General features: G+C 42.9%; 3 protein-coding genes across 5 annotated transcripts; all 3 read right to left on the bottom strand.

The window, feature by feature from the left end:
* Positions 1-4,313: 4,313 nt before the first annotated feature.
* On the bottom strand, positions 4,314-19,959 carry LOC110529383 (apolipoprotein B-100). The gene is made up of 26 exons (XM_021611527.3): positions 19,862-19,959; positions 19,480-19,524; positions 18,311-18,423; positions 18,033-18,178; positions 17,653-17,800; positions 17,049-17,201; positions 16,428-16,552; positions 16,210-16,295; positions 15,636-16,086; positions 15,394-15,511; positions 15,123-15,269; positions 14,641-14,882; positions 14,310-14,532; positions 14,024-14,197; positions 13,720-13,923; positions 13,355-13,522; positions 12,879-13,084; positions 12,587-12,769; positions 12,345-12,475; positions 12,042-12,243; positions 11,749-11,921; positions 11,431-11,606; positions 11,196-11,311; positions 10,685-11,058; positions 5,751-10,432; positions 4,314-5,621 (listed from the first exon to the last, which is right to left on the bottom strand). Exons 1-26 carry the CDS (start codon positions 19,914-19,916, stop codon positions 4,530-4,532), a joined length of 9,933 nt encoding a protein of 3,310 aa, XP_021467202.3. The 5' UTR covers positions 19,917-19,959; the 3' UTR covers positions 4,314-4,529.
* A 13,319-nt stretch (positions 19,960-33,278) lies between these two features.
* LOC110529382 (apolipoprotein B-100) lies at positions 33,279-111,923 on the bottom strand. Of its 3 annotated transcripts, none has more exons than XM_090242574.1 (29): positions 111,687-111,923; positions 83,863-84,123; positions 82,951-82,992; positions 82,637-82,749; positions 82,258-82,403; positions 81,962-82,109; positions 81,366-81,518; positions 81,023-81,147; positions 80,839-80,924; positions 80,313-80,754; positions 80,111-80,225; positions 79,863-80,009; positions 79,555-79,766; positions 79,242-79,437; positions 78,942-79,121; positions 78,612-78,815; positions 76,446-76,613; positions 76,118-76,323; positions 75,846-76,028; positions 75,604-75,734; positions 75,289-75,496; positions 75,017-75,189; positions 74,684-74,847; positions 74,489-74,598; positions 74,007-74,380; positions 67,851-73,889; positions 67,618-67,729; positions 34,674-34,860; positions 33,279-34,546 (listed from the first exon to the last, which is right to left on the bottom strand). In XM_090242574.1, exons 2-29 carry the CDS (start codon positions 83,915-83,917, stop codon positions 33,560-33,562), a joined length of 11,406 nt encoding a protein of 3,801 aa, XP_090098700.1. In that variant the 5' UTR covers positions 83,918-84,123; positions 111,687-111,923; the 3' UTR covers positions 33,279-33,559. The 3 variants fall into 3 exon arrangements, with proteins under 3 accessions (XP_090098700.1, XP_090098701.1, XP_036840661.2); XM_036984766.2 differs by lacking the exons at positions 33,279-34,546; positions 34,674-34,860 and adding exons at positions 65,666-66,974; positions 67,099-67,285; XM_090242575.1 differs by lacking the exons at positions 67,618-67,729; positions 67,851-73,889; positions 74,007-74,380; ... (22 more) ...; positions 83,863-84,123; positions 111,687-111,923 and adding exons at positions 35,223-35,246; positions 35,413-35,524; positions 35,608-40,507.
* Positions 41,403-49,409, bottom strand: LOC110529381 (apolipoprotein B-100). The gene is made up of 22 exons (XM_021611522.3): positions 49,288-49,409; positions 47,829-47,870; positions 47,597-47,709; positions 47,345-47,490; positions 47,051-47,198; positions 46,274-46,426; positions 45,931-46,055; positions 45,747-45,832; positions 45,221-45,662; positions 45,007-45,121; positions 44,766-44,912; positions 44,458-44,669; positions 44,147-44,342; positions 43,851-44,030; positions 43,520-43,723; positions 43,209-43,376; positions 42,881-43,086; positions 42,612-42,794; positions 42,370-42,500; positions 42,052-42,262; positions 41,780-41,952; positions 41,403-41,609 (listed from the first exon to the last, which is right to left on the bottom strand). The coding sequence occupies exons 1-22, from the start codon at positions 49,340-49,342 to the stop codon at positions 41,440-41,442; spliced, it is 3,606 nt and encodes a 1,201-aa protein (XP_021467197.3). The 5' UTR covers positions 49,343-49,409; the 3' UTR covers positions 41,403-41,439.
* Positions 111,924-112,846: the final 923 nt, after the last annotated feature.

Genomic DNA, 112,846 nt, shown 5'->3' with positions numbered 1-112,846 from the left:
AGACAGTGCTACAGGGAGACAGGAGAGACAGCTGATTGTCCTCGCAGTGGCAGTCCACGTGTAACAACACCTGCACAGGATCGGTACATCCGAACATCACACCTGCGGGACAGGTACAGGATGGCAACAACAACTGCCCGAGTTACACCAGGAACGCACAATCCCTCCATTAGTGCTCAGACTGTCCGCAATATCCTGAGAGAGGCTGGACTGAGGGCTTGTAGGCCTGTTGTGAGGCAGGTCCTCACCAGACATCACCATCAACATTGTCGTCTATGGGCACAAACCCACCGTCCCTGGACCAGACAGGATTGGCAAAAAGTGCTCTTCTCTGACGAGTCGCGGTTTTGTCTCACCAGGGGTGATGGTCGGATTCATGTTTATCATCGAAGGAATGAGCGTTACACCGAAGCCTGTACTCTGGAGCGGGATCGATTTGGAGGTGGAGGGTCCGTCATGGTCTGGGGCAGTGTGTTACAGCATCATCGGACTGATTCTTGTTGTCATTGCAGGCAATCTCAACGCTGTGCGTTACAGGGAAGACATCCTCCTCCCTCATGTGGTACCCTTCCTGCAGGCTCATCCTGACATGACCCTCCAGCATGACAATGCCACCAGCCATACAGCTCGTTCTGTGCGTGATTTCCTGCAAGACAGGAATGTCAGTGTTCTGCCATGGCCAGCGAAGAGCCCGGATCTCAATCCCATTGAGGACGTCTGGGACCTGTTGGATCGGAGGGTGAGGGCTAGGGCCATTCCCCGCAGAAATGTCTGGGAACTTGCAGGTGCCTTGGTGGAAGAGTGGAGTAACATCTCACAGCAAGAACTGGCAAATCTGGTGCAGTCCATGAGGAGGAGATGCACTGCAGTACTTAATGCAGCTGGTGGCCACACCAGATACTGACTGTTACTATTGATTTTGACCCTCCCCCCCTTTGTTCAGGGACACATTATTCAATTTATGTTAGTCACATTGAATCTTATGTTCATACAAATATTTACACATGTTAAGTTTGCTGAAAATAAATGTAGTTGACACTGAGAGGACATTTCTTTTTTTGCTGAGTTTAGTAACTAAACTCCACTTTGTATCTCGGAATAGTATCTAAAATGAAATGAATGGAAAGTTTTAATTGGAAAAGCAATAGAGAATTCAAGGGAACAATTGCCAGCAGCAGGACCATCAATATCTAATCAATGGATCTCCATCCCCCTATGTGCCAACGGGTTTCCCATTTATATGACAAAGAGTAACATCAGACTGTTCTTGTAAATCACAGGGAAGTTGGGATATTAATATCAGTCGTCTTTATGGCTACTACGTATAACAGAGAATTGATAATTATTAACAAAGACCTCTAATGACCTCATAGTCCCTCAATTGAAAGCCTAACATTGAGCTAGCTAGGCCTACACCACAGTACAGCAACTCTCCACTATTTTCATCTCCAACTACAAAGGACACTCCACTTGATACTCTGTTTAAACGCTCCAGTGAAGATGTTTAAAATTACAAATGCTTTTAAATCCAGCCCCATGAAATAGTGTGTGTACCAGGAACAGCAGTTCATGACCTTGCATGCAAGAATTTAACCCATATATCAATTACACAGATAATATTCTAAACAACTACACCAATGGATCACAGTGTGTCGTAATACATTTTACATTGACATTTTAGTCATTGAGCAGACACTCTTATCCAGAGCAACTTACAGGAGCAATTAGACTTAAGTTCCCTGCTAAAGGGCACATCGACAGATTTATCACCTAGTCGGCTAGGGGATTCAAAACAGCGACCTTTCGATTAATGGCCCAATGCTCTTAACCACGAGGCAACCTGCCACCCATTATAATAGTGACGGATGCTGATACAGTTTTAGAAGTTCCATTAGGAGGGAGTTGAGGATTTTACCCACTGGCTTTACAGCACTGGGCATGCCAGTATCATAACCAAGGACTGTGGAAATTACAGTAAAACTTCTCTCCAGAGACACGCTAGCAATGACGTCATTTTTGTCTGCCATAGTTTATATTTAGACCATAGGATTTCATTCAACTTAAGGGTGGGCATGTTTGTTGAAGAAAGTTACATCAGAATGTATATGATGGAATTCCATGAGATTGTAAGGTTATTAATTATCTGATGGATACAAATCTGATGATGCAGTGAAATATCTTAATATTGTTCAGTGAAGTACTGTGAAGGACAGTACGTTTTGATAGTTAAGAGAGTGTGTTGTAAAAGTTTGTATAAATTCCTTATTTTTCTGGCTTTTGAACAAGTTTGTGTCAGGCTGTATAATCCCTCATATTAAGAAATAATTAAGTTTCTTTCTCATATTTAGTGTATGACTCCTAGGCCATTGGAAACACTCAATTGGTTTTTGGCTGCAACAGCATCTCCTACAGCTACTGAAATATTGCACTGTGTAAAAGTAAAACATTTGAGTAAAATACACTGCTCAAAAAAATAAAGGGAACACTAAAATAACACATCCTAGATCTGAATGAATGAAATATTCTTATTAAATACTTTTTTCTTTACATAGTTGAATGTGCTGACAACAAAATCACACAAAAATTATCAATGGAAATCAAATTTATCAACCCATGGAGGTCTGGATTTGGAGTCACCCTCAAAATTAAAGTGGAAAACCACACTACAGGCTGATCCAACTTTGATGTAATGTCCTTAAAACAAGTCAAAATGAGGCTCAGTAGTGTGTGTGGCCTCCACGTGCCTGTATGACCTCCCTACAATGCCTGGGCATGCTCCTGATGAGGTAGCGGATGGTCTCCTGAGGGATCTCCTCCCAGACCTGGACTAAAGCATCCGCCAACTCCTGGACAGTCTGTGGTGCAACGTGACGTTGGTGGATGGGAGCGTGACATGATGTCCCAGATGTGCTCAATTGGATTCAGGTCTGGGGAACGGGCGGGCCAGTCCATAGCATCAATGCCTTCCTCTTGCAGGACCTGCTGACACACTCCAGCCACATGAGGTCTAGCATTGTCTTGCATTAGGAGGAACCCAGGGCCAACCGCACCAGCATATGGTCTCACAAGGGGTCTGAGGATCTCATCTCGGTACCTAATGGCAGTCATGCTACCTCTGGCGAGCACATGGAGGAGCACTGTGCGGCCCCCCAAAGACATGCCGCCCCACACCATGACTGACCCATCGCCAAACCGGTCATGCTGGAGGATGTTGCAGGCAGTAGAACGTTCTCCACGGCGTCTCCAGACTGTCACGTCTGTCACATGTGCTCAGTGTGAACCTGCTTTCATCTGTGAAGAGCACAGGACGCCAGTGGCGAATTTTCCAATCTTGGTGTTCTCTGGCAAATGCCAAACGTCCTGCACGGTGTTGGGCTGTAAGTACAACCCCCACCTGTGGACGTCGGGCCCTCATACCACCCTCATGGAGTCTGTTTCTGACCGTTTGAGCAGACACATGCACATTTGTGGCCTGCTGAAGGTCATTTTGCAGGGCTCTGGCAGTGCTCCTCCTGCTCCTCCTTGCACAAAGGCGGAGGTAGCGGTCCTGCTGCTGGGTTGTTGCCCTCCTACGGCCTCCTCCACGTCTCCTGATGTACTGGCCTGTCTCCTGGTAGCGCCTCCATGCTCTGGACACTACGCTGACAGACACAGCAAACCTTCTTGCCACAGCTCGCATTGATGTGCCATCCTGGATGAGCTGCACTACCTGAGCCACTTGTGTGGGTCTCATGCTACCACTAGAGTGAAAGCACCGCCAGCATTCAAAAGTGACCAAAACATCAGCCAGGAAGCATAGGAACTGAGAAGTGGTCTGGTCACCACCTGCAGATCCACTCCTTTATTGGGGTTGTATTGCTAAATGCCTATAATTTCCACCTGTTGTCTATTCCATTTGCAAAACAGCATGTGACATTTATTGTCAATCAGTGTTTCTTCCTAAGTGGACAGTTTGATTTCACAGAAGTGTGATTGATTTGGAGTTACATTGTGTTGTTTAAGTGTTCCCTTTATTTTTTTGAGCAGTGTATATAGTTGTTGTATTGTAGCTAATTATGTTTCTAAATAGATCAAGTACATTACATAACACAATTACATAAACAATACATAACAGTGTATTATAGTGTATTATCATAGTACATTTTATTGAATTAAAAAGCTGTTTCATAAGGTATTTGACCAAAATCAGAGAGACCCACCAAGAACCCAAGACAACATAGGCTTGATCTGTTAATGTTATTGATCGTGGCCGAGCAAGATAGATGTAAGGTTATGAATGGGTGGGGAGTGATATAGAAAAATGTATCTCGTCATTTGCATCAAATGGTCTTTATTCATGTTTTTCTTTCAAGTTTTTAAAAAGAACAAGACACATAGGGAGCAAAATTAAACCAGTCAAGTTGGCTGAATAATAAACTAAATTAGTAACTTACAAAAAATAAATGGAAATGCATTATAATATGAATAGGCTACATGAAAATAACAGTTATGTTTGCAAGTTGAAAGCCAGTGAATTGGGCATATATGTTTTACATGTTAAGCTGAGCAATGAATGGAATAGGAATTTCAATGTCCATCTGTTTGTCACTCACTGTCACAAAAGACTCAGCATTTCTGGTAATGTCCTGAAGGAACTCGGTGACCTTGGTGTGGATGGCATTAATACTCTGAATCACGGAGTCAATCCAAGCCTCGATGTCAGCATTGAGCTGCTCAATGGACATTTCAGCAAAGAGGTCGCGATATTCTCGGATAATTCTCTTGGCTTCCTCGATCTGCTGTGCAATATCAGACATGGCATGGGAGTCGATGGCTTTGCTGAAGACGTCACTCATCCACACGGTGAGTTTCTCCATATCCTGAGATTTCAGGGAGACAATGAGCTCTTCGGTTTTCTGCACGGTTAAGCGCAGGAATGCAGACAGCCTGCTCACAATATCCTCCAGAGGGACATCTCCGACTCTCTTCACAATGATGATCACCTGCTTCTGAATCTTCTCAATGGCAGCCATCAGGTCATCCAGGATTTCTCTCCCACTAACCAGGTTGCTGGAGCCAGGAAGTGTGAATTTGATGTTTCTGATCTGTTCAAGGAGAGCTGCACCATGGTAGGCAAAGAATTCTGGAACCTTCGTCATAGCTTCCTCAACCAATTCAGCAAATGATCTACTCAGTTTCTGGTAGGCCTCAAGACCGGACATCTTTCCCTCAAGTCCAGGCATCTGGAACTGGGTCTCTCTCAGGAACTTGATGGCAGCATCGAGCAAAACCTGAACATTCTTCTGGTACTGCCTGAGGACGAAAATGACACTGTTGGAGAGCTTGTCTGTGATGGCTGTAAGATCCATAGCTGCAATGTTTTCTGCAGCCCTCTTGTAGATGACCTTGCCCTGATCCGTGATCTGTTCCATACTACCCTCAAGCCTGTCGGCTATCTTCTGGGGAGCAGACAGGATATCCTCCATGCAAACTGCTGACATGATCTCAGGCACCTTCGCCTTCACTACCAGGAGCATCTCAGTGGGAACCTCCATATTCCAGGTGGTCTGAATGTTCAGCTTCTCAGAGTTGATCACAGACATTTTCAGGGCCATGATCTCCACATCAGTGGTGGGTTCAGACTGCATGAGAGAATGAAAACAGAAACAGAAATAAGTGAGTGAAACAGTATTGTAACATGCTCTACATGGCTGTCATGAACACATTGCAAACAGTACTTATCAAGTCATTGAAAAGTACACAAGTCTTACCGGGTATCTGCCGTAGAGTCTTCCTTTCACTTGGGGTGGTTTCTTGGCCTGCAGCTGGAGTCCTAGGAGTCCGGCATTTGGAGAAGACACAGAGATGATGAGGCCTTCCTGGGCATTTCCAAAGACCTCCTGGTTGACTTCCAGAGTCCAGAGGGTAGCTGTATTTGTGATGGAGGCATCCATACCATCGCTATTGAGGCTGATGGTGCTGTCATGGCTGCCCTCAACATACATCGCTTCCAAATTCAGGATAGAGGCCAGTTTCAATCCATTGTTCCTGTTCAAGGTGGCGCTACCATCAATCTTGGCCTTCAGAGCATCAAACTCAGAGGTGGAGGAAGCGTCAAATCGGACAATGATGTCATCCTGATTGAGGACAGCAGCATTTGCCTTCACTGTCAGCACAGCTGTCTTCATGGAGAACTCGTAGGTCAGGTCACCGAAGATAGGGATCATGATGTTGCTCTGCATTTTGGGCAGAGTGATTTTTGGCAGGGTCAGCTTGCTAAGAGCAGATGGAACATGCATAGTAGGCATTGTGATGAGACTGAAGTCAGGGACAGGAATGGTGAAACCAGACACTTCAATATTCAGCACTGGAACTATGTGTGCCGGAACAGTGAGAGTTTTGGGTAGCTCAATGTTGTATTTCTCGTACTCTGCCTTTGCCTGGTCAAATGAGGTAGAGAGAATGGCAACAGCCTTGTCCCTTCCAACGATCATGTTCTTGTTCAGACTCCTGGTGTGCTTGTTGATGGCATTGAAGATTGGATCCATGTCAATGCCAATGGTGATCATCTCAGGGTTCTTCTTGTATGTGAGCTTGGTGTCCATGTCAAAGGTCTGCTGAGGTGTGGTCAAGAGCACACTCAGACCGGTGTCCTCCCACAGAGAGAACTCAGTCCTACCTATGAATTCTACAGCTCTCTTGGGAATGGAGATGGGCTCCTTCAACGCATCAAGGTTCACTTCTCCATTGATCTGGGCGAAGACGTGGACTTCCTGCTCACCGTTGTCCATTGTGAAGTAGTGTGAATATTTGTACTGGTTGAATCGTGCAAGTCCAGTCCAGCTAGCCTGCTGCACTCCAGAGTTGAGGGTAAAGGCAAAGTCATTCTGAAGATCAATCTTTCCAGTCAGCTTGAAGGGAAGCGCAATCTTGGTGTTTTCCTTGTTCTTGGTATCAAACACAAACTCATAGGGTGTAGCGATGAAGTTGATTGAGTTGGAAATAATTCCCTCAACTTTGCCTACCAGCTCTGTGTTGCAGTAGGCAGTTACCTCAATTTTCAGATCCTGCACCTTAGCCTCTGCTTTCAGCTCAGCAACACTGCTTTTGATGAAGGGAGTTTCGGTCTCAGTGTTGGCTTCAATGATGATGTGACTGAAAATGCTGGCTTCAGCATTCACATTCTGCTTCATTTTCAGGTTGTTGGTGTCGGTTACCCCAGTGAAGATCAGTTTGACAGTGTTGAGGTTCATTACAATCTGCATGTCATACTGGTGGGTTCCTTCATCGGAGTAATCCTGGATGGCAGATTTACCGTTACCCTCATTGGTAAGAGTCAGAGTGACAATGCCACCTTCCAGGAGAGCAACTGCCTTCTGGGTTATGGCAGCCTTGCTGAAGATGTTGAGAAATGGGAGGTTCACATTGTGGTTGTAGGTAGTCTCCAGTGTGGTAGAGACTCCATTCTCCATGTCGAAGAAGGCATTGCTAACCAGCTCGGCGGTGTAGGGCTCAGTTGTGGCCTTGGCATTGGTCTTGGAGGAAGCCTGGACTGATGTGCTGTAGAAGGCAACTGTTCCTTGGTGGTCCACGGAGAAGTCTGTGTGCACGATCTTGATGTTCTCAGAAACAGACAGGTGGCTCATCTTGGGCACAGCAATGTCAACTTTGGCATCCAGGGTGTAGGCGAACAGATCAAAGGTAGAAGTGGCCTGAGATTTGAGGATAGCGTAGAACTCTGGTGTCACTTCGCTAGTTGTGGCATTCCGGAACTCAGCATTGGTGCTCATAATGTAGTCAGGTGAGATGACACTGAACTCTCCGTTGAGTTTTCCGAAACAGGGGACCCTGCTCAGTTCGATGACTTTCTGTTTCAGCTCCTCGGCGAATGTGTTATAATCAAAAGACCTGATCTTCTCTGTCAGTCTATCGAAATAGACACTGATGTTGTCTACCATTTGCTTGAAGTCAAAGGCATTCAGTTCATTTACAAACTCATTCACATGTGCCATGATTTTGTTCAGCACGGCTTGGATATCAATAGACTTAAGAGCATTGCTTGCTGACTGAATGTGTTCTCTGAGCTGGTAGGACTTCATGATTTCCACAACCTCATCCATGATGTTCTCAACCATCTTTTCAACCTCGTAATTGGACAGGATCTCTTCAATTTTGGTGTAAACAGCATTTATCTTGCCAGTGATGTCATTTTTCTTGATCCACCTCATAATAGTGTCCCTGATTGACTTCAGGACATTCATGATTTCTTCAGTGGGAATCTTGGCCATCAGTGTAGGAATGTGGCTTTCAATGGAATTGATGAAGTTCTTCAGGTCCTGAATGAACAGGTTGATGTCGAAGCTCTCAACAACTTGTTTCAGTTCACCCACTTTCCCCTGGATCTTTGCTCTAATTTCGTATTTGGTGTCAATATCTAGCAGCAGGCCTTTGCTGTTTTCCATCGTCATCATCGTGGCAATTTTGACTTGTTCAATGACTGCAGGGAGATGCTCAACAAATGGCAGCAGAATTAAATGGCTGTCAACATTCTTCTCGTACTTCAGGGAACCAGAGATGGCGTATTCCTCGTTTTCACCGGCCTTGTTCAAGATGGTGGTGAAGACAGCTCCTGTCATCTCCATTCCCGTCGTTTCAGCATTGTTCAAGGCGCTAAGCTCTTGGTTGAATTCATGGTTATTCAGTTTGGATGTCATCTTCATTGAGGCATACTGCTCCTGAGGAGTCAGACGACTGGTGATCTTGTTGTCCAGGTTGGTCTTGACAGAGTCTCCATTTTCCAGCTGGAGGCTGGTGGAGGCCTTGCATTCGTGGGAGTGGGAGAAAGCCAGGGGCTCTGCCTTCAACAGGAACTGGTTGAACAGCTCAATGTTCTGAATTCCAAACATATTCGGAGTTCCGTTGGAGTTGAATAGAGCAGAAATGTCAACCATGAATGGCTCAGCGACAACGTTGACAGTGCTGTCCAAGTTCAGTGCTTCAGAGTTGATGCTAGCCACGCTGTTGAACTTGGTGGACAGACCAACAATCTCGAGGTCAGTGGTGTGTGTCATCTGAGAGAGTGCATATTTTCCATTGGTGTTGCACTTAGCAGTGGTGGTCATGTCAGCAAAACTGATCTCATAAGTGTGCTTGAAATTGGCCTCTTCGGAAGAGACTCCCTTCAGGCTGCCGGTCAGTTCCATCTTGTAATCCTCTACCTTGAACATAGCCTCGTTGACAAAGTTAATCTCTGTGATCTTGAGGTCGTTTTTCACGTTCACAGCAACACCCAAGCGCTGAATGTCGACAGAGATGTCGTGCTTGTAGGTGTTCTCCTTGTTGAAGAAGTTCTCAGTCTTGGAGCGGAGGGCCAGAGATTTAAGAGTGAGAGTCAGGCTGTGTGTGTTCTCAGTCTCCATCTGATTCAGTTCAGCGACCAGCTTGTTGGTGAGGGCCAGGCCGTATTCATTCACCTTCAGGTTCACTCTGTTCATGGTGTTGGCATCGAAGAGATTGCCCTTGAAAATGCTGTTTAGGTAGACCTCAGAGCTTGCCACTTTCCCCTCCAAGTTGAGGTTGGCGGTGGTCTCCCCAAAGGCCCCCTTGGTGTTGATGGACACATGGGCCCCGGTGGTATCGACTCCACCATTGAAGACATTCTCAAATGTTATGGGGCTGCTTTGGGCGGTGGTGGTGGCACTTGTTGCTAGACCTTCCTTGTTCAGCGTCAGAGCAGCCTTGTGGAAGGCGCGGCTGCCGAGGACGTTGACGGAAGCGTCTGCATTGATCTCTAGGCTGGCGGGGTTCAGAGCTCCGGAGAGCAGGGAGTAAGCACGATTCTCAGTATCATCAGCCTGGTTTTCTACCCTGATGATGGCTTCATCCCTGGAGGCGGTGAAGTCCACTTTGCTGCGGATCATTTTCTCTTCAGCCTTGGTCACAGAGTCGGACTGGATCGTCAGCTGGGCCTCTTTGTAGCTGATGCTGAACTTGGTGGTGTGCTTAATGGGGTCGTTGTTCAGGTTGGTATTGGACTCAATCAGAAGCTGCTCATTAGCATAGCCGGCCTTGAGCTTGTTGACAATCTCCAGGATTGGGGAGTTCACCCTCAGTGTGGACTCGGCTCTGGCTTCTTTCTTCATGTGTTCGAAAGAGAAAGATTGGGAATAGGTGGTGCTGGCAGTCACGGATCCAAGGGTTACACTACCATCCATGTTAGCATCTCCAATGAGCATGTCAGAGGCCAAGGAGGCCTGCGAAGTGATGTCCAAGGATGTCTGCAGACCCAGAGGGCTGAAGACCTGAATCTTGTGGTTGCCTGTGGCTCTCACTTTGTCTGACACACTGACAGTTTCCATTACCTCAAAGCTGGTGTCAATGAGCTTGTGGCTCAGGGAACCATTCAAAATCGCATTCAGAGAGTCTTCTGGCACGTCAGTGATGAGGGCAGTTCCTGTAATGAGACAAAACAAGGGACATGAAGTCACTATAGTACACACAAGGTAAATCAGTCAAACTGACTCAAGGTAGGTTATATTGTATAATCTAATTTGAAGTTATTATGTAACATGTTTCTTCCTTTCCAAACATGATAATATGGCGATCTGTAAAACTACTAAACATTTATGATTTAGAAGTTCAATTAACTTTTGTTAAGGTTATAAAAATAAAAAAGGTAAAAAAAAAGTTAAGAGAAAAGGTTTACCTTCAGATGTGAAAGCGAGGAGTTCAATGGGACTGTCAGCCACCACCTTAAACTTGGCAATGTAGCTGGGGCTCTCCACAGAGTTGTTGCCACCGGAGACCATTCCCTCCCAGTTATAGTAGTTGCTGTTCACCTTAGCAGACACTTCAACCATCCCGAAGAGTGGCACAGTGAGCTTGTAGTCATTGGGGATGGAGAAGGTGGGGACCTGGACCTCCTTGGAGGCAAGCTCCAAACCGACCTGGGGCACGGACAGATGTGGGGTGGTCAGCATGGCAGGGATCCTCAGCTCCTCAGATGACTTTCCTCCGAATGGCATGGGGATGGTGATGGTAACACGGTTCTTGTTGAACTGGTATTTGAATGTGCTCTCACTGTTGAAGGAATGAAATAATGCAAATAGTTTGTTACTATCAGACTATGATACTGGACACTGACATCACATAGAAAATTACAAGGCTCTATAAAAAATAGACCCCAAAAAGAGTTTACCGCTTTCAGATGTACTTACGATTTCAGGAACAGTCTTTCGGGCATTGTGGGCATCGCCAGCTCTGGCATGTTGTCCTTCAGTGTCTCAACCATGGGAACATCAAAGGTGATCTTGTCCATCCAAATGTTGATGGCCTGTTAAAAAACTATTTTGTTATGCGTTGATCTGCCACCATTGGTTTGACTTCTATGGAAGAATAAAACATGAAAAGAATTGAGGAGACTGTACGAAAAGGATTTGGGTGTTGTCTTACCTCAAGAGATTCGGTGAAGATTTGACGCAGTTTCATGTCGGTCTTGACCACCTGCTTGTCCAGGATGTCCTCAGAGAGCTGCTTCAGCCATGCCTGGAGGGCTTCGGTATGAGGGATGACCTTTTGGATCTCAGAGCCCATGTCGGACATCAGCTGAACCTCAACCTTGTTCTCATCTAAAAGGAAAACATGTTGTATTATTAGTACATTCAACTTTGAACCTTATGTCTATTGCATACTAGTCAAATAAACATACCACATAAAGATAGACCTCCTCCCTACACAATGGTGTATTATGAATTTGTAGAATCAGCGTACCGTATTTGAAGATGACTCCCTGAATGGAGGTGGTCTCGGGGAGCTTGATGTCACTCCTGAGCTCCAGGGTGAGTTCCTCTGCACTCTTCATAGTGGCAGTGATAACTGCGTCAGTCTTGAGGGCAGGGACTACCAGCTGGACCTGCAGCATACTGTCGCTCATGGCCTCAAGCCTGGAGGGAAGAAAACCATCAGAATCTCTTAGTGATTCAATTGATTTCCAACATGTGCTGATCTATGAAGACATGCACCAATGAATGTGGCTAAAGGGGAGGGCTTTTGCGTTTACTTACTTGGCGCGGCCAATTAGAGACAGCTGAGGGATGTTCTTGTTGGTGATGTCGATGGTGATGGACTTTCCATTGGCTCTGCTGTCGGTGAGACCAATCCTGATTCCAGCCTCCACATCATAGTCGGGGATCTGGACGTTGGTGGTCAGGATGTTCCTGTTCCTGTTGTACTTCATGGTGGCGGTGGCCTCAGTGGGTTTAGCACCTAGGGAAACAAGGAGGAAGAGAGTGAGTTGATTTTAACCACTGACTCACACCAAACAGTATGAACCATGGGAAATGTAGTGCTTGGACAGATGTTCCTACCCTCCGCTCTAAGTGTCATCCTCACGGTGTCAACCTTCTGGCGTCCCTCCTTTCCCTCGCTAAGGAGGTCATAGGCGAAGGTGGCAGTGTACTCAGAGACCTCGTCAGTGGGCTGGATATCAAGAGCAAACCTAGAACAGAGAGACTGTTGTTCAGTATGATGCTAGTTTGATCTTCATACATGGTGCGTTAGCAATATCCTTCCATAAACACATCCAGACTCCCTCAAATGTTGTACTTACTTAGTCTCTCCATTGAGAGGGAAATAAGGAGCAGCAGCGTTGTCACCAGCTAAGTTGTAACGGACGGTGGTGCAGTACTTCACTCCAGAGAAGAGAGGGTTGCAGTTCACGACGTTGGTCCTGCCCTCATCCATGGAGGGGATCAGAGTAGCCTGACCAGAGGTAACTGTCAGCATTCTGTTGCTGTTGTTGAAGAAAAGCAAAAGAACAAAAATAAATAACAAATCATGTGACTTTTGATACATTTACTCAATTGAAAATTAGAATTTGTTTTGGTTGTTTTTTTATGTACCTGACTCTGAAGAGCTGGGTGGAGCCCTGAGGAGCAGGGATACCCAGCTTGATCTGGTTCTGCTCCATGGTGATCTTGGCGTTGACGGCGCTTTCGTGGTACATGTTGGTGTGCATCTCCACAACGGAGCTGGTAAACTCAGGGATGTGTACTCCCATCTGGGTCACAAACTCCACTCCCACAGAGGGCATGAAGGACACTTCCTGCTGTTAAAAGATAGCAGTGAGAGGCCCATTAGAAAACTCTTATGTATAAATGCCTTCATTATTATAAATGTTTCATATATTATTATTACAAATGTTTATTACAAATACTTGAGAATTTGTATAAATGTCTACAAACAATTCGATACAAATGTATTAACAGTATGAAAACTACTGTTACTAAAAACTCAACAAAAAATGGAATTAGAATCTTGTGAAAGAATGTTGATTGAGTGCAGGAAGATAGCAGAGAACAGTGAGTGAGATATTTACCATGTTGCGGTGAAAGCGCAGGCCACCCTTAGCTCCAGGAGCAAAGGTACCGGACAGAGAGAACTTCAGAGGGAAGCCAGAGGCAGTCGACAGGGAAAACTTGTTGTCCATGAAGATGTAATGGGCAAACACTTCATTGTCAGTGCCTGCCACCATCTTCTGCATGAACTAAACCCAGGAAGAAATGTAATCAATGACAATAACAATAAATACATGTAAAACATACCATTCAGCAGATGGAGATCCAAGCGACAAGTCATACATTCTTGAACATTTTTATAAACATTAAATTGTTCTTAGCTGGAAATAAAACAAGAGGGTTCTTCACACTTGGAGATACACATATATGTAAACATGTGAATTACCTTTGTGGGCATGTCCTTGAGGAGGATCTCAGCGTACATGGCTGCGTATTGGGCAATGCCCTTCAGCTCGCTGCCCTTGATGTATCCAAGCTCAGTTCCCATGATCCTTAGATAGGCCATGGCTTCAGGGGACTCCTGAGCCTGCAGATCCTTTGCCAGCTTGTTGAAGTTGCGGATAATCTCCCTCATGATGTTTTCTGGGACCTGAAGAAAAGATTTGAGAAGAGTTAACAATGACAATCGTAACACAAAATGAATGCAGTGGAGTAATATAGATTTTTTTTACAAGATGTGTGGTAATCACCTTTGTTTTCTCATTCTTCAATGGGGCAGCGAAGTTCTTCAGAACCTCGTTCACCTGGTCTGGCATCTTGTCTCCAGCCCAGTACATAGCCTTGGATACGGTGTCAGGGAAGAACCCGCTCTTTCCGAACAGAGCCTCAATGGTTGGCTCAAAGTCTTTTCCCTCCATGCCAATCTATAGACAAAAAAACAGTCAATGCAATGTAGAGTGGATATAACAAAAATCACACTACAAACCTGTTATTATGAGTTACTAGACATAAAAACATCTTTCTGTTATTACATACCTCCCACATGTCCATGTTATAGCCGAAAGCCTTTAGGGTAGTCTCAAGCATGATCTCCTTGGGCAGTTGGCTGGTGGGATCAAAGATCATGTTTCCTTGCATGCTGGTCTTCATGTTGTTCATGGCAGCATCCATCTTGTAGTTGCGAGACATAGTAGTGTAGTCACCATGAGTGGTTGCAATGGTAGGGTCAGCGAGGACATCAAGGATCTTTTCGCCCAGCCTGGGGATTAGGATCACAGAATATTAAAGATCAGTACTAACACTAGATACTTAACTTTTTTTGTATAATATTATGACAAAGTCTGTTTCAGATTAAATGTATACATACTTTATGGTCTCGGGGTCATTGGAGTGGATGATGTTGTAGATGTGAGAGGTCACGAAGGCCTTGACTTGCGCATTCTGCTCCTGGACGTCTGGTTTCTGCTCCTGCATCGACGCCTTCAGTATTTTCTTCACCATCTCCAGGTCACTTGCCTCAGGTGTCCTCATCAGAATCAGGTAGGCTGCCAGTCTCTTCTGTACGGCACCCTTAGCGTATGAGCTCACCCTCTGGAGGTTAGAACGCACCTGGAAAGGAAAAACAAAATGGCAGCTAATTAGTCCATTTTTGAAAGGAGAATGTGTGCCACAGTATAGCAGTGCATGGCCCTTATTCACGTCTCAGAGTAGGAGTGCTGATATAGGATCAGCTTGTCTATTTATTTAGATCATAATGAAAAACATTATATGGGGACCTGATCCTAGATCAGCACTCCTACACTCCTTTTTAGTCCTTCAAGTTAATTTTGGAGTTTGAATATAGTTTACCTCATCGGTCACAGACATGCGCCTGAAGGCCTGGATGGCAGCGAGCTGGACCTGCAGGGTTGTGGTGGGCTGTCTCATGCACTTCAGCAGGGTGGTCTTCACGGTAGCGTCGGCGGCCTCCATGGCTTCTCCTATGTTGCCAATAATCTGGAGTCCATAACAAATAAAGAGAGAGAGAGTCAGATAAGCAGTCAAAGAAGTCAAGCTTTCCATGTCATGTGATTAGGTGGGAAGAAGAATCTAATTAGTTGAGCAACAGGTGACAACATACCCTCAGGGTCAGGAAGGTCAGCTCCTTTTCTCCAGCACAATCAGCACCCAAAAGGGAGACAAGGAACTCAGACACAGCAGCAATCTCGGGGGTGACTTTGCCCTCAGCCTGGTAGAGCCTAGTAACACAAAACAAGAGGGTGGCAATGAACATTTGAACCATAATGTTTATTAAACTAAATTGAAACCGTCAGTCATTGTCTATCAGTCAATAACCAAGTAGAGTATACATTTTGGACTTACTTTCTGACGACATTGCCTAAAGCAAACATGATGGGCTTGCTCTGTTTGTACTGAGCCATGCTGAGCATGTCTTTGACAAGGAGGCGGGAGGGGTTGGGCAGGAGTCCCAGGGCATAGACGGCGGCGTCGACTTCCATAGCTTCAGGCTCGAAGGTCCTGAGGTGCTGGAGCATGGCGCTGCTACACTCAGGAGTACCGCACTGGGCCAGGGCCTGCCAGGTCAGGGCGTCCGATACGAACACCATCTCAGGGACGGCAGGGCTCATAGCCTCACCCTTCAGTCCCCGGAGCTCAGACACAAGTCTCTGGAAGGTGCTGGCGCGCTGGTGGCCCTGGTTGGTCTCGGACAGGGTGCTCAGTTCCCTCAGGGTGGCAAGAGCAGCATCTGCTGTCTGGACGGCAGCTTTGTCCTCAGCAGCCTCCATGGGTAAACCCTTGAGGTTGGCCTCATCTTTAGAGGGTAAGATAGAAGACATTTAGTTTTAAAGGTCATTCTGTAAAGGCTGCCTGGTACAGTACACATTCTGTTTATCATTTGAGTAAAATCAAAATTTTGACCAGTGTCAATTCTTACTGTGGTTGAAAACTCTTTCGTTGATCTTGCTAGTCTCCAGGAGAGTCAAAGTCTGTTTGACCAGTGTTGACACTCCATACTCAGTCCTGCATTTAGGAAGAGGATTGAAGAACATGTGACGAATTCTAAACTGCCCTGGGTAAAATCTGGGCTAACATCATTGCAGACTCAGTATTCCATTCATAGGATTAAACAGATTTGAAGTTGCCTGGATTTACTGGTGGGAGAAAGGCAGGAAGATGTGCTTCTCCGTGCAGGATCCAGCAGTCATGTGCTTCTTCTGGTTGTCAAACTTGTAGTTGCAAGTCTGGGTGCTGCTGATCAGCTTGGACAGTGGGTATTGCTGTTGACAGGGAAGCACAATTAAACACTGTCAGGAACAATAATCATGATGGGTTTATGGTGTAAATCAAGGTTCCCCAACTGACGTGATTTTATTTGTCCCCCCAAGTACTTTTTTTTTTTTTTAAGTAAAAAAAGTTAGTTATATATTTTTTAATTGTTGGCCATAAAATACTAAAAATGTGATTTTAAGTGATTTTAATTTGGGAAATCTGCTCCAAAGTATTTCCAACAATAATAGAGAGATATGTGAATGTGTACAAATGTAAGCAATGATGATGTTTTAGTCAAATATTTTAATCTGTTTGGGCATCTTGCGGTAAATTTGCAGTCAACAAATTATTTGCAATTATGTTCGGGCCCCGTGACCATCCACTCAAGAAGAAAATTGGCCCGTGGCTGAATTTATGATGTGATATTCTATTAAAATGTAATGCTTAATCGAAGAATGACCAAATGTTAAAGTTCTCTTTTTGCACATTTCCCCTCCCTCTAACCATGCCAGAGATGATAGCCAGGGGGCTGGTGTGGTCCCTCTGGGCAATGAAGCTGTCGCATTTGGACAGGTCCCTGGTGATGGTCACGTCAGTGGCGATGTCTTCTTTGGAATTGACAGCGAAGTTGGTGCCACAGACTCCATGAAGGGTGGCCTGAACGTTGAGAGAGTTTTTGTTAAAGTAAATGACGAACATACATCCATTTCGATTATTAGGTTAACACAATATACTTCGGTTTCTGTGATTCCTTGTCACATGACTGGTACCAAGAAGGATATTTAGAGATTATAGATCTAGAATGGTCAACTCAATAAGATGGACACACAAAGTTTTGAGATGAAGCTATGAAGGACTTTGACCTGCAGCTTTATCTATGGTGCAGTCATTCTAGGTAGTCATTGTAACAACTAGTTGTTTGGTATTTATCACCCTAGATTGCGGCATCTTATCTGTTTATTATGTCATTTGTATCTTGATACATCACAAACAAAATCAAATTGCCTTGATGACCCAGACCTATATGGACCTGATGACTGTTATGTCACGTCACTGACTAATTGGCTGTGAGCTGGCAGGTGAGGAAATTGCCTTGGTCAGCTCTTACCATGTCCTTGTTCTTCTCTTCCTCCAAGGCAGGCACGATAAGGGCTGAGACGATTCCCCTCTTGATGTTTAAGATGGTGGTGGTCTCATCCTCCTCAGGGAAGAGTTTCACACCTGTCTGTCCCTCAACCATGACCTTCAGGGTGTTCCTGGACAATAAAGGAGTGATCATCTTATTTCGTATACTCTTATTCTGAAATGAAAAGGAATCTCCGCACATTCAGGATCAATGCACAATTTTCTATTTATTTACGTTGATCTTTCGGTAGTCAAACTTCCATTAGAGCCACTAAGTATACTCTTATTCTATCATCAAGGGTTATCAAGCAATAGAAAAGGTCTGTAAATCGCTGTGGGATAAGAGTGACGGTGATAGCGTACTTCGCCATGGCAGCCTGGAAAGCCTCAGCATCAGCAGCGGGCGCGAACACAGCGGAACCCTCTGTGTCGACGTGGACGACCTCGCTCAGGGAGCACTCTGGGGTGCGCAGGATGAAACTGCATGTTTGGGGCACATCAATTTCGACCTGTGAGAAGGGGAAAAGGAACGGTCAGAGGACTGTCCCTTTAATGTCCCCTTCTGTAAGGGAGGAATGGAAGTTGAGTGAGAGCCCGGAAGAGTTGCTGGAGGGCTCTGGGCTCAGCTGTCTGTCACGTACCTTGCAGGTTACTTTAGGGCCATTCTTGAGGTTGGTAGCTCCATTTACGCCATTAAGTGTCTCGGCTTCATACTGGTACAGAAATCTTCTGAAGTTCTTGAACCTCTTTGCCACTAAAAATAAGGGGGCATAAATTACTAACGTTGCAATTATAGTTATGAGAAAAAGGGAGCAATACGTAGGGACATGTTATGAAATACATCTAATCTCTAGTGAGATAAGGAGTTCTGGACTCTACCTTTCGTATGATAAAATTGATAGTGTTGACATTTGGCAAGTCAACATGACACTGATCGATGATCTCATCATTGAGTTCAAAGTCACACATTTCAGCTGAGACCAGTGCAAATTGAGTAGACCTAGGTGAAGTAACGTTCCCTAGAACCGTTGTGAGTACTAGACTACAAGGAGTTGAAACAAAGATTTGCCTATTCCTCAATGGTTTTAACAAGCAGTGATAACTTCTCAGAAAATCACTCTCCTTTTTTGTTTGATATTCTGTTTTGGGTTCTGATGACGTCAGAATTAGTGTACGAAAATTATCAGAATTTTACCAGAGAAAAAGCTAAGCATAAGTTTTGTCCCATCCTGTTCATTCACTCTTTTTAAATGTTTGCAAATTAAGTAGTCTATAGGCGAATTCACAAAAATTCCATATCAGAGTTGTATTGACAACTTGCTTAGTATCTTAGTCTGGAACACCATGTAGCTATTTTAATTGTAATCCTGGGGTGAACCTAAATAGCTACAGACAGTAGCTAGCTAGCAAAGTCAACCTGATAGTGAATGGCGATATCATCAAAAGTGTCCAAAGTCACACATTTCAGCCGACCAGTGCAAGTTTAGTAGGCCTAGGTGAATTTTAGCAATGATCCCTAGAGTTGTTGTGATTAGGCTACAAGGAGTAAACGTTATAATAAGGATGTGCTTATTCCACTATGGTTTTTAGTGGAGTCTGGAAGAAAACATATTTTTATTGTAATCCTGAGGTAAAACAAAATCCCCTGAAGCTTGATTCCTAGCTAGCAAGCAATATGGTTGTTTCTCCTCTCTTCTCGGTGACATTTTGCAACTTGTTGAAAGTTGAAAACCCATTTTCCCCTAGAGACCATTATCTACTGGAAGATTACCTTCATCTAACATTTAAATAAATAAAAATAAAAACTTACAGAGACAAGTTGGAGATTGTCCCTCAGAATTCCCAATATCTTGCTCTGTGAATAATGAAAATAAAAAAGGATTAGGAAAAAAGTTGAAATACCAGTGCACAGAACATCATCCATTACAGCAATTGTCTGTCTGTAAAATGTATTCAGAGTATCTGCATATTTTCATTATATATATGTATATATAGGCTTATATGTCGATGACAATTTAAAAAAGTGTATGTAAGCTACCCAGAATTAGTTATATCGTCTCTTGTTAAATGTAGACCTATTTCAACACAACTGGATGCTTGTAGCACAAAACTACCAAAAAGTTGTGTAGAGAATGAAAAGCATGTATTAAAAATGGACCTCAAAAACAATGTGTAAATTGCGCTGTACTTACGGGCCAAGGCATAGGTGCCTAGCAGCAGCAGAAGGCAGAGCTTAGTATCCCCCATGATGGGTTGGAAGAAGCTCTGTAAGCCTTCGGGAGAGAAGAAGAGGTCTCTTCACTCTTTCAGTAGACTGATTCCTCTGCTTTGGCTCTCTGCTTTTATAGTTCTCACAACCCTCTTTCAGAGATCCAGAACTGCCAGAGTGCCGCCCTGGTTCCAGAGTTCAGGCAGTCCTTGTGGCAGGGCAAAGGTAGGCCTAACTCATTTCACAAACACTCCCAAGACTTGTCAGCACTGGACTTGATTGGACTCTCTGATTGTATTAGATTAGCTTTTTATTATTATCATTTTTATTTTATTCATAAACTAAGGTTTTTCATGCTTTAGAAACAAGTGATTGAAGTAAGGGGTTGTAAAATAAACTTGTGTATTTTTTTTTTACATTGTCACTGGTGTTCAAGCACTGTAGCAAATTATTTATAATTGTTACACGGGATTTACTGTACACCTGTTCTGATATGTGTTGTATAGATTCATGTGGTCAGATGAGATTGGTGGCCTACTCAGAACATGCCTACTAACATGAATGATCTACTCTACCAACCCAAATAGGTTAGTTGAATGGATAAATGTGTATTTTAGTCATTTGTTTGCTGTATGCTTAATTATACTTCCCTGAAATTCTATCTACAAGACCCTGAATGCTATTTTTCCAACTGAATATCATATGTACACGTTTATAATGGACAGAAGTGTAAACGGAGGCCTTGTAATATGTACATTAAGATAAGGCAACAGTAACACAACCACATTTCAGATGATTAATATAGCGCCCCCCCTTGGGCCAATCAAATGTATTTTGTAAATGCCGGATCTCTATGGCAAGATGCATCATTTACCCAAGTTGAGTTAAAATCAGGCCAGTGGTGTCTAACATATCGTGTGTGACTAACGTATGAATGGATGGAGACGGATGCATAGTTCCCCCTTTCACCTCCATAAAGAAATCTATGAACCTCTTTGATCAGGATTCCCACAGAAGTGCACTCAGTCAGCGTGATGATATTGGCTAGAGTGAGAAGATAACATAATCAGGCAGGCGAACATAATGTGAAGTTGCATAAGTCCTTAAAAGAGTAACCTCAGGACTGCAGAACACTATTATGTACAGAAAATATTTTGAGTAAACATTTAAGGCTTCATAGATAGCAGTCATAATTCTAAAAAGCAGGATAAGAGAAAAAGTAGTCATGGAAAACTTTGACTCTCATAGTGGTTCAGTGTGCACACTTATATACACTTCAATGACTAAATCAACTGGGATAGAAATAATTGAAATTACATCTGAAAATGTAAAGAAATACACATTAAGTCAATGTTTATTAACTTACTTCACAGTTGATTTTATGGCAAATTGAAAACTAGAGGTGATCAAGTTTGTGCTGATACAAAGCCTTTTTATTTAATGGTACTCTTTTAGGCATGAACAATGACTACATGAGTGATTAGGCAACATTAACAATAGGTTTATGCCTACATTAAGCGTTTAAAATAGACCAAGGAGCTCAGAAAGGGACACACAGAAGGGACATACTGTTGGTCCCATACAGACTAGGGTTGAACATGGGTTGTAGGCATCATTTTGAATTAAAATGTATTATACCGTTCATTTGTGTTGGCATGAACACTTTGCACAACTGCTGTTGTGGCAACACTTGAAAAATGTTCCTCCCCCTCTCCTAGCACCCCTCCTCCCAAAAAACCCCACCAACAACAAATAAACAAACAAACAAAACAACATCAGAACAAACACACAACAACACAACTACCAACACAGTGGTGTAAAGTACTTAAGTAAAAATACTTTAAAGTATTACTTAAGTCGTTTTTTGGGGTGTCTGTACTTTAATATTTATATTTTGGACAACTTTTACTTCACTACATTTATTTTCTTTAGCAATGTCCCTTTTTCTTCATACATTTTCCCTGATACCCAAAAGTAATCGTTACATTTTGAAAGCATTGCAGGACTGGAAAATTGTCCATTCACACAATTATCAAGAGAACATCCCTGGACATCCCTACTGCCTCTGATCTGATGGACTCACTAAACATACATGTTTCGTTTGTAAATTATGAGTGTTGGAGTGTGCCCCTGGCTATACATACATTTAAAAAACAAGAAAATATTGCTGTCCAGTTTGCTTAATATAAGAAATTGGAAATATTTTATATTTTTACTTTTGATACTTAAGTATATTTAAAAACAAATACTTTTAGACATTTACCCATGTAGTATTTTCCTGGGTGACTTAACTTTTACTCAAGTATGACTTTTGGGTACTTTTTTTCAAACTGTACCTACATGCATTTTTACAAGGAAGTAGCATTGGGCTCAATCACTTTCTTAAAACCTCAAACTCTGATGACCTCTGGTGGCATTTTCTAAATGACCCATAATATTGTATGCTGCCTGTTATATCTAGCTTAGATGTAGAAGAACGCACATCTGAACGGTTTCACATTATACAGTGGCTTGCGAAAGTAATCACCCCCTTGGCATTTTTCCTATTTTGTTGCCTTACAACCTGGAATTAAAATGGATTTTTGGGGGGGTTTGTGTCATTTGATTTACACAACATGCCTACCACTTTGAAGATGCAATTTTTAATTTGTTTTTATTGTGAAACAAACAAGAAATATGACAAAAAAACTGAAAACTTGATCGTGCATAATTTTTCACCCACCCAAAGTCAATACTTTGTAGAGCCACCTTTTGCAGCAATTACAGCTACAAGTCTCTTGGGGTATGTCTCTATAAGCTTGGCACATCTAGCCCCTGGGATTATTGCCCATTCTTCAAGGTAAAACTGCTCCAGCTGCTTCAAGTTGGATGGGTTCTGCTGGTGTACAGCAATCTTTAAGTCATACCACAGATTCTCAATTGGATTGAGGTCTGGGCTTTGACTAGGCCACTCCAAGACATTTAAATGTTTCCCCTTAAACCACTTGAGTGTTGCTTTAGTAGTATGCTTATGGTCATTGTCCTGCTGGAAGGTGAACCTCCGTCCCAGTCTCAAATATCTGGAAGACTTAAACAGGTTTCCCTCAAGAATTTCCCTGTATTTAGCACTATCCATCATTCCTTCAATTCTGACCAGTTTCCCAGTCCCTGCCGATGAAAAACATCCCCACAGCATTATGCTGCCACCACATGCTTCACTGTGAGGATGAGGTTCTCGGGGTGATGAGAGGTGTTGGGTTTGTGCCAGACATTTGTTTTCCTTGATGGCCAAAAAGCTCAATTTTAGTCTCATCTGACCAAAGTACCTACTTCCATTTGTTTGCGGAGTCTCCCACATGCCTGTTTGCTTATTTGTTTCTTTAAGCAATGGCTTTTTTTCTGGCCACTCTTCCGTAGAAGCCCAGCTCTGTGAAGTGTACGGCTTAAAGTGGTTCTATGGACAGATACTCCAATCTCCGATGCGGAGCTTTGCAGCTCCTTCAGGGTTATCTTTGGTCTCTTTGTTGCCTCTTGATTAATACCCTCCTTGCCTGGTCCGTGAGTTTTGGTGGGCGGCCCCTTCTTGGCAGGTTTGTGGTGGTGTCATATTCTTTCCATGTTTTAAAAATGGATTTAAATTGTGCTCTGTGGGATGTTCAAAGTTTGGTAAAATGTTTTATAACCCAACCCTGATCTGTCCTTCTCCACAACTTTGTCCCTGAGCTGTTTGGAGAGCTCCTTGGTCTTCATGGTGCCGCTTGCTTGGTGGTGCTCCTTGCTTAATAGTGTTGCAGACTCTGGGGCCTTTCAGAACAGGTATATACTTACACTGAGATCATGTGACACTTAGAATGCACATAGGTGGACTTTATTTAACTAATTATGTGACTTCTGAAGGTAATTGGTTGCACCAGATCTTATTTAGGGGCTTCATAACAAAGGGGGTGTATGTACGCACCACTTTTCGTTTTTTTTAAACAAGTTATATTTTTCATTTCACTTCACCAATATGGACTATTTTGTGTATGTCCATTACATGAAATCCAAATAAAAATCAATTTAAATTACAGGTTGTAATACAACAAAATAGGAAAACCGCCAAGGGGGATGAATACTTTTGTAAGGCACTGTATATCACTCTCGTTTAATGACACGTGCCACTCATTCTCACAACCCATTCATCCATAAAGCAGCACACTGTTGTAAGCCATAACGTCCAGCACGTCGTACCATACATAACATTTCCCCCCCTTTCCAAAACCAGGGACTGGTACCATATATAAAAATGTCCATAGGGCAAGAACCTTGAGTGATACATGAAAGAAAAGTTAACCCTTTAACAGAAGAGGTAAACAATGACTCTCCAAACTAGCCAGTTCAGTCCATTAACCTGGAGGTTGACTAAGACACCTAACGGAGCTAAGTCTAAAAGGCATGCGTGTGTATCTGAACACGCCAGCATGTATGACAAAGGCCGTGAGGTCTCTGCTGGCTGGGTGGAAGGGCACCTGAAGGTAACCTGACGCAGGTCGAGCTTCGTGAAGACCCTGGAGCCATGAAATTGTGCGGTCAGTTGGTGGATAGCCGGCCCACTGTCATCTCTCAGTGTGAACCCCAAGCCTGTGAAGAGGTCAAGGCCCAGGAGGTTGACACCCCACTTTGAAACGTGAATGATGGTAGATGCTTGGCGCCGTAGTGCACTGGGACCTGAAGGGTGCCTGTGTAACAGTATAGACTTTACATCCGTCCCCTCGCCCCGACCTGGGCGCGAACCAGGGACGCTCTGCACACGTCAACAGTCATCCTCGAAGCATCGTTACCCATCGCTCCACAAAAGCCACGGCCCTTGCAGAGCAAGGGGAACCACTACTTCAAGGTCTCAGAGCAAGTAACGTCAACGATTGAAACACCACTAGCGCGCACCACCGCTAACTAGCTAGCAATTTCACATCCGCTACATCTGCAATGTCTATCTTGGATCTACCATACCCACACAGGGCAGTGGAGTGCTGTTGGAGTGGTAGGTGACGGAAAGACTTGTAGTAAGTGGCAAGGTTGAGCAACGACACCACAGTGCTAGTATCCGGTAGCAAAGGCAAACCCACCTCACCGAGCTGCACAGTACATGTCTTGAATGTCACATGGTTGGTGGAGACAGTTCGGATTTCAGTGTGTTCATGTTGAGAGTGAGATGAAAATAAGTGCCTGTTCTGAATGTGGCTAAAAGCTGGAGCAGAATGGCACATTTTGCAAAGTGATTGTATTTTGAACAGTTCTTGCATGTTTTCCCATGGGCTGGGCAGTTTGAAGCCCTTGAATTGTGAGAGCTAGCCCCACAGTTGCCACAGCCATTTCTGTTTGTTTGTCTGTGTGCCTGCTGTATGGGCATGCTGGTCAGTGTTGCCAACCAATTTTCAGGGTAAGTTGCTAGAGGCAGGTTGATTTGTTGCTAAAAGTTGCTAAATGACCCACTCTTTTCTGTTCTTCTGGCTGTACAATTTGTATTGAGACATGTTGATTGATGTTGTAAGTTCTGTTCAAAAAAAGTTTTTGTGTCATTTAGAGGGACAATGCGTGCATTTTAGCCACTTTTCAAAAGTTGCTAAAAGTTCAAAATACATTTTTAAAAGTAGCTAAATTTGTTGCTACGTGCTGTTTGAAAAAAAAGTTGCTAAATCTAGCAACAAAATTGCTAAATTGGCATCACTGATGCTGGTGTCTGTGTCCATGCAGCTATCTATGTAGGACGGCGTGCACAGCGCGTGATCGTTGTAGTGCGCATGCTCGGTCTGAAGCTGCTGTGTGAATGGCTGGGGGACGAGTGTATACTGCAGAGCTGTCTGTCAGCATTGTTGAGCATTCCAACGCTGCTTCAAACTGGAGTGCTGTTTGAATAGCTCCATCAACTTGTAAATTATTTGATTCCAAAAGCTGCTTCTCCCGCCTTGTCTTTTCACATAACGTCCCCTCTATCAGCTGATCTCGTTCTGAAGTGTCCCATATATACCCTCAGAATAGCCACGTAGCTTTGAATGGACTCACCCGGCCATTGATTTATTTTCTATAGCCGGTAGCGTCGGAGAAGCACTCGCTTTTTCCCGGCAAAGTGGTTCAGTAGGAGGCTGACTGCAGCAGAATGTTGGAGCCGATCCAAGCGCTCTGAAAATCCTCAGTCGCTCTGTACGGAGTCAGTGATGGAACAGTCCATAGCTTCGAGATAAGTGTTAACTTATCAAGCCAGTTATTTCAAGGCGAGGAATGGTGCTGGCGTCGTTGCCAATATTATATCTAGTTTAGCTGTAGAAGAACGCACATCTGCACGGTTTCACATTGTACATCACTCTCTCTCTTAATGACATATGCCACTCATTCTCATAACCCATTCATCCGTAAAGCAGCACACTGTCGTAGACCCTAATGTACAGCACCGCTGTACCATACATAACACTACCCTCATAAAGTGCATTTCGGATTCAAAACTATAAGTCCTACAAACACATGCATATTACTTTCAGAAAGGTAAGAACTATGTGATTCTGATATAGGTGTCAGAAACAATGTGACTACTGCCATATGTCCACCAGATGCACATGCGTTTTGCCATGTGTTGTTTTTGCCTGCATTTTCTGTACTTGATGCACATGTGCTTCACAAGGCTGCAGAACAGGTTGCATCACGGATAAGATCATTTTCGCCCTGTTTAACCAAAGCTAATAATTAGAACAAATGGAAGTTATTCTCCTGTTGACCTAATGGTTTCATAAACTGCCAGAGCTACCAACAGACTAATGTGCACAAGGGCACATTGCAACAATTAATTTAGTTAGTTTCTATTCTTCTGTCACTATCAACATTAATAAATTGAACTGGTTGTCCCCATATAGAGTACTGATTTTAAATCACTAGCTTGCCCTGCATGATGGCATCCTTCTAGCTTCGCCAGCGAGTTGTACTCCCCACAAACGAGATACTTTTAATACTCAAGACTGAGTGTTAGGGCCTGAGGAAAGTATGGCATTCATTCAGATTAAATATGGAAACTTGAAATGTGTCATCCCCATTTTCAATTATATTTTCGGTTTTATTCCCCAAATTAAAACTATACTAAATATATTCACATCACCAAATAATTGATAAAAAACCCACTGTTTTGCAACAAAGGTCTACAGTAGCTTCAACAGTAAGTACTCTGTTGGGTAGCACCATGGTGTGGGTGGAGGACAGCTACTTTCCGTCATCCTCTGGGTACATTGACTCATGGTTCTCACTCCCTTCCATTGACTTACCCAGTAGTTATGACAACTTCTGGAAGACATCCTCCAACCTATCAGAGGTCTTGTAGCATGAACTGACATGTCCATTTACATTTGACATTTTAATAATTTAACAACAGTGCATACATTTTCATACTTTTTGTTAATTCTTTGTTCCAATCAAATGATCAGAGAATGAATCTAGTACTGAAAGCATAAGCTACAGCTAGCTAGCACTGCAGTGCATAAAATGTGGTGAGTAGAGAGAAAGACAATAGTTGAACAGTTTTTAACAAATGTATTTATTTAAAAAGGAGAAACGAGGTTAAAAGAGAGAGAGAGACATAGCTATGTTTATGTGTATTTTTTTCACTTTGCTAGCGAATGGAACTAGCTAGCTTAGCGTGCTGAAACAGAGAGGGATGCTATGTTAGCTAGCTGGTGTAACGTCTGCTTCCAACTCACACTCTCATACACTTAGAGCCCCTGAATGCAGCTCACTCTCCAGATCCCAATCACCCGGATTCTGATGACCTGTTCACACACCTGAATGTCATTATCACACACTATTTAGTTCAGTTCTTTGCACCCCTTCTTTGTGGGGTATTTTTTTGTTTTTGACACACTTCTCTTTGGAGCTCTGTTTTTCCTGTAATTTACTCCTCCTGTGTATGATAGTTTTTGCCTGCCTCACTAACGACCCCTTTAGCCTATTCCATTCATGTACCTTAGCCTATCGGATTTCCTGTTATTTACATATTGCCTGATCTCACGGACGACGTTACTAGCATTTTCCCTGCCTGTACTGTTGCCTTTTGGACCCATTGTGTATGACCTGCTGCCTGCCCCTGGACCCAGCTACCTGCCTCCTCCTGTGTATGACCTGCTGCCTGCCCCTGGACCCAGCAACCTGCCTCCTCCTGTGGTCCTTTACATTAAACACCTGCTGCGCCCTGCGCTTGAAACCAGCTCTCTTCTCCCTCGTGTTCATTACAGCTGGCTATGGCGCTCCAACAATAGCTATGTTGACTTGGGCGGTCGGTTTTACAGTTCATTAAATGTTTTTTTTGATACTCAGTGTTGGAGGTTGTGACAACCTGTCCAAACTGTTTCCGTGCACTGTTCATGCAGTGGTTGCACTGGTTGTATTTATTGAACAGTCGTCTCAAATAAGACTGTGAAGGACCTCAGCGTTACTCTGGACCCTGATCTCTCTTTTGACGAACATATGAAGACTGTTTCAAGGACAGCTTTTTTCCATCTACGTAACATTGCAAAAATCAGAAACTTTCTGTCCAAAAATGATGCAGAAAAATTAATCCATGCTTTTGTTACTTCTAGGTTAGACTACTGCAATGCTCTACGTTCTGGCTACCCGGATAAAGCACTAAATAAACTTCAGTTAGTGCTAAATATGGCTGATAGAATCCTGACTAGAACCAAATATTTGATCTTATTACTCCAGTGCTAGCCTCCTTACACTGGCTTCCTGTTAAGGCAAGGGCTGATGTCAAGGTTTTACTGCTAACCTACAAAGCATTACATGGGTTTGCTCCTACCTATCTTTCCGATTTGGTCCTGCCGTAGGCAGGCCTCCTAATTGTCTCTAGAATTTCTAAGCAAACAGCTGGAGGCAGGGCTTTCTCCTATAGAGCTCCATTTTTATGGAATGGTCTGACTACCCATGTGAGAGATGCAGACTCGATCTCAACCTTTAAGTCTTTACTGAAGACTCATCTCTTCAGTAGGTCATATGATTGAGTGTAGTCTGGCCCAGGAGTGTGAAGGTGAATGGAAAGGCTCTGGAGCAACGAACCGCCCTTGCTATGCTATCTCTGCCTGGCCGGTTCCCCTCTCTCCACTGGGATTCTCTGCCTCTAACCCTATTACAGGGGCTGAGTCACTGGCTTACTGGTGCTCTTCCATGCCGTCCCTAGGAGGTGTGCGTTACTTGAGTGTGTTGAGTCACTGACGTGATCTTCCTGTCTGGGTTGGCGCCGCCCCTTGGGTTGTGCCGTGGCGGAGATCTTTGTGGGCTATACTCGACCTTGTCTCAGAATGGTAAGTTGCTGGTTGAAGATATCCCTCTAGTGGTGTGGGGGCTGTGCTTTGGCAAAGTGGGTGGGGTTATATACTGCCTGTTTGGCCCTGTCCAGGGGGTATCATTGGGATGGGGCCACAGTGTCTCCTGACCCCTCCTGTCTCAGCCTCCAGTATTTATGCTGCAGTAGTTTATTTGTCGGGGGGGCTAGGGTCAGTCTCCTGTCTTTGCCAGTGTCCTGTGTGAATTTAAGTATGTTCTCTCTAATTCTCTCTTTCTCTCTTTCTTTCTTTCTTTCTTTCTTTCTTTCTTTCTTTCTTTCTTTCTCTCTCTCTCTCGGAGGACCTGAGCCCTAGGACCATGCCTCAGGACTACCTGGCATGATGACTCCTTGCTGTCCCCAGTCCACCTTGTCATGCTGCCTCTCCAGTTTCAACTGTTCTACCTGCGGCTTTGGAACCCTGACCTGTTCACCGGACGTGCTACCTGTCCCAGACCTGCTGGTTTCCACTCTCTAGAGACAGCAGGAGCGGTAGAGATACTCTTAATGATCGGCTATGAAAAGCCAACTGACATTTACTCCTGAGGTGCTGACTTGTTGCACCCTCGACAACTACTGTGATTACTATTATTTGACCATGCTGGTAATTTATGAACATTTGAACATCTTGGCCATGTTCTGTTATAATCTCCACCCGGCACAGCCAGAAGAGGACTGGCCACCCCACATAGCCTGGTTCCTCTAGGTTTCTTCCTAGGTTTTGGCCTTTCTAGGGAGTTTTTCCTAGCCACCGTGCTTCTACACCTGCATTGCTTGCTGCTTGGGGTTTTAGGCTGAGTTTCTGTACAGCACTTTGAGATATCAGCTGATGTAAGAAGGGCTATATAAATACATTTGATTTGATTTTAATGACCTGTTTCACTGCCATACAAGGCTCCACTGATAGCCAGGTGTAGCAGTGGTAAGGTGTTGGGACAGCTTTATGTAGGCCCTAATAGTTTGTGGGCACCGTTTTTCACCGTTATAGTCCAGTTAATGTATATCCCCCCATTATTTGAGTTTGCCTCACCAAGATAATCATGCTAAAATCGCCACTGATTGTCTATCAACAATGACAAGCCACCTGGGTCTGACAACATAGATGGAAAATTACTGAGGATAATAGCGAATATGAGTGGCAATATCGTCCGCTATAATTTTCCATCCAAGTTGTCAGACCTTGGTGGCTTGTCATTGTTTGTCTTCAATCTAAGCCAAAAAAGTGTGTGCCCTCAGTCCTGCAGGAAGCAAAAGTAATTTAGCTACTCACTACCCCAAGAATAGTACAGCCCCCTTTACTGGCTCAAATAGCCTACCAATCAGGCTGTAACCAACCCTTAGTAAACGTTTGGAAAAAATTGTGTTTGACCAGATACATTATTTTTTTTACAGTAAACAAATTGACAACAGACTTTCAGCACGCTGATAAGGAAGCTCATTCAACATGCATGGCACTTACACAAATTACTGATGATCAGATGAGAGAAATTTATCATAAAAAGATTGTAGGAGGTGTTTTGTTAGACTTCAGTACGGTTTTTGACCTTATCGAGCATAGTCTGCTGCTGGAAAAACGTATGTTTTATGGCTTTACACCCCCTGCTATATTGTGGATAAAGAGTTACCTGTCCAACAGAATAAAGAGGGTGTTCTTTAATGGAAGTCTCTCAAGCATAATTCAGGGCAGCTGTCTAAGCCCCTTACTTTTTTCAGTCTTTACTATTGACATGTCTCTGGCCGGTGTGTATGTACGCGGATGACTCAAGACTTTACACGTCAGCTACAACAGCAAATTAAATTACTTCAACACTTAACAAAGAGCTGCAGTCATTTTCAGAATGGTTATCAAGTAATACAGTAAGTAAGTCCTAAATATTTCCAAAACTAAAAGGATTGTATTTAGGACAAGTCATTCACTAATCCCTAAACCTCAAGTAAATATTGTAATGAATAATGTGGAAATTGAGCAAGTTGAGATGACTAAACTGCTTTGAGTAATCCTGGATTGTAAACTGTCATGGTCAAAACATATTGATGCAACAGTAGCTAAGATGGAGAGAAGTCTGTCCATAATAAAGCGCTGCTCTGACTTAACAACACAGGCCCTAGTTTTGTGTGGTCAGGTGCCACAAAGAGAGATTTAGGAAAATTACAATTGGCTTAGAACAGGGCAGCACAGCTGGTCCTTACATGTAAACGGAGAGCTAACATTAATAATATGCATGTCAGTCTCTCATGGCTCAAAGTAGAGGAGAGATTGACTTCATCACTACTTTTTTTTGTAAGAAGTATTGACATGCTGGTCTTATGGCTTGGGGGTAGAAGCTGTTAAGGAGCCTTTTGGACCTAGACTTGGCTCTACGGTACCACTTGCAGTGCGGTAGCAGAGAGAACAGTCAATGACTTTGGTGACTGGAGTCTTTGACCATTTTCTGGGCCTTCCTCTGACACCGTCTAGTATATAGGTCCTGGATGGCAGGAAGCTTGGCCTAAGTGATGTACTGGCCATACGCACTACCCTCTGTCGGATGCTGAGCAGTTGCCAGAGCAGGCGGTGATGTAACCGGTCAGGATGCTCTCGATGGTGCAGCTGTATAACTTTTTGAGGATCTGGGGACCCATACCAAATCTTTTCAGTCTCCCGTACAGTACATTTTCTGCTGTTCAATCATGCGTATTCTGCGTATTCTGCTGTTCCACTGATTAAGGATTCCAGCTTTAAAGGTAGACTCAGTGATTTAAATGTAAACAGGATAGTGGGTTAATTTCCACAACAACTAAGAGCGTTGAAGCGTGAGGCTCAACTTCTCTGCTGTTTCGGTGTCGTGGATACCAATCTGTGAACAGCATGAAGCGAACCCGTGCCCATGCGCAGATACTGTGTGTGACTGTGTGAGAATGAAGTCTTGCATCTCACTCATCTCAATATCTTGCTGAGTCTACCTTTTAATATTCACATGTATTTAATTTCTACCTTGAAATTATATTGCCTTTGATAATTGTCCACCGATGACCATAATATGTTGTGAGTAGCCACTCCCTCACCAGTCATGGTTGAAATACTGTTTGTTCTGTAGTTTGTTCCCATGACAAGCCATGTTGTTTTTTCAATCATTGCATTACTCCTGGACGAAAGATAGACATGCTGAAAAGTTGTAAACATTTTGTTCCATTGGACATTCCACCCCAATAAAGGCATTTTAATTACAAGAAGAGTGTCTTTGTCCTCCTTGCTTTTTGACGCCCACACTAAATAATTAAAGAGGTGCTTATGAACGGAAAAGTTACACAAACTTATGAAAAATAAAGAAAGCTGCACACTATACACAGTCACATACTTATGTCCCAATTATTTCAGTAGTGTAGAACAGCCCATATCCTCCAAATTGTTCACACTTAAACTAGCTACCTACTGACGTGATGTTACCCTTTACTGCTCTGAGCCTGAATACCCTAAGGGTGTTGTAGAAAATGTGAAATGCATTTCTCCCCGAGTGATTCCTTAGTGACTAGTCAACCAGAGTACATTTATCTCAATGTCATTCTACACAGGATAGAATTTGTTCTTAACAAGGCAAGACATCACAGCCACTAAACGTGCCGTGTTAAGGTGACCAGCAGCATACATCAGCCCTTCATTTGAGTAGTGCTCTATGTTACAGTATGTAATATGTACTTTGCATCCCTTGGAGATCCATAAACAGGTTAGGATTACAATCAGATCAGAAATGAAAAAAAGTATTTGAAATAGGAGGGTAGTTTTGATAGCATTCCATGTACAAGTATTCGATACTCAATGATGTGTTTGAGCCAGAGTTTGTGTCCTGTGATTCCATAATATCGGTTGGTTTTAAAGTTCAGCAAGGGATCTTATATTATTCATATAGGCTTTCCACTTTGCTCATTTTAGAAGTTATATTTGGGCTATGTCTAAAAATCTCTCAACACTGAAAGAAAGTCAGTCTTATCAATATTAATACTGTCTATGGTTCGCATCACTCATTTGCATCACTAATGGAATGCTTGTTGTTAAAATACTGAGGATCTCAAAACATACACATAGCAGGTGGAAAAATATAAATCAAACATAATGCTGTATAAATGTTATTTATTTTGTACTCTCATATTGCATCTTGTATGGTACAGACAGATAGGGAAATAGGACTCAACAGTATTTCATTTTTATGTTGGTAAGTGTACCAATTGTCATTTACACAAAAATGATCAAATAATAGCTGCATGTTTACCTAAAGGCTTTAAAGACGTGCTGAAATACTTGTTTGAGGTACGTTCCCAGCCCTGTGCCTCAGAATAGCATAATGTTAAACACATTGTAGTGTTAGACTCAGGGTTCAGTCTGTGAGGTTCTCACTGGTGGAAGGGAAAGGGAAGCTCAATCTCAAGCCTTCCACCGCTAACTTTGATGAAAGCCTGGGCTTCCTCAGAAGCCTGCTGCAGAAGACCAGTGATGGCGAGGTTGAGTTGGTTAACCACAGACAGAACCATGTCAGCGATGTGTTCAATTGCTAAGTTCACCTGCTCCATGTTCAACACAGTATTGACTTGGTCCAGGACGGTCTTGATCACGCCGACAAGGTTATTGTACAGAGCGTTGAAGTAGATAGCGACGGCATCCAGGTAGTCAGACTTCAGAGTGTCAACAAACTCCCGGGCCTTCTCAACAATAACCTTCAGGGTCTCGCCAAGCTTCTCCAGGACCATGTCAAGGCTCTCCAAATGCTTCACCAGACCCACAAGCTGGGCAAGAGCATGCTTCATGTTATCTATAATCTGGGCTCCAGTCATCACATCACCGATTGGCATAGTGACCTGGATGTCGCTGATCATATCGACCAGAGCATTGAAGGAGGCCTCTGCGCTGTCTATGAGCATCTGGATGGCCTGCTCAACCATAGTGGCAATGCTGGTGGTCAGCTGCTTGAGGACCTCAGGCAGGGTGGTAATTTCCTCAGAGCCAGGGAGCTTGAACTCTGTCTCCCTAAGGAACTTAATGGCAGCATCCAGGAAGACCTGGATGGTTTTCTGGAACTCGAAAACAGTGTTCCTGAAGAGGATTGACAGCTGGCTCAGCTCAGCTGCGTGGCTGTTAGCAGCAGTGTAGGCTTCCTCAATGAGGTTGATGATGGAGCTTTTCAGCCCCTCCACGTGCCCGAAGATCTCATACTTGTTAGAGAAGCTGTTCAGGGTGGATGTGATGGCAGGGAGTCTCTCCTTCAGACCCAGGAGCATGTCGTGGGGAGCCTTCATGTTGTAGGCAACCTGTAGTTTTATCTTATCGACATCCTTAGCAGTAGCTCTGATGACCAAGATGTCAACATCATCCTCAGGGGCAGACTGTTAGATATAGGAGAAACACAACACATTTCAATTTACCTGTACAATAGGGTGACATTTATTTGACTTGTGTATAGGGACACAAGTATTGAGTATTTTAAGATGAATGAAATGAAAAGAAACTCACAGCATAACGGCTGTAGAGTCTAGTGCTCAGCTGAGATGGGATCCTGCCCTGGAGCTGAAGACCCAAGAACCCAGTGGACGGAGTAGAGATGGAAGCACTGACGCCATCTCTGCGGGCAGCATAGCGGAAGTTCACATCAGTGAAGGTTGGGCTGGTGATGTCCACATTCAGGGTGTGACGGGAGACACTAAGAAGTGGAAGAAAAACAGTGTGATCAGTTACTGTCTATTCATTCATAGTTTAATTAAGCAATAAGGCCCGAGTCGGGTGTGGTATATGGCCAATATATCACAAACCCCCAAGGTTCCTTATTGCTATAATAAACTGGTTACCAACGCAATTAGAGTAATAAAAATAAATGTTTTGTCATACCATGGTATATGGTCTGATATACCACAACTTTCAGCCAATCAGCATTCCGGGCTCGAACCATCCAGTTTATAACTTCATGTAATACATGTGTGTAGTAGAAGGTCAAAAGATGTAGACTTTATTTGCTCATGCAATAGTTCTAGATTGATGTGAATTGAAGGTACATTGAGTATTTACCTTCCCTCCTCTTGACGCTTCTTCCTGAAATGCACAAATGACAAATCAAACCATACTAATACATATTCAGGTATCTTCAAATTGCTAAATGTTTGTAATGGTTTGATTAACATTGTGCTAACAAGCCTAAATAATTTGTTTCAATATGTATTATGCATTGAAATCAGCCTGTTTAAAAGTATTACTTCACCTCATAGCCTGGGTAATCACATTCTGAATGTCCATGGTCAGGTCTGCATGGTTAAGGACAGCCTTGCCATTCACGCTCAGGGCTTCGTTCTCAAAGCTTGCAGTGAAGGAAGCTGTTGAGGCAGTTTCAATTTCCTCAAATACAATTATATTGCATCAAATAATGACATTATGGAGGACATTTTTATAATTTTACCATCCACGTCGTAATCCAGGAAGTTGATGACAGAGGTAGCAGATGACTTCAGTTCAGCCTTGAAGACAGGGGCATCACCCTTCAACTCAGCTGCCAGATTTGTCGTATACACAGGGGTGGCTATCTTGGCAGTGGTAGAGATCTTCTGCTTGGTACATGTCAGCTCGACAGCAGTCTTCTCAAAAAGGGAAATGTCACCCATGTTGCTTGGCTGAGACATGTTAATCTCAACATCAGCAGTCAGTGATGTCAATGGTGCAAAGTCAATGGTAGCCTGGGCTACATGCTTTCCTTTGGTGTTGAAGGTAATCACATTGGCTTCATTGTTGCTGGCGAATTTCAGCACTGCATACACACGGCTCACGGATGCCTCAACAGCCAGATTCTCATCCACATCCATTTCCAGGATAGTTGTCTCACCGTTGCTGAGTTTGGCATTGGCAATGATCTTTGAGGTGGAGCGTAGGCCATCAGCATTCAGGTAGATGTTAGCTTCATTGTGCAGAGCTCCCAAAACAGCATTGTATTCCAGGATTGTGCCATCAATGGTGCCCTTGATGGATGACTCCACAGATATGTACTCAAGGGTTCCCTCTAGCTTCAGGCTGTGGTCAGCCTCTGCCTTGCCAATTGCTTTGATAAGGGGTAGGTTGAAATCACCTTTCAGCTTCAATGTAGAGGCAGCATTTGGCTTGGTCTTGGTGTCTGCAACAAGTTTCTGATTGGCTTCTAGGTTGAAGATGGGCAGGTCAATCTTTGCAATGGTAGCCACAGACACCGCAGCTTCCAGGTTGTCGGTGCTTAGGCTGAAAGTGCTGTCATGGTTTCCCTCAATGTGGGCATTCTCCAAGGACAGGGCAGTGGCCAGCTTAAGTCCTCTTTTGGTGGTCAAACTGGTGGTGCCATCAAGCTTGGTCTTAAGCGCCTCAAAAACGGAGGCTGTGGTAGCTCTGAGACGGAACACAAGGTCGTCCTCAGTGTAAAGTCCAGCATTGGCATTCAGATTGAAGATGGGTGACTTCAGGGAGAGTTCGGTGATCAGGTTGCCCAGAGAGTGAAAATGACTCTTCTGGTACAGGATCTTGGAATCAACATCAAGAGACTGCTCAGTGGTGGTCAAGATGTTCTTCAAGCCAGTATGCTCATACAGGTTCAGATCGCTGATGGCTGGAATGTGCAAGTTAATGAAGGGCAGATCAATCTCAGGGATGCTGAAGGGGTTTGTCAGGAATTCAAGATTAGCCTCACTGTTGACAGTAGCAAATATACCAGCCTCCTTTTTGTTGTTGTCAATAGTGAAGTTGTAGGAGTATTTGTACTGGTTGAAACGGGCAAGAGCCACAGTGTTGATCTGTTGAGCTTCAGGCTTGATGATGGCAGAGTAGTCATTCTGGAGATCAATCTTGGCCATCAGTGCCTCGTTGAAGCTGAGCTTGGTGTTTCCCTTGTTTTGGAAGTCAAAGACAACTTCAATAGGATGAATCTTAACGGTGAGTGAGTTTGACAGGATTCCACTGAGATCTCCAACAAGCTCTGTGTCATGGTTTGCCTTCAGTTCGACCTTCATATCTCCCAAATTGGCATTTCCAGATGCCACCAGAAGGCTGTTCTTGATGGCTGGGCCTTCTGCCTCAGAGCGGGCCTCAAATGTGATGTGACTGAGAATGACTGCATCAGCGTTCATGGTCTGCTTCATCTTCAGAAGGGCAGTGTCGGAGTCAGCGGAGATTGTCAGCTTAGTAGTGCTGGGACTGATGGCGAAGTGAAGGTCACACTTGTGTGTGCCCTTGTGAGAGTTGGACTTGATAGCACCATCATTTCCAATGGTCAGAGTGATTGTTGTGTCCTCCAGGCGGGCAACAGCCTTTTGGGTCACAGAGGCTCCATTGGTGAAGCCAAGGATTGGGATATTGATCTGGTGGTTGTAGGTAGTGTCCACAGATGCAGACATACCACCCAATGTGGCAAAGAAGGCATTATTGACAATGTCAGCCGTGTAGTGTGCAGTGGTTGCCTTGACTGTGGTCTTAGCTGAGGCCTGGGCTCCAAGGCGGTAGAGGGTCACTGATGCCTGGTGTTCGACTGCAAGTGCAGTGTGGGTAAACTTAAGGGTCTCTGCAACTATCACACGGTTAAACTTGGGGATGGCAACGCGAGCAGTGGAGTCCAGGTTGTAGCTGAATATCTCAAAAATGGGAGATATGGCCTGGGAGGTTAGGAAAGCAGTGAGCTGAGGAGTCTCCTCACTGTCAGTAGAGTTCTGGAGCTCAGCAGAGGTCCTAATGCTGTAGATGGGGGTGCTGACTTTGATCTCACCATAGAGCTTGCCAAAGCAAGGGACACTGATCTCACTGGGAATGGCAGGGAGCTTGATCTTAGGGATCTGGAGAGTTGGAATCTCTAGGAGCTTCTCTGCGGCCACCTTAGGTAGGACAGGGAAGGAGAACTCTGGGAATGTAATCTCTGGGAGGGTAATGTCAGGTAGGGTTGGCAGGTAGCTCATGGTCAGGTCTCCGAAGAAAACATCCAAATTAAGATTCTGGATCTCAAAGTTGACAATAAAATCTATGAGCTCTGTGACCTTCTGCTTGATATCATCAACGGAAACGGTGGTGGCTGGCACTGTGTGGAAACCCAGGATAGTGAACTCAGGGATATCCAACTGTGTTGGAATTTCAATCTCCTGAAGCTTCTCCAGGTTGACCTTCATGGAGGGTATGACCAGGTCAGTGAGAGGGATGGTGAATGAAGGGAAGTCCAGCTCAGCTGTCTTCAGTCCAGTAACAACTCCCTCAATTATCTGCTTGACCTCGCTGACAATTTGTTGTTCACCAGCAAACTTCTGGATCACCTCAATCACATTGCCGTACACCTCATTTATGACAGTGATGACCTTGGTGTAGTGTTCGCTCACCTGCTGCAGGTATGAGATGATATCATTTCTAAGGTCCATATCGGTGATTCTCTGCTTTAGCCTCTCAGAAATTGCCTTAAGGTCATTAAGGATGGCATGGTCGACCATGTCCTTCACTGTTTTGATCATGTCTGCAACCTTGATTTTCCTCAGATGTTCAATGTAGTTAAGTGCAGATGACACAAAAAAGTTGACAAATTCTCTTGAAGCCTGAAGTTTCTGTGGGATCTCAAGTGCCTTGATCAGCTCGTTTACATGAGCAGTGTATTCAGCAATCATCTGGTTGGTTTCATCCACATAGGCATTGTAATCAAATGACCTCAGCTGCTGGACAACAGAGTCAAGATATTCATTCAGCTGTTCAATCACCTGTTTGATCTCAGTAGCTTTCAAGTAGTTGATGGTTTCTTCCAGCATCTGCATTACCTTCCCTGGGATATCGATGGCCTTCAGGTTGTTAGCAAGGACCTGAATTGTTTCAACAATTTTGAACTGCTTAATTAGACCCACAACCTTCTCCAGGACTGCTTCAACTTTCTTGTCAACCTCATACTTGACAATCAGACCTCTCAGCTTGGCGTGGAAAACATTCAATTTGCCAATGATGTCCAATTCCTGGATCACTGCCTTGACAGACTCAATCATCTTGCTGATCATTTCAGTGGGAAGGTGTTCCATGAGCTGCTCAACATGAGTTTCCAAGTTGATGGAGGAAATGTAGTTTCTCAGATCCTCAACAGTTTTGGTTCTGTCAAAGGTCTCAATGAACTGCTTTAATTCACTCACTGTGTTTTCAATTTTAGCCTTGATTTCAAACTGGGCATCCATGTCGTAAAGGAGTGAAATGCTGCTGTCCTTCAGTTTCTGCATGTCAATCTGCTTGATCAGCTCTTCGATAGCATCAATGACAGCTACGATCATAGTAGTGATTTTATACTCCTCATTGATGGCATTCAGCTCCTGGCTGAGTCTCTCAATTACAGTTTCAGACAGGGTGCCACTCGCAATCATCTCCTTGGTGGCAGCAACAATGCCCTGGATACTGTATGCCAGGCCAATCAGCAGTTTTTCAACTGTAATCTTGAGGTTCAGAAGGGAGACCTCTAGGTATTCCAGAGTGATGGGGTACTCCTTGGTGAGGGCAATCAGGTTCTGTTTGAGCTGGACAGCCTTGTCTTCCAGATTCAGTTTGGCAACAAAGTCACTGACATGATGGGGCAGAGCCTCAAGCTTAGCCTTGACCTCATCACTATTGATGTAATTCTGAATAGCCTCTGCCATGTTAACAATAGTGATCTTGATGTTTTCCAGGATTGCAGGCAAACTTTTAAGGAAGGGCAGGTTAATCAAGTGACTGTCAGTGTTCTTATCATACTTCAGGAACCCAGAGATTGTGAATTCCTGGTCTTCACTGGCAGCTGTGTTCAGGAGGCCGGTGAGGAGGGTTGCAGACAGCTCCAGTCCAAGCCTTTCAGCATTGTTGTAGGCACTCACTTCTTGATTGAGGGCATGGCTGTTCAACTTTGACTTCATCCTAAGTATGGCCCTTTGCTCCTGGGGAGTCAGAAGTGTGTCTATCTTGTTGTCAATTGTGGTTTCCAGGGGGAAGCCATTGTCCAGATGCTGGGTGACAGAAGCTCTGCATTCATGAGAGCTGGCAAAAGCCAGGGGCTGTGCTTTAAGAAGGAATTTTCCATAGAGCTGAGCGCTCTGCTTGCCATACAAGGTCAGGTCACCATCAGCATTGAAGATGGCGTCAAGATTGAAGTCGAAGGGAATAATGCTGGCACGGATGGTGTTGTCGAAGCGGAAAGGCTGGGAGTTGAAGGTGGTATACAGAAGAAGACAGCCCTATTTGGTAAAAGACCATGTCCATATTATGGCAAGAACAGCTCAAATAAGCAAAGAGAAATGGCAGTCCATCATTACTTTAGGGCATGAAGGTCAGTCAATCCGGAACATTTCAAGAACTTTTTAAATTTCTTTAAGAGCAGTCGCAAAAACCATCAAGCACTGTGATGAAACTCGCCCTCATGAGGACCACCACAGGAAAGGAAGACCCAGAGTTACCTCTGCTGCAGAGGAAAAGTTTATTAGAGTTACCAGCCTCAGAAATTGCAACCCAAATAAATGCTTCAGAGTTCAAGTAACAGACATATCTCAACATCAACTGTTCAGAGGCGACTAAGTGAATCAGGCCTTCATGGTCGAATTGCTGCAAAGAAACCACCACTAAAGGACACCAATAAGAAGAGACTTGCTTGGGCCAAGAAACATGAGAAATGGATTTTAGACCGGTGGAAATCTGTCATTTGGTCTGATGAGTTGCAGAGTATGTGAACGCATGTGTGGTTCCCACCGTGAAGCATGGAGGAGGAGGTGTGGGGGTGCTTTGCTGGTGACACTGTCAGTGATTTATTTACAATTCAAGGCACACAACCAGCATGGCTACCACAGCATTCTGCAGCTATTTTACAAAGAAGGAGAGTAATGGAGTGCTGCATCGGATGACCTGGCCTCCACAATCACAGGGCTTAAACCCAATTGAGATGGTTTGGGATGAGTTGGACCGCAGAGTGAAGGAAAAGCAGCCAACAAGTGCTCAGAATTTGTGGGAACTGCTGGTTGAGAAAATGCCATGAGTGAGCAAAGCTGTCATCAAGGCTAAGTGTGGCTACTTTGAAGAATCTGAAATGTAAAATAGATTTTGATTTGTTTAACACTTTTTGGTGTTAAACAAACTATTTCATAGTTTTGATGTCTTCATTATTATTCTACAGTGTAGAAAATTGTAAAAATATAGAAAAACCCTTAAATGAGTAGGTGTGTCAACGTTTGACTGGTACTGTACATATTGTAATATATTAAGTTCAGAGAGGACATAATGGTGATCATAAGATGAAAGTTTTTTTTATTTTTTATACCTCTACAGACTTGGTGAAGATGTGACGGACCTTCATGTCAGTCTGGCCCACCTGCTGATCAAGAACATCACTGACCATCTTCTGGAATGCTTCGGCATGAGGGAGGATGTTCTGGATCTCAGAGTTCATGTCAGACTTGACCTCAGCCACAATCTTCTTATCATCTACAAAGTAGGAGAAATTCATTGTAAATTAAATGACATTTTAATGACTTTCCCATGGATACTTGACATTTAAAGCCTGGCAAAGCTCTCAGAAACGTACAGTTAAAGTTGATCAAGAAGCTAAACAATTTATCGTAAAAAATGCTGGGCGATATTGAAAGCCTGCATACCATATTTTAGGGTGATCTTTTGCACTGAGGTGGTCTCTGGGAGCTTGATGTCACTCTCAAGCTCAAGTTCCAGTTCCTCACCACGCTTCACGTTTGCTGTAACTGTGGCGTCAGCCCTGATTGAAGGGACAAGCAGCTGCACCTGCAGCATAGCATCCTTCATGGCCTCAATTCTGCAAAGAAAACAATTAGTCATTTGGAATTTGGAAGAAAGGAAAAACAGAAGAAACCAAAACAGGGAAGTATTTTGTGGGGTAGCATTGTCAGTTTACTTAGCGCGGCCAACCAGCGACAGCTGAGGGATGTTCTTGTTGATGAGGTCAAAGGAGATGGAGTGTATTCCTTTGCCCTTGGTGTTGCCATCAACAACGCCCAGTCTGATTCCGGCCTCCAAGTCAAAGTCAGGGATCTGGATGTCGGTGGTGAGGACATTCTTCCTCCTGTTGTACTTCACAGTGGCTGTGGCCTCAGTGGGGTCAACACCTGTGTCCAGGATAAACTGAATTAGTTAGTCACCAAGGAAAAGGTTGTACGTTAGAAATTGAGGGACTGTGTTACTCTAAAAGAGGGATTTTGTAACTTAGCTATACCTTCTGCCTTCAGGACCACCTTTACAGTGTCAACTTTCTGACGACCTTCTTCTCCCTCCCTGAGGAGTTCGTAGCCGATGGTGGCCGTGTATTCAGTGACATCCCCAGTGGGGTGGAGCTCCACAGCAAGCCTAAATAATTGTTTCATTTCCAAAAGTTATGGCTAAGATCAATTTCTACCTGAAAATAGGAAAACATAAATGGAGCATGTTAAAATGTATTTGCATAGAACTAGTACTTACTTGCTATCTCCGGTAAAGGGGAAGTAGGGTGCAGTGTCATGGGAGCTAGCATCAGAGTACTGAAGGGTGGTGCAGTACTTCATACCAGCTAAGAATGGAGTGCACTCAGACACATTGATTCTGTCCTCTACCAGAGACGGGATGGGTTTCACTCCAGCAGAGGTCACTTCGAACAGCTTGTTGCTATAAAAGGGGTCGTGGAAAGGAAAGTTTAGGCTCTGATAGATATTGGTCATCAGGTATTATCTGAATGATACTCTGACACTTACGTGATGCTGATGAGCTTGGCAGGACCCTGAGGAGCAGGGATGGTCAGCTTGACCTGTTTGTCAGCCATGACGAGCTTAGCGCTGAGCCCACTCTCGTGGTATAGGCTGGTATGCATCTCCAGGCCAGAGAGAAGGTACTCAGGAATGTGGGAACCAACCCGGGCCACAAACTCAATTCCAGCAGAGGGCATGAATGAGACCTCGCTCTGTGGGAATGGGATCAGTCCAAGTACATTATATAGATATGCAAAAAGACTGACCGACGTCACATGTATTAGGGTTACTACAAATAGAAAACAGATCAGTGAAAATAAATAGAAAAGTTTACCATGTCGGGTGTAATGTGCAGTCCTCCCTTGATGCCAGGGGTGAAGGTACCAGACAGGGCAATCTTCAGTGGCACACCAGTGGCAGTTGGCAGGAAGAATACGTTATCCATGAAGATGTAATGGGCGAAGACTTCATTGTCAGCGTTGGTCATCAGTCCCTTCATCAGCTGTGGAACATGTACATTTCAGATTTTGGATAGTAAATTGAGTTGACATTTTTTATCATTGATATGTAATTCTTGACCTGATGAGTTAACATGAATGTATATCTGATGTGATAGTGTTGCTTTTTTCCATATTTTGTACATACATCAGTGGGGAACATCTTGAGTACGTTGTCAATCATCAGACCAGCAGAGTAGGCCATCTTCTCTAGCTCATTGGTCTTCAGGTATCCAAGTTCATTTCCCAGCAGTCTCAGGTAAATCATAGCCTCAGGGGACTCCTGCGCCTTTAGATCCCTGACCAGTCTGTTGAGGTTGCGGCCGATTTCTCTCACGATGTTCTGGGAAGCCTACAGAATATTTTTTTCAAGGAAAGAGACAGTTAGCTCATGCTACAATTAAATAACTAGGATTAAAATCACACTAATTAAAATGTTTTTTAAGGAAAGAGGAAGAACATAGTATGGTTTTAAATACCTGTCTCTTCAGTCTGTCTTTCTTCAGAGCGGGCATCATCCTCTTCATGACCTCATTGACCTGCAGGGGCATCTTGTCAGAAACGAAGTAGACGATCTTTAGAACCGTGTCAGGGAAGAATCCGTTCTCTCCGAACAAAGCCTCAACAGTTGGCTCAAGTCCTTTGCCTTCCATGCCAACCTTACAAGTGAAGAGAATGTTCACCATGAGACCGATAGAAAAATAATTGTATATTCTGTAAAAAAACATAATCTCTATAAAAGGCTCAGGGAAACAAATTAAATAGTATTTTTTACCTCCATCATGTCCACATTGTAGCCGAAGGCCTTCAGGGTCATCTCCAGCATGACTTCCTTGGGCAGATAGCTGGTGCCCTCAAAGAGCATATTTCCTTGCACAGATCCAATCATGTAGTTGCGGGAGAACTTGGTGGGATCCATGACAGTTCCAACCTCATTGCCCTGCAGGGCATCAAGAATGTTCTGTCTCAGCCTGTAATGGATGGAATAATTTATTACATGGTCAAACCTATGATGAGGAGGGAACAACCGAACAGAATATTTCTGTTAGCTGAGGCAGTAAATACTGCAGATGATATCTCTCTTACTCCTGTGTCTCGGCTGCAGTGGATTCCAGTATGTTAGTCAGGTGGGAGATGACAAAGCTCTTGGCCTGCTGGTCTTCTTCGATGGGCAGAGCGGCGGCCAGCTGAGCTAGTTCAGCAGGCTGGGGGTCCTTCATCAGCACCAGGTAGGCAGCAACACGCTTCTGCAGGGGGCTAGCACCATTCAAAAGAACCTGCATGAGCACCTCTCTGCCCTGTAAAGGAGAATGTGTATAACAGTACTGCAGTGAACGAAGAGTTGATGGTTTCCATATATATATTTTTAAGCTAATAGGATAAGAGTGAGTTACCTCCTCAGGGACAGGGGTCTGTTTGAATGCCTGAATGGCAGCCTGTTGGACTTCCAAGGAAGCGGCGGGCTCGTTTACACACTGGATCATAGCAGACTTCAGGGCAGGACTGGCGGCTCCCATGGCTGCAGCCATGTTACCAATAACCTGGGGAGCAGAAAGAAGCAAACATGAATTATTCTGATTCAAATTGTTGATTGAGTAAATCTGAAAAAGCTAAGGGGAGCGATGGAACATTCACCCTCAGGGCCAGGAAGTTCTGCTCCTTGTCACCGGTGCAGTCACCCAGCTGGGCAACAGCAAACTCAGCAACAGCCTCGATCTCAGGGGTCACTTTGCCCTCAGCCTTGTAGAACCTGATGAGGAACACAATGTGAAATTCAACATAAGAATTTCATTGTCTGCATCTGCTTAGTTCAATTTAGAAAATATGTTGCTTTAAAATGTCTGTTTACCTCTTGACAACATTGCTCAGGGCATACAGGATAGGCTTGCTCTGCTTGTACCGTGCCATAGCCAGCATGTCGTTGACCAGGAGGGCAGAGGGGTTGGGGACCAGTCCCATAGCGAACACGATGGCATCAACCTCAAAGGCAGAGTTGTCAAAGGTCCTGAGGATCTGCATGATGGCACTGCTGCACTCTGGGGTACCGCACTGGGCCAGAACCTGGTAGGTCAGGGGTCCGGATACCTTCAGGGCCTCGGGGATAGCAGGGCTCAGGGTCTCAGCCTTCATTCCACGGACCATGCTCACAAGCTGCTGGAAGAGGTGGGCTCGCTTCTCACCGTTGGACAGAGTGGCCAGTTCCCTCAGGACAGCCAGAGGAGCATCCTTGTCCTGAACAACGCTCTTGTCCTCATCAGCCTCCATTGGCAGACCCTTGAGGTTGGCCACATCTGCAGGAAGATAAAGTCAGTTTTGACACTGAAATCCTGTTTCAATCATCTTCATAATTAGAATGCAATGTAAGGGATACTTACTGTGGTCAAAAACTCTCTCATTGTATGTGGAAACATCGAGCAGAGTCAGGAACTGCTTGCCAACGTTGGTAACTCCATACTCTCCCCTGTGGAAAGCCAAAGAGATGATAAAGACTTATGCAACATCTCTTAACATTGCAGGTGTGTATTTCATAAAACATTATAGGCATAATGTTTTACACACTTGTGAGAGAAAGGCACCAGGATGTGGTTCTCAGTGCAGGCACCAGAGATCATGTGCTTCTTGTCATTGTCAAACTTGTAGTTGCAGGTCTGGGAGCTTCTGATCAGCTGAGCAAGAGGATAGTGCTGTAGGAGGATAAATTATTATTGTTTAGGTTTTCTTGGAAAGGAGTTAAAAAGTGAATTAGGAGTAATATTAGTTTTCATTTCAGCTACTGGAGCAGAGAAAGATAAGTACTTTGAAGGGTTTTTGGAAAGGAGTTAAAAAGTGAATTAGGATTAATAAATGATTTAGGGTGTAATTCAGAATCTAACCAGCAGCTTTTACTGTCTTGCAGTCTTACCATGCCAGAGATGAGGGCCAGGGGGCTGGTGTGGTCCCTCTGGGGGATGAAGTGGTCACATTGGGACAAGTCCCTGTTGAGAGAGATGTCAGTAGCGATGTTCTCCATGGCGTTGACTTTGTAGTTGGTCTTGCACATGCCGTGGATGGTCGGCTAAGGGAAAAGTCAATGATCCTTGACATATTTGAATAACTATAAATACGGATTTATGTTTTCCGAAAAACTGAATGTGAGAAATTGCTCTCTGCAGAGCCATGAATATAATTTTCTTTGCTAGTCTTGTACCTTGTAGTGCATCATGTCGGCGTGCCAACAGTACTGCATACCCTTTCATTTATTATTGCTTTATTACACAATAATGACATTTTTCTTTCTTGGATTCACTAAAACAAGCACCAATATGTACCATTGTTTACCAGGTAGTTTCCAGTTGTATTGAATAATATGGGGTAAAAAGGTACACACTGTTTATTTTTCCTTTATTTAACTAGGTAAGTCAGTTAAGAACAAATTCTTATTTTCAATGACGTCCTAGGAACAGTGGGTTAACTGCCTTGTTCAGGGGCAGAATGGTAGATTTTTACCTTGTCAGCTCGGGGATTTGATCTTGCAACCTTTCAGTTACTAGTCCAATGCTCTACCCACTAGGCTACTCTAAAGTACCCATTAGAGTAATAAAGTACTCAATATGAAATTACTTGCACATATCACTGAAACTACACTGTAATACAAAGTGTGTAGTTATGATTAGGGTGTTTTCTGAGAAGATCAACATACCATTTTCTTGTTGTTCTCCTCTTCCAGCAGGGGCACGGCAAGAGCAGAGACGATACCTCTCTTAATGTTCAGGATGGTCACGGACTCATCCTCCTCAGGGTACAGTTTCACATCATACACTCCCTCAACCACAACCTTCAGAGGATGTCTGAGCAGGGAGAGAAGTGAAAGGTTGGTTACCAGTTGTTAACTCCAAATTACAATGTGCTTAATAGAAGAGAGGACAAGGAATTTTTAACAAATATTGGGGACAAGGGTTGGGTTAGGGCATTTGTGACAGCCTTGGGGTCTTACTTCTCCATGGCAGCAGCGAAGGTATCAGATCCGAGGGCAGGTCCGAACACAGGTTTGCCCTCTGCGTCCATATCAACAACCTCACTCAAGCTACAGCCTGTGGTGCGCAGGATGTAGCTGCAAGACTGAGGAACTTCAATCTCGACCTGTAGAGGGAGACAAAGGTTAGAAGGCTTGCTTACTGGGATGTTGCGTGAGGACAATATTAATGGACTGAAGTGAAGGCTTAATGCTCTGAGGTATGATGTCTACCTTGCAAGAGCACTTGGGTCCATTCATGAGATTGGAAGCTCCTTTAATTGCATTCAGGGACTCTGCTTCGTACTGGTATTCATATTTGTGAAGGCTCTTGTACCTTCTTGCCACTAGGGAGAGATTAGAAATTGTATTTTGAATGTGTTTGAGTAAAGATCCGTCATGTTGCCATAACAGTGAGCAAACTGCAGCACATTGGTAGGATAAGCAATGATTTGTTGGTACTTACACAAGCATGTTGGATGTTCTTCGGCACCATCGTCTTGGGATTCTGTGAGTGGATAACGCAATTTTGGTCAAAGCAGGATTATACAGAAGTTTGATAATTAATTACAACATGACTGAAATCGTTTTTAAGTGTGTAAAAAGCAGTTTTAATTTCTTTGAATGGTGTGGGCGAAGTTATGTATCTGTTCAACTGCCTGTCCCCTCTACTCACTGTACTATCAAATCATGTGGGTGTGAGGGGGAACTGCCCCCACTCGTATAAAAACGTATATTGTTTGCATCCCAGAAAGTGATATTTGCACGTCTGCACTGTCAGAATTAAGATATTTGTAAAATTGCTTGCACAGTATCACTTATTAAATCATACATTTTGTGAGAAAACCAGACTACAAATAGAGGACAAAAAGCTCAAAGACAGATCTCGATTTACATCGACCAGCTTAACAGGACTTTCATCATTTACATTTTATTTAGATGGTTCAGGTTCACCATCAGAAATAGTATTGCTGATATATAGTCAATGTATTTGGTGGTTTTGAAGAAAGTTAACTTGTAATTTCGCAAAACAGGGACAGTGCTTATTTTACGAGATTAACTGTGCAATGTCGAGAGGAGATGCTTCAGTTCACTCTGTAATGTTCCAAGTGTTATTTTACAAAAAAAAACTATTTTGCAACAAAATGATATAATAGATATTGCACGTGCAAAGCAAAGCAAAACACTTTTATAAACAAATTCTAGTTGTTCAAGTCAACAGCTACCGATAATTTGGTTTGGCATTAGAATATTTAAAATAAAACATTTCCGAATGGAACACTTCTAAAGAAAATACCTAAAATCTGAAAATTACAAACATGAAAACTTAAGAAACAAACTACTGTTACGCTCGTTGTTAAATGAAGACCAAGGTGCAGCGTGGGAGGCGTACATTTTCTTTCATTTGAAATGTTCCACCAAAATCAATAAACAACTCAACGAACGTAAAGCTAGGAGTGCAACACATGCAACAACCAAAGACAAGATCCCACAACAGAAGGTGGGAAAAAGGGCTGCCTAAGTATGATCCCCAATCAGAGACAATGAATGACAGCTGCCTCTGATTGGTAACCACACATGGCAAAAAAAATAATAAATAGAAAACATAGAAACAGAAAACCTAGAATGCCCACCCTAATCACACCCTGACCTAACCAAAAACAGAGAAATAAAAGGCTTTCTAAGGTCAGAGCGTGACAACTACTACTGGGTAAAAGTTAATTTTAAATATTTTAAAAAGTTAACAGCTACATACATGTCTCTTTGGTATTTTAATATGTAAAACTAAAAATGTCCCAAATTCAAACTTTTAAAGCATATACTATAAATCTGAAAATAACAAACATGTAAACTCAAGAAACAAACTACTACCTGGTAAAAATAGATTTTTATTCACAGCAGGGACCAGTCAGAGAGGTACTTACGGGCTAAGGCAAGGGTGCTCAGAAGAAGCAAAAGAGAGAGCTTTGTGTCCCCCATGATGGGTTCGTTGAAGCTCTTTCCTTTGCGTTGGCGAGTCCTCGTCGAGACTGATTTCTCCACTCCAGCACTAGTCTTTTATACCCTAGGGATTCTATAGGAAGGGGAAGTGGGAGCTACAGACAGTGCTGCCCCTACTCCAAAGTCCATCCCATACGTATGTGTGGAGGGACAAAGGCAACTAGTTTCATAAAACTGTCCATGGATTTGATAACAAACTTGCAGAATAAGTCACTTTTTTTGTGCAGTAGTAACACATATTTTCCAAGATTAGGAAGACCACTGAAGAAAACAGCAAAAACTAGTGATTTCTCTCAGTTTAAATGAATTGCGAAGGTTTCATCTTATTTCACACATTTTATTGTATATTTTTTCCTGATAAAACTCCAATTCACTTGTTAGAAGGGGATTGAGACAAAAATGAGGCAATACATAATCCCAACTTTGATATAATTTTAACTCAATGTCACAAAAGCATGCATTCAAACAACATAGCATTGACATAATATATAAAAGCAATACATAACCTATTACTAAACGTTTTATTGATACACATTTACTTGTCTCCTTTTTGTTCAGATATTGCATTTTAGAACATATTTATGTGCTTAAGAAGAGTAAATACTTCCACTTGTTTAGTTTGAATGAGTTAATTAAGCAGATCATGTTATGACTATCAATTACTCCCATCTTAGGATATTCAGAGGGATATCACATTCACAAGAAACAAATAGGTCACCACTGTGTATGTATCTATGAACTTATGCATGGACATAATATACTTAATGCATTAGGCAAGTGTAGCAAGGCCTGGCCCCTGCCACTGACTGGAGCGAAGTGGGTCTGGGTACACAGCTACAGGCAAGGGTGAAGTCCAAAAACAGGCTTTATTGCATCATTTTCTTGACTAACAAAAAGCTGACTTGCATATAAATTCAAACTGAGAATTCAAACATAAGCTTATAGGTCTACATTATCTATAATCAGCCTCTCTTCATTCAATGTGGAGATGAGAGTTCAGAACCAAAAAGGTAACAATTTCTTTGCAGGGTATTATACTGATATTTCCTGTGTATCGATAACAAGTGATGTAATTGGGCATGTGTGTATCGTTATCAACAAACTCTTCAAAGGAGCACTGATTTATCACTGTTTTTGTCTTGAGCACACGTGTGATACCTATTCAAAATCATTTTTATTTTTCCTTTATTTAACTAGAAAAAAAAGAACAAATTCTTATTTTCAATGACGGCCTAGGAACAGTGGGTTAATTAGAAGGGGGTTGAGCCAAAAATTAGGCAATACATAATCCCAACTTTGATATAGTATAATTTTAACTCAATGTCATAAAAGCATAATTGCCTTGTTCAGGGGCAGAGCGACAGATTTTTACCTCATCAGCTCGGGGATTTGATCTTGCAACCTTTCGGTTACTAGTCTAACTCTCTAACCACTAGGCTACCTGCATCTCCAATGTTCTAAATTAACATAGCCAATGCCATTCTTTCACATATTGCATTTGAGCTGTTTAAGTATAAAATATTTCAGACGACTCGTGATACTTTATTCATTCCGTACATGGAGGAGTTTAACTTCCCTGAGACACTCAGCAGCACATCACAACCCTCTTCTTCATAATTGGTCCTATACAGTACGCCTAGGCCACACATGACCGTGCATCAATGGCAGTGTTAAAATCTACTCACTGAGCACACACTGGTTAAATCAACGTTGTTTCCACGCCATTTCAATGAAATTACATTGAACAAATGTGGAATAGACGTTGAATTGACGTCTGTGCCCAGTGGGTAGTGTCCCCATTATCATTACTTACTGGGTGGAGATAGGCGGAGCCATTGTTGGACCGTTTGGTAGACACATTTTTCAAGTCTATAACAACTGTGCACGCACAGTCTCCATTCATTCTCAGTCGTTATATCTCTGATTTAGGCTACTGCACACCAAATAAGAAAACATTAACTAACAATTTTTGAAATGTTTAAATGTGTGCTAATTTGTACAGAATGTAACTAATGTATCACTGATGTGGATACAACAAATGGAAACAATTTTCTGATAATGTGATGCCAACATTTTCAGGTCACAAAGAGTGGTACGTATATTGTCTCTTGAAATGAGGAAAGCAGTTGTGCTTTGAGAGGCACCTTTAATTCCTCTCCATATTTTACTTCTCAAAAGAGCATCATTTAAATTTAAACCACTAGATGGCAAAAAGTCCACATCACAGAATGCACCTGAGCATTTTACAGTACTTTTTTGTCAACCATGTCCATTATTAACCTGGTTGCTAATAAGATAAGATAAACATTATTGTCCCTGAGAAAGCTTTTGTCTCAGACATACAGTGTTGCTGTGTAACATCACAGCAATGAATAAGTTATGGCATACAGAACCAGTCAAAAGTCTGGACACACCTACTCATTCCAGGGTCTTTATTTTTACTATTTTCTACATTGCAGAATATAGAATACATTTCAATTAACATATGTGCCTTGTTAAAAGTTAATTTGTGGAATTTCTTTCTTTCTTAATGCGTTTGAGTCGTTCAGTTGTGCTGTGACAAGTTAGGGGTGGTATTCAGAAGATATCCCTATTTGGTAACAGACTGAGTCCATATTATGGCAAGAACAGCTCAAATAAGCAAAGATAAATGACAGTACATCATTACTTTAAGACATGAAGGTCAGTCAATCCAGAAAATTTCAAGAACTTTCTTGAAGTACAGTCACAAAAACCATGAAGTGCTATGATGAAACTGGCTCTCATGAGGACCGCCACAGGAAAGGAAGACCCAGAGTTACCTCTGCTGCAGAGGATACGTTCATTAGTGATAACTGCACCTCAGATTGCAGCCCAAATAAATGCTTCACAGAGTTCAAGTAACAGACACGTCTCAACATCAATTGTTCACGGGAGACTGCGTGAATCAGGCTTTCATGGTCGAATTGCTGCAAAGAAACCACCACTAAAGGACACCAATAAGAAGAAGAGACTTGCTTGGGCCAAGAAACACAAGCAATGGACATGAGACTGGTGGAAATCTGTCCGTTGGTCTGATGAGTCCAAATTTGAGATTTTTGGTTCCAACCGCTGTGTCTTTGTAAGACGCAGAGTAGATGAACGGATGATCTCTGCATGTGTGGTTCCTACCATGAAGCATGGAGGAGGAGGAGGTTTGATGATGTGGGTGTGCTTTGCTGGAGACACTGTCAGTGATTTATTTAGAATTCAAGGCACACTTAACCAACATGGCTACCACAACATTCTGCAGTAATACTCCATCCCATCTGGTTTGCGCTTAGTGGGACTATCATTTGTTTTTCATCAGGACAATTACCCAACACACCTCCAGGGTGTATACAGTGGCTTGCGAAAGTATTCACCCCCCTTGGCATTTTGCCTTACAACCTGGAATTAAAATTAGATTTTTGGGGAGTTTGTATCATTTGATTTACACAACATGCCTACCACTTTGAAGATGCAACATATTTTTCTTGTGAAACAAACAAGAAATAAGACAAAAAAACAGAAAACTTGATCATGCATAACTCTTCACCTCCCCAAAGTCAATACTTTGTAGAGCCACCTTTTACAGCAATTATAGCTGCAAGTCTCTTGGGGTATGTATCTATAAGCTTGGCACATCTAGCCCCTGGGATTTTTGTCCATTCTTCAAGGTAAAACTGCTCCAGCTGCTTCAAGTTGGATGGGTTCCGCTGGTGTACAGCAATCTATAAGTCATACCACAGATTCTCAATTGGATTGAGGTCTGGGCTTTGACTAGGCCATTCCAAGACATTTAAATGTTTCCCCTTAAACCACTCAAGTATTGCTTTAGCAGTATGCTTAGGGTCATTGTCCTGTTGGAAGGTGAACCTCTGTCCCAATCTCAAATCCCTGGAAGACTGAAACGGTTTCCCCTCAAGAATTTCCCTGTATATAGCGCAATCCATCATTCCCTCCTTTCTGACCAGTTTCCCAGTCCCTGCCGATGAAAACATCCCCACAGCATGATGCTGCCACCACTATGCTTCACTGTGGGGATGGTGTTCTCGGGGTGATGAGAGGTGTTGGGTTTGCACCAGACATAGCGTTTTGGCCAAAAAGCACAATTTTAGTCTCATCTAACCAGAGTACCTTCTTCCATATATTTGGGGAGTCTCCCACATGCCTTTTGGTGAACACCAAACATGTTTGCTTATTTTTTCCATTAAGCAATGGCTTTTTTCTGGCCACTCTTCCGTAAAGCCCAGCTCTGTGGAGTGTATGGCTTAAAGTGGACCTACGGACAGATACTCCCATCTCCGCTGTGGAGCTTTGCAGCTCCTTCAGGGTTATCTTTGTTCTCTTTGTTGCCTCTCTGATTAATGCCCTCCTTGCCTGGTCCGTGAGCTTTGGTGGGTGGCCCTTTCTTGGCAGGTTTGTTGTGGTGCCCTATTCTTTCCATGTTTTAATAATGGTTTTAATGCTGCTCCGTGGGATGTTCAAAGTTTGGGATATTTTTTTATAACCCAACCCTGATCTGTACTTCTCCACAACTTTGTCCCTGAGCTGTTTGGAGAGCTCCTTGTTCTTCATATTTCCACTTGCTTGGTGGTGCCCCTTGCTTAGTGGTGTTGCAGACTCTGGGGCCTTTCAGAACAGGTGTATATATACTGAGATCATGTGACACACAGGTGGCCAACTGAAGGTAATTGGTTGCACCAGATCTTTTTTTAGGGGCTTCATAGCAAAGTGATATGTACTGCATCATCATGTACTGCATCACTTTTCTGTTTTTTTAAATTTTTTATAATTTTTTGAATAAAGTAATTTTTTCATTTCACTTCACCAATTTGGACTATTTTGTGTATGTCCATTACATTAAAATCCATTTAAATTACAGGTTGTAATGCAACAAAATAGGAAAAGCTTCAAGGGGGATGAATACTTTTGCAAGGCACTGTAAGTGCTATTTGTCCAAGAAGTAGAGTGATGGAGTACTGCATCAGATGATCTGACCTCCACAATTCCCCGACCTCAACCCAATTGAGATGGTTTGGGATGAGTTGGACCGCAGAGGGAAAGAAAAGCAGCCAACAAGTGCTCAGCATATGTGGGAACTCCTTCAAGACTGTTGAAAAAGCATTCCAGATGAAGTTGATTGAGAGATTGCCAAGAGTGTGCAAAGCTGTCATCAAGGCAGAGGGTGGCTACTTTGAAGAATCTCAGATATAAAATATTTTTTGATTTGTTTAACACTTTTTTGTTTACTGCACGATTCCATATGTGTTATTTCATAGTTTTGATATCCCAAATGGCGCAGCGGTCTAAGGCACTGCATCTCAGTGCTAGAGGTGTCACTACAGACCCTGGTTCGATTCCAGGCTGTATCACAACCAGCCGTGTTTAAGAGTCCCATAGGGCGGTGCACAATTGGCCCAGCGGCGTTAGGGTTTGGCCTGTGTAGGCCGTCATTGTAAATAAGAATTTGTTCTTGACTGAATTGCATAGTTAAATAAAGGTTAAAGTACAAATAAAGAAAAAACTTTGAATTAGTAGGTGTGTCCTAACTTTTGACTGGTACTGTACAGTACATTGCATGACATAAAAGATGACACACGTCATGCAATGTACTGAATGGTTTATGTTTATTTTTCTTCAAAATTAATAATTATACTACTTTATTTACTTCATGACAATCCCCAAAACATTATTTACAGAGAGGTATAATATTATTGTTTTGTCTATGTTTTGTTTATGTTCCTATGTGTTTGTTCAGCACATTGCATGACACAAACACATTAAGCTACAGTCTGGCATTTGAGAAACAACAAAATAGCCGCCCTACCACTTGTTTTGATAAACAATTCAGGAATGAGGCTGGCAAAATTGAACTACTGTCAACTTCATAGATGGAGCTATGAATGCAAGGACTGACAGTTCATATGATTCAAATGATAATTTTAACCATGTTTTGAAGCTATACAATGTTGAAGCAGTAATGGAATGGGTGGTTGGTACTTGAAATGATGATGCAGATTTTGTACTAAATAATGGTATTTGTGTGTGTGAGAATATGTTTCTGCTATAGGACTTGTTATGGTTTGGAATATTACTTTTCAGACAGAAAAAGGGCTCAGACATCTGATGACTAATTCCATGGCTATTTGGTGAGTGGTGAGTAATCAAATACAACTTTTATTAATCCAACTGTTTCATCGAAATGTAGTCTTCTGCTCTGAATACATTTGAGAGGTGCACAGGATGTAGCCAATGTCATGTAGGAACAACAGTAGGAAATATAACTTGGGACCTGTAACTTTTTAGTGCCTGGCTAGAGATTATAACCGAAGACCCTCCGGTTACAGGTACTCCTCTCTAATCTGTCGGCCAGGGGTTTTCAGCGACCTTTGCCCAGGCAGACTGATGACCTACCCACCTCCTATCATATGTTAGCAAAAAAATAATAATAAAAAAAATAATGGCAAGTAAAATTTTAAAAACGTTTACTTTTTACTTTTTAAAACATTTAAAAATGAATATATTTCATTATTTTGACATCCCCACAGAGGAAGTGTAAACTCTTAAATAATATATTACTTAAAACGGTGTCTTGGTAGTGTAGAGAAAATGTTGCAGTTGTAAAGCACATTTTTTGCAATTCTACTCATTTTTCGAGCTGAGAGAAAATAACAGAAAGAAATGTACATAGTCACCAGTATGTATTTTCCAAACGTTTATACTTTTTATTTTCCATAAAATGTCCTTTGCTAAAAATACCAATACAGTATGTACCCTCTAACTACAGCTATAGCGATGAGACTTGCCTACAGAACCCTCTGGGATAAAGCCATTCTAGAAAACCAGAAGCCAGTCAAAACCAAAACCAGGTCAAACTCCGGGACAATCTGTGACCCCTCTAGTTCTAAACTGGGAGACACACTCCATTGTGATAGAAAATTACATACTTACCTGATTTGTTTGATGTTAATAGTAAACGATTATTTACTTAACAAACAGTAAGATACAGTGCCTTGCGAAAGTATTCGGCCCCCTTGAACTTTGAGACCTTTTGCCACATTTCAGGCTTCAAACATAAAGATATAAAACTGTATTTTTTTGTGAAGAATCAACAACAAGTGGGACACAATCATCAAGTGGAATAACATTTATTGGATATTTCAAACTTTTTTAACAAATCAAAAACTGAAAAATTGGGCGTGCAAAATTATTCAGCCCCCTTAAGTTAATACTTTGTAGCGCCACCTTTTGCTGCGATTACAGCTGTAAGTCGCTTGGGGTATGTCTCTATCAGTTTTGCACATCGAGAGACTGACATTTTTTCCCATTCCTCCTAGCAAAACAGCTCGAACTCAGTGAGGTTGGATGGAGAGCATTTGTGAACAGCAGTTTTCAGCTCTTTCCACAGATTCTCGATTGGATTCAGGTCTGGACTTTGACTTGGCCATTCTAACACCTGGATATGTTTATTTTTGAACCATTCCATTGTAGATTTTGCTTTATGTTTTGGATCATTGTCCTGTTGGAAGACAAATCTCCGTCCCAGTCTTCAGGTCTTTTGCAGACTCCATCAGGTTTTCTTGAAGAATGGTCCTGTATTTGGCTCCATCCATCTTCCCATCAATTTTAACCATCTTCCCTGTCCCTGCTGAAGAAAAGCAGGCCCAAACCATGATGCTGCCACCACCATGTTTGACAGTGGGGATGGTGTGTTCAGCTGTGTTGCTTTTACGCCAAACATAACGTTTTGCATTGTTGCCAAAAAGTTAAATTTTGGTTTTATTTGACCAGAGCACCTTCTTCCACATGTTTGGTGTGTCTCCCAGGTGGCTTGTGGCAAACTTTAAACAACACTTTTTATGGATATCTTTAAGAAATGGCTTTCTTCTTGCCACTCTTCCATAAAGGCCAGATTTGTGCAATATACGACTGATTGTTGTCCTATGGACAGAGTCTCCCACCTCAGCTGTAGATCTCTGCAGTTCATCCAGAGTGATCATGGGCCTCTTGGCTGCATCTCTGATCAGTCTTCTCCTTGTATGAGCTGAAAGTTTAGAGGGACGGCCAGGTCTTAGTAGATTTGCAGTGGTCTGATACTCCTTCCATTTCAATATTATCGCTTGCACAGTGTTCCTTGGGATGTTTAAAGCTTGGGAAATCTTTTTGTATCCAAATCCGGCTTTAAACTTCTTCACAACAGTATCTCGGACCTGCCTGGTGTGTTCCTTGTTCTTCATGATGCTCTCTGCGCTTTTGACGGATCTCTGAGACTATCACAGTGCAGGTGCATTTATTCGGAGACTTGATTACACACAGGTGGATTGTATTTATCATCATTAGTCATTTAGGCCAACATTGGATCATTCATCGATCCTCACTGAACTTCTAGAGAGAGTTTGCTGCACTGAAAGTAAAGGGGCTGAATAATTTTGCACGCACAGTTTTTCAGTTTTTGAATTGTTAAAAAAGTTTGAAATATCCAATAAATGTCGTTCCACTTCATGATTGTGTCCCACTTGATGTTGATTCTTCACAAAAAAATACAGTTTTATATCTTTATGTTTGAAGCCTGAAATGTGGCAAAAGGTCGCAAAGTTCAAGGGGGCCGAATACTTTCGCAAGGCACTGTATTTCTGTCCTGTTAATGCTGTGTTTTATGGTCTCCACTCTAGTTCCCTGCAGCTAATCTGGGCGTATGTTCACTAGATATGGCTTGAGCTGACAAATGAGTTAAAGACTGCATTACATAGACAAGATGTGGTGGGTGTAAACTGAGATAGAGATAGCCAGGAGGAACAATTCCTCATTGTCTCTAAATCATCCTTGCATCTGGGAAACTAAGCCAGGGTGGGGTTAAGACAACAACCCACATGCAGATAAAGACAGGATGAACCCAGAGTGACTTATGATGCTCCTTGGTCTGCATTCGTTCAGGCTATTTTGTTTGGATTTCAGAGCAGCTGTTTGAATGTACCAGAGCGCAGAATAACTGATGAAATTACCAATGCTCAACGCCGGTTGAATATGGTCGGTGTCAGTAGACGTTAAGTAAAGAACGTAATTTGAATTATTGCCAGCAGCACAGTTAGTCACCAATGTTTTGAATAAACATGTAAAAGCCTAACCAGCTCTGCTTAATACTTATTTTCCACCATAATTTGCAAATAAATTCATAAAAAATCCTACAATGTGATTTTCTGGATTTTTTTTCTCATTTTGTCTGTCATAGTTGAAGTGTACCTATGATGACAATTAGATGCCTCTCTCATCTTTTTAAGTGGGAGAACTTGCACAATTGGGGGCTGACTAAATACTTTTTTGCCCCACTGTATGTTTACAAATAGTCAAGCTTTGTTTCATGCCGGTGAGCGTGTAGATTTGGGGCTTTTGTGTTGATACAATATGTAGTGAATTTGTTATTGGCGTGAAAAGACGAAGCAACTCATACCACCATCACCACATTAGTAAACTATGTGGTAGAGCAGGGTCACAAGGTATTATATGGTAAAGTACAACCTGTGAAACAAGAGATAACATATTTGGGAGTTTTGAGAACAATGCGACTCAGGAAAACCCTAACCCAGCTTTTCATTTTTTATTAATTATTAAAAAAAATGGAAAAACATAGTTTCCCTTAGACATTATGGGGTATTGTGTATGTATGTATATTGTGTATGTATAGTATTGTATGTATTTGTATTTGTATTTTCTAAGGCTCCCCATTAACTGCTTCCAAGGCAGCAGCTACTCTTCCTGCAGTCCAGCAACATTAAGGCAGTTACATGCAATTTAAAATATTACATATACACTTCACAAAACTTTTCACAACACATTAAGTGTGTGTGTGTTACTCCTCTCAGTCCCTGCTGTTCCATAAGGTCTATTCCTATCTGTTTTTTTAAAGCTGATTCTCCTGCTTGCATCTGTTACCTGAAAAGAGTTCCATGTGGCCATGGCTCTATGTAGTACTGTGAACCTCCCATAGTCTGTTCTGGACTAGTGTTGTTAAAAAGGCCTAGCAGCGCTTTATTATGGACAGACTTCTCTCCATCTTAGCTACTGTTGCATCTACATGTTGTGACCATGACAGTTTAAAATCCAGGGTTACTCCAAGCAGTTTAGTCTCCTCAACTTGCTCAAAGCAATGCTTTGAGTTTTATAACTATTTAGGACTAACTTATTTCTTGCCACCCATTCTGAAACTGACTGCGGCTCTTTGTTGAGTGTTGCAGTGATTTCACTCACTGTAGTAGCTGACGTGTATAGTGTTGAGTCATCCACATACATAGACACACAGGCTTTACTCAGAGCTAGTGGCAGGTCATAAGTAAAGATGTTTTTAAATTCAGGGAAGACCCCCATGAAATGGACAAAAATGAATGGCTACTTCATTGGGCAAACCCTTGGTGTTGATTTCAGCCTGTCCATTTGGTGATGGTAAATCCCTCATTAAATACATTGGAAATGTACAACTGTACACTGTCCATTGGCAACGTATTACAATGGGTATTTACCACCACGTCATTGAAGACAGTTTGATATGGCAATCATAACCCCACATAGGCATCAGGTTGAAGTTAGGGGAGCAGGCAATGTATTCCTATGGGGAGAGATGTCAATGTAAACGTTTAGAAGAAAACACCATGTTATCACTGTTCAGGGTTCATTCCCACAGTCAAGGTTAGGCTTGCACAGATCGGGAGGACCCTTGGAACGTTCTTGTGGTTGAATTGTGTTTCTATCTTCAACGGTTCTGCCGCTGTCACCTAAAAGCCCATAAAATGTAGGTTTGCTATGGTGATGCTATCTTTTTCCCTTTCTGTGGGGCCTAGAGACTATAGTGATGCTATCTTTTTCCCTTTCTGTGGTGATTTCAGCCTGCCCATTTGTAGATTTCAGCCCTATTTGATGGTAAAGTTCATACTTCCCCTTTAGGATATGAAGGAGACCATTCAATCTTTTCATGTTGATATCTGTAGAGGTACAGGTGACCCTGAACACGTGGCAAAAATTATTTTGAAAATTGCCTGCAGAGAAGCAGAGTTAGAGCATAACCTATAAACCCATGTAATTCCTTAGGGAGAAACTCGGATGTGTCAAACTACATGAACCTGCTAGCGTAACTAGAATAACTCTGCGGCTTATCCACCCCAACCTCCCCCCGATGAGCCCATTGAAAACGGAGTGTCTCTGTGTGACCCAAGGGCTGCAATATGTAAAATGGACGTGGCTGTTTCTGGGCCTGAGAACCTTCTAGAGCTACATAACTCACGGTGCACTACCGACTTAAGCTTTAGAACCGGTTTATAAAGTTTCAGAGCTCTAGGTCTAACTGTTCTTTGATGGTTCGAACGCTGGAAACTATTGCAGGCTCTGTGTGTCTGTAAGCCCCACACACTGTCACTCAATGTTGGCTGTGTGTGTCTGTAAGCCCCACACACTGTCACTCAATGTTGGCTGTGTGTGTGTTTGAGTACTATTCTTGGGTAGTGCAATGAATTTTGCTTCCCTCCAGGTCTGAGGGCACACACTTTCTTGTAGGCTTGAAGATATGGCAAATAGGAGTGGCAATATCGTTCGCTATTATCCTCAGTATTTTTCCATCCAAGTTATTCAGAGGTACATGATTACTGTTTACAATAGCTGTAGGATCGATAGAGGTATTCCGGGAAGTTAGTCGGACATAGGTTACTTACATTGTGTCTGCCAACGCCCCTGGGATAATGTACATTTGCTGCAGCATTATTACAATTCAGCAATGAAATGGTAGGGATTATCTGAGCTGGGCTTGGGTCATTGATAAGTCATTGTCTCAACCCAGACGTGAAAGAGTCCAGGAGCCAAGATGATTTGGATGGACTCCGTCATTCCTGTAGAGCATCTTCTGTTTCCAGAAGGTGTCAAAGTTATCTATAAAAGTTATTCCAACAGAGCTACACTAGTCTTTTAGCCAGCTGTGTAATGCCAGTAGCCTGCTGAATCTTTCACACCCACGGACCAATGATGGTACCGGATCTGAAATAATTGGCCACTTTTTTGGAATCTTTCAGAGCCATTGACAAAAACTCTATTTAGTCCATTTTAAATTCAGGCAGTAATACAACACATTTTTGAAAATAACTTTCATTACACACACCTGTTCCCACTGATTAGTACTTGTATAAGTGTGCCCTTTGGTTTCCATTGGGCTGTTGATTATTGTTACAGTGTCTGTTGGAGAGTGTGAGTACCTGTGCCTGCGGATCTGATTGAATCGAGCACTTAACTTTCTTACCTCCAAAAGAGTCCATGAACAAATAATCATAGCAATCCAATGTTTTAGTGACATAGTTTGTCATGTTAGCTAACGTTAGCATCCCATTGGTTTCCATTCACTTTGTAGCTGTAGTACTATGTTGGTTCTCGCCACAACCCGGCCGTAGAGTCCACAGTGGTCTGACAGTTTTTGTCGCCTGTATGTGGAAGTAACATGAATCTGGAACCAAGGCTTAAAAACAAAGGTGTGCCGATGACTCAACTTTTATATTAAGTCCGCAGGCTAGATCCCTGCAATGTCTCATTAAAGATCTAGATAACTTTTCTGGACTCTCTGGACTAAATCCTAATCATGACAAGTGTACAATATTACATATTGGATCCTTTAAAAATACAACTTTTACATTACCTTGCAGCTAACCCATAAAATGGGCTGATGGTGAAGTAGACATACTTGGTATTCATATCACAAAATATATAAATAAGCTCTCCACAATGAATTTCAATAGAAAACTTGTAAAAATAGACAAGCTCCTGCAACCATGGAGAGGTAAATACCTGTCTATTTATAGAAAAAATTGACCTGATTAACTCCTTAGTCATATGTCAGTTTACTCACTTATGGCACTGCCTACTCCTGATGATTCGTTTTTCAAATCCCTTTATCTGAGACGCTAAACCAGACAAAATAAAACGAGTCTCTTTTTAATGAATATGAATTGGGTGGGTTGAGATTATTAAATATAAAAGCAATGCAGGTGTAGAAGCACATTGGCTAGGAAAAACTCCCTAGAAAGGCCAAAACCTAGGAAGAAACCTAGAGAGGAACCAGGCTATGTGTGGTGGCCAGTCCTCTTCTGGCTGTGCCGGGTGGAGATTATAACAGAACATGGTCAAGATGTTCAAATGTTCATAAATGACCAGCATGGTCGAATAATAATAAGGCAGAACAGTTGAAACTGGAGCAGCAGCACGGTCAGGTGGACTGGGGACAGCAAGGAGTCATCATGTCAGGTATTCCTGGGGCATGGTCCTAGGGCTCAGGTCCTCCGAGAGAGAGAAAGAAAGAGAGAATTAGAGAGAGCATATGTGGGATGGCCAGTCCTCTTCTGGCTGTGCCGGGTGGAGATTATAACAGAACATGGCCAAGATGTTAAAATGTTCATAAATGACCAGCATGGTCGAATAATAATAAGGCAGAACAGTTTAAACTGGAGCAGCAGCACGATCAGGTGGACTGGGGACAGCAAGGAGTCATCATGTCAGGTATTCCTGGGGCATGGTCCTAGGCCTCAGGTCCTCCGAGAGAGAGAAAGAAAGAGAGAAGGAGAGAATTAGAGAACGCACACTTAGATTCACACAGGACACCGAATAGGACAGGAGAAGTACTCCAGATATAACAAACTGACCCTAGCCCCCCGACACATAAACTACTGCAGCATAAATACTGGAGGCTGAGACAGGAGGGGTCAGGAGACACTGTGGCCCCATCCGAGGACACCCCCGGACAGGGCCAAACAGGAAGGATATAACCCCACCCACTTTGCCAAAGCACAGCCCCCACACCACTAGAGGGAACTGGTCTGTCTGCCCAATATAAAGGATCAAAACTGGTGGAAGAATAAAAATAGCATAAATAGGAAAGTATACCAGTTTCATTCGAGGACCAGGATATTCACAACTGTGCCATACAGATTGCAAAATAGTTGGGAAGAGATTTTTGATGTACCGATTCCAGGGTGTATGAGTTGATATATAAAACAACGTAAGATTCAAGACTTCGTGCTTTTCAGCTAAAATTATTATATAGAATTCTTGCCACCAACGAAACATTGAAAATTTGGGGCATAAAATCATCGAAGCTCTGCAGATTTGGTTGTGAGGATACAGAATCAATAGACCATTTATTTTGGTATTGCCCTGTTTCTGGTCTCAGGTTCAGGAATGGCTGAAAAAACATAGCATTGATCTAAAATTGACCCTAGAAACAGTACTGTTAGGAGATCTGGAGAAACCGGGTCAGTCAATTACTAATATACTAATACACTTAGTAAAAGTATTTGTTTCAACACGCAATCTGTAGATTCTATTCGATTAGATAGATTGAAATTGTACGTTAAACATCATAGCATAGTTGAAAGATAGGTGTTGCGTATAAATACGAAGTGGGTGGCCAGCAGAGTTAGAGGGGATGGGCTGAGGGTTGGTATGTAGAATTGGAGACAAGTGGGAGTGGAGTTGCTGTGTGAGAGAGCGAATGATGGTCAAAAGATAAAGGGGAAAAAAAGTCAAAATAAAACATAATAAAAGTACATTTGAATGATACTAAGTGGCAGTGTTTTTACAACTAATGCTTGTTTGCCTGAGGCTGATGCCGTGCAGGTGTTTGTACACATGCATATACACACACTCTCATTCAAATAAACACATACAAGAACACACACATACAGTGGGGCAAATGTGCAAGTTCTCCCACTTAAAAAGATGAGAGAGGCCTGTAATTTTCATCATAGGTACCCTTCAACTATGACAGACAAAATTAGGGAAAAAAATCCAGAAAATCACATTGTAGGATTTTTAATACATTTATTTGCAAATTATGATGGAAAATAAGTATTTGGTCAATAACAAAAGTTTATCTCAATACTCAATACTATATACCCTTTGTTGGCAATGCAGATCTCCTCTAGAGCAGTGATGTTTTGAGGCTGTTGCTGGGCAACACAGACTTTCAACTCCCTCCAAACATTTTCTATGGGGTTGAGATCTGGAGACTGGCCACTCCAGGACCTTGAAAAACAGAGGACATTTCTCCAAAAAGTACGATCTTTGTCCCCATGTGCAGTTGCAAACTGTAGTCTGGCTTTTTTTATGGCGGTTTTGGAGTAGTGGCTTCTTCCTTGCTGAGCGGCCTTTCAGGTTATGTCGATATAGGACTCGTTTTACTGTGGATATAGATACGTTTGTACCTGTTTCCTCCAGCATCTTCACAAAATCCTTTGCTGTTGTTCTGGGATTGATTTGCACTTTTCGCACCAAAGTACCTTCATCTCTAGGAGACAGAACAGGTCTTTCCTGAGCGGAATGACAGCTGCGTGGTCCCATGGTGTTTACACTTTCGTACTATTGTTTGTACAGATGAACGTGGTACCTTCAGGCGTTTGGAAATTGCTCCCAAGGATGAACCAGACTTGTGGAGGAGGTCTACAATTTTTTTTCTGAGGTGTTGGCTGATTTCTTTTGATTTTCCCATGATGTCAGGCAAAGTGGCGCTGAGTTTGAAGGTGGGCCTTGAAATAGATTCACAGGTAGACCTCCAATTGACTCAAATGATGTCAATTAGCCTATCAGAAGCTTCTAAAGCCATGACATCATTTTTTTGTGATACAGTGAATTATAAGTGAAATAATCTGTCTGTAAACCGATTGTTGAAAAAATGACTTGTCATGCACAAAGTGCAAACCGACTTACCAAAACTTTAACAAGAAATTTGTGGAGTTGTTGAAAACCTATGTGTATGTAAACTTCTGACTTCAACTGTAGATATTCCATAAAAAATCTGCCGTTTCCAGCTACAATAGTCATTTACAACATTAACAATGTGTACACTGTATTTCTGATAAATTTGATGTTATATTAATGGAGAAAAAAGTTAATTTTATTTCATAAACAAGGACATTTCTAAGTGACCCCAAACTTTTGAACTGTAGTGTACAGAAGCTTAACTTTGATTTGAATATTTCTTAAACTAGACCATTAACAAATTGTTTGTTTTAAAGCAATGTTTCTCTGTTGAAAGTTTGAGACTTTAATGGTCTAGAACGTGTTATTGTTTTGACAGTTGAGAAGTTCAGTGAATGAATTTGCAACAAAGTTGCATCTCACTTAAGTCCCATGCTCATAGAATGGCACCCTCTAAGTTTCAGAAAAGATTGCCTATTTTTTGCTATTGAAGTAACTTAGGAGGATCTGTCACACACCCGACTGTACTTAAGGTGCAGGAGATGAAGAGCAATACCGTAATGGAATAAAGTCTCCGCACACTCAGAATCAATGCACAAATTTAATTTAATTAATTCGGTCTCAAGAGCTTCAACAGAGCATACACAAACACACAGTGACCACATATAGCTAATGTGAGCAACATCTGCGTTTAAACACATACTTGAAAGCCTAAAATATACAAAATACCACAAAGTGAGGTTTATAATGTTTTCACCATACATAAAAATAATTAATGCTGTATGGTATAATTAAGCAATAAGGCCAGAGGGCCAATATACCACGGCTAAGGGCTCTTCTTAAACACAAAGCAACGCAGAGTGCCTGGATATATTGGCCATATACCACAAACCCCAGAGGTGCCTTATTGCTATTATAAACAGGTTACTAACATACTTAGAGCAGTTCAAATAAATGTTTTGTCATACTCGTCAGCCAATCAGCATTCGGGGCTCAAACCACCCAGTTTATAATAGACTTTATTGATACACTTCACTCTTTACATCTTGAATAGGAAAGACAAGGGAAGTGGAACACAACAAAGTATTGCATTTCCATGTTGGAACATCAGGTGTCATTTACACAAAATAATAAGACAACATATTTTTATCAAGTTGTACATGTTAACTTGACTGCTATAAATACATGCTGAAACACTAATTGGGCTAAGTGTCAATTTTTTCCCTCCCAAGCGAGCATATGTGTTTAACAGATGGCAGTGTTTAATAGACTCAGGGTTCAGTCTGTGGATATCTCTCTGGTGGAAGGGAAAGGTCGTTCTCAAGCCTTCCACTAACTTTCACGAAAGGCTCATCAGAAGCTTGCTGCAGAAGACCAGTGATGGGGAGATTGAGCTGGTTCACCACAGACATGCTCATCTCCATGACTCCACGTTTTCAATGATCATCTGGATGGCCTGCTCAAGAATGGAGGCAATGGCGTTGGTTATCTGTTTGAGGAGCAGCAAAGGCAGGGTGGTTATCTCCTCATAGCCAGGCAGCTTCAACTGGGTCTCCTTCAGGAATTCAATGGCAGCATCCAGGAAGACCTGGACGGTTTTCTTGCACTGGGCAACAGTGTCCCTGAAGAAGAATGACAGCTGGAGAACATGGTGGCAGACAGCATTGAAGGCTTCGTCAATGCGTTCGCCTGAAGTGAGGATGGGCGTGATGATCTCAAACCGGTCTGCGAAGCTCTCCAGGGTGAATGTGATGGCAGGGAGTCTCTCCTTCAGGCCCAGGAGCATGTCGTGGAGGGCCTCCTTGTTGTTGGCAACCTGTAGTTTTAGATTATCGGCGTCATTGGAAGTAACTCTGATGACCAAGATGTCAACATCAACCTCTGGGGCAGACTGTTGGATACAGGAAAAACACAAGAGTAAATAACAATTTCTAAATAATTTAACAATAGGGTGACATGTATCTGACGTGTAAATAGGCACACAATAAATATTTTAAAATATGAAAGACACTCACAGCATAACGGCTGTAGAGTCTAGCGCTCAGCTCAGATGGTTTCCTGCCCTGGAGTTCAAGACCCAATAACCCAGTGGATGGAGTAGAGATGGAAGCACTGACTCCATCTCTGCGGGCAGCATAGCGGAAGTTCACATCAGTGAAGGTTGGGCTGGTGATGTCCACATTCAGGGTGTGGCGGGAGACACTAAGAAGTTGAGGAAAAACATGACAAGCATATTCAGTTGCCATCTTAATTTATACTTGTGTGGTTAAGGTAGTTCTAAAAGTCAAGCTCAGCCTTTGTTTTATCTCAGACAGAGATAAGGAAGTTAAGATACTTTTTATAATATTTACCTTCCCTCATCTTGGCGTTTCTTCCGGGTATTCACAAATCAAATAAAGCCAACTGTGTTAACTGATATTGAAATATCTTCAAATCTACATAATGTCTGTTATTTTTATTAACATTGTGAGACTAAATAATCTTCCAATGGGCATTATACATTGAGAAGGGGTCTGTTAAAAAGAAAGTATTACCTCATAGCCTGGGTAATGACATTCTGAATGTCCATGGTCAGGTCAGCATGGGTCAGGGTAATCTTGCCAGTCAAGCCCAGGGCTTCATTCTCAACATTTGCTTTGATGGAAGCTGTTGAAAGTAGTTAGAGTTACAAATCATTTGAATAACAATTTACAGTAAAAGATCGGGGACAATATGATTAGTTTTTCAGATATTACTTAAAAATAATGCCAACTTCTAAGAAATTTACCATCCATGTCATAGTCCAGGAGAACAATGGCAGAGGTAGCAGATGACTTGAGTGTGGCTTTGAAGACAGGGGAATCACCCTCCAACTCAGCTGCCATTTCTGTGGTGTACACAGGAGTAGCAATCTTGGCGGTGGTAGAGATCTTCTGCTTGGTACATGTCAGCTCGACAGCAGTCTTCTCAAAGAGAGAAATGTCACCCATGTTGCTTGGTTGAAACATGTCAATCTCAACATCAGCAGTCAGTGATGTCAATGGTGCAAAGTCAATGGTAGCATGGGCTACATGCTTTCCATTGGTGTTGAAAGTAATCACATTGGCCTTATTGGTGCTCATAAATTTCAGCACTGCATACACACGGCTCACGGATGCCTCAACAGCCAGGCTCTCATCCACATCCATCTCCAGGACAATTGTCTCACCGTTGCTGAGTTTGGCATTGGCAATGATCTTTGAGGTGGAACGTAGGCCATCAGCATTCAGGTAGATGTTAGCTTCATTGTCCAGAGCTCCCAAAACAGCATTGTATTCCAGGATTATGCCATCAATGGTGCCCTGGATGGATGACTCCACGGAGATGTACTCAAGGGTTCCCTCTAGCTTCAGGCTGTGGTCAGCCTCTGCCTTGCCAATTGTTTTGATAAGGGGCAGGTTGAAATCACCTTTCAGCTTCAATGTAGAGGCAGCATTTGGCTTGGTCTTGGTGTCTGCAACAAGTTGCTGGCTAACTTCCAGATTCAAGATGGGCAGAGCAATCTTTGCACCGGTAGCCACAGACACCGCAGCTTCCAGGTTGTCAGTGTTCAGGCTGATTGTGCTGTCATGGTTTCCCTCAATGTGGGGATTCTCCAGAGACAGGGATGTGGCCAGCTTAAGTCCTCTTTTGGTGGTCAGGCTGCTGGTGCCATCAAGCTTGACCTTAAGAGCTTCAAATACGGAGGCTGTGGTAGCTCCGAGACGGAACACAACGTCGTCCTCAGTGTAAAGTCCAGCATTGGCATTCAGATTGAAGATGGGTGACTTCAGGGAGAGTTCGGTTATCAGGTTGCCCAGAGAGTAAAACTGACCCTTCTGGTACAGGATCTTGGAATCAACATCAAGAGACTGCTCAGTGGTGGTCAAGATGTTCTTCAAGCCAGTATGCTCATACAGGTTCAGATCATTGATGGCTGGGATGCGCATGTTAAGGAAGGATAGCTCAATCTCAGGGATGCTGATAGGGGTTGTCAAGAATTCAAGATTAGCCTCACTGTTGACAGTAGCAAATATACCAGCCTCCTTTTTGTTGTTGTCAATAGTGAAGTTGTAGGAGTATTTGTACTGGTTGAAACGGGCAAGAGCCACAGTGTTGATCTGTTGAGCTTCAGGCTTGATGATGGCAGAGTAGTCATTCTGGAGATCAATCTTGGCCACCAGTGCCTCGTTGAAGCGTAGCTTTGTGTTTCCCTTGTTCTGGAAGTCAAAGACAACCTCACTTGGATTAATCACAATGTTGAGTGAGTTGGACAGGATTCCACTGAGATCTCCAACAAGCTCTGTGTCATGGTTTGCCTTCAGTTCAATTTTCAAATATCCATAGTCGGCATTTCCAGATGCCACCAGAAGGCTGTTCTTGACCTCTGGGCCTTCTGCTTCAAACCGGGCATCAAATGTGATGTGACGGTACATGACTGCATCAGCGTTCAAGGTCTGCTTCATCTTCAGAAGGACAGTGTCGGTGTCAGCGGAGATTGTCAGCTTAGCAGTGCTGGGACTGATGGCGAAGTGAAGGTCACACTTGTGTGTGCCCTCGTGAAAGTTGAACTTCATAGCACCATCATTTCCAACGGTCAGAGTGATTGTTGTGTCCTCCAGGCGGGCAACAACCTTTTGGGTCACAGAGGCTCCATTGGTGAAGCCAAGGATTGGGACATTGATCTGGTGCTTGTAGGTGGTGTCCACAGAGGCAGATATTCCACCCTCCATAGCAAAGAATGCATTATTGACAATGTCAGCCGTGTAGTGTGCAGTGGTTGCCTTGACTGTGGTCTTAGCTGAGGCCTGGGATGAGAATCCGTAGATGATCACTGAAGCCTGATGTTCAACTGAAAGTGCATTGTGAATTAACTTAAGGGTCTCTGCAACAATCATGCGTCTCATTTTGGGGATGGCAACACGAACACTGGAGTTCAGGTTGAAATTGAGGATCTCAATACTGGGTGATGTGGCCTGTGTGGCCAGGAGAGCAGTGAACTGAGGAGTCATCTCATTTTCAGTGTTGTTCCAGAGCTCAGCAGAGCTCCTGATGCTGTAGACTGGGGTGATGACACTGATCTCACCATAGAGCTTGCCAAAGCAAGGGACACTGATCTCACTGGGGATGGCAGGGAGCTTGATCTCAGGGATCTGGAGAGTTGGAATCTCTAGGAGCTTCTCTGCGGCCACCTTAGGGAGGGCAGGGAAGGAGAACTCTGGGAATGTGATCTCTGGGAGAGTAATGTCAGGTAGGGTTGGCAGGTAGCTCATGGTCAGGTCTCCAAAGAAAGCATCCAAATCAAGCATCTGGATCTCAAAGTTGACAATGAAGTCGATGAGCTCTATGACCTTCTGCTTGATATCGTCAAAGGAAACAGTGGTGGCTGGCACTGTGTGGAAACCCAGGATAGTGAACTCAGGGATATCCAGCTGTGTTGGAATTTCAATCTCCTGAAGCTTCTCCAGGCTGATCTTCATGGAGGGTATGATCAGGTCTGTGAGAGGGATGGTGAATGAAGGGAAGTCCAGCTCAGCTGTCTTCAGTCCAGTAACAACTCCCTCAATTATCTGCTTGACCTCGCTGACAATTTGTTGTTCACCAGCAAACTTCTGGATCACCTCAAACACATTGCCGAACACCTCATTGATGACGGTGGTAACCATGGTGTACTGTTCGCTCAGCTGATGCAGGAATGAGATTATATAATTTCTGAGGTCCATATCGGTGATTCTCTGCTTCAGGCTGTCCGAAATTGCCTTAAGGTCATTAAGGATGGCATGGTCAGCTATGTCCTTCACTGTTTTAATCATGTCTGCAACCTTGATTTCCCTAAGATGTTCAATGAAGTTAAGTGCAGATGACACAACAAAGTTGACAAACTCTCTTGAAGCCTGAAGTTTCTGTGGGATCTCAAGTGCCTTGATTAGCTCGTTTACATGAGCAGTGTATTCAGCAATTATCTGGTTGACTTCATCCACATAGGCATTGTAATCAAATGACTTCAGCTTCTGGATAACAGAGTCGAGATACTCGTTCAGCTGGTCAATCACCTGTTTGATCTCAGTAGCTTTCAAGTATTTGATTGTTTCCTCCAGCATCTGCATTACCTTCCCTGGGATATCGATGACCTTCAGCTTGTTAACAAGGACCTGAATTGTTTCACCAATTTTGAATTGCTTAATGAGGTCCACAACCTTCTCTAGGACTGCTTCAACCTTCTTGTCAACATCATATTTGACAATCAGTTCTGTCAACTTGGCATGGAAAGCATTCAACTTACCAAAGGTGTCAAAATCCTGAATCACTGCCTTGACAGGCTCAATAGCCTTGCTGAATCTTTGCCAATCTTGCTGAAACTGATCTATCATCTGCTCAACATAAGCTTCCAAGTTGAGCGAGGTAATGTAGTTCCTCAGATCCTCAACAAATTGGGTTCTGTCAAAGTTCTCAATGAACTGCTTCAATTCACTCACTGCATTTTCAAGCTTAGCTTTGATTTCAAACTGGGCATCAATGTCGTGCAGGAGTGCAATGCTGCTGTCCTTCAGTTTCTGCATGTCAATCTGCTTGATCAGCTCTTCAATGGCATCAATGACAGCTATGATAATTGTAGTTAATTCATACTCCTTGTTGATGGCATTCAGCTCCTGGTTGAGCCTCTGGATGACAGTTTCAGACAGGATGCCACTTGCAATCATATCCTTGGTAACATCAACAATTCCCTGAATGCGGGATGACAGATCAATAAGCAGTTTTTCAAAAGCTGTCTTGAGGTTCACCAGAAAGGCCTCTAGGTCTTCCAGAGAGATGGCATACACCTGGGTGAGGGTAATCAGGTCCTGTTTGAGCTGGACAGCCTTGCCTTCAAGATTCAGTTTGGTAACAAAGTCACTCACATGCTGTGGCAGAGCCTCAAGCTTAGCCTTGATCTCTTCACTGTTAATGTAATTCTGAAGTTTCTCTGCCATGCTCACAATAGTGATCTTGATGTTTTCCAGGATGGCAGGCAAACTTTCAAGGAAGGGCAGGTTAATCAAGTGACTGTCAGTGTTCTTATCATACTTCAGGAAACCAGAAATTGTGAATTCCTGCTCTTCACTGGCAGCTGTGTTCAGGAGGCCGGTGAGGAGGGTTGCAGACAGCTCCAGTCCAAGCCTTTCATCATTGTTGTAGGCACTCACTTCCTGATTGAGGGCATGGTTGTTCACCTTGGACTTCACCCTGAGTGTGGCTTTCTGCTCCTGTGGAGTCAAAAGTGTGTCTATCTTGTTGTCCAGTGTGGTCTCCAGGGAGAAGCCATTGTCCAGCTTCTGAGTGATGGAGGCTCTGCATTCATGAGAGCTGGCAAAAGCCAGGGGCTGTGCTTTAAGAAGAAACTTTCCATAGAGCTGAGCGCTCTGCTTGCCATACAAGATCAGGTCACCATCAGCATTGAAGATGGCGTCAAGATTGAAGTCGAAGGGAATAATGCTGGCACGGATGGTGTTGTCGAAGCGGAAAGGCTGGGAGTTGAAGCGGGCATCATTTTGGATCCTTGCAGCAAGGCCAACAATTTCAAGCTCAGTGTTGTGGCTCATGTGAGCACCGAGGAGCTTTCCAGTAGTGCTGCACTTAGCATTAGCTGTCAAGTCTGCATAGTTGATCTCATAGGTGTGTTTGAGCTCTTCCTCACCATAGGCCCCCTTCAGGCTTCCAGTAAAGTCAATTTTGTAGATCACTGCCTTCAGCTGAGCCTCGTTGACTAGGTTGGCTCCCAGCAGTGTCAGGTCATTGTTCACATTTACAGAGGCAGTGTAGTCCTGCAGGTCAATGGTGATGTCATGTGTATAGGAAGTGCTCTCGCTGACGATGGCCTCAGCCTTTGAGGTGAAGGCAAGGGTGGAGAGAGTGATGGTGAGTGAGTTGGCATTCTCAACCTTCATGTAATCCAATGCACTCTTGGTCTCAATGGACAGAGTAGCCTTGGAGGCATCAATTCCACCGTTGAAGGTGTTCTCCATGGCGAACGGGCCCTGCAGGGTGGTTGTTCCGCTTGTGGCCAGTCCATCCTTGTTCATTGTCAGAGTAGCTTTGTGTGCAGCTTTGTTCTCAAGCAGCTTTACAGTGGCATCACTGTTTACAGCCAGGCCATTGACATCCAGGGAGCCAGTGAGAAGAGAGTATATGCGATTCGTTGAGTATTCAGTGTTGGTCTCCATCTTGATTGTGACTGCTCCAGAGCCAACAGAACCCTCAACCTGGTTGTGGATATTCATGCCAAGGGCAAGGGCATTGGTGTCACATTTCAGGGACAGCTGGTTATCCTTGAAGGCAAGTTCAGCAGCATGGGTCAGGATGTCTTCAAATGCATTCGTGTTAGACACAACAGACAGCTCACCATTGGCAAACGATGCAGCAATGGTGTTCTGGGCCATAAGAATGGTTGAATCAATTTTCAGGGAAGAATCAATCTTTGCCTCTGGTCTGAATGGGAAGATTGTAAAAGACTGGGTGGTGATTGTGGTGCCATAGACAGGTCCTGCTTTGACTGTTCCCTCCAAGTTGCTATCACCAGAGATCTTCAGTGTTGGAGCCAGTATTGGCGCTTCAGTATTGAAGCCAACTTGGCCGGTGTGCTCTAGGTTTACACTCAGACCCATGGGGCTTGTTGCTTCGATTTTGCTGCTGGATTTCACATTGATCTTGTTGTCTGTAACAGTGCCAACTTCCCTTATGCTAATGCTGGCATCAATGAGCTTGTGGCTCACGGAGGTCTTCACATGGGCCTTGATGGAATCAGCAGGAGTGGTGGCAAGCAATCCAGATCCTATTTACAACACAGAAGGAACAATGATTGATTATTGCACAACTAAACATGTTCCAGATGGTGTAATTCTCTATTATTTACAAAGGCATTAGAAAATGTCTGGAGGTGGAGCACTACCTTCAATCTTGATGCACAGGAGTTCCATTGAGCAGCTGCCTGTCACATCAAACTTGGCAGAATAGCTTGGTGTCTCAGCGGCATCTTTGCCAGCAGACACTGAGCCCTCCAAGTTGTAGAAGTTGCTCTTCACTTTTGTGGACAGCTGAGCTTTTCCAAAGAGGGGCACAAACACATCAAGGGTCTCTGGGATGAAAAGCTCAGGGATCGGGATCTCCATGGATGCAATGTCCAGGCCAAGCAGGGGCAGAGCCAGGTGTGGTGTGGTCAGTGCAGCTGGGAAGTTCAGCTCCTCAGATGATTTTCCACCAAGAGGCAGGGGAATGGCGATGAAGATACGCTCATTGCTGAAGTGGTAAGCAGCTGTGGCCTCACTGTTTAAGAAAATTATATTTAATCATTAATTAATCATGGAATCAAAAATAATCAGTTAATGTATTGATAGAAAATGATTCTTATGGTAGTTGATTGATGTAACTTACGCATTCAGGAACAGTTTCTCAGGCAGAGTCATCTCCGGCATCTCAGGGACTCTCAGGTTCTGCATGTATGGGATATCAGCAGCATATTTCTCCAGGTAGTTGTTGGTTTCCTGTAATATGAATATATAGTCATATATTAAGTTCAGAGTGGACAAAATAGTGATCAGACGATAAGTATTTTTTTTAAAGTATTACCTCCACAGACTTGGTGAGGATGTGACGGACCTTCATGTCAGTCTGGCCCACCTGCTGATCAAGAACATCACTGACCATCTTCTGGAATGCCTCGGCATAAGGGTGGATGTTCTGGATCTCAGAGTTCATGTCAGACTTGACCTCAGCCACAATCTTCTCGTCATCTACAAAGTAGGAGAAATTCATTGTAAATTAAATGACATTTTAATGACTTTCCCATGGATACTTGACATTTAAAGCCTGGCAAAGCTCTCAGAAACGTACAGTTAAAGTTGATCAAGAAGCTAAACAATTTATCGTACAAAGGTTGGTCGATATTGAAAGCCTGCATACCATATTTTAGGGTGATCTTTTGCACTGAGGTGGTCTCTGGGAGCTTGATGTCACTCTCAAGCTCAAGTTCCAGTTCCTCACCACGCTTCACGTTGGCTGTAACTGTGGCGTCCGCCTTGATTGAAGGGACAAGCAGCTGCACCTGTAGCATAGCATCCTTCATGGCCTCAATTCTGCAAAGAAAACAATTAGTAATTTGGAATTTGGAAGAAAGGAAAGACAGAAGAAACCAAAACAGGGAAGTACTTTGTGGGGTAGCATTGTCAGCTTACTTAGCGCGGCCAACCAGCGACAGCTGAGGGATGTTCTTGTTGATGAGGTCAAAGGAGATGGAGTGTATTCCATTGCCCTTGGTGTTGCCATCAACAACGCCCAGTCTGATTCCGGCCTCCAAGTCAAAGTCAGGGATCTGGATGTCGGTGGTGAGGACATTCTTCCTCCTGTTGTACTTCACAGTGGCTGTGGCTGTGGGGTCAGCACCTGTGTCCAGGATAAACTGAATTAGTTAGTCACCAAGGAAAAGGTTGTACGTTAGAAATGGAGGGACTGTGTTACTCTAAAAGAGGGATTTTGTAACTTAGCTATACCTTCTGCCTTCAGGACCACCTTTACAGTGTCAACTTTCTGACGACCTTCTTCTCCCTCCCTGAGGAGTTCGTAGCCGATGGTGGCCGTGTATTCAGTGACATCCCCAGTGGGGTGGAGCTCCACAGCAAGCCTAAATAATTGTTTCATTTCCAAAAGTTATGGCTAAGATCAATTTCTACCTGAAAATAGGAAAACATAAATGGAGCATATTAAAATGTATTTGCATAGAACTAGTACTTACTTGCTATCTCCGGTAAAGGGGAAGTAGGGTGCAGTGTCATGGGAGCTAGCATCAGAGTACTGAAGGGTGGTGCAGTACTTCATACCAGCTAAGAATGGAGTGCACTCAGACACATCAATTCTGTCCTCTACCAGAGACGGGATGGGTTTCACTCCAGCAGAGGTCACTTCGAACAGCTTGTTGCTATAATAGGGGTCGTGGAAAGGAAATGTTTAGGCTCTGATAGATATATAGGTCATCAGGTATTATCTGAATGATACTCTGACACTTACGTGATGCTGATGAGCTTGGCAGGACCCTGAGGAGCAGGGATGGTCAGCTTGATCTGTTTGTCAGCCATGACGAGCTTAGCACTGAGCCCACTCTCGTGGTATAGGCTGGTATGCATCTCTAGGCCAGAGAGAAGGTACTCAGGAATGTGGGAACCAACCCGGGCCACAAACTCAATTCCAGCAGAGGGCATGAATGAGACCTCGCTCTGTGGGAAACGGATCAGTCCAAGTATATTATATAGATATGCAAAAAGACTGACCGACGTCACATGTATTAGGGTTACTACAAATAGAAAACAGATCAGTGAAAAGAAATATAAAAGTTTACCATGTCAGGTGTAATGTGCAGTCCTCCCTTGATGCCAGGGGTGAAGGTACCAGACAGGGCAATCTTCAGTGGCACACCAGTGGCAGTTGGCAGGAAGAATTCGTTATCCATGAAGATGTAATGGGCGAAGACTTCATTGTCAGCGTTGGTCATCAGTCCCTTCATCAGCTGTGGAACATGTACAGTTGAAGTCGGAAGTTGATTCACCTTAGCCAAATACTTTTAAACTCAATTTTTCATAATTCCTGACAAATTCCCTGTTTTAGGTCAATTAGGATCACCACTTTATTTTAAGAATGTGAAATGTCAGAATAATAGTAGAGAGAATTATTTATTTCAGCTTTTATTTCTTTCATCACATTCCCTGTGGGTCAGAAGTTTACATACACTCAATTAGTATTTGGTAGCATTTCCTTTAAATTGATCAACTTGGGTCAAAGGTTTTGGGTATCCTTCCACAAGTTTCCCACAATAAGTTTGGTGAATTTTGTCCCATTCCTCCTGACAGAGCTGGTGTAACTGAGTCAGGTTTGTAGGCCTCCTTGCTTGCACATGCTTTTTCAGTTCTGCCCACAAATGTTCTATAGGATTGAGGTCAGGTCTTTGTGATGGCCACTCCAAGACCTTGACTTTGTTGTCCTTAAGCTATTTTGCCACAACTTTGGAAGTATGCTTGGGGTCATTATCCATTTGGAAGACCCATTTGCGACCAAGCTTTAACTTCCTGACTGATGTCTTGAGATGTTGCCACATTTGTCCCCATGTGCAGTTGCAAACTGTAGTCTGGCTTTTTTATGGCGGTTTTGGAGCAGTGGCTTCTTCCTTGCTGAGTGGCCTTTCAGGTTATGTCGATATAGGACTCGTTTTACTGTGGATATAGATACGTTTGTACCTGTTCCCTCCAGCATCTTCACAAGGTCCTTTGCTGTTGTTCTGGGATTGATTTGCACTTTTCGCACCAAAGTACCTTCATCTCTAGGAGACAGAACACGTCTTTCTTGAGCGGAATGACGGCTGATTGGTCGCATGGTGTTTATACTTGCGTACTATTGTTTGTTACTATTGTTTGGACAGATGAACGTGGTACCTTCAGGAGTTTGGAAATTGCTCCCAAGGATGAACCAGACTTGTGGAGGTCTATAATTTTTTCTGAGGTGTTGGCTGATTTCTTTTGATTTTCCCATGATGTCAGGCAAAGAGGCACTGAGTTTGAAGGTAGGCCTTGAAATAGATAGATAGATAGATCTATAGATTCACAAGTACACCTCCAATTGACTCAAATTATGTAAAGTAGCCTATCAGAAGCTTCTAAAGCCATGACATCATTTTCTGGAATTTTCCAAGCTGTTTAAAGACACAGCCAACTTAGTGTATGTAACCTTCTGACCCACTGGAATCGTGATACAGTGAATTATAAGTTAAATAATCTGTCTGTAAACAATTGTTGGAAAAATTACTTGTGTCATGCACAAAGTAGATGTTCTCACCAACTTGCCAAACTATAGTTTGTTAACAAGAAATGTGTGGAGTGGTTGAAAAAACTTCCGACTTCAACTGTAGATTTCAGAGTTAGGGTAATTTACATTTTTGATCATTAAATGTCATTCTTGTCAGATTAATTCTCAACCCTCCTCACATTTTCATCCATCCATACGACCAGCACTGTTCTATTCTGACTGCACTAGACTCCAGACTTAAAGTAGAGACACTCCCTCCCTGGTTGAGAGTCAAACTTGATGAAGGTGGTCTTCTCTTACCTTGTTATTGATAATGTCACTGGTTAGTCTGACAGATTGGTCAATTATTAAACACTCTTGGCATGAAAGCAATACATTTTTCTAGTTTTCAACACCCACAGTGTTTGAGGACTGTACACAATGTTGAAGACTTGTTTGTTGTGCTACTTTGATTCCATTATGTGACCGCTATGCTCCCCTTATATACGGTGAGTTCCAGAAGTATTGGGACAGTGATATTTGCATCTGCATTGCTTGCTGTTTAGGGTTTTAGGCTGGGTTTCTGAACAGCACTTTGTAACATCGGCTGATGTAAAAAGGGCTTTATAAATACATTTGATTGATTGATTGATTAACCTATAGACTCAAAAACTATCTTTAATGTCTATGTGAATTGATAGTATTGCACTTTAATGTATCTTGTACATACATCTGTGGGGAACATCTTGAGTACGTTGTCAATCATCAGACCAGCAGAGTAGGCCATGTTCTCTAGCTCATTGGTCTTCAGGTATCCAAGTTCATTTCCCAGCAGTCTCAGGTAAATCATAGCCTCAGGGGACTCCTGAGCCTTCAGATCCCTGACCAGTCTGTTGAGGTTGCGGCCGATTTCTCTCACGATGTTCTGGGAAGCCTACAGAATATTTTTTTCAAGGAAAGAGACAGTTAGCTCATGCTACAATTAAATAACTAGGATTAAAATCACACTAATTAAAATGTTTGGTAAGGAAAGAGGAAGAAGTAGTATGGTTTTGAATACCTGTCTCTTCATTCTGTCTTTCTTCAGAGCGGGCATCATCCTCTTCATAACCTCATTGACCTGCAGGGGCATCTTGTCAGAAACGAAGTAGACGGCCTTTAGAACCGTGTCAGGGAAGAATCCGTTCTCTCCGAACAAAGCCTCAACAGTTGGCTCAAGTCCTTTGCCTTCCATGCCAACCTTACAAGTGAAGAGAATGTTCACCATGAGACTGATAGAAAAATAAGTGTATATTCTGTAAAAAATCTAACATAATCTCTATAAAAGGCTTAGGGAAACAAATTAAATAAAAAATATTACCTCCACCATGTCCACATTGTAGCCGAAGGCCTTCAGGGTCATCTCCAGCATGACTTCCTTGGGCAGATAGCTGGTGCCCTCAAAGAGCATATTTCCTTGCACAGATCCAATCATGTAGTTGCGGGAGAACTTGGTGGGATCCATGACAGTTCCAACCTCATTGTCCTGCAGGGCATCAAGAATCTTCTGTCTCAGCCTTTAATGGAAGGAATAATTTATTACATGGTCAGACCTATGATGAGGAGGGAACAACCAAACAGAATATTTCTGTTAGCTGAGGCAGTAAATACTGCAGATGATATCTCTCACGTACTCCTGGGTCTCCGCTGCTGTGGATGCCAGTATGTTAGTCAGGTGGGAGATGACAAAGCTCTTGGCCTGCTGGTCTTCTTCGATGGGCAGAGCGGCGGCCAGCTGAGCTAGTTCAGCAGGCTGGGGGTCCTTCATCAGCACCAGGTAGGCAGCAACGCGCTTCTGCAGGGGGCTAGCACCATTCAAAAGAGCCTGCATGAGCACCTCTCTGCCCTGTAAAGGAGAATGTGTATAACAGTACTGCAGTGAACGAAGAGTTGATGGTTTCCATATATATATTTTTAAGCTAATAGGATAAGAGTGAGTTACCTCCTCAGGGACAGGGGTCTGTTTGAATGCCTGAATGGCAGCCTGTTGGACTTCCAAGGAAGCGGCGGGCTCGTTTACACACTGGATCATAGCAGACTTCAGGGCAGGACTGGCGGCTCCCATGGCTGCAGCCATGTTACCAATAACCTGGGGAGCAGAAAGAAGCAAACATGAATTATTCTGATTCAAATTGTTGCTTGCTGTGTGAGTAAATCTGAAAAAGCTAAGAGGAGCAATGGAACATTCACCCTCAGGACCAGGAAGTTCTGCTCATTGTCACCGGTGCAGTCACCCAGCTGGGCAACAGCAAACTCAGCCACAGCCTCGATCTCAGGGGTCACTTTGCCCTCGGCCTTGTAGAACCTGATGAGGAACACATTGTCAGAATTTCATTGTCTGCATCTGCTCAGTTCAATTTAGAAAATATGTTGCTTTAAAATGTCTGTTTACCTCTTGACAACATTGCTCAGGGCATACAGGATAGGCTTGCTCTGCTTGTACCGTGCCATAGCCAGCATGTCGTTGACCAGGAGGGCAGAGGGGTTGGGGACCAGTCCCATAGCGAACACGATGGCATCAACCTCAAAGGCAGAGTTGTCAAAGGTCCTGAGGATCTGCATGATGGCACTGCTGCACTCTGGGGTACCGCACTGGGCCAGAACCTGGTAGGTCAGGGGTCCGGATACCTTCAGGGCCTCGGGGATAGCAGGGCTCAGGGTCTCAGCCTTCATTCCACGGACCATGCTCACAAGCTGCTGGAAGAGGTGGGCTCGCTTCTCACCGTTGGACAGAGTGGCCAGTTCCCTCAGGACAGCCAAAGGAGCATCCTTGTCCTGAACAACGCTCTTGTCCTCATCAGCCTCCATTGGCAGACCCTTGAGGTTGGCCACATCTGCAGGAAGATAAAGTCAGTTTTGACACTGAAATCCTGTTTCAATCATCTTCATAATTAGAATGCAATGTAAGGGATACTTACTGTGGTCAAAAACTCTCTCATTGTATGTGGAAACCTCTAGCAGAGTCAGGAACTGCTTGCCAACGTTGGTAACTCCATACTCTCCCCTGTGGAAAGCCAAAGAGATGATAAAGACTTATGCAACATCTCTTAACATTGCAGGTGTGTATTTCATAAAACATTATAGGCATAATGTTTTACACACTTGTGAGAGAAAGGCACCAGGATGTGGTTCTCAGTGCAGGCACCAGAGATCATGTGCTTCTTGTCATTGTCAAACTTGTAGTTGCAGGTCTGGGAGCTTCTGATCAGCTGAGCAAGAGGATAGTGCTGTAGGAGGAGAAATTATTATTGTTTAGGTTTTCTTGGAAAGGAGTTAAAAAGTGAATTAGGAGTAATATTAGTTTTCATTTCAGCTACTGGAGCAGAGAAAGATAAGTACTTTAAAGGGTTTTTGGAAAGGAGTTAAAAAGTGAATTAGGATTAATAAATGATTTAGGGTGTATTTCAGAATCTAACCAGCATCTTTTACTGTCTTGCAGTCTTACCATGCCAGAGATGAGGGCCAGGGGGCTGGTGTGGTCCCTCTGGGGGATGAAGTGGTCGCATTTGGACAAGTCCCTGTTGAGAGAGATGTCAGTAGCGATGTTCTCCATGGCATTGACTTTGTAGTTGGTCTTGCACATGCCATGGATGGTGGGCTGAGGAGAAATTCAATGATCCTTGTCATATTTTAATAAATATAAATACTGATTTATGTTTTCTGAAAAACTGAATGTGAGAAATTGCTCTCTGCAGAGCCATGAATATAATTTTCTTTGCTAGTCTTGTACCTTGTAGTGCATCATGTCGGCGTGCCAACAGTACTGCATACCCTTTCATTTATTATTGCTTTATTACACAATAATGACATTTTTCTTTCTTGGATTCACTAAAACAAGCACCAATATGTACCATTGTTTACCAGGTAGTTTCCAGTTGTATTGAATAATATGGAGTAATAAGGTACACACTGTTAGTAATAAAGTACCCATTAGAGTAATAAAGTACTCAATACGAAATTACTTGCTCATATCACTGAAACTACACTGTAATACAAAGTGTGTAGTTATGATTAGGGTGTTTTCTGAGACGATCAACATACCATTTTCTTGTTGTTCTCCTCTTCCAGCAGGGGCACGGCAAGAGCAGAGACGATACCTCTCTTAATGTTCAAGATGGTCACGGACTCATCCTCCTCAGGGTACAGTTTCACATCATACACTCCCTCAACCACAAACTTCAGAGGATGTCTGAGCAGGGAGAGAGAAGTGAAAGGTTGGTTACCAGTTGTTAATTCCAAATTACAATGTGCTTAATAGAAGAGAGGACAAGGAATTTTTAACAAATATTGGGGACAAGGGTTGGGTTAGGGCATTTGTGACAGCCTTGGGGTCTTACTTCTCCATGGCAGCAGCGAAGGTATCAGATCCGGGGGCAGGTCCGAACACAGGTTTGCCCTCTGCGTCCATATCAACAACCTCACTCAAGCTACAGCCTGTGGTGCGCAGGATGTAGCTGCAAGACTGAGGAACTTCAATCTCGACCTGTAGGGGGAGACAAAGAGGTCACAATGTTTACTAATTCTGCAAACATAGGAGACAGGACAGCATGATAACTTGAGGGATACCCTATGTGACTAGAACACGCTAGCTTGTGTTCAAATTTGCTAGAAATTGCTGTCGTTGTCTCATTGCAAACAATGACATTCAGTTTTTTCATGAGTCACCAGTATGTACACAGCTTAACTTTTATGTTAATGTTATATTGATGGGCTTACCTTGCAAGAGGCCTTTGGTCCGTTCCTGAGGTTGGAAGCTCCATTCACGGCATTCAGGGACTCTGCTTCATATTGGTATTCATATTTGTGAAGGCTCTTGTACCTTTTTGCCACTAGGGGGGAGGACAGAAATATATCGCAAAGTTAACACAGATAGTTAATTATATTCCAAACAAGCTCATCTACTACTGCTTAACACATAGAATTGGACTCTTTATTGATCTCGCTAGTAATCGTTGGGTGTGCGTCCGAGGGCAAAAAATAGCCTGCTTTCTGTTAGAGCTAAAACGAAGCCTTTGGGATTTTTCACTTACATAAGCATGTGGGATTTTCTTCTTCAGCATTGTCTTGGGCATCTGCAAGGGAAAGATGCATAAGTACGTGTCTTTTGAAATACAATGTATTTGAAAATGGGACTAGCGACTGTCTTGCTTATTAGTCTATGAAAAATGTTAAAGGAGATATTGGCCTGATCATTTTAAAAGCAGACAATTCCAATGTGCTACCACTCCTTTAACCTTTAAAATGTACAATATTTGATGCACATTTCTGTAAAAGAATGTAATACATCTTTCTTAAATGTGTGGTGTAAAATGTTGGGATTTGGAAGAGGGGCAGAAGATGAGGAAAGTTGGAAAGGGTTATATAGGGCAGGGGGGCGGCAACAGTGAGGGATTACTTTTGGCCCCCAAAGTTTTTTTGTTAAATTGTTGTTGTTTTGTTTTGTCATAAAAGCCTGTAAAATCAACAGGAATTCAGAGAAAAATTCGCTACATTTAGGAAATCTGTTCGAAGTATTCCCACAAATTAAAAAAAAGAGACGTATGTGATCGTGACTCAATGTAATCGAGATATAAAAGGTATTCTTATTTTGCAAATACAATATCTTTTTGGCCTTAGTTGTGGTCAATTTGCAGTGTACAAATGATTATAACTGTGTTCCTGACCATCCGCTCTGACAAAAATCGGCCTGCGGCTGAATATAGGTGCCTACCCCTGATATAGGGTAATGTAAGATGCTTCTACTTTGTGATGTGATATCTTAACATTTCAATACATACAACATTTCATACAAAATATGTTTATTTGACATCAATTTGGCATCTGTTGAAAACTATAAACGTCTCCAAATTAAAACATATGATAAGTGTTACAAAAACCCTTTTCCATAGACAGTTAAACAACCACGTTTTCCAGAAGCAGGGAAAGGTCAGAAAGATACTTACAGGCCAAGGCAAGGGTGCTCAGAAGTAGCAAAAGGCAGAGCTTTGCGTCCCCCATGATGGGTTCGTTGAAGCTCTTTCCTTAAGGTTTGAGAGGTCTCAGTCAAGACTGATTCCTAAACCCCAGCACAATGTTTTTATACCCCGAGAGACGGGAGGGGTTGGTGGGAGTCACAGACAGTACTGATGTCCCTGCTCCAAAGTCCATCCCACCCATCCCTTTGGAGGGACACAGGCGAGTGGTTGTTCATGGATTCCAAGCATCTGTAAACGTTATCCATTAGTCATATATATTATTTTGTTAATCACATAGATTTAAGCAGATATAATGATACAGTGACAAGACATTTATTTTGTTTGTTCCCCCCCCCCCCCCCAACAATCACACACAACTTCTTTCCACAACATAATGCCTATGTTTTTAAGTACATACTGGTATATGGCTACATTGAACTTGTTTTTATTCAATCTCTTTGTATTCTGTGCTTTTTTATATACATCAGTGTTTAGAAATGTCCTTGTTTTTGAAAGAAAAGCACATTTTTTGTCCATTAAAATAACATCAAATTGATCAGAAATACAGTGTAGACATTGTTAATGTTGTAAATGACTATTGCAGCTGGAAACGACAGATTTTGTTATGGAATATCTACATAGGCGTACAGAGGCCCATTGTCAGCAACCATCATTCCTGTGTTCCAATGGCACGTTGTGTTAGCTAATCCAAGTTTATCATTTAAAAGGCTAATTGATCATTGGAAAACCCTTTTGCAATTATGTTAGCACAGCTGAAAACTGTTGTCACACCCTGATCTGTTTCACCTGTCTTGTGATTGTCTCCACCCCCTTCAGGTGTTGCTTATTTCCCTGGTGTATATATCCCTATGTTTTCTGTCTCTCTGTGCCAGTTCGTCTTGTATGCCTTTCAAGTCAACCAGTGGTTTCCCTGTACTCCTGCTTCTATTATCTTTTGCTAGTCCTCACGGTTTTTGACCCTTGCCTGTTATCTGGACTCTGTACCCGCCTGCTTGACCATTCTGCCTGCCCTGACCTCGAGCCTGCCTGCAGCTCTGTACCTCCTAGACTCTGAACTGGTTTTGACCTTTTGCCTGTCCACGACCATTCTCTTGCCTTCCCCTTTTGGATTGTTTAATAAATATCAAGACTCAAACCATCTGCCTCCCTTGTCTGCATCTGGGTCTCGCCTTGTGCCCTTATAGTTGTACTGATTAAAAAGCAATAAAACTGGCCTTCTATAGACTAGTTGAATATCTGGAGCATCGCATTTGTGGGTTTGATTACAGGCATAAAATGGCTTTCTTCAAAAGTACTTTCTTCTGAAACACGTCTGTCTATTCTTGTTCTGAGAAATGAAGGCTATTCCATGTGAGAAATTGCCAAGAAACTGAAGATCTTGTACAACGCTGTGTACTACTACTAACCAGAATAGAAAGAGGAGTGGGAGGCCCTGGTGCACAACTGAGCAAGAGGACAAGTACATTAGAATGGCTAGTTTGAGAAACAGATGCCTCACAAGTCCTCAACTGGCAGCTTTATTAAATAGTACCTGCAAAACACCAGTCTCAACGTTAACCTCACTAGGGTAGGGGGCACTATTTTCACCTCCGGATGAAAAGCGTGCCCAAAGTAAACTGCCTGTTACTCAGGCCCAGAAGCTAGGATATGCATACAATTGGTAGATTTGGATAGAAAACACTCTAAAGTTTCCACAACTGTTCAAATAATGTATGTGAGTATAATAACAGAACTGATATGGCAGGCTAAAACCTGAGAAAAATCTATCCAGGAAGTGGGATTTTTTTTATGTTTGTAGTTTTCCATTGACTGCCTGTACAGATTGCATTGACTTAGGACTCAAATTGCACTTCCTATGGCTTCCACTAGATGTCAACAGTCTTTAGAAATTCTTTCAGGCTTGTATTCTGAAAAATGAGGGAGTAAGACCACTCTGAATGAGTGGACACTGCAGTGTCCCAGAGGTTTTTCACGCTCACGACCGAGAGCGCGTCTTTCTTGTTTTCCTTTTATATTGACAAAGCTTTTGTCCGGTTGAAATATTATTGATAATTATGACTAAAAACAACCTGAGGATTGATTATAAACATTGTTTGACATGTTTCTACGAACTTTACTGATACTTTTCGGATTTTTTGTCTGCCTGTTGTGACTGCCTTTGAGCCTGTGGATTACTGAACAAAACGCGTGAACAAAACAGAGGTTTTTGGATATAAAGAGGGACTTTATCGAACAAAACAAACATTTACTGAGTAAATGGGAGTCTTGTGAGTGCAACCATATGAAGATCATCAAAGGTAAGTGATCGCTATTTCTGACTTGTGTAACTCCTCTACTTGGCCTGTTTGTAATGATTTGTCTGCTGGCCGCTGTGCTCAGATGATCGCATGGTATGCTTTCGCTGTAAAGCCTTTTTGAAATCTGAGAGGTTAACAGTGAAGAGGAGACTCCGGGATGCTGACCTTATAGGCAGAGTTCCTCTGTCCAGTGTCTGTGTTATTTTGCCCATCTTAATCTTTTCTTTTTATTGGCCAGTCTGAGATATGGCTTTTTCTTTGCAACTCTGCCTAGAAGGCCAGCAGAGGTAACTCTGGATCTTCCTTTCCTGTGGTGGTCGTCATGAGAGCCAATTTCATGATAACGCTTGATGGTTTTTGCGACTGTACTTGAAGAAACGTTCAAAGTTTTCCGAATATACTGACCTTAATTTCTTAAAACAATACTGTTGTTTCTCTTTGCTTATTTGAGCTTTTTGACATAACATGGTCTTGCTCTTTTACCAAATAGGGCTATCTTCAAATGTTATTGGTCACATACAGTACACATTGTAGCAGGCTCAAGGGTGTGGGGATTCCACGTCACCAAGTTCAATAACCAGAATGCAAATGGAGAATTTATTAGGAATATTTGCACACGGTGGGAAAGGGGGGGGCCCCAGCAACCAGTTCACAACGGGTAATGGTACAGATAATTCTCCCGCTTCTCACACTCTCCATGACACGCATTTCCCTCTCGGTCCTCTCCCTCTTTGTGCAGCCTGCTTCTTCTTTTATCCCTAAGCACTCAATGGCTTAATGATCCACCAGCTTGCCTAATTGGGGCAGGAAGTCCATATAAGGCTTGGAGGTGGAGCCAGCGGGCTGCAAGATATCTTCCTTTAATCACCACTGTCCTTGTTCCGTGACATCCAAACCAGTGGTGCATGGTCCACCACGAGGGTAAAGTGTCGTCCCAATAAGTAATATTTCAGCATCTCCAGCACTCACTAGGCATTATTTCTCCACAGTGGAATATCTTTGTTCTCGCAGCAACAGCTTCCTGCTAATGCATACGACTGGATATTCCTCACGTTCTTGTAGCTGTGATAAGATAGCACCCACCCCTGTTTCGGGTGCATCGGTCTGTACCACCAGGGGTTTGGAGAAGTCCGGGGTCACCAGCATGGGTCCAGAACACAGGGCTCCCTTTAGTTCCTGGAAGGCTTTCTCCGTCTCCTCGGTCCACGTCACCTGGGCGGACAGACGGCTCCTGGTCAGATCTGTCAGGGGGCTGGCTAGGGAGGCAAAGTGGGGGATAAATCTCCGGTAGTAACTAGTCAACCTCACAAACGTGCGTATCTGCTTCTTGGTGAGGGGGCAGGGCCAGTCCCAAATCGCCTCATCACCTGGGGTTTTACACATTCCCTCCTGATCATGTAGCCCAGGTACTCAGTCTCCCACAGGCCGAGCTGACATTTCCTCGGGTTAGCTGTTAGCCCCGCCCCTTGTAAGGTCTGCAATACCGAGCTCACCTGGTTTAGATGGGTCTCCCACTCGCTCCCATGGATTACAATATCATTGAGTTAGGCCGCTGCATACTCATGATGGGGACGGAGAACCCGGTCCATCAACCTCGAAGGTGGGCGGGGCCCCGTGCAACCCAAAGGGCAGCTTCCTGTAGTGGAAAAGCCCGTCCGGGGTGGTGAAAGCGGTCCCTAGCCATTCTATTAGTTAATCAATTCATGGCATGGGGTAGGCATTGAACTTTGAGATTCATTTAACTTTCTAAAATCATTACAGAAGTGAATGGTGCCATCTGGTTTCGGCATCAATGCTATGGAGCTAAACCACTCACTATTAGACTCTTCGATGATTCCAGCATTCCATCATAGCTTTTACCTCGGTCCTAACGGCCTTTCTCCTTGCTTCTGGTATGCGGTAGGGTTTCAACTTCACCCTTTTCCCGGGTTCGGTGAGGAAGCTGTGCTGTACCAGATCGGTGTGTACCGGTTCACTGGAGAACACATCCTGGTTTCGGCCAACCAACTCCGTCAGCTCCTGCTTCTGTGCTTGGCTCAGCTGCTCCTCCAGTGGCACCTCCGCTGGCTTGGTCTCTGTGGTAGCCTTCTTTGGGGGAATAGAGGAGAGTACATCACGTGCATTACATTTCTATAACACATTCACATGGTAAATCTGGGTCAGATCCCTACATACTGGCTGTCTGACCCAATAATTAACTTCACCCACTTTCTCAAGGACTTCATATGGCCCGTTCCATCGGGCCAAAAACATACATTCTGAGGTGGGAACCAAAACCAACACTTTGTCTCCTGGCTGGAAGTCTCTTCGTTGTGTCCCTCTGTTGTACACGCGCTTGGGCATCCTGTAACTCCAGCATGCATTTCCGTACCAGGGGCCACAGCGTTGCCATCCGGTCTCATGTCTTCCACGTGTTCCACCATGGTTTGATGGGGCGACGGCTGCTATTCCCAGGCTTCTTTAACCACAACCAGCAGTCCTCGGGGTCGTCTCCCGTACAGGAGTTCAAAGGGAGAGAACCCTGTTGAAGCTTGGGGCACTTCTCGGATCGAGAACATCAGGTAGGGTACTAGCTGATCCCAATTCCTTCCGTCCACCTCCATTACCTTCTTTGGCATCTGCTTTAGGGTTCTATTGAATCTTTCCACCAATCCACTGGGTTATATTCATTAGTTTGCAGAGATCCTTCATGATTCGGGACATGAACTGGGTTCCCTGGTCGGTTAATATCTCGTCGGGGATGCCGACTCGGGAGAATAACTCACATGCGATTCCCTTGGTAGCCATGGTGCGCAGGGGAATGGCTTCTGGGTACCTGGTGGCATAATCCAGCATCACTAGGATGTATTGGTGCCCTCGGTTGCTCTTGGGTAGAGGTCCCACTAGGTCCATTGCGATCCTGCTGAAAGGATGGGTAGGGGTATTAAGGGCCTGCGAAAGTGCGGTTTTGGCGCCACCTGCTGGCACTCCGGGCAACTGCGGCAGTTTCCCCCACTGCAAGATATCTTCCTTCAATCACCACTCCCCTCAACTCTCCCTGCCATCTGCCACAACATATTTAGCAGATGTTATTGAGGGTGTAGCTAAATACTTGTGTCCTAGCGCCAACAGTGCAGTAGTATTGAACAATTCACAACAATAAACACGAATCTAAAAGTAAAAGAATGGAAATAAGAAATATATAAATATTAGATTGAGCAATGTCGGTTGGCATTAACTGTAATACATTAGAATAGAATAGAATATAATAGTATATACATATGAGATGAGTAACGCCGTATGTAAACATTATTAAAGTGACTAGTTTTTCATTATTAAAGTGGCCAGTGATTCCAAGTCGATGTATATAGGGCAGCAGCCTCTAAGGTGCAGCGTTGCATAACCGGGTGAAAGCCGGCTAGTGATGGCTATTTAATGGTCTGATGGCCTTGAGATAGAAGCTGTTTATCAGTCTCTCGGTCCCAGCGTTGATGTACCTGTACTGACCTCGCCTTCTTGACGATAGCGGGGCGAACAGGCCGTGGCCAGGGTGGTTGATGTCCTTAATGATCTTTTTGGCCTTCCTGTGACACCGGGTGCTGTAAGTGTCCTGGAGGGCAGGTAGTTTGCCTCCGGTGATGCGTTGGGCAGACCGCACCACCCTCTGGAGGGCACTGTGGTTGCGGGGGGTGCAGTTGACGTACCAGGCGGTGATAGAGCCCGACAGGAGGCTCTCAATTCTGCATCTGTAAAAATTTGTGAGGGTTTTAGGGGCCAAGCCAAACTTTTTGTGCCTTCTTCACCAGGCTGTCTGTATGGGAGGACCATTTCAGATCGTCAGTGATGTGTACACCGAGGAACTTGAAGCTTTACACCTTCTCCATTGTGGTCCCGTCGATGTGGATAGGTGGCGTTACTGTTTCCTGAAGTCCACGATCAGCTCCTTTGTTTTGTTTACGTTGAGTGAGAGGTTATTTTCCTGGCACCACTCTCCCAGGGCCCTCACCTCCTCCCTGTAGGCTGTCTCGTCATGCCTACTACTGTTGTGTCGTATGCAAACTTGGTGATTGAGTTGGAGGCATGCATGGCAACGCAGTCATGGGTGAACAGGAGGGGGCTGAGCATACACCCTTGTGGGGCCCCTGTGTTGAGGGGGGGGGGGGGGGGTTCAGACCCAGGGCCCAAGCTTAATGATGAGCTTGGAGGATACTATGGTGTTGTTCATTGACTATAGCTCAGCATTCATAATTTTTACATAGGTATTCCTCTTGTCCAGATGGGATAGGGTAGTGTGATTGCATCGTCTGTGGATCTATTCTGGCGGTAAGCAAATTTAATGGGTCTAGGGTGACAGGTAAGGTAGAGGTGATATGATCCTTAACTAGACTCTCAAAGCACTTCATGATGACAGAAGTGAGTGCTACGGGGCAATAGTCATTTAGTTAACTTTGCTTTCTTGGGTACAGGGACAATGGAGGACATCTTGAAGCAAGTGGGGACAGCAGACTGGGATAGGGAGAGATTGAATATGTCCGTAAACATTCCAGCCTGCTGGTTTGCACATGCTCTGAGGACACGGCTAGGGATGCCACCTGGGCCGGCAGCCTCCCGAGGATTTTACACGCTTAAATGTCTTACTCATGTCAGCCACAGAGAAGAGCCCATTGTCCTTGGTAGTTGGCCGCGCCGGTGGCAGTGTATTATCCTCAAAGTGGGCGAAAAAGGTGTTTAGCTTGTCAGGAAGCAAGACGTCGGTATCCGCGAAGTGGCTGGTTTTCCCTTTGTAGTGCGTGATTGTCTGTAGACCCTGTCACATGCGTTTCGTGTCTGAGCTGTTGAATTGCGACTCCACTTTGTCTCTGTACTGACATTTTGCCTGTTTGATTGCCTTACGGAGGGAATAACCACACTTTTTGTATTCGGCCATATTCCCAGTCACCTTGCCATGGTTGAATGCAATGGTTTGCGCTTTCAGTTTTGTGCGAATGCTGCCATCTATCCACAGTTTCTGGTTTGGGTAGGTTTTAATAGTCACAATGGGTACAAATTATCCTATACACTTCCTGATGAACTCAGTCACCATATCTGTGTATTCATTGATGTTATTCTCAGAGGCTACCCAGAACATATCCCAGTCCGCGTGATCAAAACAATCTTGAAGCATTGTTTCCGATTGGTCAGACCAGCGTTGAATGGACCTTAGCACAGGTACTTCCTGTTTGAGTTTCTGTCTATAGGAAGGGAGGAGCAAAATGCAGTCGTGATCAGATTTGCCAAAGGGAGGGCGGGGGAGGGCCTTGTAGGCATTTCGAAAAGTTGAGTAGCAGTGGTCCAATGTTTTTCCAGATTGAGTACTACAGTCAATGTGTTTGTAGAACTTCTGTAGCGTTTTCCTCAAATTTGCTTTGTTAAAATCCCCAGCTACAATAAATGCGGCCTCAGGATATGTGGTTTCCAGTTTGCATAAAGTCCAGTGTAGTTATTTGAGAGCCGTCGTGGTATCGGCTTGAGTGGGAATATACACAGCTGTGACTATAACCAAAGATAATTATCTTGGGAGGTAATACGTTCTGCATTTGATCGTGAGGTATTCTTGGTCAGGTTAACAAATGAGTAGTTCTGAGAGTTCTTTATTCCTGTCTGCACAAAGAACCCAGCTCGTTGTATGGACGGGGACAGTATATCCAGAGAGAGGCATGTTTCCGTGAAACAGAGTATGTTATAATCCCTGATGTCTCTCTGGAAAGAGATCCTCGCCCTGAGCTCGTCTACTTCATTATCCAGAGACTGAACATTAGTGAGTAATATATTTGGAAGCGGTGGATGGTGTGCACGCCTACTGAGTCGGACTAGATAGTCGACTCCGAATACCTCTTCTCTGCCGGTGGTGTTATGGAGAAGCCTCTGGAATAAATTCAATTGCCCCGGGGGTTATGAACTAAGGATCCAATTCGGGTAAGTCATATTCCTGGTCGTGATGCTTGTGAGTTACCGCCGCTCTAATATCCAAAAGTTATTTCCTGCTGTATGTAATAAAACCAAAAAAATCTGGGCTAATAATATAAGAAATAACACACAGATAAATATTGCAAAGCTGCTTAGGAGCTAGAAGCAGAGCTGCCATATCTGTTGGTGCCATCTGTCCAGAGTCCAGGTTGAATCTTCTGTAAACACCCATACCTTGTCACAACACAACTGATTGGCTCAAACGCATTAAGAAGGAAAGAAATTCCACAAATGAACTTTTAACAAGGCACACCTGTTAATTGAAATGCACTACCTCATGAATCTGGTTAAGAGAATGCCAAGAGTGTGCAAAGCTGTCATCAAGGCAAAGGGTGGCTATTTGAAGAATCTCAAATATAAAATATATTTCGATTTGCTTAACACTTTTTTGGTTACAACATGATTCCATATGTGTTATTTCATAGTTTTGAAGTCTTCAATATTATTCTACAATGTAGAAAATACAAAACAATAAAGAAAAACCCTGGCATGAGTAGGTGTGTCCTAACCTTTGACTGGTACTGTATATATATAAAAAATATATATATTTATATTTAATAGAAACAAGATGTGCAATCATAATTCGTTCTAAATATACATTATTTATGAATATTTATGCATTATATATTCTTAATTTGATTCATGCAATAAATCTGTACACATTTCTAACACAAAATGTAAAAAACTAGGAGCAGATCATTTTGTTGCCTTGGTTACACAGCTATCAATGCATTTTACTTACATACAGTGGGGCAAAAAAAGTATTTAGTCAGCCACCAATTGTGCAAGTTCTCCTACTTAAAAAGATGAGAGAGACCTGTAATTTTCATCATAGGTACACTTCAACTATGACAGACAAAATGAGAAAAAAAATTCCAGAAAATCACAATGTAGGATTTTTAATGAGTTTATTTGCCAATTATGGTGGAAAATAAGTATTTGGTCAATAACAAAAGTTTATCTCAATACTTTGTCATTGCCAACAAAGGGTATATAACAGAGGTCAAAGGTTTTCTGTAAGTCTTCACAAGGTTTTCACACACTGTTGCTGGCATTTTGGCCCATTCCTCCATGCAGATCTCCTCTAGATCAGTGATGTTTTGGGGCTGTTGCTGGGCAACACGGACTTTCAACTCCCTCCAAAGATTTCCTATGGGGTTGAGATCTGGAGACTGGCTAGGCCACTCCAGGACCTTGAAATGCTTCTTACGAAGCCACTCCTTCGTTGCCCGGGCGGTGTGTTTGGGATCATTGTCATTCTGAAAGACCCAGCCACGTTTCATCTTCAATGCCCTTGCTGATGGAAAATCTCACGATACATGGCCCCATTCATTCTTTCCTTTACACGGATCAGTCGTCCTGGTCCCTTTGCAGAAAAACAACCCCAAAGCATGATGTTTCCACCCCCATGCTTCACAGTAGGTATGGTGTTCTTTGGATGCAACTCAGCATTCTTGGTCCTCCAAACACGACGAGTTGAGTTTTTACCAAAAAGTTATATTTTTGTTTCATCTGACCATATGACATTCTCCCAATCTTCTTCTGGATCATCCAAATGCTCTCTAGCAAACTTCAGACGGGCCTGGACATGTACTGGCTTAAGCAGTGGGACACATCTGGCACTGCAGGATTCAGGAGTCCCTGGCGGCGTAGTGTGTTACTGATGGTAGGCTTTGTTACTTTGGTCCCAGCTCTCTGCAGGTCATTCACTAGGTCCCCCCGTGTGGTTCTGGGATTTTTGCTCACCGTTCTTGTGATCATTTTGACCCCACGGGGTGAGATCTTGCGTGGAGCCCCAGATCGAGGGAGATTATCAGTGGTCTTGTATGTCTTCCATTTCCTAATAATTGCTCCCACAGTTGATTTCTTCAAACCAAGCTGCTTACCTATTGCAGATTCAGTCTTCCCAGCCTGGTGCAGGTCTACAATTTTGTTTCTGGTGTCCTTTGACAGCTGTTTGGTCTTGGCCATAGTGGAGTTTGGAGTGTGACTGTTTGAGGTTGTGGACAGGTGTCTTTTATACTGATAACAAGTTCAAACAGGTGCCATTAATACAGGTAACGAGTGGAGGGCAGAGGAGCCTCTTAAAGAAGAAGTTACAGGTCTGTGAGAGCCAGAAATCTTGCTTGTTTGTAGGTGACCAAATACTTATTTTCCACCATAATTTGCAAATAAATTCATTAAAAATCCTACAATGTGATTTTCTGGATTTTTTTCTCATTTTGTCTGTCATAGTTGAAGTGTACCTATAATAAATTACTGACCTCTCATCTTTTTAAGTGGGAAAACTTGCACAATTGGTGGCTGACAAAATACTTTTTTGCCTCACTGTATATACTGTACAATGGTAGTAAAGATTCCTTGCTGCAACAAAGTTATTGTATCCCGTATAAAGACAGGCTGACATCTCCTGTATGCTCCCATTCTTTAATGAACAACAGTTATCAACAACGAGCCATGTGTATCATTATGAAGTTCATGTGAAGTTGTAAATCATCCAAATTAATTGATGTCTTTGATTGGCTTCAGTGTCAGGACACTTGCCAATATTTTGTATATTTGCCAAACTATGAACTAGGTGAGACAATGAACCCCAGGCGATACAGTTCATGCAACATTTGATTCCCCTGTGGGTGTACAAGACTGGCTGGAGAGACATCACATACAGTAGCAGAAACAATAAATAAATATGCTTTTATTTTCCCCTGTTTGGTATGTTTGTAATTTATATTTTGATAAAATGAATAACTCTACATTTCATAAATGAAAATTGATTAAAGGACATGGTTTGATAAAGACCTAATGGAAAGTTTACCAGTCCATACAAACATACTTCACATGGATGTTGAGAATGGGTGAAGGTGTATAACTAATTGACTCAAGGAGAGGACCAAAAGATAGAACATATTAGGACAATATCTCAGAGGTTGTTGTTTCAGAGGTTTTTGCACCTCTCTGATTCAGAGGGGTTGGAGTTAAATGCGGGAGACACATTTTGGTTGAATGCATTCAGTTGTACAACTGACTAGGTATCCCCCCCTTTCCATTTCCCTATCAAATTCAGCCCTTCAAACACTAGAATATCTTATGAGGCATGTTTTAAAAAAAATCTAATTTCTGTACGTTACAAGTCCAGATGGGATCAATATTCTAATTGAACATGTATACCCAACCAATATCTGCATCATGCTTTAAACATATATAATTATAGAAATGACCTGCTGTGCTACGCTAGCCCTGCATAGAAAAATAATGTCACAACGTTCTTGAAAAGTAAAATTACCATCAATTATATTGCTAAATTACTGCATCAGCAAATCTCAGAAACCTGTCTGCCAGGTAGAAAAGTCTCCTCACAGTTTATATTTGTGTTGAGGATTGCCTCCCCAGCACATTGTTACCACAGGAGGTTGGTGGCACCTTAATTGGGGAGAACGGGCTTGTGGTAATGGCTGGAGCGGAATTAGTGGAATGGTATCAAATACATCAAACACATGGTTTCCAGGTGTCTGATGCCATTCCATAGACTCCATTCCAGCCATTATAATAACTGATAACCTAAACTGATTGCTACATTGCTGACTGAGTCAACCTCCGACTCATTTAACTAGAGCCCAGTTGTTCTCGACCAAGGTACAGGAAGGGATCAGTGCATGCTCACTGAGTACGGTCATTGATCTTTGAGTGCCTGATGGAGAGATGGAGAGAGAACTTTATAAGCAAGGGTCAAAAGTGGAGATCGTTATGCTGATGCATGTATTTGCAAAGAGTCTCCAAATGGATCCTTGACTACAAAGGGTCAACAGAACACCGGTGTGATGACATTAAGTACCTTTTGTACGTACTTTGAATCATCAAATGGAAGGAGAGGATTGATAACACACAACATACACCCATCCAATCATGCCATAGAGTTTCTATTTGTTGATGAATTGCAACATGTGTCCAGTCTCTGCCAATGGGTTTATTTGCAGGTTATATTTAGATGGAGGGATGAACAAACTCAATATCAGATCACTATCTTTTCAACTCTATCGTGCATACTGTCAGTTTCCCAACACATGCCAAGAGGGAACACATACACTGAACAAAAATATAAACGCAACATGCAACAATTTCTAAGATTTTATAGTTCATATAAGGAAATCAGTCAATTGAAATGAAATCATTAGGCCCTAATCTATGGATGTTACATGACTGGGAATAAAGATATGCATCTGTTGGTCACACATACCTTTTAAAAAAAAGGTAGGAGCGTGAATCAGAAAATCAGTCAGTATCTGGTGTGACAACCATTTGCCACATGCAGCGCGACACACCTCCTTTGCATAGAGTTCATCAGGCTGTTGATTGTGGATTGTGAAATGTTTTTCCACTACTTTTCAATGGCTGTGCAAAGTTGATGGATATTGGCAAGAACTGGAACGAGCTGCCATACACATCGATCCAGAGCATCCCAAGCAGGTTCAATGGGTGACATGTCTGGTGAGTATGCAGGCCATGGACAAACTGGGATATTTTCAGCTTCCGGGAATTGTGTGCAGATCCTTGCGACATTGGGCCGTGCATTATCATGCTGAAACATGAGGATGATGAAGGCGGATGAATGGCACGACAATGGGCCTCAGGATCTTATCATGGTATCTCTGTGCATTCAAATTGCCATTTATAAAATGTAATTGTGTTCATTATCCGTAGCTTATGCCTGCCCATAACATAACCCCACCACCACCATGGGGCACTCTGTTGTTCACAACGTTGACATCATCAAATCGCTCGCCAACACGACACCATACACGCTGTCTGCCATCTGCCTGGTACAGTTGAGACCGGGATTAATCCATGAAGAGCACACTTCCCCAACGTGCCAGTCGCCATCATAGGTGAGCATTTTCCCACTGAAGTCAGTTATGACACCGAACTGCAGTCAGGTCAAGACCCTGGTGAGGACGACGAGCACGCAGATGAGCTTTCCTGAGACTGTCTCTGACCGTTTGTGCAGACATTCTTCGGTTGTGCAAACTCACAGTTTCATCAGTTGTCCGGGTGGCTGTTCTCAGACAATCCCGCAGGTGAAAAGACGGATGTGTGGGTCCCGGGCCTGCGTGGTTACACATAGTCTGCGGTTGTGAGGCCGGTTCGATGTACTGCCAAATACATTTGAAAAAACTACATTGGAGACGGCTTATGGGAGAGAAATAAACATTCAATTCTCTGGCAACAGCTCTGGTGGACATTCCTGCAGTCAGCATATCAATTGCATGTGCCCTCAAAACTTTAGACATCTGTGGCATTGTGCGGTGTTACAAAATTGCACATTTTAGAGTGGCCTTTTATGTTCCTCAGACGCACCTGTGTAATGATCATGCGGTTTAATCAACTTCTTGATATGCCACACCTGTCAGGTGGATGGATTATCTTGGCAAATAATAAATGCTCACTAACAGAGATGTAAACAAATATGTGCCCAAAATTTGAGAGAAATAAGCTTTTAGTGCGAATGGAACATTTCAGGGATCTTTTATTCCAGCTCATGAAACATGGGACCAACACTTTACATGTTTCGTTGATATTTTTGTTCAGTATATATAGGATTCAAGGCATTACTGCAAAATGAGCAAAGTAGAAGCAGCAGCCCAATGTTTCATGTCCACGTGCATTGCTTGATTGTTGCTTGTTGTGATACAGGCATGTCATTTATTTATTTGGTCAATTGGTCATTACATTTATCTTGAGAGCTTTGGTGAACTGCCAGCTCAGGAAGACTCTTACCAGTACTGAAGAACATTACTGAACGTTGCTAGAGAGACAGCTACCACTCAACTGATGCAACCCACCGATACCACTGAACTGATACAAACGACCGATATCACTGAGCTCATACCCACCGATACCAACGTTGATTCAACCAGTTTTTGCCCAGTCAAATTATTCATATTAGGGTTATCAATGGTTAACTGGTTGGCTGGTTAGCTGGTTAGCCAACCATAAACATTTGCCAGTTAAGATGATAGATGTAATGGTTATCATTTTTGCTACCATAATAGCTTGCTACCATAATTTCATCAGAAAACAAAGACAATTAGGTTTAGTTGTAAACTATACGAAAATGTGTTCAAATGCAGGGAAGCACAAGCAACCACTTTAAAACAAGCATGTCATCATCACTGATCATAAAACAAACAACACTCACATCCATGCCATTAGTTTGAGGGTTAATATAAAATACAAATTAAAATAATAATAAGTCATGTAGATTTTGTTTCCCCTATATACATTACATCTCACAGGCCTTTGTCAGCAGTAGTTTTACTTCCTTATTCTGGTGAAAATATGTGTGAGATGCAAATGCAGGATTTAGTTCCAGTCTGAGAAACCTGGAGTACGTAGAGCCATTAGAAAAAACAACATCAAAACGCATTGCTTTTTGCATTTGGGGGGACAATCTGACATATTTGACTTGAAGCCAAAAGAAAACATATTCCTAATTAAAATGCTGATTTTGCAGGACTAAGATCGCTGTAAAACATAAGGGGTGACCTCAGGGCATTGTTTTACAGCTTGGCAAGTTGACAGATAGAGTAAAACTTTATCTTCAACAAAAGACAACGAAAAACCTCAGATTTTGCATGTGTATTTAGACAGGATGTCTGCAGATGCTACAAAGGGATTTTTACTGTAGACTGGTGCATTAAAACTCTAATGACATTAGTCTCCCTAGGCAGACCTGTTGCCTTCCACATTAACAATGTTCTGACATACACATACAGGAACATCCGATTGATATAGTCAAAAATGGATGCGCAGTAAATCCGTCCAGAGCCTTATTCGCTTGTGCCCTGGTGTAAACATCTTCACCGGACACAAAAATGCTAACTATATGGAGATCGTGGAGGATATTTTCAATTAATGTACAGTGCATTCTGAAAGTAAAATTGATTAAAACATTTTTTTTCTTCTCATCAATCTACACACAATACCGCATATTGATAAAGTGAAAACAGGTTTTTAGAAATGTTCGCAATTTTCTTTTAGATTTTTCTTTTAGAATTTTTTCATTTTTTTTTTTTTGAAATACCTAATTTACATAAGTATTCAGACCCTTTGCTGTGAGACTCGCAATTAAGCTCAAGTGCATCCTGTTTCATTGATCATCCTTGAGATGTTTCTACAACTTGATTGAAGTCCAGCTGTGGTAAATTCAATTGATTGGACATGATTTGGAAAGGCACACACCTGTCTATATAAGGTCCCACAGTTGACAGTGCATGCCAGAGCAAAAATCAAGCCATGAGGTTGAAGGAATTGTCCTTGGCATTATGCTGTGGCGATGTTTTTCAGCGACAGGGACTAGGAGACTAGTGACGATCGAGCTGGAAGATGAATGGAGCAAAGTACAGAGAGATCCTTGATGAAAACCTGCTTCAGAACGCTCAGGACTTCTGACTGGGGCGAAGGTTCATCTTCCAACAGGACAAGGTAACACAGAAGTGGCTCCGGGACAAGTCTCTGAATGTTCTTGAGTGGCTCAGCCAGAGCCCGGACTTGAACCCGATCGAACATCTCTGGAGAGACCTGAAAATAGCTGTGCAGCTACGCTCCCCATCCAACCTGAAAGAGCTTGAGAGGATCTGCAGAGAAGAATGTGAGAAACACCCCAAATACTGGTGTGCCAAGCTTGTAGCATCATACCACAGAAGAATCAAGGCTTTAATCGCTGCCAAAGGTGCTTCAAGGAAGTACTGAGTAAAGGGTCTGAAAACGTATGTAAATGTGATATTTCAGTGTTTTATACTTGTGATTTGTTGGGAGAGTTGTCTGTCTGAAGAGCACCCTGCACGGAATATGTTTTTTCTCCCCTTTTGAAGTTGGCTTAGAAAACCCAGACCTAGTGTTTTAGCCTTAGGCCTGGGATTTCTGATACAACTATGACAGACTTTAAACCATTATGCTTATAGAGTGTATGAGCTCACTGATGAATGCATTCTGCTGTGATGTCATATTTATTTTATTTCTATTTCACTTTTATTTAACCAGGTAGGCTAGTTGAGAACAAGTTCTCATTTACAACTGCGACCTGGCCAAGATAAAGCAAAGCAGTGTGACACAGACAACAAGACAGAGTTACACATGGAATAAACGATAAACAAGCCAATAACACAATAAGAAAGTCAATGACACAGTAGAAAAAAAAGAAAGTCTATATACAGTGTGTGCAAAAGGCATGAGGTAGGCAATAAATAGGCCATAGTAGCGAATAATTACAATTTAGCAGATTAACACTGGAGTGATAAATGAGCAGATGATGATGTGCAAGTAGTGATACTGGTGTGCAAAAGAGCAGAAAAGTAAATAAAACAGTGTGGGGATGAGGTAGGTAGATTGGGTGGGCTATTTACAGATGGACTATGTACAGCTGCAGCGATTGGTTAGCTGCTCAGATAGCTAATGTTTAAAGTTGGTGATGGAAATAAAAGTCTCCAGCTTTAGCGATTTTTGCAATTCGTTCCAGTCATTGGCACTAGAGAACTGTAAGGAGTGAGTGAGATATACCTGCTGGAACGTGTGCTACGGGTGGTTAGTTGTTATCGTGACCAGTGAACTGAGATAAGGCGGAGCTTTACCTAGCATAGACTTATAGATGACCTGGAGCCAGTGGGTCTGGCGACGAATATGTAGCGAGGGCCAGCCGACTAGAGCATACAGGTCGGAGTGGTGGGTGGTATAAGGTGATTTGGTAACAAAATGAATGGCACTGTGATAGACTACACCCAGTTTGCTGAGTAGAGTATTGGAAACTATTTTGTAGATGACATCGCCAAAGTCAAGGATTGGCAGGATAGTCAGTTTTACTAGGGTAAGTTTGGCGGCGTGAGTGTACGAGGCTTTGTTGCGAAATAAAAAGCTCATTCTAGATTTGATTTTGTATTGGAGATTTTTAATATGAGTCTGGAAGGAGAGTTTACAGTCTAGCCAGACACCTAGGTATTTGTAGTTGTCCACATATTCTAGGTCAGAACCGTCCAGGGTGGTGATGCTAGTTGGGCGGGAGGGTGCGGGCAGCGAATGGTTGAAAAGCATGCATTTGGTTTTACTAGAGTTTAAGAGCAGTTGGAGGCCACGGAAGGAGTGTTGTATGGCATTGACGCTCATTTGGAGGTTAGTTAGCACAGTGTCCAAGGAAGGGCCAGAAGTATACAGAATGGTGTCGTCTGCGTAGAGGTGGATCAGGGAATTGCGCGCAGCATGAGCAACATCATTGATATGTACAGAGAAAAGAGTCGGCCCGAGAATTGAACCCTGTGGCACCCCCACAGAGACTGCCAGAGGTCTGGACAACATGGCCTCCGATTTGACACACTGAACTCTGTCTGCAAAGTAGTTGGTGAACTAGGCGAGGCAGTCATTAGAGAAACCAAGGCTATTGAGTCTGCCGATAAGAATACGGTGATTGACAGAGTCGAAAGCCTTGGCCAGGTCGATGAAGACGGCTGCACAGTACTACTGTCTTTTATTGATGGCGGTTATGATATCGTTTAGTACCTTGAGGGTGGCCGAGGTGCACCAGTGACCGGCTCGGAAACCGGATTGCACAGCGGAGAAGGTACGGTGGGATTCAAAATGGTCAGTGAACTGTTTATTAACTTGGCTTTCGAAGACTTTAGAGAGGCAGGGCAGGATAGATATAGGTATATAGCAGTTTGGGTCTAGAGTGTCACCCCCTTTGAAGAGGGGGATGACCGCGGCCAATCTTTAGGGATCTCAGATGATATGAAAGAGGTTGAACAGACTGGTAATATGGGTTGCAACAATGGCGGCAGATAGTTTTAGAAAGAGAGGGTCCAGATTATCTAGCCCAGCTGATTTGTACGGGTCCAGGTTTTGCAGCTCTTTCAGAACATCTGCTATCTGGATTTTGGTGAAGGAGAAGCTGGGGAGGCTCGGGCAAGTAGGGGGGGGGGGGCGCGGAGCTGTTGGCTGGGGTTGGAGTAGCCAGGGGGAAGGTATGGCCAGCCATAGAGAAATGCTTATTGAAATGTTTCATTATCATGGATTTATCGGTAGACATCGTGTTACCTAGCCTCAGTGCAGTGGGCAGCTGGGAGGAGGTGCTCTTGTTCTCCATGGACTTTACAGTGTCCCAAAACTTTTTGGAGTTAGAGCTACAGGATGCAAATTTCTGCTTGAAAAAGCTAGGCTTTGCTTTCCTGACTGACTGCGTGTATTGATTCCTGACTTCCCTAAACAGTTGCAAATCGCGGGGACTATTCAATGCTATTGCAGTACGCCACAGGATGTTTTTGTGCTGGTCAAGGGCAGTCAGGTCTGGAATGAACCAAGGGCTATATCTGTTCTTAGTTCTGCATTTTTTGAAAGGGGGCATGCTTATCTAAGATGGTGAGGAAATTACTTTTAAAGAATGACCAGGCATCCTCGACTGACGGAATGAGGTCAATATCTTTCCAGGATACCCGGGCCAGTTCGATTAGAAAGGCCTGCTCGCAGAAGTGTTTTAGGGAGCGTTTGACAGTGATGAGGGGTGGTCGTTTGACCGTGGACCCATCGCGGATACAGGCAATGAGGCAGTGATTGCTGAGATCCTGATTGAAAACAGCAGAGGTGTATTTGGAGGGCAAGTTGGTCAGGATAACGTCTATGAGGGTGCCCATGTTTACGGATTTAGGGTTGTACCTGGTGGGTTCCTTGATGATTTGTGTGAGATTGAGGGCATCTATCTTAGATTGTAGGACTGCCGGAGTGTTAAGCATATCCCAGTTTAGGTCACCTAACAGAACGAACTCTGATGGGGGGGCGATCAATTCACATATGGTTTCCAGGGCACAGCTGGGAGCGGAGGGGGGTCGGTAACAGGCGGCAACAGTGAGAGACTTATTTCTGGAGAGATACATTTTTAAAATTAGAAGTTCGAACTGTTTGGGTATAGACCTGGAAAGTATGAAAGAACTTTGCAGGCTATCTCTGCAGTAGATTGCAACTCCTCCGCCTTTCAGGAATTGTGAAAAACTGAGTTTAAATGTATTTGGCTAAGGTGTATGTAAACTTCCGACTTCAACTGTAAGTCTCCAACTTCAGTGATTGTTGCAATTCGTTTCAGTCATTGGCAGCAAAGAATTGGAGGGAAAGGCAGCCAAATGAGGTATTAGCTTTGGGGATGACCTGTGAAATATACCTGCTGGCGCGCGTGCTACGGGTGGGTGTTGCTATGGTGACCAGTGAGCTGAGATAAGGCGGATCTTTACCTAGCAAAGACTTTTAGATGACCAGTGGGTTTGGGGACGAATATGTAGCGAGGACCAGCCAACGAGATCATACAGGTCGCAATGGTGGGTAGTGTATGGGGCTTTGGTGACAAAACGGATGGCACTGTGATAGACTGCATCCAATTTGCTGAGTAGATGGTTGGAGGCAATTTTGTAAATGACATTGCCAAAGGCAAGGATGGTGAGGAAGGCACTTTTGAAGAACAACCAGGCATCGTCTACTGACGGGATGAGGTCAATATCCTTCCAGGATCCCCGGGCCAGGTCGATTAGAAAGGCCTGCTCGCAGAAGTGTAGTGATGTAACATCATGTAGTGTTACAAACGGTCTTGAACAGCATTAGATAAGGATTTGGTCTCAATATTGTATGAAATCTCACTTATGATGTTATAATATACTAGCTTTTGCCCACTGTCCTAGATACAGTGCCATACAATATTAAGTTCAGTGTGTCTTACATAATCTTTATTACGAAAGATTTGTTTAAGATTGTACACCATGTTCTTTGCTGGAGTGCTTCCAGAATCCTCTTCAGCCAACGAGAGAGATCAATGCTGTATTCAGTCTCTTTCCTTAATCATTATTAGCCCAGAAAAAGTTACTAACATTTGTGCAAGTCACCTATTATCCTTCTAATTGTTCTATTTTCATGATATGGTTAGAAATATTTTGTTGTGATATTTTTTTTAACCATTTACATTTGACAATTTTTTTATTTTATTTTATGCACTTAGAGATTATTCTTGTATAATGAAAAGCGTTTTTACAAATGTAATACATAATATTATTATTATTGTTCTAATCAATGATTAGATTGCGTTTTTCTCCTCTCAAAGATATATTCAGGCCTCTACTGTAACTGATGAAGAAAAACCTTTGTGACCAACTCTGTCAGTGACATATGATCAAGTATCTTTATCATAGCAAACTAGAGGATTAGCCATTACATTTACATAGGGCTTAACGTTATCACATCAGTGCCACTGCCCCAGAGAAAGCAAAGCATGAAGTTCAAAAGGTCTGTCTGAGACTGCCTTACACGTGACCAAAACTGTCCTTGTGTGTAAAGGTAATAGATTAATACATTGAAATGGTTAGTTTAGAAACTGTACTTTGTTGAACTGTAAAAAATAATATGTCTCAAATATAGAATTGGTTTTCTGGGTTTTTTCCCTCCCAATTTTAGTCGTTTTCTTACTTCAAGAGAAGTACTTTGATGACTTGTCACAGCAATCCACCAATTTAACTTCCTAGTTTGTCATATTAGCTATTTCTAATGTTCGCTTCCAACTTCGCTGCATTTCCATAAAAACATTTTTTAAATAGCTCACACATACTTCAACCAAATTTACATCACATCATCCATCCATAAGATTTGTAATCATCATAGAATTCATGTTTTTCAAACAGAATTTCTTCCAATGTTTTTAATTAAAGTTTTCATACTTGTATTCATTTTTTTTTTTATCTGTAGAGCCTGTACGGAAAGTAACACAGAAATCATGTCTAACTTTTGATAATGGTTGAAAACAGTTCTGAGACTAATAAACAAATATTTTGGAGTGAATTTGGAGTGATATAAGTTACATGAAAGTATTTGTAAGCTATTTTGTAATGTTTTTTTAGCGTAGCATAGCAAAGCAGTGAAAACAAATTGGATGCTAACATACCAACCTGCTAACATGACAACCTAGGTCTAAGATATCAAAATGGTGAATTGCTGTCAAAAGTGTTCATATAACTTCTCGAGGTAAAATAACTATTAAAAGGGCCAATCTGTGTTTGAAACAATAACAAAGTATCGCCCTGCCTCTGTTTTGGTAAAAAGCTGCGGCATGGGCCTGGAGAAATGTAACCACTCTCAAATTCATAGACAGAGCTATGGATGCAAGAACTGACCATCCATGAGATCAAAATGATAGTTTTAACAGAGTTCTGAGGCTATACAGTGGGTGTTTACATTTACAATGTTTACCAACAGAGTAAAACAAGCTTATATTTTGGGGTTCTGGACGGGTATGACAGTTGAACTAAGCTCATGCGACATTTATAAGTTATATTCTTCAAGAATCAATGGGTATACAGTGAGGTACAGAAGTATTTGTTGTTATGGCTCTGTACTCCAGCACTTTGGGTTTGAAATGATGCAATGACTGTGAGGTTAAAGTGCAGACTGTCAGCTTACATTTGAGCGTATTTTCATCCATATCAGGTGAACCGTTTAGAACTTAGTGGACACAGTCCCCCCATTTTAGGGAACCAAAAGTATTGGGACAAATTCACTTATATGACTATTAAAGTAGTCAAAAGTTTAGTATTTGGTCCCATATTCCTAGCATTTAATGAATGTACCATTCATTTATATTGTGCCAAAAATAAATGAATGGTAAATAATGCAGTAATGGAGTCACTTTTATTGTAAATAAGAATAGAATATGTGTCTTAACACTTCTATATTCATGTGGATGCTACCATGAACACAGATAATCCTAAATGAATAATGAGTGAGAATGTTAAAGAGGCACAACGATCATACCCCCAAAACATGCTAACCTCTCACCATTACCTATAACAGGGGAGATTAGCATTTTATATCATACTCCCCTAAACATGCTAACCTCTCACCATTACCAATAACAGGGGAGATTAGCATTTTATATCATACTCCCCTAAACATGCTAACCTCTCACCATTACCAATAACAGGGGAGATTAGCATTTTATATCATACTCCCCTAAACATGCTAACCTCTCACCATTACCAATAACAGGGGAGATTAGCATTTTATATCATACTCCCCTAAACATGCTAACCTCTCACCATTACCAATAACAGGGGAGATTAGCATTTTATATCATACTCCCCTAAACATGCTAACCTCTCACCATTACCAATAACAGGGGAGATTAGCATTTTATATCATACTCCCCTAAACATGCTAACCTCTCACCATTACCAATAACAGGGGAGATTAGCATTTTATATCATACTCCCCTAAACATGCTAACCTCTCACCATTACCAATAACAGGGGAGATTAGCATTTTATATCATACTCCCCTAAACATGCTAACCTCTCACCATTACCAATAACAGGGGAGATTAGCATTTTATATCATACTCCCCTAAACATGCTAACCTCTCAACATTACCAATAACAGGGGAGATTAGCATTTTATATCATACTCCCCTGAACATGCTAACCTCTCACCATTACCTATAACAGGGGAGATTAGCATTTTATATCATACTCCCCTAAACATGCTAACCTCTCACCATTACCAATAACAGGGGAGATTAGCATTTTATATCATACTCCCCTAAACATGGTAACCTCTCACCATTACCAATAACAGGGGAGATTAGCATTTTATATCATACTCCCCTAAACATGGTAACCTCTCACCATTACCTATAACAGGGGAGATTAGCATTTTATATCATACTCCCCTAAACATGGTAACCTCTCACCATTACCAATAACAGGGGAGATTAGCATTTTATATCATACTCCCCTAAACATGGTAACCTCTCACCATTACCAATAACAGGGGAGATTAGCATTTTATATCATACTCCCCTAAACATGCTAACCTCTCACCATTACCAATAACAGGGGAGATTAGGGGGGGGGCACTCAACATTATTCATTCATGATTATCTGTGTTCATGGTAGCATCCACATGAATGTAGAAGTGTTTAGAAACATATTACTGGACTTTGTTCAGCACATTTGTGTTGGATTCGACCTTTGCTCTCTCGCTGATGTGCTCAGTCAGTGTATCTCCCGTGCACACAGCCATGACACATGCAGGGAAGAAAGCCCCAGGAAATCACTCCTTGATAACAGTGTTCCAGGAGTCGTCTCATGGTCAAGAGTCGTGACACTAGACTAGAATCATGTAGTAGCAAAGTACTGTTGGCCTAGTTATAGGTTTAGGGAACGGGAAATAATATATTTTGTAGAATTTAGTGATATGAACAAAATTGCCTCAAGATTAGAGATGCAGGCCGGTAACCGGAGGGTTGCCGGTTTGAATCACTGAGATGATTGGGGGAAATCTGCAGGGACTAAGAAGGCAGTCAGAGGTTTTACCGGCTTCAAAATCCCATATACTACCTACTGCCATTGTGCCCATGAGCAAGGCACGTTACCCCTAATTGATACAGTGGTGCTTCTCTACAGTAGTCCCTGTGCTACTCCCAGTCTGTGATGGGTGTTGTGTGCTGCTCTACACTAGTCCCTGTGCTGCTCTACAGTACTCCCTGTGCTACTCCCAGTCTGTGATGGGTGTTGTGTGCTGCTCTACAGTAGTCCCTGTGCTACTCCCAGTCTGTGATGGGTGTTGTGTGCTGCTCTACACTAGTCCCTGTGCTGCTCTACAGTACTCCCTGTGCTACTCCCAGTCTGTGATGGGTGTTGTGTGCTGCTTTACACTAGTCCCTGTGCTACTCCCAGTCTGTGGTGGGTGTTGTGTGCTGCTCTACACTAGTCCCTGTGCTACTCCCAGTCTGTGGTGGGTGTTGTGTGCTGCTCTACAGTACACCCTGTGCTGCTCTACAGTACTCCCTGTGCTGCTCTACACTAGTCCCTGTGCTGCTCTACACTAGTCCCTGTGCTGCTCTACACTAGTCCCTGTGCTGCTCCCAGTCTGTGATGGGTGTTGTGTGCTGCTCTACAGTCCTCCCTGTGCTGCTCTACAGTCCTCCCTGTGCTGCTCCCAGTCTGTGATGGGTGTTGTGTGCTGCTCTACAGTAGTCCCTGTGCTACTCCCAGTCTGTGATGGGTGTTGTGTGCTGCTCTACAGTAGTCCCTGTGCTATTCCCAGTCTGTGATGAGTGTTGTGTGCTGCTCTACAGTAGTCCCTGTGCTACTCCCAGTCTGTGATGGGTGTTGTGTGCTGCTCTACAGTAGTCCCTGTGCTACTCCCAGTCTGTGATGGGTGTTGTGTGCTGCTCTACAGTACTCCCTGTGCTACTCCCAGTCTGTGATGAGTGTTGTGTGCTGCTCTACAGTAGTCCCTGTGCTGCTCTACAGTACTCCCTGTGCTACTCCCAGTCTGTGATGGGTGTTGTGTGCTGCTCTACAGTAGTCCCTGTGCTATTCCCAGTCTGTGATGGGTGTTGTGTGCTGCTCTACAGTAGTCCCTGTGCTACTCCCAGTCTGTGATGGGTGTTGTGTGCTGCTCTACAGTCCTCCCTGTGCTACTCCCAGTCTGTAATGGGTGTTGTGTGCTGCTCTACAGTACTCCCTGTGCTACTCCCAGTCTGTGATGGGTGTTGTGTGCTGCTCTACAGTAGTCCCTGTGCTGCTCCCAGTCTGTGATGGGTGTTGTGTGCTGCTCTACACTAGTCCCTGTGCTGCTCCCAGTCTGTGATGGGTGTTGTGTGCTGCTCTACAGTCGTCCCTGTGCTACTCCCAGTCTGTGATGGGTGTTGTGTGCTGCTCTACAGTACTCCCTGTGCTACTCCCAGTCTGTGATGGGTGTTGTGTGCTGCTCTACAGTAGTCCCTGTTCTACTCCCAGTCTGTGATGGGTGTTGTGTGCTGCTCTACACTAGTCCCTGTGCTGCTCCCAGTCTGTGATGGGTGTTGTGTGCTGCTCTACAGTACTCCCTGTGCTGCTCCCAGTCTGTGATGGGTGTTGTGTGCTGCTCTACAGTACTCCCTGTGCTGCTCCCAGTCTGTGATGGGTGTTGTGTGCTGCTCTACAGTACTCCCTGTGCTGCTCCCAGTCTGTGATGGGTGTTGTGTGCTGCTCTACAGTACTCCCTGTGCTACTCCCAGTCTGTGATGGGTGTCAGGTTGGGTACTGGGACTGCAAAACATTAAGAATATCCCTGCAAATGGACCAATAAAGCAAGTATTGAATAGTATTTGTATAGATCATGATATTCTTACTAGACCAGTTATCACAATGACAACATAACAAGAAAAATACACATAACAGAGGAGGTATGATATTGATATTATAGGTAAGTTGACTGTGAAGGTTTTGGGTTGCAAGGGGAAGGGGAAGGGGTTTGGGGTCTACTTAACTAAGAGGGAAAAGTGCCCCCTATTGCCCATCCAGGTATCAGGCAAAAACCTAGCTACTTATCTTCAGATGAAAGCCATCGGAGGGAACCTAGCTACTTATCTTCAGATGAAAGCCATCAGAGGGAACCTAGCTACTTATCTTCAGATGAAAGCCATCGGAGGGAACCTAGCTACTTATCTTCAGATGAAAGCCATCAGAGGGAACCTAGCTACTTATCTTCAGATGAAAGCCATCAGAGGGAACCTAGCTACTTATCTTCAGATGAAAGCCATCAGAGGGAACCTAGCTACTTATCTTCAGATGAAAGCCATCGGAGGGAACCTAGCTACTTATCTTCAGATGAAAGCCATCAGAGGGAACCTAGCTACTTATCTTCAGATGAAAGCCATCAGAGGAATGGGGGAAGGTATGGCTGCAGACAAAAAGCCACTTGGATTGGAAAACTATCAGTTTGAAAATGTTTATCTTTATTTGGAGCATATTGACATGGCTCAATCAGGCTACTGTACTGTACTACAAATTCTGATCTGCACCATTACACAGTTGTACTTGGGTAGTTATCACCCATTTCCATGCTCCCCCCAATGATGTTTGTTTCACTGACAATGTCTGAGTCTTGATATACAATATAGAAGATACATGTGTCCACATTTCTTTTGCACATTCAAGAAAGTCAATCAAAATAATTCAGCAATTAGAAAACCAGCTGAATGTCCACTACTGTTTTTCTCTCTGCTTCATAAAAATTTTAAAACTAAATTAGACTAATTTTAATTGCAAAACAATAAAATAACAGTGAATCTGAGAGACTAATGCATAAAAATACATAAGTTAACTAAAATGGGATCAAATCAATAAAATAGATAAAAAATTCTTAAAATTCTTAAAAATGTCTACAGTGTCTGAGGCCCTCAGATCCTCTGGCAGGCCTCACCAAACTTTTGGTTCTGATTTTTGGAACAACTAAAGGGCGGAACTAACGGACTAAGAGGAACTGACGGATCGACTGGCACTTTATCTTAAAAGCATGTCAGACATAGTTTTGAGTGCAGGGCCACATAGTGCTTTGAAAATCAATTATAAAACTGATAGGCAACCAATGCAGGGACTTTAAAATAGGTGTTATGTGTGCTTATTGGTTAATCACGCACTTTGAAAACACGTGAGAGTATTTACATGTGCACACCGCAAACCATACAAGTAGGGTACAGTTGTCAGTCTGTGCCTCTTTAAGATATGACTACTACTGCATTGATCAGACTTCCAATCTTATCACCTATCTTTAACCCAGACAAGTTTATCAGAGGCAGACATAGGGTTCAATCCGTAGCACTGAAGATCCGGGCTGTAGCACGATTGAAATTGAAAGGTCATTTCCGATTGAGACGTCATATGCAGCGTTAACTGTGAATACAGTCTCCACGAACATGTGTACATTGCCTTTAAATTTCAATCACGCTAGAGCACAGATCTTCACCGCAACGGATTGAGTCTAGCTTCTACAATGCAGAGGCGAGCGCCTAACCCTCTGTACCACAAAAGCCTGGGCATTACAACGCTCATATACACCGATTCCAGTATTATGAGGGTAACTTCAGCGTAAGGTGTACCGGACTCTCTCAACTACTCGACTTCAAACATCAGTTAATATGTTTGAATATGCAATCCAAGTTTTTATCTAATTTTAACCTATAGATCTAAACCACACATCAGGGTTGCAATGTTTGGTCTTATTTCAAGTTGAATTCACAGTTGTAGACAACTCAATCACATACCAACCACAATTGGATGCTTATTTTATGTTGTAATCTTTGTCCTGTGGGTTTGCTAACCTGTCTCATGCCTTACAGACATGCAATAGTAATGCATGATCTCCATGTTCGGTCAATACTGTTTATGCATTTCACAATGTTTCCTGTCTATTTGTTATGTTCTTACTCTGACCCAGTGATCATACCAAACAATAATGTTACATTCTTCTTACTCTGAGCCCTATCTTTCTATAACAAAAACAAGTCCTGATAACCCTGAACATAACGTAACTCTTGATTGAAAGAATGTAACCTCAAATAGACACATTGGCTGTTTGCTCTAATATTCATTCAGTCTGTGACAACAGCAATTGAATTCTATTAACCTGATTATATGGAACAATTACACTCTACGTATTAAGAAAACATTTGCTTACTATGACTGTGATGTGCAGTTGTCTCGCTTAATGTAGCCAGCTACTTTAAAGGCCCAGTGCAATCAAAAATCTGTTTTCCCTGGTTTTGTTTCATATTGTACAACATCTGATGAAATTAACACTGTAAAAGTGTGAAAAAAATGTGATCGGTGTTATTTCCTGATAGTTGCTGGTTTAACATACAATCTACACAGGACCTTCTAATCAGCCTGTTTGCATGGGTGGGTGTTTTGGCTTGCCTGGTGACATCACCAGGTGGTATATTGGTTAATAGTTTCCCCCTCCCCATTCAGACCACTCCCAGACAGTCCTAGCAAAATTCTTGCTTGACAAAAATGTTTTGGGGTAAAAAACTTTTTTTTTTCAATTTTAATGGAAAACTTTTACAGTAAGGTGCTTAATTGTTACCCAGAAATGATTTGATATTGATATTAAAACGTCTGCATTGGGTCTTTAAGATAAATGGGTAAGTCGCTCTGGATAAGAGTGTCTGCTGAATGAAATGTTAACATACTATTAGCTTAGTTTACTGTTGTCTACTGATTGCAAAGTTAACGGAAACTTCAGATGTTGATGAAATTAATGATTTTCATAGAAGATAACTATAAACGCTTTAGGATGCGCTTTATGACACCATGAGCAACACTTCAAGTAAAGTGTCAGACACATCATGGTTGCCAATAACATGTTCACATCTGTACGAGTCTCCTTCCCAGCTGTGTGTCTCTTGAAGCTTGACAAGCAAGATGTATGCAATGACGTAACAGGTGATATATTTGGCTTTTAGCGCCCTCTTGTGGATTATAGAGTAAAGTTCCTGGGAAGTGATCCTGCTTGCTTTTCTATGTAGGCCATTCTTCAGCGTGTTGCCTTATTTATGATCCCAATACAGTCTGGATCTCAGTAACATAACTCCAAAGCGTTTTGTGAGGATGGCAACTCACTCAGACATTTCCTCACCAGTCTCATCGCCTTGAAATCCTCAATATTAATGTAATCAACAAACTTCAGGTCTGTGTGTTCTTATACCAATTCAAAATGAATCTTACCTGTGTTTCTTTAATATCACTGTTCAAATTCAATACTCAGGTGCATCACTACTCTACAAGAATTGCTACCCATCTCCACAGCCCTTTTTATGCACAAGATGATGTACATTT

Source organism: Oncorhynchus mykiss, chromosome 8, assembly GCF_057628025.1.
Source record: "Oncorhynchus mykiss isolate SJ-2025 chromosome 8, ASM5762802v1, whole genome shotgun sequence".
NCBI classification, from domain to species: Eukaryota; Metazoa; Chordata; class Actinopteri; order Salmoniformes; family Salmonidae; genus Oncorhynchus; species Oncorhynchus mykiss.
The sequence above is the reverse complement of the archived record's forward strand: the minus strand, read 5'-3'. Positions and strand labels throughout refer to the sequence as shown.

Excerpts from the sequence above, each read along its gene's own strand:
- LOC110529383 (XM_021611527.3), bottom strand. The coding sequence starts at position 19,916 with ATGGGGGATACTAAGCTCTGCCTTCTGCTGCTGCTAGGCACCTATGCC. Across the intron at positions 18,179-18,310 it reads GCCCTAAAGTAACCTGCAAG|GTCGAAATTGATGTGCCCCA; the intron begins GTACGTGACAGA and ends CCCTTCTCACAG. Across the intron at positions 11,922-12,041 it reads TCTCTAATTGGCCGCGCCAA|GCTTGAGGCCATGAGCGACA; the intron begins GTAAGTAAACGC and ends TCTTCCCTCCAG.
- LOC110529381 (XM_021611522.3), bottom strand. The coding sequence starts at position 49,342 with ATGGGGGACACAAAGCTCTCTCTTTTGCTTCTTCTGAGCACCCTTGCC. Across the intron at positions 47,199-47,344 it reads TTCGCTGCTGCCATGGAGAA|ACATCCTCTGAAGGTTGTGG; the intron begins GTAAGACCCCAA and ends CTCCCTGCTCAG. Across the intron at positions 44,031-44,146 it reads ACAATGTGGACATGATGGAG|GTTGGCATGGAAGGCAAAGG; the intron begins GTAAAAAATACT and ends TTCACTTGTAAG.
- LOC110529382 (XM_090242574.1), bottom strand. The coding sequence starts at position 83,917 with ATGGGGGACGCAAAGCTCTGCCTTTTGCTACTTCTGAGCACCCTTGCC. Across the intron at positions 75,497-75,603 it reads GGTGGTCCTGAAGGCAGAAG|GTGCTGACCCCACAGCCACA; the intron begins GTATAGCTAAGT and ends TCCTGGACACAG. Across the intron at positions 73,890-74,006 it reads CCTGTGCATCAAGATTGAAG|GATCTGGATTGCTTGCCACC; the intron begins GTAGTGCTCCAC and ends TGTTGTAAATAG.